General features: G+C 43.7%; 4 protein-coding genes and 1 long non-coding RNA gene across 5 annotated transcripts; 1 reads left to right on the top strand and 4 right to left on the bottom strand.

The window, feature by feature from the left end:
* Nucleotides 1-4,273: 4,273 nt before the first annotated feature.
* Ttc32 (tetratricopeptide repeat domain 32) lies at nt 4,274-10,664 on the bottom strand. The gene is made up of 3 exons (XM_059248339.1): nt 10,467-10,664; nt 5,431-5,597; nt 4,274-4,682 (listed from the first exon to the last, which is right to left on the bottom strand). Exons 1-3 carry the CDS (start codon nt 10,604-10,606, stop codon nt 4,543-4,545), a joined length of 447 nt encoding a protein of 148 aa, XP_059104322.1. The 5' UTR covers nt 10,607-10,664; the 3' UTR covers nt 4,274-4,542.
* Nucleotides 10,665-15,011: 4,347 nt separating this feature from the next.
* Nucleotides 15,012-67,228, bottom strand: Wdr35 (WD repeat domain 35). The gene is made up of 27 exons (XM_059248702.1): nt 67,071-67,228; nt 66,171-66,288; nt 61,986-62,057; nt 60,739-60,831; nt 58,335-58,463; nt 56,634-56,767; nt 54,404-54,569; nt 54,114-54,259; nt 53,188-53,313; nt 50,367-50,552; nt 44,978-45,038; nt 36,366-36,510; nt 34,762-34,831; nt 33,350-33,403; nt 31,912-32,021; nt 31,194-31,404; nt 27,497-27,577; nt 27,076-27,212; nt 26,598-26,801; nt 24,089-24,235; nt 23,300-23,432; nt 21,439-21,549; nt 20,370-20,534; nt 19,466-19,606; nt 18,607-18,763; nt 15,476-15,716; nt 15,012-15,186 (listed from the first exon to the last, which is right to left on the bottom strand). The coding sequence occupies exons 1-27, from the start codon at nt 67,092-67,094 to the stop codon at nt 15,036-15,038; spliced, it is 3,513 nt and encodes a 1,170-aa protein (XP_059104685.1). The 5' UTR covers nt 67,095-67,228; the 3' UTR covers nt 15,012-15,035.
* A 3,232-nt stretch (nt 67,229-70,460) lies between these two features.
* On the bottom strand, nt 70,461-91,058 carry Matn3 (matrilin 3). Its single transcript, XM_059248529.1, has 8 exons — nt 90,848-91,058; nt 85,503-86,069; nt 82,316-82,441; nt 80,499-80,624; nt 78,161-78,286; nt 75,794-75,919; nt 73,520-73,630; nt 70,461-71,250 (listed from the first exon to the last, which is right to left on the bottom strand). Exons 1-8 carry the CDS (start codon nt 91,056-91,058, stop codon nt 71,216-71,218), a joined length of 1,428 nt encoding a protein of 475 aa, XP_059104512.1. The 3' UTR covers nt 70,461-71,215.
* Nucleotides 91,059-104,087: 13,029 nt separating this feature from the next.
* On the bottom strand, nt 104,088-122,650 carry Laptm4a (lysosomal protein transmembrane 4 alpha). The gene is made up of 7 exons (XM_059248718.1): nt 122,040-122,650; nt 111,619-111,739; nt 109,072-109,148; nt 108,857-108,979; nt 106,818-106,913; nt 106,064-106,162; nt 104,088-104,694 (listed from the first exon to the last, which is right to left on the bottom strand). Exons 1-7 carry the CDS (start codon nt 122,376-122,378, stop codon nt 104,620-104,622), a joined length of 930 nt encoding a protein of 309 aa, XP_059104701.1. The 5' UTR covers nt 122,379-122,650; the 3' UTR covers nt 104,088-104,619.
* Nucleotides 122,651-123,022: 372 nt separating this feature from the next.
* On the top strand, nt 123,023-133,717 carry LOC131897719 (uncharacterized). Its single transcript, XR_009375770.1, has 4 exons — nt 123,023-123,398; nt 129,464-129,774; nt 130,628-130,742; nt 133,276-133,717. It is a non-coding gene; the product is annotated as an uncharacterized LOC131897719 (long non-coding RNA).
* The last annotated feature ends 10,462 nt before the right edge of the window (nt 133,718-144,179 follow it).

Raw genomic sequence — 144,179 nt, 5'->3', positions numbered from 1 at the left:
CCAAGATGGAATCCACCCCTCGGGTGGTACGCGTGCACACTGGCATCACTAACGCAGGACACAAGTGCTCTCTCCGTTTGTCATCTGTATATTCCCCGGCCCAACTTTCTAAAGGTTTCTCACTTCTAGGTCTCCATCATTTGTCTTTCGCCCTTGCTTTTGTGTTTTTTTATGTTCCTATCATTTTAAAAAGCATGAGCTGTTGTTTAATGGTACCAAGGAAAACCTTACACAGGGAAAAAAAACTGTATTTATCATCCTCCTTTCTTCTTCATGGAGAGAAGAGTCTTTTGAGGTCCCCTAACACTGGCTAAGAAATGTTGTAAACCTCTTTCCCCTTTCTGCTCTGCTGCCATGTCAAACTGGGATGCTATTTCCCTGATTAATTGGCACATTTTTTTAGAAATCTAGAAAACACTAAAAGCGAAATCTAAATAAACATTAAAACCGTACGAGGCGCACAAAGCAGCAGTTCAAAGTCCTGTTCACGGGGTTCTCACATCACATATCTCAACAGTTGATTGAGTTTTATTATTGTATATGTATAGGGGTCTTGTCTGCATGTATGTCTGTGCACCACATGCATGAAGAGCCAGAGGATGCAGGAAGGTGGCATTGGATCCCCTGGAACAACTGGAGTTATAGATGATTGTGAGGCACCATGTGGATTCTAGGAATTAAACCAGGGTCCTCTGGAAGAGCATCCAGTGCTCTTAGCATCTAAGACGTCACTCCAGTCCCAACAATTAATTTTTCAAAACAATCACTTGCTAACTCAAACAATCCAAGAAAATCTATCATTTAACATTATTGTTCCAAGCAGGTAGAACCCATTTCCTCTACTCAAGTTTCTAGCCAGAGACTATTATAAAGGTTTAAACCGTGTGGTACATTTTGGGAAAGCCAAGAGGGGCAGCACCTTTGATCTGTCTTATGCATGTGCTGTCTGAAGCATGCTTGTAGTTGATCTTTAATTCAACTAAAGGTGTTTTTCTGCACTGACAAAGTATTCTTCAAAGGCAAGACCATGAGATAGCCCCACCCCAAAGCCTGAAAATAGGTTTTTAAAAACTGGTGTTGAAACTCTGAATGTAATTAAAACCTCCTAACTATAACTTCAAATGGATTGGTTGAATATGTAAATTATATCCCAATAAAACTGTTTCATAATACTTCAGGGAAAAAGTAAACATTGATTCTATAAGTTTATTGCCAACTGATTGTTTACACTGTTAGAGACACTTGTTGTCACTGATTTATTTTTCTATTGTGAAAGTAAGTAAGTGGGGTAAGGTGGTGTCCACCTTTAGTCCCAGCATTTGGGAGACAGAAGTAGGCAGATCTCTGAGTTTGAGGCCAGCCTGCTCTACAAAGCAATTTCTAGGACAGCCAGGGCTACACACAATAAAAAAATAAATAAATAAAAATAAATAAATAAAATAAAAAAAAGAAAGTAGATGGGATAAAATAGAATGTATAAATTTCCAATTAAATGTAACAGAAACTTTCTCTTCATGGTTAATAGCTTTCACTCAGAAGCATTTTGGTTGACAAACTGAAGTCGTTAAGTAACTGAAAGATTTAACTATGTGGAACCTCAAGTTAAATTTTTAAGGCGTCTAGACCCAGCAGATAGAGACTTTGAGTCTTCACACAGTATAAACAGTGAACTGGTTTGCCCTGAGTGGCAGGAATAAAATGTAGCATGCCCACTGGAAGATTTACGACCTCCAAAACAGCATACCGCTAACCCTGTAGGGTAGAGATGCCAGCGAGGGTCGGAGAACCCAGGAATGCCACAGGAAAAGCAATCAGATCACGCTTGAGGATGGAGGGCTGACTAGGAAATCTAGCTTGCTCCCTCACTGTCGTCTGCTGCTGTCAAATCAGTCCAGGGACTTCCTTCAGTTCCAACCTTGGAAGAGAAAAACAGCTCAACCAGTGTTACAAATCATTTTCTAAACTCGAGAAAGTAATTTAAATCCACTTAACTCCCATTTTACTACCCTTTGTGAAACAATTTGTATAATGAACTGCAAGTCCTGTTTTGTTTTGTTTTGTTTTTTGCAGAGGGGCGATGCCGGTTTTGGGCACTTTTCTAGCAGCTATGAGATGCGGGGCAATTGGAACAGTCATGAGGATAAACAATAGTTAACTACCCAAGGTATCCGCCAGCCAGTGAGAAACAGGCCCCAGCTGTGAGAAGCCTAGTTTTGGAGAAGATAGAACACAGTAAACATACTAGTTAGTTATGTCCAGTAAAAGACAAGGGAAACTACGTGTCGGCGAGGGTTGATCCTATGCGTCAGTGGTTTTGTTTTTCTGAGAAATGTAGAAACTTTGAGTAATAAAATCTAGCAAAGCAAATGAAAATGTTTTAACAAGTTTTCTTTTTCATACTACATCTGACTCCAGTTGTGAGTAGAAAAGAGAGAGGAGGAGCCAAGAGAAAATAAAATTGTTTAAGTATTACTTGATTCTCTGGGTGGAAATGTGTTTAGCTCTCCCAAGGTCAGGACAGCTTGGGCTTTTTTTGTTTTTGTTTTCTTACGAACGGGCTTTTTTTTTTTTTTTTTAAGGGAGCTTTCTGTTTTCATGCAATATTATAAATTCTTGTAATGCCCTTCCCAACAGAGATAGATCATTTTGGAAGACGTGAGCAATTAGGAAAATGGAGCAGCTTTTCATTTCTGGCCATCGAACCAGATTTCCTCTTCACAGGCATTCACCTGCAGCACAAATTCTCCATAAATTTTGCCAGATATTATTTCCAAATTACCAACAGGGCAATTACTTTCTCTGCTTCATGAGATCACTTCAAAAAAAAAGAAAGAAAGAGAAAAGATAAATAAATAAAGTTAAGGGTGTGATAGTGATGGCATCCGAAGCCACGGGAGTTCTGCAGGGAAGGCTCCGGATGCCAGGCAAATGCGCTTTGTCTCTCTCCAGTGGGGGCAATTTCCATCCAGAACAGCGTTCCCACAGCAGCAATAAACCAGTTTGGGAGACCTCAGAGTTGAGGGTCTGTATCTCGGGATGCCAAACCACAACAATAAAAACAAAATTGTTGATGGGACGCGCTGGCTTTGGCTTGCTTCCTCCAAGTTCTTCCCAGTTCGTGAGAGCCTGACGGTTGTCGGCAGAACCCAAAACAGATTTTTTAAGCTTTGCATTAATATATGTTTGTACTTGGTCAGCTCCCTCTTACCCCACACCATTTCATAAAGACTTGGAGCAGTATTTGAGAACTACTGATAGTGTTCATCATCATAGACATCGAGACAGAAGCTGTCTTCAATCCTCAAGCCCTAGCCTATCTATCTCTCTCATGATTTCTGGACAAACATCAAGTGTAGGATGAAATGTTTCCCACTGCTCTCCCATAAGATGGGCACGTATTTTTAAGCCCAGGAGTCCTGTCTCTCAGTCCATTACCAAATGAAAAGTAAGCGAGTTCTCAAAGAGCTGTGGGGAGAAAATGAGGAGGGGACGACCCCAGAGGAAAAGACTCAGACACTGAGACATGAGAACATGATGCAATTATCCGAAGTCACAGGGGAAATGTGAACATGGCCTGGATATGGAGCATATTATAGTATTGTTTTTACTAGGTGTTACAGTGGCACGTGGCTGCGGAGAACTGTATTTAGGAAGATGCAGGAGGAACCTGTTTATGGGTGAAATACTGTGACATCAGTATTTTATTCTCAAGTGGGTCAGCAAAAAAATCCATCTGGGTACTGTGACATCAGTATTTTATTCTCAAGTGGGTCAGCAAAAAAATCCGTCTGGGTACTGTGACATAAGTATTTTATTCTCAAGTGGGTCAGCAAAAAAATCTGTCTGGTTTTTGTCTTATTTTGTTGGGTTTTGTTCGAGGGACTCTATAGCCTAGGCTGGCCTCGAAATCACAGCAATCCTCCTGCCTCACACTTGGAAGTGGAAGGTTTTGGTTTTAAGAATACAGAAAAAGCAGGCCGGGCGGTGGTGGCGCACGCCTTTAATCCCAGCACTCGGGAGGCAGAGCCAGGCGGATCTCTGTGAGTTCGAGGCCAGCCTGGGCTACCAAGTGAGTTCCAGGAAAGGCGCAAAGCTACACAGAGAAACCCTGTCTCGAAAAACCAAAAAAAAAAAAGAAAGAAAAAAGAATACAGAAAAAGCAAACGTGATACGTTCACTGGTGAACCTACGTGAGGGAGTTTATGTCTGGATTGTATTTTACCAGCAATCTTTCTAGGGGTGGGGAAAAAATTAAAATTCAGGAATAAAAATATGTAGTAAAAATAAAACCTTTACTAAAAATCATACATACCGATTTAAATATTTTGTTATAATAATGTACATTGATATTATCTATTTACTCTATTAAAAGATCTATCCAACATGGTCTCTCTTGAAATGAGTAACTTTGATTAAACATATTATTTTACTTTCACTTCTAAAATGCAGTCTCTCACATAATCAAAATAGTTCTGTGTACATCTTAGAGCTAATCAGATGTAGGTTTAAGGACCCTGAGTTAAAATTTCAAGAACTTAAGTTTCAGTAACTTTTCTCAGCATTTCTTCTTTGTTTTTCTTCTTTGTCTAAAATGGTCTGTTTTAAGCTCAAAACAGCATCTTGAAATCCAGGATTGAGGTCTAATGCCTTCTTGAAGTCTTCCAAAGCTTCATCAAAATACCCTACAGCAGAGTCCCAGAGATGAAAAGAAAAGGAAAAAAAAAAAAAAAGTTGAGTATTTTCACAACTGCACAGTGAAGTTTGGATATACATAGTTTCACATTTACGAGCTTTCAAAAATGCCTCCAAAAGGAAGCTGCCTCTCTCAGTGATCTAAGATGCTCTGTCAAAATAATGTGTGCCCTTATGGAGCGAGCGACTCTAAAATCAGTGATGGAGGACAGGGAATGATGCTCAGCAACATTAGCACTCATCTACCAACATGAGGCCCTGGGTTCAATCTCCAACAACACAAAACACAAAAAACAAAGAAAATTAGTGATGCTTTGTATCCGATTTAATAGGTGGGGAGCATATAAATGTCAACAAAACTGTATCAACCGTTTTACGTAGCTGCAGTAAAACTGAGAAATAGATCTTTTTTTTCTTTTTATTTTCAGTGGGAAACAGTATCCAAAGCCTCTTTAATCCAGGCTTCTAAAAACTTCACTTTCAACTGTGCCCTGCCTTTTCTACTAGAAAGTGTCGCAGGTGCCAGTCAGTATTACCCTCATCGTGAGGACAGAGTAATGGGGTCAAACTTGCTCCTGTGTCCAGGTCCCATTCTCAGAGCATGCCTAGGAAATGCCTTTTAAACCTAAAATTCACCTAACTGTCAAACTTGACTCCTTCACAACAGTTGATCACTCTGAAGCAACAGAATACAATCCATGAGAAAAGCAAAAACACTAGAGAAAAACAAAACCTTACCCAGCCTATAGCGTATCAAGCCTCTGTTGTAATACGGAACTTCAAAGTTGGGCAGGATTTCTATAGCAGACGTGTAGTCGTCCATGGCTTCATAAAAATCAACGCTGAAGTACTTGGTTTGCCCCCTGTTGTTATATGCGGTCGCCAAATCCTTGGGGCTGCATTTGCTTTAAACAAAAAGTCCACATTGAAAGCACATTGTTAAACGCCCCTCCCTTGTACTGCCACACTCTCTGGGGCACTGTCAGACACCATAGCCTACAACACGCTGTGTGGAAGCTGAAACGCCAAGTTGAATAAGCAAAATGTGCTTGAGAACCTGAAATCAATTTCTGTTTAGGGCCATCGGTGACTTTCGTGGGGCTACCGCACAACGTGGATTTGAAGTCCGTGGATTTTAGAGTCTTCAAAGCCCCTGTTCATTACCAACAGGTTTTGCTCCATACTAAAATGATTGCTGAACATTTTCAGAGCCCACACTGGAGGGAAGAAATGCATGCTGGTCAAGGAAAGCCCACCCAGGTCACCAGTGTGCTACTACCTAAGTGTCACAGCCACTTTTAATTCACTCTAAAATGTCAGTGGTCTTCAAACAATTGGATCTGAAGTCAAGAAACACTGGTCAAACAGTGGTTAACCATCGGCAGAATATTCCACAGTTCTTCCCTTCCTGTGAGAGTTCAAGACACCAGCAGTTGGGAGCAGCCTGGAGGTCAAGGCCTCCCCCACTACCTTCTTCACTGCTCCGAGCTAGGGGTATTTCTGTCTTTCTGTCTTCCTTTCCTTTCCTTTCCTTTCCTTCCCTCCCTCCCTTCCTTCCTTCCTTCCTTCCTTCCTTCCTTCCTTTTTCACCAAAGTGATTGTCAAATTTGCACTAAACAGAAGAACTACATGTTCAAGTCCTCTTCTGTTATACCCAATGGTACAAAGCATAATCCTCAGAAAATATTGGTAACAGCAGTCACCTATTTTTTTCTAAAAAAAGAAAAATGTATTAGTGTGTGTGTGTGTGTGTGTGTGTGTGTGTGTGTGTGTGTGTGTGTGTTTGTGTGTAAGAGAGAGTGCACATGCCACAGCAGGCACGTGGAGGTAAATAAAAACTCTGTGACTTCAGTACTCTCTTTCCACCTTTACGTGGACTCCAGGAATCGAACTCAGTTGCTGGCCCATCTGCTGTTTCTCTTGACATTAATCCTTGAGAACTCAGACAGGGACTATGACTGCTGCTGCACACAGGGGTCCTTGCAGTTTATTGGACAGTGGGGAGTGGGGTGGGTGATTGTTTTGGGTTTTTTTGTTTTGTTTTGTTTTGTTTTTTGCCTGGGACTCACTATGTTGAGCTGGCTGGCCTCTGGCTCCCAAGTGCTCCACACGGTCCTGCAGTTTAAACTTCGTAATAAATAGTGGGGAGAAACTGTTGTAACGTAGAATTTTCATTTTGTCAGCTCTGACTGATTAAGATGGACACAAGGACACCTCTTAAGGTCACTAACACCACCATTAAAGGCCAAAGAACAGAAAGATGCATGTCTTCCCTCTGTTATGACACTAGTTGAACTGCTGACCCCAGACTTCAGAAAGAAAATCTACCTCAGTAAAATTTTCTTTATTCATTTGAGGTTTCAAAGCTTTGTTATCAAGTCTTATCTTCAGATAATTATAGAATGTTAGATTTCATTAAGGGAAGTTCTAAATCCTACTTTTCATGAAAGTAGACATTTTGTTTGCAATCTTAAAGACATGGGCAGGGGCTGGAGAGATGGCTCAACAGTTAAGAGCACTTGTTGCTCTTCCAGAGGACCCAGGTTCGATTCTTAGCATTCACACGGTGGTCCACAACCACCTGAACTCCAGTACCAGAAAATCTAATGACCTCTCCTCCACAACCACCTGAACTCCAATACCAGAAAATCTAATGACCTCTCCTGGCCTCTGTGGGTATAGCATGCACTTGGTACACAGACACATATGTAGGCAAAACACCTATACAAATTCATAAGAAGTCTATTTTTAAAAAGAGAGAGATGGGCTAATACTGAACATTGACTTTCATTGTTATAATACTGATTTTTTAAAGATGTATTTCTTTTGGTATGTGGGTATGGTAGGAGGACACACGCCGCCATGTGTCTATAGGGGCCAGAGGACAGTTCTGAAGAGTGGTTCTCTCCTTCCAGCCTCACACACAATCCAGGATTTGAACTCAGGTCATCAGGCTCGTATGGCAAGACCTTTACCCAACTGCAACCCACAATAGTATTTTCTGTACTGCATTTAACCAAGTTACCTAATCTGAATATGGAATTTTAGCATCAGCTAACTTCGGACAAGATAAATATTTGAAAAATTAAATTACGGCTAAAGCTGCTCCTTGGGTATTTGAAAAAAAAATGACAAATCCGAGTGAAAAGCAATCAAGGGTTGCAAACACCGTTTCAAAATGATTCAGCCACTCGATGTTTTAAAACACAAATTTAAATTTCCAAAGATGTATTTAAGGAGCTGAACTGATGGACTTCAACTTCTGAACTCTAAGGAAACTGAAGGCTCATTTTACAGATGAGAAACTGGCCAGGGACAAGGCACCAGCGATACAGTGAAGCTGAGACCAGAAGGTGAGCATGCTGAACTCTTACAGCTAAGCCGGGCAGGTTTTTCCAGCCTGTACAGGATGGAGATCGGCTTGCTGTGGTGGATGGAGGTTCTTGGGCTGAGATGTGCAAAGGAGGAGGATTAACACGCCCAAGTAGCGTCCACACACCTGTTGCTAATTGTTTCTGAAACTTCCTGGGCAAGCCCACTCGAGCCTTAAACAAGAGGAGAAACAGAGTCTCCTGTGTTTGCTAGCTTTGTTTATCGGGAGTGGTGGTGGAGGTGAGAGGGGAGTGGAAACATCATTTTAGCATCTCTGCAGAAATGTCTATTAACAAAGTGTCAGTGGAAGGCTCCGCCTCCATCAACGCCCTTCTCCCACCACCAAGGCCCAGGGGATGGGGAAGAGAGGTCAGAAAACCTGGAAGAGCCTGGGGATGAGAAACAGTGAAACAGCGGTTTCTGGGCATTGCAGGACCTCTGCATTCGTGACTCACAACAGCTGCGGTTGTCTGCACACGATCAAGCCAGTTAACACTCCAGCACTGATGAGGAGGGGCTCAGAGTCCCAACCCCAGAGGAGCTACAGACAGGGGAATCTGAGGGAGGGCAGGAGGGCAGTTTTCTTTAAGGGTATAGCCCCGGGTAGGTCGACCTAACTCCTGGATGGCCCACATCCTTGAGAAATGGGCAGCACAAAATGGGACTTTGTGATTTTACACACACACACACACACACACACACACACACACAAGGCTGAAGAAGTGGGAGGAGAGCTGAGTGGAGTTAAGATGAGTAGTGGGGAGTGAGTGAAGATTATCAACATACACTGTATGAAATTCTCAAAGCACTAATAAAAACACTGGATTTTTTAATAAAGAAATTTCTGTTAACTATCATGTTAATGTACTGTTAAAATGAGAAAACAATTTTGGCTTTCTGACTTAATTCCACTTGAGTCTTACAAACAAGTAGGAATGTAGCCTTCAGTATTAGATCTCATACAAAAGACAAGCTTGCATTCCACAAAAAAAAAAAAAAAAAAAAAATCTTCCAGGACAAGCCAGGCACAGTGGCTTTAATCCCAGCCCTTTGGGAGGCAGAGGCAGGTGGATCTCTGAATTCAAGGCCAGCCTGGAGTGCCGAGGGAGTTCTAGGACAGCCAGGACTGCATGGGGAAACCATGTCTCAAAATCAAACTTCCAAGCGAGAGAAGGGTGATGTTGCAGGTCACACAAGCGTCGAGAAATTGCCCAACCAATTTCTCTGTGTTGGCTCCACACCATCCACAAGCACAGCAATGTAACTAATGCTACACACCCAGGCGTCAACCGAGAAGTTAACCAGCCTGCTAACATCACAAAGAGTAAAACCAGGCTTCAAGTGCTCACAGTGGAAGTGCGAACCTGCAGACAGAAAAGTTCTCCTTTCTGAGTTGGATCAAGTCTCCAGGTTTAACCACCAGTTCACAATCAGTACAGAGAGACTGGGAGCTGAGGTTTCCCTGGCAGGTAGACGGATCAGGAGAGGAGGCAGGACAAGCTGGCCGGCTTCTTCCTCACCCTACAGACCTGAAACAAAAACCTGGCGGCCTAAAAAGGAGGCCTGGTGGGACTTTTCTCCCACCAGGAGGGCCCCCTGCTGATGGATCTGCTCTTCCCCTACACAAGTTCGAAGCTGGATCAGGACATGTTTAGGCCAAAGTTCAGGACCTTTCAGCCACCCTGTGTTCAAACTGACCAACCCTCAGTCCCTAAACACCCCCCAGAAGACTGGATTTGGGGGTTCCTGAAATCCCCCTCCGCTCTGCCTGCTGCACGTCTCCTCACCCCTAGAAAACCCTTCCTCGTTATAATGCCGTCGTTAGCTGTCCTTTCACTCATTAGCTGTTGTTGAGGTTTTCACCGCTGCTACCTGCCCTGGCTTGAGATTTTTTTTTTACTGCCTTTTAATTCTTTAGCTGGCAGAGGACGGGAACCCAATCAAGACCCCCCCAGATGTCAAAATCTTAGTAGACGGACTATCACAGACATCTGGCTCAGTTCAGCAGCTCCAAAATACGTTCGCTTGAAACACGGCCCCGTTTTCTCAAGACTGAAAGCGGGGTGGGCTTACAGCGGGGGTCAGAGGTGCAGCTTGATAGATAAGCTCCTCTAACGCCAACATCCAAATAACGAAGAGCTTTACTGAGCCATTAAAAACGCCGTCGACGGCTGGATTCTCGCTAGAAAGGAATCTCGCGGTGCTAAGGGACGTCTTCCTCTTAAGAATCCCCAGCTTCTGAACGCGAACCCTCGCACCGCCCTCGCCGGGGTCCTGAGGACCGCACGAGCGGGGCCGCCGGGGGACGCGGAGGACCGCGTCCGTCCGTCCGCCCGCCCGTCCGTCCGGGGACCAGCACCATCCCCGCCCCCGCCACGTCATGCCCGTCTCGCGAGACTTACCTCCCGCGACTCGCGCACTGCCCGATGAAGGCGGAGTAGAGCGCCTGCGCCTCGGCAAAGTCGCCCCTGGCGAAGCGAGCCTGGGCTAGCGCCAGGGCGGCCGGCCCCTCTCGGCTCTCTCGGCCCGGCGGCCCGGCCATGACCGCCTCGCTCCGGGGGAGGCGGAACCACAGCTGCCCGCCCGCCCGCCCGTCCGTCCGTCCGTCCGTCCGCACACGGGACTTCACTGGCTAACGGAAGCGAGCCGCTCGCTCCGGAATGAGGAAGTTTGTCCCGTGTGAGGACCTGTAGTATCGCGAGATAGACTGGTAGCGCCTGGCGGAGCTGGCGGGAAATTAAAAATTTTGTGATGTGTGTATACATACATATATACATACATATGATAGAGATAGATGATAAATAGATATAGGTAAATTATAGAGATTGATAGAGATATAGATGATAGAGATTAGATTAGACAGACCGATAGATGATAGAGATGGATAGATGAATGATAGATGATAGATACATGATAGATAGATAGATAGATAGATAGATAGATAGATAGATAGATAGATAGATAGATAGATAGATAGATAGATAGATAGATAGATAGATAGATAGATAGATAGATAGATAGATAGATTAGATAGATGATGATGATGATAGATAGATAGATGATAGATAGATGAATATATATTTATTTGAGGAGCCTGATGCAGAGATCGGGAGAAGACTGGCCTTAAGTCAATTTCTTTTAAGAGAGGGTCTTTTGTTTTTTAAGGAAGCACTTAAGATACAGTGCTTATGTGCTGATTCCGGGTGAATTAAAAGCTAAATATTTAGAACATTAAGTTCCAAAAATAAAAAGAATGTAGTTGTCTAAATAGAGCAGAGTTCCCAATGCACAAAAAAGGAGTGCTCCAGTTTGCATGTATTCCCCCCAGCTCAGGAGTGGGAATCTTAATGCAGTAGTGTGTTGATGTGGGACCTAACGCAGGTGGGCTCCACCCTCACGAATGGAGGGGTGCCACTCATTTAAAGGGCAGACTGCTGCACACCTGTTCTTTGTGTGTCTTTTGCCGTGCTGTGGTGAGGCAGGAAGGCCTGTACATACGTGGACTTCCCAGCCCCTAAACTGAGTCGAATGAATTTATTTACAAGTGACCCCGACTAGCACGGTTACAGTGATACAAAATAAGTAATATGAGGCGTTTGGTAGAATTAGCTATAAAAATACAGGTCAGAGAAGAAAGACATCAACTGGGAAAGTAATTGTCATCTTTAACATGGAACTTCCTGCTGAAAGAGTATATATTAAGTCTACAGTGTGGCAGACACACATTTTAAAACTGGGATTAATACAATGAACAAAGCTTTTTGTCCTCAGTACCTTGCAGCTTAGCAGGGAAACAAAGTCGTTAAAGGTTGTTTGTTTGTTTTTGTTTGTGTGTTTGTTTTGGTTTGGGTTTTTTGGTTTGGTTTGGGTTTGGGTTGTTTGTTGTTGTTGTTGTTGTTGTTGTTGTTTTCAAGACAGGGTTTCTCTGTGTAGCCCTGGTTGTCATGGAACTCACTCCATAGACCAGGCTGGCCATGAACTCAGAGACCTGCCTGCATCTGCCTCCCCAGTGCTGGGATTAAAGGCGTATGCCACCACGGCCTGGAAACAAAGTCTTTTTAAATTAGATGATGGTTGGTATCATGTAGAGAAGGAGAACAGCATTTTTTTTTCTATAAAGGATGGATGGGAAAGTAAATAGAAACCAATGCTGAATCAAGAACTAGAAAATGCCAACAGACCTCTAACTAGGAAAGAGGCTGATATTTTTAGATCTGATGGCTATTCCAGTTAATATAAGCATTTAAGGAAGAGTCAACACCAGCCCTTAAACTCTAAAAACAGGAAGAACACATCTTACATTATTCTGTAAAGCAAATATTGCTGATGTCAATGCTTGCCAGACACCAGAGCACTGGTTCTCAACCTTCCTAACGTTGTAACCCTTTAATACAGTTCCTAGTGTTGTGCTGACTCCCAACCATTAAATTATTTTCATTGCTACTTCATAACTGTAATTTTGCTACTGTTATGAATCGTAATGTAAATATCTGATATGCAGGATGGTCTTAGGCGACTCCTATGAGTCATTCAACCCAAAGGGGTTGCGACCCACATGTTGAGAACCGCTTCACTAGAGGAAAACTACAGACCAATCAATACCCATTGTGATTGGCATCTATGTGAAACTTGGCATTTTGGTTGTGCATAGCCTTTAATGGCTGAACCATCTCTGCAGCCTGCATTAATAGGAAACTTAACAAAAGACTACCATATCAAATGCAGCAGTAATTGAAAGAATTATGCACTGTAACCAAATGGGAGTTACTCCTGAAGTGCAAGGATAACTCAACACATGAAAATTAATCAGTGTAACATACCATGTGATCAGAATGAAAAGGGGGAAACTCTGGTCTTCTCAATTCACATAGAAAAGCACTTGAAAAATTAAAACCCTTTTTATCAGTAACTGTTATTAGTGAGACCATACAGGCATTCTTGACCTTATCATTCGCATGACACATCTTTTCTCACCCTTTTAACTTCTGCTTTATTTTTTAATGTGTCTATACGGTCTGGGTGCATGCAAATGTCTGTGTGTGTCTTTTTTCACATGTGTGTGCACATGTTCGAGGGTATGAGGCCAGAGGTAGAGGAGTATCTTTCTCGGCCACTCTGCACTTTATTGAGACAGTCTCATGCTGAACCCCAGTTCTTGCTAACCATTCTGCTAGTCCAGCTAGCCAGCTTGCCCAGGAGATGCCAGCTGAACCTCCCAGCTGCTGGGGTTATAGGCAGGCTACTATCGCCTGTTTTCATGTGGGTGCTGAGAGCCCGAATTCCATCTTCCCAGGCCCAGATTTCTCGAAATTTTACTAACCAGAAATGTAATGTGTACCGTATCAGAAAGTGCTTAAATAAGCTTAGTCTTCTGGTGTATTTTTAATTTGAGAGAAAAGAGCCAACAGTTCTTCTGGGGAGACACTTGTCTGTAATACACTCATTTCTTCAGCTTCACTTCTGAAATTCATCTCAAGTGTAAATGAACACTGTTTTCAAAAAGGTTAAGGCTACTTTTATTTTCTCATCCATATTCTCACATATTTCTGAAAATTAATACTATGAGCATGTGACTTTTATAGTTAAAATACTTTCTTAAAAACGTTGAGAAAATAATGACAAAAATAGACAGCAGAGGGCAACATAATATTGCTGTTTTCATTTTGGATACCCAGGATGAGCGTTTCGAGCTACATCAACAAAACTAATACTCTGTTACTTTGTAACGATTTTTTTCCTTGTTTCTGATGTGAACTTTGTGTGGTCTCTGAGGGAACAATTCTCACAATTCTCTGCCATGTGCATAAAAAGACTGTTAGGTTTTTCTCTGTGTGATAACTAATGTGACATGAGTGGTGTGGTGTGTGTGTCTGTGTCTGTCTGTCTGTCTGTCTGTCCTACCAGAATACCTCAACAAAGACAACATAAGTAACCAACATGGGATAAACATGTTATTTTTTTCCTTCATAATTTATTGTTTCATGTTTATTTCAAATAAAATCTCATAAGAACCTAAGATCTGAACTCTGGAAATATAGAAAGGTGACTTTTAAAGTCACCTTTTAGCAAAATATAGTGACCTTGGTATCATGGATGACAGCAGGTCAGCAATGCTTGCTCAGGCTCACTGCTTACCTGCACGGCCTTACCTGTTGGTTCCACACGTCAGCACCTAGGCCTCGGAGTTCTTGGAACCATAGCATAAGTGGGGATAAGTCTGATGGTAAGGAACAACAGCATTACTCAGAATCAGTTCATTCAGGTTTATTACAAGAAAAGTGGGTCCCAAATGCCTCCTCGTGAATGAGGATAAAATATTTTTTAAAACTTCAAATAATAAAAAGTCTTAAAATGCCATCTCCTCAGTTATGAAAATAAACTATAGAAGACTTTAATCCTTAAATAGAAATAGAGCTCATTCTATACAACAGTTGCTTCACCTCCCTGAAATACAGACTATATCGACTCTCTACCTCAGGTTTGCCCCTCCCCTGCCTCCTCCATGTCCACCTGCCTCTCGAGGGGTCTCTAATGAACTAGTAAAACCTTGACAATATGAGAAAAATTGCCTGGTGGAGGTATTTCTGTGGTAACTCACCACAGACTATAAGCTACATAAGTGATAAATGGACAGACAGGAAATACAGAGAAATGAAGTTCACACCTGTAAGTCTGATGTGAAAAGTCATCAAGTGCTCTCTCCTCATTGCACTGTGATGCACGAACTATCTTGTTTTTTTTCCAGTACTGACAGTGGACCCAGGGCCTTGTGCATGCTCGGAAAGCACTCTACCACTGAGCTACACTCCAGCCCTCATTCTGTTTTTAATATATATTTATACAAAAGTACAGCTACAGGATGATGGAGCTGATCTTCATGTGAAACCTAAGGAAATCAAGCATTACTCCATAGAGAGGTGCAGGTAAGTATATGTGCCTCACACATGTTACAGTTAAGGTAGTTCTGTCCTTTATTCTACCGAACTGTGGCATAAAGGGCAGAAGTTGTAGTTACTGATCTCCTGAGCGAGGACATAGTGCTTGCAGACTTTGCACACCCAGAACTGATACTCAATGATTGGGCTTCCGGTGGCGAGGCACGTGGGCAGCTTTCCTTCTCCGCTGTAAAAATAAGAGAGAAAGCAATTAGACTTTAAAATACATGTCTAGTCTAGCTATCTGATATAGTTTAAATACTGAAGAATGAAAAACATTCCAAGACAAACTTCAAATAAAATACTTTCGTCTTAATTTTTTTAAATAAAATCCCTATTTTAAATACAGCATTACTACACCCTTGTAGGATAAATAAAATTGACTTTAATATGAACATAGACTCCTTCAACATTCAGTGCTTTACTATATCCAAGCTTCTAATCAGGTAGACGGCATCTAAGTGTGCTGCACCTACCCTTCCAGAAGGCTGTTCAACTCGGACTTCCTGTTGTCTTTTGGTGTGTGTTTGGTGAAGATTTCCAGAGCCAGGTCTTCATACTGCTGTTTCTGCTCTGCACTGAGTGTTTCCAACGATTCCAATTTAATAAAAGCCTTTGAGCAGGTCCCGAAAGCTCTGCTTGCACAAGCACAGAGCGCCAGCAACGAGTAGATCTCAACGGGGGGAATGATGTCCTCATAGTCTCTCAGATGAAGAGCTAGAAAAGATGGGGCCGTTAGAGTCGCAAAGACAAGTACAGGATGAGCCTGTGTGGGACAGGATCCATGGACGCTGTTCTACCTTAACCCACATGAGCTTCATCAAATGCAGAACAATGCTGAAGGGCGGGTACACCAGCAGGAGGAAGCAGAGTACACAACCCGGGTTCTAAGAGTGAAGTCACTAAAATAACACACAGCCCTGCTCACTTCCAGACCGAACGGGTTCAGTACTGAAACACGTGGCTTCTGTTCTATTTGATCAACAGTAATTTCTGGGGCGTTCCAGACAAGGGGAATTAGTACTACGTTAGCTGTTATTCTCAAGGCGATGTACTTCTGCTCACAAAGAAGAAACAATGTAGTATGAGGTTCCCTATGTTCTTTGTCCTGCTGAGAGAACGGGACGGAGTGCAAAGAGCTTCCCACTGTCAGCCCAGACCGTTTATTTTGACAGCTGCCTCATCTTATCTATAACCCTTCTGCACTAGAGACAGAATGTCTTATTAAAATGCACTGCAGAATCAGCATCAGATTGGTCATCAATTTCTCTGTTTCTCCTTTCTAGACCCTGACATTTTTAAAAAGGTCCTTCTGATGGTATAATTTATGACAATATGTCCATTGCACCTTATCATTAGAGTCCACCAGTTGGTTCTTTCTGTAGCCCAGGCTGGCCTCGAACTCACAGAGATCTGCCTGCCTCTGCCTCCCTAGTGCTGGGATTAAAGGTGTGCACCACCACCGCCCGGCCCCTCCAGTTGGTTCTAAGGTCAAGTGTTAACAAGAAGTTGATGGAACAATTTTATTTTAAAATATATTCATTGAGTTATAATAAACAAGAGCCTCTAATTTCACCTTTGGAGCACAGCAGTTTCACAGGCAATAGTTACAAGGTACATACTATTTCTAATAATTTTACACTGAAATAGACAAAGATGAAGGACATGGATCTCTTGACTCAATAGGTGAAGAATCTCAGAAGTCTGTTTTCTCTCAGCCTAAGTCTAGAAGTGGCACATAACTGTAAAATATTTAAGCTGCATAACTTGTGTCACATTAATTAAAATTAAGTAATTTGCTATAAAATAAGGTAAAAATAGAAATTATTTTCTTTATATAACCAACAGCCAATTTGAAAACCTTTTTTACAGACCTATTACTAACGACAATAAAAATGGGAATAAACTCCAAAAGAAACATTCAGAACAAACCAGAAGTAAACTAAAGCTCTTCAGAGGAAAAAGAAAAGAAGAAAGAAACAGACACAGTAACAATTTTTAAAAGTTGAAGTTTCTGGGGGCTGGAGAGATGGCTAGTGATTAAGAGCACTGGCTGCTCTTCCAGAGGTCCTGAGTTCAATTCCCAGCACCCACATGGTGGCTCACAACCATCTATAATGGGATCTGATGCCCTCTTCTGGAATGTAGGTCTACATGCAGACAACACTCATAACAAAAAAAAAAAAAGTTTTAAGTTTCTGGATGAGAAAACTCATTAACATATTAGTGATCCCATGTTGGTAAATTAACATCCTAATCAAAAATTCAGTGAGACTTCATTGAATTCCCTCATCAAAAAAGTGATGAGTTCCTCTGGATGGACAAATACAAAAGGATGGAGTACCTAAAATTCTTTTTAGGGAAAGAAAGACGCTGAAGAGCTTAAATATTAAAGGAAATATAAGTAGAGGCTGGAGATGTAGCGTGGTGGTTAGACCCTTGAAGCTTCTCCCAGAGGCCCTGAGATTGGTTCCCAGCACCCGTTCTGAGTGTTCATCACCACCGTAACGGCAGCTCCAGGGGATCTCTCGCCCTTTCTGGCCTCTGTGGCACCTGTGCACAAGTGACGTACAATCACAGACACAATGATAATAATAAAGTACAGGTAAGACCAGGACAGTACTGGGGAGGAATTAAGAATTCGTCTGCTGAAGCATGATGGTGGTCATGCCTCTAATTACAGCACTTGGCAGGCAGAGACCAGAGGATGGCAAGTTCCGTCTCACCGCACACACATGAAGCTAGAATTCCCAATCTGTGAGGGGAAAATACATTTTCCTTTTTTTTTTAAATTTTTTATTTTATTTTTATTTTTTATTTCAGGACTGAGGACCGAACGCAGGGCCTTGCGCTTGTTAGCAAGCGCTCTACCACTGAGCTAAATCCCCAACCCCAAATTTTCCATTTTTATTGTGTGTGTGTGTAAGCACATGTGTGTGGGCGCATGCCAAGGAGGCCAGAAGGAGCTGTCGGACATCCTAGAGCTGGCGCTATAAGCATCTGGGAGCTACCTGACCTGGGTGCTGGGATCAGAACTGTGTCCTCATGACAGAGTGGCAAGTGGTCCTAACTGCCGAGCCATCTCTCCAGCCCCCAGGAAACATTCTAAATGAACGGTTTTAAGACAGTGCTTTGCTCTACTCCGTTCAAACGAAGAAAGGGAAAGACTGACGAGCCTGTGGCCACCACCATCAACTCCCTCCTCACGGCTGCTGCTTACAGAGGCCATAGAACCCGGGCTCCATCAGTAAACCTCCCTTTCAGGAGAGGCTCACGTGATCCACCATGAGCTCATCTCTAGGAGGCAGGGAAGCTCACCTCCACTTTCATACAGTGAAACTGGAGCTTGAAAAGACCGAGTCGTGGGGTAAATGGTGACAGACGTTCACACTGCAGTCTCTGTGTGTGTCAGTCAGTCGTATACTTTAGTTTACAGCAAAATCCCAACTATACTCATTGGAGTTAATAAACAGAAAATGTCTAAGCCCTCAGGTATTGTTAATCCAGAAGGTGTACATTTATACTGCATGTATATACTGAAGAAGCCTATTAGAGTTCCTAGTCACTCAGGTTTCCAATGTCCCCACCCGTCAGGTGACAGGCCCACCTGTCTTCAACGCAGTGTCAACGTAGCCCTCATACAGCTGCCGCTGGGCCAGTATGAAGAAGTGGTAGGCCTCGGCTCCTCTCCAAGCATTGTCCGTGAACCGACTAGTTGTAGAGAGAACTTCCTCTTCTAGCAAGCCAGCCAAAGCAGAAGTGGCCTGGGGGAAAAGCCAGTGCCCTGGGTCAGTGCAAACACACACAGTCTCACCTCCACAGAAGGTGAGGTCTGCAACTAAGACATCAACAACGCAGCTACACAAAAGAGCTCATCATCTTTCCTGTCATCACAGGTTCTAGTTCTCCATCACAACCCACAGCTTTCTAAATTAAGACCAACGTTTAAATAGACCTGAGTAAACTTTAAGTCAATGTGAAATTTATTTAATGTGATGAGATTCATTTATGGTAAAAGTAGATATACATTCTAAGAAAGTTTTTTAATTCTCTGATTAAAAGCTCTTTAACAAAAGTAAATTACGCCGGGAGGTGGTGGCGCACGCCTTTAATCCCAGCACTCGGGAGGCAGAGCCAGACGGATCTCTGTGAGTTCGAGGCCAGCCTGGTCTCCAAAGCGAGTTCCAGGAAAGGCGCAAAGCTACACAGAGAAACCCTGTCTCAAAAAAAAAAAAAAAAAAAAGTAAATTACAGCACCCTAGAAGCTAGTCTTAAAGAAGAACAGTTCCCCATATTTCTAAACAGCAATTTCTCAATCTGCATCCTTACTCTAAAGGAGGCATTACTACTCTTCAAGCCCCTTAAAGAAATGAACACAGCCTAGAGAGGAAAGGGCTTGTCCAGGAGGAAGTCTGAGATGACTTGCCATTGTGTGCTATGTGAATGATTGGAATGGTCTGCGTTACCTCCGAGTTCTTCCCTTTGACTTTCCCTCGCTGGGCATTTTTCATCTGCTCGTGATACTGCTCGATGAGCAGGGCTGACAGGACGTAGAGCTTCTTCACACGCAGAGGCTTGGCTCTCTTCTTCGCCTCCTCATCTGCAATCTAGACATTCCAAAATGGGGAAGACACTTGTTGGTGTGTATCCGTACAAATAAAACCATTTCCGAACTTAACTGAGACTTTATTCTTTAAGAGGAGGGAGAGCGTAGGATGGAGTATGAGTTTAATTATGTTTTAGATTTTAAAAGTCATTGTCTTTTCTTGAGAACTTAGTCACCTGAATAGAAACTAACAATCTTAAAAATGACGTCTATTAAGTAACTAAATCAGAGTGGAGAAAGTGGTGTGTCCTTCAGAAGTTTAAAGGTTTTTTTTTTTAAAGCAGTAACTAGAACAAGATAATGTTCAGCAGGACTGTGCATTACCTTATACATCAGTGTAGCCTAGAACAAGATAATGTTCAGAAGGACTGTGCAATCCTTTATACATCAGTTTAGCCTAGAACAAGATAATATTCGGCAGGACTGTGCAATCCCTTATACATCAGTTTAGCCTAGAACAAGATAATATTCGGCAGGACTGTGCATTACCTTATACATCAGTTTAGCCTAGAACAAGATAATGTTCGGCAGGACTGTGCATTACCTTATACATCAGTTTAGCCTAGAACAAGATAATGTTCTGCAGGACTGTGCAATCCCTTATACATCAGTGTAGTCTAGAACAAGACAATGTTCTGCAGGACTGTGCATTACCTTATACATCAGTGTAGCCTAGAACAAGATAATGTTCTGCAGGACTGTGCATTACCTTATACATCAGTGTAGCCTAGAACAAGACAATGTTCGGCAGGACTGTGCATTACCTTATACATCAGTTTAGCTGCATCAAAAAAGTAGCTGGCTTTCCTATAGAGCTCAATGGCATCCAGAGTCTTGTTCTTCTCCAGTAAATGTGACGCATACCTAGCTAACAGAGATCCAATTTCCTTCATACTGTGACTTTTAGCCAATTCCACAGCCTTGTTCCACTAGGAAAAAATCATACCATTCAGTCACCCGAATATTTAAAGAACTTACATCCTGAAAGTCCCACAATAAGCTCCTAAGTGTTCAATAAATGCTAACACTACTTCAAAATAGAGCAAAACCAGTACACATTCTAAAAGTCATTAAAAATCAGAGCAATCATAAGTTACACAAGCAAACATTTCAAAATGATTGAACCATCTAAGATGGATTTCTTGGTGAAGTACATTTGAAAATCAAAGTCTCAAAATATATAATCACATTAATCTTACAATTCTCTTTTTGCACATATTATAAGCCAGAAAAAGAATCCATTTTTTAGTGTTCATTATAAAATAAATTTACAGTTCCATTTAAAAAAATATCCTATTAGATTTAACATTTACAAATTATGTTTATAAGGTAAATTGATCTTTATAAAAACACTTCAAAAATGTTTAAAAGAATATACTGATAGCCAACAGTTTCTGTAATAATTCTGCACTTTTAGTTAAATTTCAGGGTTTTTTAAATATCAAATACATGTTTTCTATAAAGGAGAAAGGAAATAGACTTGCCAAAATAAATATTGATCAAGTAACTCAATTCTTTCCCCAGGCAATGAATGACCATTAACCTAGTCCTTTCCTGGAAACCAAACCCAACCCTAACAAAATGCAGAAAATTATGAAATTACTTCCAGACAAACACTTGAAAGCACAGATCTGTTCTGTGCTCCCTGGTTGGCAGTTGGGAGCAGGTCACCCCGTGTGGTAGCACAGGAGGTTAAGTACAAACACCCACGAGCTAGGCTTCTTTCCCTGAACCCACACCTAGCCCTCCACACCTTACACTGGAGACCATTTCAGTGACTTTAATTTTTATTTCACTTAAAAATCTCTAAAATGGCAACTGTCAGTTCCTCACCTGGTTGAGGTGTACGCAGGTGTCCACCGCTGCCTTTGGCTGGTTACACTTCAAGAATGCGCTCACGGCTTGTTCACACATTCCAACTCTCACAAACATCTGAGCTATTTCCTGTAAGCACCAAACACTGTTACCGGATTTCAGGGACCCGGGAAATCACTTAGATTTTAAGTTAACAAAACTCCACAGGGACACATGAACGATAAACTGGTGGGGACACCTGAATACTACATCGGTGGTTAGAGTGATTTTTCTTTCAGACAGGGACAGAGGTTACAGGTCAGGACGGATGCCACAGTGCCTCCTTTCCATGGAACTAGCGTTTCATTGGCTCAAGTCCTGAAGACACTGCCCTGCCTTCCTTTAAATCATAAGCCTGAGACCAGATTCTGCAAGTTCAAGACCAGCCTGGGCTATACAGTGAGACTGTCTCAGAAAAGAAAGGAAAAAGGAAAAATGAAAGCATGCATCCTACTGGGTAGTGTTAAAATCAATAATAACCTGTAAATGAACTGATGTGGTACTATGTTCGAGCTTCCAATCACACTAAGAAATACCCCAGGACTTGAGATGAGGCTGGGTTAGTAGAATGTTGCCTGGCAGGCACGAAGCCCTGGGTTTGGTCCCCAGCATCGCATAAACTGCCATGGTGGTGCATTCCCCGCACTCAGAGGCTAGAGGCAGCAGCATCAAAAGTCACCCCTGGCTACACAGTGAGTTCAAGGCATCCTAGGATACATGAGACACATCAAATCGAATCTAAGGAGCACTTCGTGCCATGCCTGTGGTTCACGTCTCTAACCACAGTCACACAGGAGGTTGAGACAAAGGCGATCAGTTGGGTCCAGGAGCTGATGCCCTAGACAACAAAGCAAGATTCCTCTCAAAATGAAACAACTAGATAGATACAGATAGACAGATGATAGATAGATAGATAGATAGATAGATAGATAGATAGATAGATAGATAGATAGACAGATAGATAAATAAACAGACTGGGGTGGGAGACAGTTTAATAGTCAAGTGTCAAGTTTGAATCTTAGCATGACAAAAATCAAAAAGGAGAAAAGAAATGCCCCCTTCATCAGTTCTCCTCGAAGCTAACCCCAAAACAAGTTCCCCAGAAGCTGGCAGGAGGCTGGGGCATCGACCACCACCACACACCTCACTGCCATCTTTTTGTTTCTCTCATTACTAGTTAGATTTTTTCTCACTCCACCCATCACTTCAAAAATAAGTGATTTCTAAGAAATTTCCGTTTCTCTCCTACTTAAGAAAATACACAGGGTTGTAAAGAAGAGCAAATGGAACCATCATGACAGTGGAGCCAACTGCTCCTTTATAAGAAACCTGAACTGCCAGAATTCTATACTTGTCTATTAATTAACAGACAGCTTTTAGGATGGAACCCACAACCCATATGTGTATGATCCTGCGGCTGAGAGTGGTTAATACCACAGATACTGAGTTATACACTAAACAAGTAAAATACAGACATGAGCAGCACTCAACATCAATTCAGAGGCCTAAAAGTAACAGTCAAGGAAGGGACATGCTGCTTTTAGTCGTTTTAATGGTGAACTTCACTGTTGATGTGACCTTTCAAATTAATTAGAAGCAAATTATGAATGACCTTGGACTCTGGTGAGGAACCACACAAGGCTATGCTCTAGTGAAGTACTAAGGATCTCAATGATTTCTCCCTGCAGCTCAAGAATTCGGTAATTCTGACATATTGATTCTAAAATAAAATTAAAGCATCACCCCATGTCTAAGAAACCATGAAATTATAGATTAACTTTCAGTTTTTGTTGCTACAGAGGATATTTCTTGACTAAAAATAAAAATATGGAATACCTACTGGAAGCAACTTGTGGTTTTCTGGAAGTGAATTGGCAAGATTCTCTAGCCCCTCATAATCTTCTAGCATATAATAGCATTCTGCTAGGCGCTCCTGGTTCCTGCCTTTGACATAATACTGTACAGCATTCAGCCTGTGGATGAAAGAAAAACCTGCATGACCAGTACGTGAGTCTCCAGGTAACCAAGAACTTCCCCCAAGTAGTCTTGCATTAGGATTTCTAGTGCTTGTCTTACTTCATCGTCTTCGGTTACACACTACCTTTAAAGCTCACATTCTTTTAAATCTAAAGACAATGCAGCATATTCTACTTGTAATATTCTCTGAATGCTCTCACATTGTTTAACTTACAATATCAGAGAAGTACTCGCATTATTGACATAAATAAGCATAGTAATCGCAATGAAAACTTGGGAATAAAGCAATGCTTTCTGAAAATAAAAATCTATAACAAAAAAGTAAATATACTTTGTTTTTTACTATGTTCAAAAATAAATCATATACAACATGGTTGTGGTCTCAAAACAGTGGAGTGTTTTCTGAAGCTAGGTACAAGAGTCTTGTGTATAGATGGCACAGTTATGCCAGGCTTATCTCTCAGCTCAAGAATGACTTGCTCTCCAGTGTGCATCCAGAGAGCAAATGCATCACAGGGCCATTTGCATTTCAGGATTTAGGAGAAGGGCCTTCACTCTGACAGCACTATTCCCTGGGGAGGTAGTCTGGGTAACAGAATAATTCCAAGCATGGAAGAACGAATGCATCAGGTACTTCAGGTAGCCCACGTACCACTTTTGTCGATCAGCAAAGTAGTCTCCAATGGCATTGTGGGCTTGTTCGAGGAGACTATCATCTGCGTCACCAGACCCAGTTTTCAGGAGTTGCAGTACTCTGAACCAATCCCCCAATTTCAGCCTCAGACCAATAGCGAGGTCTCTAAAAAAAAAAAAAAAAAAAAGTTTCATTCATTCATTCATTTACTCTACAAAGTTTGTCAGTTGCCTGCTCTGTGCTAGACACAGTTCTAGGAGCTTTGATTATCTCCAGACACTCTGGAAACAGCCTGACCAGTAACAGGCAATGGGGAGAGAGCAGAAGTTGTGGTCTGAAGGCATGTCCTCTCAAAACCTCAGGTTGAAACTTAATCCCAGTTGTGGTAGCATCAAGACACAGTATGTTTGGGGAAGTGATCAAGCCTCTCTCACGAGATGATGAATGCCTTTGTAGTAGAATATTATTTTAAGGTGTGTCAGTTTTGTTTATGTTGTATTTGTTTAACTCTGTGAAGCTGTGTTACTGTGCCTGTCTGAAAATACCTGATGGTCTAATAAAAATCTGAATGGCCAATAGCAAGGCAGGAGAAAGGATAGGCGGGGCTGGCAGGCAGAGAGAATATATAGGAGAAATCTGGGAGAAGAAAAGAGATGGAGGAGTGAAGAGATCTAGGAGCCAGAGAAGGAGGATGACTCCGGGACCAATCACACAGCTGCACAGCAAGTCACGGTGTGAAGAGTAAGATTTACAGAAGTAAGAGAACGGGAAAAGCCCAGAGGCAAAAAGAGACAGGTTAAGTTAAGGTACATTAAGCTGGCTAGAAACTAAGCCAAGCTAAGGCTGGGCATTCACAATTAAGAATAAGCCTCCGTGTGTGATCTATTTGGGAGCTGGGTGGGGGACCCCAAAAAAAGAGTAAAAAAGCAACAACAACATGCCTTCTTAAGAAGGGCACCAGAGGCCGGGCGGTGGTGGCGCACGCCTTTAATCCCAGCACTGGGGAGGCAGAGGCAGGCAGATCTCAGTGAGTTCGAGGTCAGCCTGGGCTACAGAATGAGTTCTAGGAAAGGCGCAAATCTACACAGTAAACCCTGTCTCAGAAAAAAAAAAAAAAAGAAGAAGAAGAAGAAGGGCACCAGAGAAAGCTGACATCCTTTTCCACCATGTGGAAATTCAAGGCACCATCCTGGAGGTCCAGGCGGGGCTCCCAGCAGACATCACAGCTGCTAGACCCTCAGCCGTGGACTCCCCAGCCTCCAGAGCTGTGAGAAACAAGCATCTGTGCTTTATGAATTAGCCGGCCTGAGGTACTTCCATCACAGCAATCCAAGCAGAAACAACACCGGAGTAAGAGGCTGTTTCTAGTCTTCTTTCCCAGATTTCCAACTTACTGAGCAAACTAATGGCACAAATAACAATTACATCTTTTCATGGATTTTAGACACAATCCGGTTTATTTCAAAATGAAATATATAGTATAAATGTTTGGTTTTGTATTTGTTCTCAGGGCTTAAGACGTATAAGGGATCTTCTGGGAGTATAAATACCAATTAGTGAAAATTAGATTACATGCTTACTGCTGAAATGAAGTTCACACATTATATAAAGAAAAACTAAATATAAGTCATAAGACAATCTCTCTTTATTTTTATTTTATCATTCCTGAGAGAAGAAAATTAAATAATGGCATCAACAATCTTATGATCTATATAATAAATAATAAAAGTCCCCAGTCTTGTTGGGCAATGGTGGCACATGTCTTTAATCCTAGCACTCAGGAGGCAGAGGCAGGAGGATCATCTCTGTGAGTTCAAGGCCAGCCTAGTCTACAGAATAAATTCCAAGACAGGCTCCAAAGCTACACAGAGAAACCCTATCTCAAAAAAACAAAAGTCTCCAGTCTCTATAGACTTCTCAACTGTTTTCTTTACTAAATGAACAGCATCTCCATAGTAATGTATTAACACATATTTAAACAGAGCAATCGGCTGAGAAATGGCTCATTGATGAAATACTTGTGGCACAGCATGAAGACCTGAATTCAGATCCTTGGCACCCACGTGAAGGCTGGACATGGCCCCTGCATCTGTGACCCCAGCACTGAGCACACAGAGACAGCCCCTGAGAACTTGCCAGCCAGTTAATGCAGCCAAAATGTCAGGAACAGGTTCAGTGAGGGACCCTGTCTCAGTAAGGTGGAAAACAGTAGTGGAAGACACCCAGCATTCACCTCTGACCTCCACAAATGCCTACATGTGCAAACACATGCATACATCACACACACACACACACACACACACACAAACATACTTAAACATAATAAATCAAATAAAAGCAGAGATGAAAAATGCTCCCAAATTATAAAATATAAATTAATGAGGCACATGAAATGCCCAGTTGTATTCCTAATTGAAAACTATTTTCTAAAAGACATGATACAATGTATTTCGTCTACTTTATGGTCTCCATTTGTACAACACTATGAACTGAAGAACACTTGGGGATGGCTGCCTTCCTAATTTACCTTCTGTCCATGTCTAGATACATCCTCTCAGCTTCCTCAAACCTGCCAAAGTAGGCGATGATCTCAGCCTGCTTCATTGCCTCACTCTGCAGGTTCCCCAGGCGCTTCACAAACTTGATGCCTTGGTAATCCTTGCAGCGCACGAACGCCTGCTGGGCCGTGTACAAGTCCAGCTTCTGCAGGGCGGCCTCAGCCAACAGGCGCCTGCATTTTCAAAAGAAACAGAAAACCTATTGCATAGCACTAATAGACAAGTCTTGTATCAGAATTCAATCAGTGAAACACGGTTAAAAAAAATCTGGTGGATTCGGGCAAAAATGATTGTGTTAACACATGCAAACATTTTTCATATAACATGCTTGAAAAGAAGAGCAGAAGAGATTCCAGTTCCCCTGAGGAGGCTAGTAGGGAACAAAGGGTGACAGTTGGGACTTTAAAAGCATACTGACTTTGGGGAATGCTGAGGTTTTTTAAATACCAAAGTCGGGGGTGTGGATTGTCTTCTATGAATTGAGACGCATCTTCAATTCCAACCTTCTCAATCAATGCTCGACTATCTCGAAGGGACCGGATCTCAAAATTCATTATGTAATCCTTGCTAGGGTGCTCTGGATTCTGAAAGTAAAGAAGAAATAAAGGAATTCAAAAGGCTGCCTGCAGAGGATATTTCTTTTCTACAATTAAAAAGATGATAAAATAAAACTAGTATACTGTGAGCAAAACAAAGAAAAAGAAATCCCCGTGTTTGGATCTTAAGAGTTATTTGAAAAACAGACAAACGGAGTCTCCCATGGACAATCAGGCTTCCTACACAGAGGTGCAGACAATGCCAGAAAGGGTCCCCCAGGTTTCTCTCAGCTCCATTTTCCCCCAGGTGCAATTCTGTTGTTGTTAGTTACCTTTAGAATCTCATCCAAAAGAACAGACTTAATTTCTAATTCTTCAAAGTTGCAAATATATCCAGAGGTCTGAATGGGTTCCTTTAAAGACAAAAATGAGTGTTACATCTCATCATACAAAACACACCCCAAGGAATCCTGATTTTAAACTGTATTGTCAAAACTTTCAATTAAGAAAAAAAAAAGAATGTCAGTAATGCCATATGCCCATCACCTAAATAGTTGACTTTCCACTGCATATACGCCACTAAATTTCTGACTGGTACCATATTTCACCTCTATAATTCTATACATTTCTCTAAAAGAAAAGGATGCTTTCTTACCTAACCACATGATGAACTGAATTCCTAGTAAATATGATAAACATTGTATTTGGATCTAATTAAGTACATCTACCATAAAAATTCCGCAGCAAACTGAAGTCTGCCTTCTTTGCCCCTGATATACTTCCTACATAAGATTTTACTTGCCAACATGTAAATATATGGATGTTACATGTATGTCTCTTATCCTATAGGCAGTTGTAGAAAAAAAGTGTAGGATCTACATACTGTAAGGTAAAGTAGCTGCCCTATATCCTAGCAGAAAACAATATATACAATATTATATAAGACAAAATAAATAAACTGCTAATCTGCTTAATGCCACCAAGAATACTATAGAAGAAACAGGATAATAAAATCATCAAAATTACATTTTTCATAATATATGTACACATGATTATACTTACTATCTATTACATAGTTATGATAAAAGAAAGATGCCAAAATGATGAAAATAAAAGGTAAAAATTCATAGTTTGGGTTCAGTATGCCTAAGATTGACGCTCTCATATGCTCAGTAGACCTATCCAATGGGACTTCAAGTATCTCTTCTTTGAAAAAGCACAAATTGTTAGTTAAAACATCAAATCATATGAGAAAAGTTTATAAAATCTTTTAATTGCCTTTAAAAAGGTGATTTTTTTTTTTGCATACGGCAGATAACATGTTTCATGAGTAACTTGCTCACATAAACAGAACCAGGCATGGCAGTGCACACCTGTAACCCCAACACATGGGAGCTGGAAGCAGGAGGATCACAGATTAAGGGGCAGGCCTTTGTTATACAACATGATCCTGTCTCAGGAAACACCATCACAGGTGCACACACAGAATCACAACAGAATTTAATTTGAAAAGAAGGACATGTAATGAGACATTTCTCATAGGGTCTTTTTATGTTTTGATTATTTTGATACTATCCTGTAAACCAAAAAAATATACTTGTATAGACCTGTTTATCACTAGATATAATTTTAATTAGATACTACAACAAAACAAATGCTAAAGTCATAAAAGGTAATCTATAGATTAAAAAATATGTCACAATCTTGGAAAAATATAGTATAAAATGTAAGGCATTCCTGCTGGGCAGTGGTGGCGCATGTCTTTAATCCCAGAGGCAGAGCCAGGTGGATCTCACAGAGTGAGATCCAGGACAGGCACCAAAACTATACAGAAAAACCCTGTCTCGAAAAACTAAAAAAAAAAAAAAAAACAGTAAAGCATTCCTTTAATTTTATAATTCTTCACTGTGGGATACCTTAAGATGTCAGCTCTGTTTTATGTAACAGAATTGATAACTATGCAGAAAAATACAATTTGAATTTTAAAATCATAGCTTTAATAAAAGTTCTTTAAATGATGAAAAACCATGGAGAAAGGGAGAATAGGAAAGGTGAAGGAAGGATAGAAGTGAAGAGTTTTCATGATAGCTTATAAATGTTGGCATATAAGTAATGTGCAAAAATTTGGGGGGAATTCATCTTCCTAAAACTCGACTTCTGCTTGTATTATGCTCTGGCTTCCTCTCTGTTGCTGTAATAAACACCGTGACCAAAAGCAACTGAGAGAAAGAAGCTTACACTTCCAGGTCACAGTGCACCCCTGGAGGAAGTCAGAGCAGGAACTCAGTGGGAGCTTGAAGCAGAAACCACGGAGGCCCACCGCTTGCTGACTCCCTTGCAGGCTCATACTTAGCCAGCCCTGAAGGACTAGCCAGGGAACAGCATCAATCAGAGTGGGCTGGGCCCTCCTGCATCATTCAACAATTAAGATAATCCCCCATAGATAGATCACAGGGCAACGTGATCTGGACAACCCCTCAGTTGAGACTCTCATCTTGGGTAACTCTAGGCTGTGTCAAGTTGACAGATAAAGCTGTAAAGGTCAAATTACATCAAGCAACTTTATTTTCCAAAATACAAAAGCAATACCTCAACTGAACTCGGTGTGTCACACTAACGAGCTACGAAGCAGGGCACACTCACGTAGGCAGTAAGCAAGGTGTTTATTTTTATTCCAACAGGCATCCGAGCCTTGGTACCCATTACTGTATCAAGAAACCCTGGGACCCCACTCAACACAGTCAGAGGCCTCACAGCATGTGGAATACAACAGTTGGCTTCCTGAAGTGTCCTACTTAGTTACTCTGTCTTAGCACATGGTGACACACTGAGGCTTGAATACACCTATTTAACTAGATTGGGAGATTATATCAAATTTTACCTTCACCTCACAAATTAGTCTACAGGCTTAAGGGTTCTTAGAAAGAATCTGCCGGCCCCAGGGATCACTTGAAGACAAGACAGGCAACTATGGAAGGGCTGACTCCTCCTTCCCTCCGTCCCTCACAACATGAAAACAGTGATCTCCCATCTATCTATCCTCACATGGAAAATCATATCCAGCCACTAACTGTCAGACCACAGCCCGCCTCCTGAGTGCTAACACAGATGGCCGTGTCCGGAAGGAACACATCCTGCAGCTGTGTCCAGGCATCTTCTCACAGCAGCTGGAGGAAGGGCCAGCAGAGCAGTGACAGAGGCCTCTGTCCTCAGGAATGCGGACGACAGAACAGCACAGCATACAAACAATTCTTGACAGTGCCGAGGTTGTTTTTAAAAACTGATCTGGCTCTAAACTTAATAGAAATTGGGTTCTATACCAAGCAAGAAAGCAAGTTCAAATAAAGAAAATAATGTGTGTGTGTTTTAATACAGGCTAGTCTGTTAGAGCTACTTATTATCTTCTCCAGACAAAGACTTCCCTTGGTGCTAGACTGACCGCACTCTGCACACATTGTGCAACCTTAATAAACCTCCACTCTCTGGGCGTATGACTCCAGGTTTACCAGGAGTGGAGCCAAGACTAAAAAGGACTGTAGCATTCAGAAAGCATTCTTACATCTTCAAGGTTATCCTGTGTACACCTGTCAAATTCCCACACTGATTTTGTGGCAAGAGCCAAACTTCCCTCGGGTCCTTGCTAGAAGCCATGCAAGGGCAATAGTCAGGGATGTCTTTTCTTTGAACCATTTCTCAGGGTTGTAAGAGTTACAAAGACCTCGAAGCTCCTTAATGTTTATTATTCCCACTATGAAACATATTTTTTTTTAATCCTGGCGTGATTAGATACCGAATGGCCTGGGAATTGAACCTGGGTCCTCTGAAACATCAGTCAGTACTCTTAACTGCTGAGCCATCTCTCTTCCCCTCAAAACAAATATTTTTAAATACCACAGAAAATTTTTAAATTTATTTTCACAAACTTGCACAGTAATGTCAATAAATTCTCAAAGAAACAAAGGTAGAATATCTAGATTTTGAATTTGACTCATTATTTATGGACTGTTAACATTCATTTCTTGTTTGTACCTCAGGATCCAAGTTTCTGAAGACATACATTCTCGTCTTCTCCATCATTGCAAATAAATCGGGATTATCCTTGGCCCACTTCATATCCCAGACATCTTTGCGCTCCAATTTTAACAATTCGCCGACTACTTGCTGCCCTGTACTGTCTGTCACCCGAGTGTCCAAGTCAAAGAAAGTCAAGACTCCCGCGATGTCGATGATAGCAAGGCGACTGAAAGTCACACAATTGGGGAAGGGAAAACTGTCAAATACTATCAGTGGTCATGAAGTCGAATTGCTTACAACCGTTCTCCAAGACCCCTTTATCAGAAGTCTGGAATGTGGTAGAACTGACTTTAAAAAAACTTTTAAACAGCCGGGCGGCGGTGGCGCACGCCTTTAATCCCAGTACTCGGGAGGCAGAGGCAGGCAGATCTCTGTGAGTTCGAGGCCAGCCTGGGCTACAGAGTGAGTTCCAGGACAGGCACCAAAACTACAGGGAGAAACCCTGTCTCAAAACAAACAAACCAAAAAAAAAAAAAAAAAAGTTAATGTTACACTTCAAGATTAAAAAAAAAAAGTACCAAGATTTCTATTTAAACAAAATACAGTAAAGTTCATAATAAACATATCTGTCAGCACATTTATTGCATAAATCCAACCACCCCATCCTAAGCCACACCCCCGGAAGGAGGAGTTGTCTCAGGCCACACCCCCTGAGGGGGAGCCTCAGGCTTACCTGGAGTTGCAGTTCAAAGATAACTGGCAGGCTCGGCATTCCAGTGAGTATTTTTGAATCAAAGCAACATTAGGAAAGCTGTACCTCTGGATGATGCCAGATTCACGCCCCTGTGGAAGTGGCCTTTAGTTACTACAGCATATTTACCTTAAGAGCTTCAAGGGTAAATACAGGTCTCTCTACATGTCCATGTTTTTAAAACCAAAGTGACATGTCCTAGCAAGTTCCCAATTCTGCTGCTGAACTATGTTACTAAGTACATGTTTATCACCTGCTTTAACTGAAGTCTTTCAATAGCAGCTGTAGGTGGTCTAATTTTTCCTCACAGAATATTCAAGAAATAAGTCAGGAGCCTAGATCTTGGGTAATACACAAATTCTTATCTGACAAGAAACATCTAAGGCTGCTTATATTTCTTCAGGTTAATATTTAGAGTAGACTAAAGACTAACGAAGTATCTATTCAATTAAATTCTACATACATGAAATGGAAGGTCATGGTGTGAAATGGCCGTTACTGGAAGCCTAGCTCTCCATCCTACAGTCTTTATCTGATAGCACTAGCTTTCAGCAAGAGGAAAGATAGCCTAAAAGCAGTAATGCCTTGAGTATTACTTAAAAACTGACAAGGATGTGCATTTCCTGGGCAGCAGATTCGGCAGATGGGAGGGAGGGTGCTGTGACTGGCTTTCAACTCTTCTGTACCTGAGTCCCGTGGGGTGATGGGCAAGAGAAGACGGTCTACATAGCTCATCTTTAACTCCTGCCTTTCAGCCAGAGAGCAAGGCTTCCTCAGCACAATGCTCCAGTGGGGCCTAACAGAGAGGTGGGAAAGCCACAGGATACAGGGTTCTTAAGAGCCTTTTCCCACAAAACGAGCTGACTCCTAGAGAACTGACCTGGAAGCAGTTAAGCCTCTGCTGATGTGACTAAACACACTGCTGTACCACACAGTCACTTCTGAAGTTACTGTTTTCAAATGTCTGAGCTCAAGAGAAAACCTTATACCATTGCTTCTATTTTAAAATTTAGCAAAATATTGCCACTTTGCTGGCTGGAAAATACACCATGTCATTCTGTTTTATGAAGGTGGTTCAGCTAGAGCCAGTATAAAAGTCCTGGGCTACATACAGGAAAAAAAACCCTAAGTCCAACACTTTGCATACAGTCCCTGCATCTAGCGACTCTTTGTCGGGCTTTCAACCCAGAGTCAACTCCATGTATGTATTCCGTCACCCTACTGGCTTTATAAATAGTTAACATTTTTGCAAATGATTAATAATATGTGCATAAGCCTTAAAATTTTCTCATTTCTTCTATCAAACCTGGGAAAACTTAGGACATCCACAACATGATAACCTAAATCCAAAACTCTTGCTTTACCCTAACTCTATAATTTAAACAATTATTATTTATAAAATTAGTTTATTTCAGCTTACCACAATCAATGTCTTATCAGATGCAGTAATGGCACAAATTGGATCCCTTGTACCCTAAAATTAATCAATCATTTTATGTAATACTTATTGAATGACAAAAGAAGTCCAAACTAGTATGTAATTACTAAAAATATACAATAAATCATTTGTTAACTTAAAAATTTATAGTACCTACTATGTGTCAACCACTGAAGTACTAAAGATACTCCAATCTTGAGCCCCAAGGGATTACTTAAAAATCAACTTCCAAAGACTATGAACCAAACATCTAATTATAGTCTGTTAAGAGATACAAATGGGCCGGGCGTTGGTGGCGCATGCCTTTAATCCCAGCACTTGGGAGACAGAGCCAGGCGGATCTCTGTGAGTTCGAGGCCAGCCTGGGCTACCAAGTGAGCTCCAGGAAAGGCGCAAAGCTACCCAGAGAAACCCTGTCTCAGAAAACCAAAAAAAAAAAAAAAAAAAAAAAGAGAGATACAAATGGGTTATAAAAGCACACAGAGAGAACTATCTGACTTACACTAGATAGACAGAAGCCTAAGTTTAGATCTTAAAGATAAACTGAGGCCAGGCATGGTGGAGCACACCTTTAATCCCAGCACTTAGGAGGCAGAGCCAGGCGGATCTCTGTGAGTTTGATGCCAGCCTGGTCTACAGAGCAAGTTCCAGGACAGGCACCAAAACTACACAGAGAAACCCTGTCTTGAAAAACAAAAAAAAAAGAAAGACAGAAAGATAAACTGAGATCAGAGAGGCCATGATATGCCACCAGAAGGGTAAAATAGGAGAGTTCTGCAACCACCTAGATGGATCTATATAAATGGTATTGTGCTCAGCGAGAAAAGCCAATCCCCATAGGTTACACTATATATATGTGAGTGTGTGTGTGTGTATACATATATATATACACATACATACATATAAATATATATATATAAAATCACTGACAAACCAATCGTACAGAAATCAGACTATTTTATCTAATGACCTGCCAGGGACTGATGGTTCTCTAGGCCGGGGAACGGATAAATGAAAGAGCTTGGAGAAACTTCCTGTATAGTGAAAAAATTATGTAACAGTTCACAACATCTACAGTCAACACAACTAACAGACATGTCCAGTCTGTGACCCACATGTGTGGCCCAAGATAACTATAAATGCAGCCCAACACAAAGTCATGGAGTCTGGGGCTGCAAAGACGACTTAGTAGGTGACGTGCTACTACACAAGCAGTAGGACCTGGGTTTGGATCCCTAGCAATCGTGTAAAAAGCAGGTGTGGCAGTTTAAGGAACTGTTAAAAAAAAATGTCCTATGTACTAGAAACAAATTCTTGTTCAAGTCTCTAATAAAATCATAATGTTTCCTTATCTACAGACACTAACACTTACTGATAAAAGTCAAACCACCTACTTGAATGGCTTTACTATAATCAAACACCCCATCCACAGATCCAGAAGGAACATCATCAACGTGATAAATTCTGTTAAAAAAAATCAAAATTTTGAAGAAAGTGAGGTTACATTATTTCGTAATCTTTGTAATTAAGAATGGTATGACAACAATGAACATTATTATTTATCAGAAAACCCTGATTGTTTAAGGAGTTCTTGATACAGCTGAATCTCATAAAAGCAGAAACTGTCCATCAAATATTTACTGGTTATATGTGACCTGTCAACAAAGTCAAGTCCCACTGTGAACACCCAAGTTACGCATTCCCAACAAAGAGCGTCAAGCTGTGGGATAGTTTGCCTGGCGATTCAGGAGTGACTGCTTGCTTGCTTGCTTATAAAAACAGTTTCTCTATGTAGCCCTGGTAGGACTCAAACTCATAATCCTCCTGCCTCAGCCTCCTGTCTGCTGCAACTTCAGACTTGTAGAGGAATAACTTCCAATACATGAATTTTCTTTTGTTTACCAAGCACATTTACACATCTTCACGTTGAAGCTTCCTACAGGAGCCCAGTTGCGGTGATATATTGGGTACCCTAATAAAATTTGCCTGAAGATTAGAGGACAGGACAAGCCACTAGATTAAACATAGAGGCCAGGCAGTGATGGCACACACCTTTAATCCTAGCCCTCATGAGGCAGAGATCTGTCTGGATCTCTGTGAGTTCAGGGCCACCCTGGACTACATGAGATTGACTCAGTCTAGGAGAGAAACACAGCCAGGCAGCGGTGACACACACCTTTATCCCCAGTACTTGGGAAGCACACACGCCTTTAATGGCTGTGTGGAGAGTTACATAAGGCCTGAGGAGACAGGAACTAGAAGCCTTTTCGGCTGAGGAAGCTCATTCAGCTAGAGGCCGATCGGCTAAAGCCTTTTCAGGCTGAGGAGTTTTAGAGGTAAGAGGTGGCAGTGGCTTGTTCCTCTGTCTCTTTGATCTTTCAGCATTTACACCAATATCTGGCTTTGAGTTTTTCATTATAAGACCATTTAGCAATTTGTGTTACACGCCACCGTCCAGGCTCCTCACTTCTCTGTGTGGCAGAGGCCTCTTCACCCCACAACTTACCAGAAACCACTCCAATTCAGACTCCCTGGAATCCAGGGCCAGGGAGAGAAGCCACCTAAAGTCCCCCTCCATACCTGTGTCTGAGGACCTGCATCTCCCCTGGTGACTAATACTAGGATCACCTCCCAGAAAGACCCATACCACTAACCTATGGGAATGAAGCTTCAGTTAGACACTGGGATCTTAGCTGAATAACTAATTTCAAATTAATATGTGGAGTGGGTCACATAGCCATTTCCTGACCAAAAATATCCCACAGATTTCCAGCCTTTACCAATAAGGGTGTTTTGTTTTCTTTTGTTTACACCATGCCAACTTTCTTTTACTTTGGTAAATTTAAACAGATCCATTTAAAAGATACTCAAATTTATTAAAAATGTTTCTATTAATCAAGGCAACACGTATTTCTCAAGAACAACAACAGATAATTAGCTATGTCTGGCTTCGATGTGGTATGGTTGAGTCACTAAAAATACGTATCAAGAGACATACCTTTCTCTCCCTTCTTTTCGTGACCGTGTGATCTGATTAATCTCCAACGCTGTGAGCTTCTTCGCCACACGATACTGCCAGGTATAAAACGCTTCTTTGGAAGCTGCTATTGCGTGGGTTTTGGTCATTGCAACAAAGAGTGGTACTATCCATAGAACATGAAGACCATTAGGCTATGGTTACGCAGAATGTGTTTCAAAGCACTTCAACATCCCCAAGTCCAGCTCCTCATTTCAGAAATAATAAACCCACAGTCTCAAAACATGCACACAGTCTCTCAATTCAGAGAAGAATCTGAAGTTATTAGGATCATACAAAAGTATTAAGTAAATTGGATCTACTATCTAATGGACCAAGAGCTAAAACTTCCAGACCTTTTAAAGAATACTTAGGAGTATGTGCTGTTGCTGTAGGTCAATGGAAGAGCACTTCCTTAGCATGTGAGAAGCCACAGATTCAATCCACAGTATCACAAAGGTAAAAAGGGGGTAAATTTTTTAATGATTTATTTATTTTTTATTTCATGCGCATTGGTATTTTTCCTGCATTGCATGTCTGTGTGAGGGTGTCAGATATTCCAGAGTTACAGACAGTTGTGAGCTGCCATGTGGGTGCTGGGAATTGAACCTGGGTCCTCTGGAAGAGCAGCCAGTGCTCTTAACCACTGAGACATCTCTCCAGTCCCAGGAGCAAAACTTTGGGAGCCAGGGTTAGGCAATGGTTAGTGCCTTAGGTGTCACACCAAAAATACATAACAAAAACCAAACAGTGAATTGGACAGCATGAAAATTAAAGACATTTGTGTTTCATGTGATATCAAGAAAAGGTTAAAAGAAAATATTTATAAATCATGTACGTCAAAATGAACTAATGCTTATATACATACATATGAAATTGTTCAAAAACACATTTAATAAAAGAAAAACTAAAAAAAATGACAAAGAATCTAAGTAAACATTTTTCCAATATGATACACAAATAACCATTAAAAGATGACCAACATCATTAACCACCAAAAAACTAAAAATCAAAACTACTACTTCATATCATATGATCCTCACTAGGACAGATAGACTTTTAAAAAGTCAGACAACAAGAATTGATAAGGGACTGGAGAGAAAAAGACAATGTAAAATACTCTGAAAAACATTTCAAAGTTCCTCGAAATGTTAAATAAAGACTTTCACATTACCTAGCAGTTCTACTCCTAGGTATAGGCCCAAGAGAAACTAAAACACACATACACACCAATTTACACTTGAATGTTCAAAATAGCATTCTTCATAATAGCCAATAGGTAGAAACAACTCAGATGTCCATCTGATGAACAGATAATTAAAACCCAGTCTCACACACACACACACACACACACACACACACACACACACACACAAAACCAATTACATCTTGGTTTAAATAATTCTCCCTTTTCTTGACCCCACTTGTCTTGTATTCTCCTGAGTCCCTTGTTTCTAGGTAAATATTTCTTTCATTTGCCCATTCCTTAAACAGCATCTAACAGAACACCTGTCCAGTATGCTTTTCTGAAGCAGAGGGTCTCATCAGTTCCAACTGTGGATTTAAAACCAGGAGCTAAGCAGTGAAATCATCATCTAAAGTCACAAAATACTATATAATATAAAACGAAATATACATTTTCAAACAAAATATATAAAAGCGAAAGTACTCCTTCATAAAGGGGTATTATCCCTTGTTTCCTAAACTCATGAACAGCCAAAACAGTGTGACCTTTTTCTATTCATAAGGCAAAGCAATAAAAGAGCAACGTCAGCAAGAGCAGCTGCTAACGGAACTTTCGCCACAGCCGAACAAGGGCACTTTGGGCAGCAGGACGCTTAGAAACTGAAGTCGAGAAACTGGGCTGGCAGTGTGGTGTTAACTGAGTGGGTTGACAGCTTGAGACTTCAAACTCAAGATTTTTTATAGACTGAGTATTTCAATATAACTGAGTCCGATTTTTCTTTAAATTCCAGCCATAAAGGCTTTTCTATTCAAAACAAAACATGTATTATTAATGACCCCTAGAGGGAGCACAGAGCCTTCACTGCCTTGCACAAAACTAAGGCCTGGTGAGAGCAGCTGAGCCTCCAGTGGGTGCTAAAGCCAGCCCGGCTGTGTTCTCACTGACTCCTTTTACTAAATTTTAATAAATATGGTAAATTCCACCATGCATAATTTCAATTCTGGTAATGACTATGCTCTTACTGATTTGAGGTTCACAAACCTTTACTGCTTCCTGGTTTAAAAAAAAAAAAAATTTTCCTAAGCATATAAAAGCATTTTCTCAACCAAGGTTTAATTACAATTATAAGTTGCATTCATGTTCTTTATTCTTTTTTTTTTTCCATACAATTTATTCTGGTCACACTTACCTCCCCCTGGCCCGTGTTGTTTATTCTTGGTACTTCATAAATAAGAATTTATTGCTATCCCAATTAACTCAAAATTAAAATGTTACTGGTTCAAAGGACAAGTCAGGCTTCTTGGATTAAAACTGCAAACACTTTGTAACTATTAATGTTACAAATTATTTCCTCTTTCCAAGCCTCAGCTTTCTTGTTCCAGTTGAAGATAACAGTATCAGCCCTATATAGCTGTTTTAAGGATTAAAAGAAACTAAAGAATAACACAGTGCCAGGAATAGAGTAAACGCTTAATAATTTTTGATTTGGTTTGGTTTGTTTTTTTCTAGACAGGGTTTCTCTGTGTAGCCCTGGCTGTCCTGGAATTCACTCTGTAAACCAGGCTGGCCTCGAACTCAGAGATCTATCTGCCTCTGCCTCCCGAGTGCTGGGATTAAAAGTGTGTGCCACCACCACCAAGCTTACACTTAGTAATTTTAAGTACATGTCAGGTGCTCTTCTAAACACACAATATGTACTAACTCACAACCACTGTATAAGGCCAATATAGTTATCATTATTTAGCAGATAAGAAACTGGGGTATGAGAGAGTCATAACTTGCCTGTGTTATACAGCTGGGAAGTGGGCAAATGGAACACAGACCCAGGTACTCTACTGCTCCTGAATCTGTGTTCTTAATCGCTGAAGCAGAATGCCCCGCAATACATTATGACACATTAGGCATGGTAGCTATCTTTGTTTCTTATTTTGATTTTCTACATGGATTTTTATAATATAACCAAGTACTCCAGTCATTACTCAGAACAAATGTAACTACATGTGAAACATATTTTCGATTAATATAGTAGTAATTTCGGTAAATTCACAAGGGAACACAATGCCATCTATGTAAATTCTAATAGATTTTTGTTAAAAGATTCATTAAACCCCAACTAAGTTTACAAGAAAAACGAAGATGAGGTTGCCCATCACAATTGGATATTACTAAAGGCATCACAGCGTTTGGTCAGAGGTCATGGGAGAAATCAACTGGTACTGACCAAGAAGCTCCATCACTCTTGCAAGCTTTCCTAGGACTGGAAGGTGCTGCAGAGACTGCGGATAGACAGTCATCAACAGTCTCACCCAACTGGCAGCCCTGCGAACTACAATAATGACGGACATTCGAGATATGCCTGGGACATAACGGTGACATCAACAGTCTCATCCAACTGGGAGCCCTATGAACTACAATAATGACGGGCATGCAAGATATGCCTGGGACATAACGGTGACACAGATGTTTACCAACGAACCACTTCCTGATTGGATTTAATGCCTGATCCACAGGAGGAAACGCATGCCTGGTACTACAAATCTGGTTAGGGAGGTTTGCAGCCTAGGGATAGACCTAATGCTATTATCCTGCTAAATGGACTAGTATCAAATTGCCCTCTAAATTCATACCCATAGGACACATATCTTCATACTTAAAAACTAGAACAGTCCTCAGTCTTCATCAGAGAAGTTTCTTTGTGCAGTGGACAGAAATTCACAACTGACCAAAGTACAGAGAATATGTCCATGGAGTGCTTGGCCACAACTGGGGCATCAATACGATCCCCAACCCCAGTCATAAACAGGACACCAATATCATCCCAGTGCTGATGTTCAGGGACCATCGGGGAAGAGGCAGAAAGGCTGTAAGAGCCAGAGGTCAGAAGAGGACCAAAGTAAAAAGGTGTCTTCTGGACATGACAGGCCCACTGCACTCGTGAACTCACAGCCTGCACAAGACCTGCTCAAGATCAAGCCAGTCAACACCCGGCACGGAGCAGGAGAGGCTATTGGAAGCTGCCGGCTTCCGTGGGAAGGAGAGTCAGTTGTCTTAAAGAATATGGTAGGTCAGCTCCACTACAGTGGACAGCGTCACACCAGTGAGGACATGGACAGCACAAGTGAGACTTAGTGGGTTATTAAAAAACAAAACAAACGAACGACAGAAAAGGGCCTAAAGACGGGAGGACGTGAGAGCGAGGAGGCACACCCAGCAGTCCTTAGGGCAAGGCGGGAAGGTAAATGGGATCAAAACACATTGTATGAAATTCTCAAGGAGTTAATTAAAACATATTAAGAAGAAAACGAGGGCCAACTTTGTTAAAGATATTTATTTTTGTTTTATGTGGCTGGGTGTTTTGCCTGCATGTATGTCTGTGCACCACTTACCTGCCTGGTGCCCCTGGAGGCCAAGAGAGGGCGTAAGATCCCCTGGAACTGGTATTACAGATGGTTATGAGCTACCGTGTGGGTGATGGGAACTAAGCCCAAGTCCTCTAGAAAAGCATCCGGCGTTCTTAACTGCTGAACCATCTCTCCAGCCCCAAAGATCTTTAAGAGATAGAATTTTTAGAGGTGGGGGGACACAGTCCATCTAAAAACACTCAATCCCCTTTTAAGCGGATTTAAGGATGAAAACAATTCAAACTATCAGTGCTAGAGAGATGGTTCAACAAGCTAAGTGCCCACATGAGCATGAGGAACTGAGTCTATGTCCCCAGGACACAAAAGGCAGGCAGGCATGCCAGCCACCTGCAGTCCCAAAATTCAGGAGGTGAAGATGGGTCCCTGGAGCAAGCTGCTGGCTAGACTAGTCAATATTGGCAAACTCCACGTGTAGCAAGAGGCTCGGCCTCAATAAATAAAAGTAGAGCTATATCAAGGAAGACTCCCAACTTCGACTTCAAAAGTCAACATGCACATACGCATGTGTGCCAACACGCGTGAACATGCACATACACAGGCACATATACAACACCCACATACACATGCAACACATGTCAAAATATGTAAAAGGTTACTGACGGAGAATTTTAAGGAGTTATGCTTCCGTCAGCTGAGCCGTAACACTAATAGGCAGTCATTATTAGCCAAGCCAGGATGTAACATAATTTAAAGCCATCTAGGAATTCACATATAAGAAAACCCTGCTTGTAATATTTTAATGCTGAGGGCTGAATAAATTCCTGCATCTAAAATTGTTTCCCACTTTGCCACTTACTCATTCCTTAGCACTTTAAAGAGCTGGGAAACTGAAATGCTGTCATTAAATTCACTTTCTCTGGAGTACATGAAAACCATCATTAGAAACCTACCAAAATGACCGCCCCAGACAGGCTGCTCCTCTCCGTTCACTCTGTTCTCCATCCTTCGCTCAGTGCTATCCTCTCTCCGTAAAATGCCACTTGAAGACATGCTTACAGGTATCTCCTTTTCTCTCTTTTCTCTCTCTCTCCTCTCCCTTCCCCTCCCCTCCCCCCCTCTCTCTCCCCCTCCCTCCCTCCCTCCCTTCTCTCCTCTCCCTTCCCCTCACCTCACCTCTTTCTGGTTTTTCAAAACAGGGTTTCTCTGTGTAGCCCTGGCTGCCCTGGAACTCACTTCATAGACCAGGCTGGCCTCAAACTCAGAGACCCACCTGCCTCTGCCTCCCAAGTGCGTGCACCACCACACCTGGTACTTATAGGTACTTCTTAAAAGACACCCTTCCACACCAACATCCACTTATCCCAGACACCAGCACAAGACCTGTTGTATGGCACACAGCACAGAAGCAGTCAATTATTGCTCAACTAATTAACCAAACCTTTTGTATTTACATAGCCCATAAGGGAAGTCATATTTTCTATAGTCATTTTCCCCAGGGACTATTACAGTGTCTGAAACAGAATATTTTTGGAGGTTTGCTAAATAATCCTTTCAATTTATATGACATGAACACTCTCGACAAACATTTGTCAGGGCAAGCACACTGTTAGGGACTGGGGCTCTGGAAACTAACTAGACACAGATCTTCAGCCAGGGAAAGCGAGCCCAGGGCAGGGTGGGCAGCGCTTTGGAAGAAGTACACAAAAGCGGTTGTGAGAGCTTCACGGGGGAGCACGCAGCGAGGGCACCTGCACTCCTCATACTGAGTGAGCTCACAAGAACTCTGCCAACCAGACTTCGTAACGTCAAGTTTCTGTAGGTGAGTATCTGTCACATGACACTGTTAGTGTTTGTTTCGGTTCTCTACCTTCATGGAAACTTCGTAGAGACTTTCAAAGGAAATGGTGTAGGGTATATATGAAACAAAATGGTGAGTCTTTGCAGCTGTTTGCTGGGGGCCAATGAACAAACTGTTGGTTCAAGTTTCATCCAGTGAGGCTATAAGCCAAAAAGTTCTCGAATACTTACCATTTTATGAAGAGGAAGGATTTACACTTAGTTTTCTTTTTAAAACAGTCTACCTGACATAAAAATTACTATGAGTTTAACTCTATAACAAATGATTCTACATTAAAACTTTTAATATTGAAAAAAGAATACAATCTCAAGATTAGCAGACTTCACACCTCAAAGACATAGTACTTTGGGTAGGGAGTCTTGCTATTGAGCCTAACGAACTGAGTTTGATCCCCAAGACCCACACAGTGGGAGGAGAGAATGACCCCTAAAAGTTGTCCTCTGGCCTCTAGATGCATGCCATGGCACACACACACACACACACACACACACACACACACACACACACTAAAGAATATAATACTTCTTTCAATAACAAACATTCACATAACAAGTCTTTAATAATTATAAGCTATGCCTTTTATCAACAGGGAACTTAACACATGTATACATATAAATATGCATACATGTACATAAACATACCTATGCAACAATGCATGTGGACAGCATGTTAAATGTTTCATTATACCACAGTGAGTTACCAAAACCTAAGCATGAGGCCAATACTCGTCTTTCACATTTGCTTGTCTTACCAAAGACTGCAGCAAAATGCAAACATTTAGGAGAAATAAACACAAGTTTCGTCTTGTTTTATTTTTGTTTTTTAAGACAGTGTTTCTCTGTGTAACAGTTCTGGCTGTCCCAGAACTTGCTTTGTAGATCAGGCTGGCTGGGAATAAAGGCGTGTGCCACTACTGTCCAGTGATTTTTTTTAGAATTTTTATCTTATTTTATGTGTATGAATGTTTCACCTGCATATATATATATATATATATATATATATATATATATATATATATGCATATGTACACTACATTCATGCCTGGTGTCCAGGAAAGTCAGAAGAGGGCACTGGATTCCTAGAACTGGAGTTACAGATGGTTGTGAACCATTCTGTGAGTGCTGGGAATCTAACCAGAGCCCTCTGCAAGAGACATGAGTGCTTTTAACTACTCAGCTATCTCTCCAGCCCACTAACATGCCTTTGAAGACTCAATATCTAATCTGAAAATAACTGACTAGTTCTCGGGGTCAAAAAATAATTCAATGGATTTTCAATTTTTTGGACTGAATTATTTTTGTCACACAATTTCCAATATGTGACAGTATATTTTACCAAAAAAAAGAAATGGGGAATTTTTAAGACTTTCTATAGCAATAGACTGGTTTCATTAGAAAGCTCTGGAAAAATCAAGCCTACTTTATAAGCAGCTAAAGTGTTTTTATGGCAGAGAAGTATTTACAAGCAGTTTATTAATAATAAAAGTGGTTTAAGAGCAAAATTCTTTCTATAACTCTGTTTATTACATACTAATCTTGCATTGCACACCAATTCCTATACAATTATATTTCCCTTGTAGACAAATGACGGCAATTATGGAATTTCTATGGACTTTAGACAAAAGAGCCCTACAAGTTATTGTATTAACCATCACGCTTTCAGAGTGAAGGGAAGCCTGATAAATCTGCCGTGAGAACAGATATCTACTAGTACTGCTCATGGCAACCAGAGGGATGATCATTATTATTTTAGAGAAGATCATTCTAATCAATACCACTAGTATGAGTAGGAAGGTATGTGATCCGTGAACACATTTGTGTGTAGGTGTGCACACTCGTGTGTGTTCATACAGAGGCCAAAGAAGGATGTGGGGTGTTTCTCTCTATTATTATGCACCTTATCTTTTGAGACAGGGCCTTTCACTGAACTGGACGCTGTTTGAGCTAGGCTGTCTGGCTGGTGAGTTCCTGGGATCCACCTATCTTAACCCCCCAGTGCTGGGATTACAAGCATGTGTGGTCATGCCCTGATTTTGTGGGGGTGGTCAGGGATTTGAACTCAGGCCTTCCTGCTTTAATGGCAAGCACTCCGACACAATGAGTCACACCTCCAGCCCTGGAGGATTTTTTAAATTAGTGTTACAAACAAAACCTGATCAGAAAGGAAGTAAATAGTAACATTTACTTACCAAGGTCAATGTATTTAGGGTCCAAGGGTGTGCCGATAGAATTGCAAAGAACTAACACAAACTGTGAACAAATAAAGAAAAAGAATATCAGAATCCTTGCTTGTAATCAATAAAGGACATACGCTTTATAGAGCATGCTTATCTTGTTCAAGTATCACTAACTGGGAAATAATTGATAAAACTGTACAAAGAAGAGCAGACAAAAAAAAAAACCATCTACAGCACTGACTATTAAAAAGGCTGACTTCTCACTGTAACGGAGCACCACATTTTAGGAGAACACTTAAGACACACAAGTGGACAAGCTGCTCCCAACATTCACGCGTCTAAACTTCCTGGTATCACAGCAGCACAATTCCTCCTCACCCTCACCATCTATCCAGCCACACAGAAGCTCAAGTAACGTGTTACCGTTGCACCAAACGTCTCCATGTCATTCTCCTCCTTGGAAGCAATACATGAACAGTATGAGAAATTCAAAAAAACAAAATTAATTCAGGAACAACGGCTTCTATCCCAACAATCATCATGACGGACATTAGGAGAAACACGATGTACATTTTATATCATGCTGCTCTAAGTTGGTAATTCCATCTTAACTGTTAGCCACTGGATCATGTACTAACAATACTGTTCTACTCAAGTGTTTTCCTAGCCAGCTCAATAATTTCATATCAGTTCTGTGTTGTTTATATATTTTCCTATCAATGTCTCAAAACTCGTTTCATTTTACAAACATAAACTAAGTGATAACAGATTAAAACCTTACCCTTCTACTACTTAAGATAGGCTAGTCTGTTGCCTCAGCATAACACAAAAATGTGCTCTAACTTTCCTGTTTAGCAATCGTGCCGGTTTGTAAGAATCCAATAATCCACAGGAGTCCTTAACTTAATAATCCTTAATAATCCATCTCCCAGCTTCCTACTCCCTCTAGAGCAGTGGCTCCCAACCTTCCTAACGCTACAACCCTTTAACACAGCTCCTCATGTTGTGCTGACCCCCACCATAAAAAGATTTTCATTGCTACTCCATAGCTGCCGTTTCACTACTGGGATGGACCATACTGTAAATATCTGATATGCAGGACTGCTGATGTGTGGCCCCGAAGGGGTCACGAACCACTGCTCTAATGTGTCCTACTGTGGCACAGCTCTGAGCAGCAGCTTCTGGTTTGTTGGCTGTTGACTGGTTCTTCCTGTGGGGGTTTTCTGAGCCAAGATTTCATATTGTAACTCATGCTGACCTTGAACCCCTGGCAAGCTTCAGCTGCAGCTGCCACAGCCTTCTACACTAGAATTACAGGCCGGAGCCACAACGCACAGCTTGTAGGTATGATGTTCCCAATGCTCCCTCTTGCCTTGTTTCATCTCACCTGGGCATTATTTATTGTTTTCCCAGTGTGAACCAAACGCATTTAGCTCTCTGTCCACTTTCCCATTCCCTTGCCCCACACGTCAATGACCACAACTTTCTGCTTTGAACAGAACTTTTTCAGATTTCAGATCCGAATTCAAGACTGACTATTTGGGGTAGGAGTTTCCGAAGTGCAAAGCTCAGTGATCACACAAAGGCTCTCTCTCCCAGCTGATCCCTCCACCACTCTTGACTTCCCTTTTAGGCATACTTCACTGCCCTTGTTAAGATAAACAGGTTTGGGGGTTATATTTGGTTTTTCTCTCTATGCTCAGCTTTCTATGTGTTTATTGATAACTTGAATCTCCAGTTATGACCCAGTTAAGTACATCTTCCCTCAAGGGATCTGGCACGAGGTACCGTAGTGGCTGATCCACCTGACTTCCCTCAGAGCCTGCCCTCTCCCTGGAGTCCCTGGGTATGCCACTCAATGGTCAGCTAGGACACCCTTCACCATGGGAGCTGGGGCTTCTGGGTTTTCTCCTCTTTCTTGATTTATTCCTCATTTTAATGTCTTCATCCTGAAATAACTCCCTAAGACAGATAAGTTTGGGAGGAAAAATTTTGGTGACCTTGCATATCTAAAAAACGCCAGCATCCACTCTCACATTAGTAGTTCGCTTATGCTGAGAAATTCTACACAGGTAATCACTTTCCCTCAGAATTCTGAGGGCAATTCTCCCAAGCTTTGCTGTTAACTAGCTGAATGCCAGGCTGACTTCATCTTGTGAAATCTGCTTTTCTCTGGGAAAGCGGTAGGATTGGGGGTGGGGCGGGGCGTTGTTTTATGGGTATGTTGTGTTGTGTTGTGTTATGTTGTGTTGTGCTGATTCAGTTTAATCCCTAGTGTTCTGAAACTCACAATGACAGGCTTTGATGTGGAAACATTTTCAGTCACTGAACCACGTTACTTCTAAGGGAAAACCTCAAGGGAATTTTGCTTTTTTTATTCTCCTCCATTTGGGGTGCGTATATGCATGTGTGCTCACATATGGGAGTACATGTTTGTGCATATGCATGTGGAGGGCAGAAGTTGACTTCCTCATCATGCTGCACTTTATTTACCGGGGCAGGATCTCTTGCTGAACCCAAGACTGATTGATTTGGCTAATCGAGGCAGCCAACTTACCCCAGGGACTTCCTGTCTCAGCCTCCCCAGTGAGGGGACTGCAGGTACATGACCATGCCTCCCAGTGGGTGTCAGGGATCCAATCTCCAGCCCTCACACTTGCATAGCAAGGCTTTACCCACAGGGCCATCCCCCAGGCCCCGTCCTCCATTTTTCCCGTTCACTCTTTTTAGTACTATTATTTGAATGTTAAACCTTCATGACATTCTCACTATTTTCCATTTCCTTGTCTGCTTGCTCCTTTAGTATTTCCTTCATTATACTGTCCAACCTTCTGGGCAAACTTTTTAATGCGATTATCATCTTTGTAATTTCTATATCTCTCCTCTATGATATCCTTTTCTTGTTTTATGGGAGGAAGTCTCTGAACTGTGTAAGGATACTAATGACTGTTCTTATGAGACAACGGTGCCTTTGAATTGTGCTCCCTGGGCCAGAGCGATGGCTAGATGGTTAAGGGCACTTATTGCTCTTGCAGAGGACCAGGGTTCAGTTCCCAGCACCCATCCATAACTCCAGCTCCAGGGGTTCAGACAACTCTTCTGGATTCTGCAGGCACCTGCACTCACGTGCTGCACAGACAAGCAGACACACATATGGATAGATAGATAGACAGATAGACAGACAGACAGACAGACAGATAGACAGATTAAATGACAGCTGGGCAAGGTGGCATGTGCCTTTAATCCCAGCAATCAGGAAGCAGAAGCAGGAGGATCTCTGTGAGCTCAAGGCCAGCCTGGTCTGCATAGTGAGTTCTGAGACAGCCAGGGCTACATAGAGAGATCCTGTCTCACAAAAAAAAAGAAAAAAGACCTGAACTATCTCCCTCCTAGTTTTTGCTTCCCCCAAGTTCTTCTCTACTTGAGTTTATATTTAGCATCTTTTGCTACCTTGGACATCCCCCTAAATGTCTGTGCTGTCTTCCCATCTGCTCTATTTAGGAGTAGGATGCTAAAAGTCTGTGTGGTACCCACTTCACCATCAGTGAGCCTCACTGACCATGACGTTACTGTGAGGTGACTGGGCAGATCCGTTTTAAGAGATTCTTAATCTGTATGCGGTCCTTTCTCCTGAGCTAACGAGGCTGCCCAGGAAAGACTCTCCCAACCTGTAACCTCAAAGCTGGAAGCTTGGCTGCCTGTGTTCTGGGAACCAAGCAGGAGAGCATGGTGGGACTGGGAGGGCAGTGCTTGGAAGTCAATGCTAACACCTTCGGATTTGCAGCAGGGTCCGCCCCCATCAGCCACGCTGAGGCCTTCAGCACAGAAATTCTTGTTTGTTTGTTTGTTTAAGATTTTATTTGGGGCTTATAGCTTGTAAGATGGCTCAGCAAGGGAAGGGCTTGCTGCCCAGCCTGATGATCTGAGTTCAGTCCTTTAAACCTACATGGTGGAAGGTAGGAACAGACTCCTGAAACTTGTCCTCTGACTTCCACAAGTGTGATGTAGCATGAGAGCACAAACACACACTAAATAAATAAACGTAAATTTTTTTTCATAACTCTGTTATGACATTTTAGGTTTGTATTTATTATTTTTTTTGAGATGATCACTATATCATTTCTTCCTTCCCTCTAAACTTTCCCATATACCCTCTTTGCTTGCTTTCAGATTCCTGGCCTTTATTTTCATCAATTGTTGTTTTACGTGTGTGTGTGCATGTGTACATATTTGTTTGTTTGTTTGTTTGTTTTACATATGTGGATGCTTTGCCTGCATGCAAGTCTGTGCACCACATGTGTGCAGTACCCACAGAGGCCAGAAGAGGGCACTGGATTCCCTAGAACTGGAGTTACAGACCGTTAGCCACCATGTGGGTGCTGTGAATCAAATCCAGGTCCTCGAGAACAACATCCAGTGCTCTTAACCACTGCCCCTTCTCCCCAGCCCTTACTCTCACTGTGGTCTCACGTGGCGACCAAGCCTTACTCTTGGTAAATGGCAACAAGACTCTGTAGGCTTGGTCTAGAGGAGGAGACCTAGAAACGTGCTTGTTCCTGACATTTTTGTGATTTGGGGAGGTTTTGTTTCTTACATTGTCTCTGGTACTCCCCAGTTGTCTTTGCCCAACCAGGCACACCAAGTTCTAGGCTTCTTCAGCATCCTATAACCAGTTGCCTCTGCCATACTCCAGGAATGCCGTTCTCAGGTCTATTCAAGTGATCTCCCTGGTCCACTTACTCTCCGACCTCCACACTTCACTGCCATTACCTGTCTTTACTGGCCCGATGGGCCTCTGATTTGTTTGAAAAATACTTGCACTGCTGTGTTAGTGTGTTTCAAGAGAAAACAAAGCCAAACAGGGCTATCCAAATAATCACCTTTAACAAAATCTCTGTACTTTTACATCATAACCCAGCCAAAGATACTTAGAGTCTCCTTCTCAAATGCATGCTTTTGCAAATTCTCAAATTGTTGGCATGCTTTACAAAAACACCTCATTTATATTCTTTATTTTCTGCTATGAGATATTAGTTTCTAATGCATTATATCTCCAACTGAGAAATAGATTTATCAAAGTCAAAAACTACCCAAACTCTTGTAATTTCATCAGTATTTCTGCTAGATATCCAGATATTCATTTTTTACTTGTGACATATTTCAGAGGCAAAAGCTTCATTATAGATGCTGTTAGCATGAACTGTCAATGCCTGAATGGTAGGAAAAAGAACCAAAGAATATAGAAACATGGAGACAGTTTTCCAAAACAGGTTCAGACAAACATGGTCAAGAGAGCCAATGTTCTCTCCTTACCAGTACCCATGCTTGAGAAGGCGGGCAACTAGAGCCCAGCTCTGCCCATTGCTAACACATCTGTACCTCAGAAACCAAGAGTCCCTACCTGAGGGTGATTTTCATCCGCTTTCGTAGCCAAAATGCAGAAATCGCCACAAGTCGTGATGGAAATGAGACTCTTCACGTATTTAACGTGTTTCTCGTTGTTCTTTGTGTCCCAAAAGACAACACAGTACTCAGGACGATCGGGTCTGGTATACGCATAAACCACGGTGTTTGAACAATAGCCCCACTGGGACCGGAGAAAGGGAAGGAACAGACATGGGGAGGAGAGAAAAAGGAAGATAGACTATTCAGTTTGGGAGAGAAAGTCACATTATTATATTTTTACTTTAGAACTAGTGTGACAGTTGCTATTATCAGGGTTGAAAAATAGATCTCTTCTTACTATCAGAACAAATCTAAAAGTCACAATAAAAGACATTTTGAAAGAATGTTCTACAAAAATGAGCTTAGCTTGTGTAACTTTCCTTGATTTGTAAATGTTAAGCTTCAGTGCTAAAAATCTTCAATAGTTAATCCCTGCTTTGGGGATGAGCCCAGAAAGTGAACAACTGCTATCAGGAGTTTGAATTCTGGGTCTCCAAGACGAAACTCAGAAAGCAGGTCCTTTGTCTTTTCCTGTCCATATATTTTACAGAATGTTTTTATAGTCAAATCCTTCTACATTATTTATCCAAAATACAGAAGTCCCCAGCCCAATGTACTGAGTAATAATCGTGTACAACTTTGAGCTACAACTATTCGGTGAATGTCTACATCACAGTCCTACTGAGAACAGAACGTGTACAATCACAGCTCTCCCTCTGTCTAACGTGCGAGGACACTCATATGGAGTCTTGAACACATTACACTCATCGTCTTATGTTACTATTAAAAGTTCAGTCATGCAGGCTTTTCATACCACTTACTAACATCAACTTTGACTTTAAATGACTTTAGATTTACAAAAAAAAGTTATATACAAAGTTCCCAAACACCCTCATGCATTTTCCCTGTCGTCAGCATTATACACAACTGTGACACATTTGTCACAGCTAAGACCCCAGCCTCACTGGACTCCACACTCTTCCTTAGCTTTTCCCTAACGTCCTTTGAGATCCCAGAATCTCAGGGTGGGTACATTATGTTCCGCCGTCATGTCTCCTTGGGCTCCTTTGGGCTATGATGGTTTCTCGGTCCCCTGTTTTTGATGATCTCGGCAGAAATCAACGCCCCTCAGTTTGGATCTGTCTGGTATTTTTCTCATGCTTACATAGTTACTGGTGTGTAGAAAGACCACCACTGAGGCAAAATGCTCCTCTCATGTCATATGAAGGGTTTATGAGCTCCACATGACATCACTGAGGATGTTATCCCTCATCACTCGGCCAGGCTCTGTCACTGACGAGCTCCCTTCTTCTTCCTTTCCTAAGCTAGAAGGATGGGAGACTTCACCTCAATGAGAGGCAGTATGTAATCTGGAATACTTCTGTAAGAAAATTCTATTTCCTACTGTCTACTTTACTCAAATAATACATATATCCACATCAACTCACAGGCTCTTCTTTTATAACCTGGGCTACAACAGACTGCTACATTGCTTCTTTTTGTTCCTCACACACACTGGCCCACAGTCCAGCCTGGCCACTGTAAGCTAGAGTGGGCTGTCCGCCATGTCCTCATCCTCTTACATCTGAGCACTTTCTTAGTGCCCAGCACCATGAGATGCTCCGTGCATAGCTCACCTTTTCTCTACCCTACTTCTAGAATCAGCTTTTCTCCAAGGTGTTTGACCCTTACAAATTAAATACACAAGATCAGACCCTCCTCCCCTCTGCTGTCCTGTCTGTGCTGTGTGTGTGCACTGTGCTGTGTGCGCTGTGCAGTGTGAACTGTGTGAACTGTGTTGTGTGCACTGTGCTGTGTGAACTGTGCTGTGTGAACTGTGTGAACTGTGTTGTGTGTGCTGTGCAGTGTGAACAGTGTGAACTGTGTGAACTGTGTGAACTGTGTTATGTGCACTGTGCTGTGTGTGCTGTGCAGTATGAACTGTGTGAACTGTGTTGTGTGTGCTGTGCTGTGCTGTGTGAACTGTGCAGTGTGAACTGTGTGCACTGTGTTGTGTGTACTGTGCTGTGCTATGATCAAACCCCAGGGTCTTATGCATATGCTCAACCTCTAAGCCACATTCTCACCACCTCTGAACCTTTGGGGATTTTTAACAGACCCTCACTAGATAACCCAGGTTACTCTCAAACTCCCAGTTCCTCTGCCTTCATCTCCCAAGACATGATATCATAAGCATGAACCACTATGCCTAAAAAATAAATTATCCTAAGCTTGTTGTGGGTAGTGTATTGTTGATCTCATTTTCTTTTCTGATCCACTTTGCCCTTCTCCACTCTTCTCCAAGCCTGGAGGGTGATTTCTGTGAACTCCGTCACGTGGACTCCCTTGCTGTAAGGTCCCTTTGGGGTGACCATCAGAAGGCACCGGGAAGAGGAAGAGGAGGAATGTTTATTCACGAATCCCTGTCCAGCAGCAACGGCCTGGCTCATGGGTTCAGGGAACACGGTTCCCCTACCGTGGTCCTCGAGCCCATGGCTGGAGACACCATCATTATTAAAGCCTGCTTTATCTCCTTTGCTGTCCCTTTCATCTCAGTCACACCCTGGAATAAGCCCTTCGATTACTACCGTGAGTGGCTACCTGTTTCCAGCTGAGATCTTGACTCTTAAAGGCATTTTAAGTACATGTGGTATTCAAGAAAAAGTTGCTGTTTACTAATTTTAAGAGCTTCATGCACAACTCCCCCTTTCTACTAATTTTTGCTTAAAAAGCTGTAACTTAAAAAAAAAAAAAAGTTTTACAACTGCTCTTAATACCTTATAATCAGGTCGAATATTTGCAAAATAAATGAAGGAGTCCACGGCTAGAGCAATCTTTAGTCCACCTCCTTCCCAAGACAGTGAGCACATCTGCTTTCCCGGAACCTTCAAAGTACCTAGATGCTGGGGTAAAATAAAATGTAAAGTATTATAGTGAACACATGACTACTTGAGAGTGCCAAAGCTACTCCAGAAAATTCTAAAAGTTAAATATATCAATAACACCGCTGAGAAGGACACTATATATTCATGAAAACAATGCTGACATTTTAGTCTCTGTCACTTGTGACTTATTATTAAGATAGGTTTTTGGTTTTTTTTTTGTTTTTTTTTTACAAATAAATCATCATGCCAGATGTAGTGGCGCACACCTTTAATCCTCACACTCAGGAGGCAGAGGCAGGTGGATCTCTGAATTCAAGGCCAGTCTGGTCTACATAGTGAGTTCCAGGACAGCCAGGGCTACACAGGGAAACTCTGTCTCAAAAATAAAACAAAACAAAACACAAAAAACAAACAAACAAACAAAAACACTTTGCACTAAATTAAAACTATGAGAAATTTAGGACAGGTAGATATATGTTTAATATCCAAAGACATTTAACGTATCATATTAAAACCCAGAAATATGAACCTAAAGTAAGTGCATTATGCTAAAATACTAACCAAGTCAATGATTAGAAAGAGACATTTATTTGGATCACAGAGAAAATATTCTAAATAGCTATTTCACGGCAATTTCCTACGTCAAATGTTTACATTTCTAAACATACAGATTATAAGATGGTAAATAGAATAGAGACTTATAAGATGCTATTCAGACATACAGACATCCCTCCCACCCCCCACTCCTCCCACTCCCACCCACCCTGCTTACTGCTGCACCTGCTTTAAATGGGACGGTAAGTCTGAAATACATTTACCTCACCAAATGGCGTGTAAAACTGCACAATGTTGACATCCTTGTCCTGAGTGACGACTTTCTGAGAGCCTGCCACAGCTAGCACACTGCCAATGTGGTTCCACTGGATACCAACCACATACATGCCCGTGTCGATCAAAATCGGGTCTAGTCAAAAATAAATCAATAAATGAATTAAAAGGACAAATGTGGCAGCTGTGGTCACAGCTTGGTCTAGAGAACTTCACAGTCTTAAGAATAATTTTTAAAATATTTTTAAACTTCCCCAACTGAAAAGAAAAGATGACTTACTTTGGTCATTCTCATGTCTCATTATTTGGCACCTCCCATTGTCAAAACAAATCGCCAGGCATGGGCAATCGGGCTCCACGTAGCCTTCCGTGCCATGGTACCAGTGAATCCCGGCAATACTGATTGCTCCGGTGACATTCACCAAGCAGTTCAGTTTCATTTTCATCTAGGGAGAAGTGGTTCGCTTAGGGTTAATAACTGCATTTTAAAATGTGCAACTGAATCTGCACAGGTATTGAAGCAAGGACAGTGAAAGGAAGACTTGAAATCTGGCTACAAACGCAAGCTTCGTGACTTACTGGGTCACCAAACCTAGATAAACCACTCACCCGCCTTTCCATTTTCCCCCATGTATAAAACAAGGACAAAAGCACACAGAGATAAGTGTGGGGATGTATGCTTGCTATTCCAGCACTCCAGAGACTGAGCAGGGAGATCTCATGTTTGAGGCCAGCCTGGGCTACACAGCAAGTTCAAGGTCAGTCTCAATAATATAAGACCTAATCTCAAAACATTAAAAAAAAAAAAAACCTACACTCGCACTCAGAGTTTTCAATAAGACTCAGATGTCAGTAGAAGATCATGAGTTCAAAGCTATCCTGGGCTATGTAGTCAGCAGCTCATGTAAAAGAAAGAAAGAAAGAGAGAGAGAAGGAAAAGGAAACTTAGCAATTTTACTTCCACTAGGAAGTGGAGTATGGGATGTAATTCTTCCTACAAACAAGATGTCCCATCAATATGTAAGAAATATCTCATGGCTAACCCTCTCAAAGCCCGAATTTGTCCAGATCACGCTCCCCAAGCTCACTGTCTATTTCCTTCCAGTTGTGATAAAATACCCTGACAGAGCAGCTTCATGGGAAGGAGCTCCTTTTGGCTCATGATTCAAGCGGACAGTCCGTCACAGCAGGAAAGTAAAGGCAGCAGGAACTCGAAGCATCTACAGTCTCCAGTGGGGCAGCAGAGGGATGGGAGCCAGCACAGGGAATGGTCCATCCCACATAAATGAACGTAACCAATCCCTCAGAGACACCAGAGGCTGACCTCAGTCTCCATAATCTGTCTCCAGGATGTCCCAAGCTTCGTCTCCTAGGTGAATCTAGATCATGCCAGGTCCACAATCAACACTAACATCATACTACTCACTTTTACCTTCTTCCTAGAAATTGATTTGCCTCCCTTATGTAGTAAATCAGTTACCATCCTTTTTGCAAACAAGCTCTGGTTGATACAAAAGTATCTTGGGTATCCTGCACATAAACTTTGACTCAGGCACCAGAAGACTGAAGAAAACTTACACAGCACACTCTCCTACTCATTATCCTTTACCTTCAATGCACTGTCATCCTGTCCCATCCAGCTACAGGAAATCAGGATGAAGAGCTACACTCTGCTACCTTAATTCCCATAAAGGAACTACGCTTGGGCTAGGAATGTAGCTTCATAGAATGCCTGCCTACCATTCAAGATGCCTTGCGTTGGATCCAGTGCCTGCAGAAGACTGAGCATGGTGGAGAAACCTGAGAACTCAGGAGGTGGAGGAAGGAGTACACAAAATTCAGCCATGCAGCAATCCCAGCCGGGTCCACATAAGACCCTCTCTCAACACACGAGCAACTAGCCCCACCCCGGCACTAGTCACTGTTCTATTGCTGTGAAGAGACACCATGACCAAGGCAACTGTTATAAAAGAAGGCATTTATTTGGAGGCTTCTTAAAGTTTTAAAGGGTTAGTCTGTGATCATCAAGCAGGAAGCGTGGCACTGGAGCAGTAGCTGAGAGCTTTACATCCTGATCCTCAGGTAGCAGGCAGAGAGAGACACACTAGGCCTGGCAGGGGCTTTGGGAATCTTGAAGCCCATCCCCAATGACACACCTCCTCCAACAAGGACACACCTCTAATCCTTCCCAAAGAGTTCCACTCCCTGGTGACTGAGCATTCAAACAGATGAGTCTATGGGGGCCATCCCCATTCAAAGCACCACACACCCCCAAGAAAAGCTAAGATTTGTCTTTTAACTTTTAAAATTATTTAATGATTAGAAAATTAAAACTGAAGAAAAATTCTATAAACTATTATAATTATAATTAGAGCATACATATATAAATGACATAAAATAATCATATAAAATTATACTAATAGAATAATGAATATAGAGGAGTGGGAAAATTTTTTTAAAAAAAAAGAAAAAACAAAGGAAAAAAGAATGATGAATACATATATACTTACTATGAAATTTCCTTGGTTATCATAAATGTGTATTTCTCCATTTGCCATTCCAAAAAGTAAGATTTTACTATCTGCAGACCAGGTCACGTGGCATAACTGTATACCCTTCAGGTCTTTTCCCCAAATCCGGTTCCCTACAACAAAAGAGAGCCATGGTTACTGTAAGCTCAGAGCCTGGTCCTCCAACCCTGCTTTGGAATCTTGATTTCCCTAAAGATTTCTCATATTCCTCACAGCATCCATGCAGCCATTCGATTTATTTGGTCAATAAATATTTATTGGCACTTATATATGCTAAATACCACAGAGACCCTCTGAACAGCAGCTCTTTGAAACTTCTGCCGCCTCTTCTGAACTCCCGGCAGGAAGGGTCTCGCTCGCTCACAATTATGAAACCACCCGTCTACTCTGGGAAATACAAGATCTCCAAAATCAGTTCTTCCTCCGCTTGCATCTCCATTCAGAGCCAAGAGAACTCAAGCTGGTCCTTTCTGCTGTTCTGACACAACGGGGAAGGGAGCTTCTCAGGTGAGTTCTTCCACAGCCAGTCCTTCCGCCTGGGCCCACGACCAAGCTCGGATGAGCTCCATTCCTACCAACCCCTCCCAGCCACATTTTTTATTTATTTACAGAGTACTTCACTTCCTAATTGTTCCATCAACCCTTAAGTCATCCCAGCCTGTCATTCTGTCCCCAAATCTGTTCCACAATTCCATTGACACTTCCTGTACAGAGGCCATGACCGCCTGTTGCTGAAGCCAATTGACAATGAGTCTTATTCTATGCTTTTCCTGTCTGTTTGGACCAAGCCCTCTGAGAGTCTTTACTTCCACAGAATTTAGGGACTCCTTTGTCTCCAAGACTTCTACTTTCAGTGTCTTGTATGAAATCCTTTTTGTCTCCTCCAAAGCTATTCCTTAGCCCTGAGACATTCTACTCATCTACCTGTGGCTAATGCTTCAGCATGCATCTCCTCCTCCAGGAAGCCCTCCCTGATCTCTCCTCATCTGCACCTGGTGGTTTCCCACATGTTCCTGTGTGCTCCCTGTTGTAGCACTGATCTCTGTTGAGTGACTGCCTGTTTTCCCACGATCATTTCTGATCTAGGTCAGGGATGCTTTTCACTGCTGTACCATTAATTCCTAAACTATAGCAACTGCTTTTGAGGCTCAGCAACATTGGACGACTGTAATAAACACACACAAATAAATAAATGAAAATATTTTAAAACACTTTCTGTAAGAATTTTTTTTATATTAAAACCAAGATGCAGACTCACAGAAGACCCAGTCTCATGTCTGTACTATAATTTGGAAGAAATGGATTTAAGGCTAGAAGATATGACAACGGCATGTTCTGTTCAACTGAAAATACAGATTTTTGTAATTTTATACCTCTGACACTAAAATCTACATTTCTATACAATCTAACGAATATGAAGATCAATTACATAAAGGCCATATTTAAAATGATACTGAGAAATTAATTCACCTTTTTTCAATGCCACTGTAGGAAACTGAAACAATAGATTTGTCTTGGAAACACTTAAAGGTAAGTGGTTAGAACTGAAAGGTGGTTCCTAATGTCACCAAATTATACAACAATGCTTTCTGCTTTGGTGTCTATTTTTCGATCAGAACGACAGCTGAAATCTTTAAAGGCAGTCAGTAAGCCCTGGTCTCTGGCCAGTGGCTGGATTACCGTCTACTGAGCCGACTATCACGGCCCCGTCTTCATACACAATGCAGATCTTCTGACCATCCGCGTTCCAGCTCATGCTGCGGACCACTGATTTATTGCGGTTGTTGATCATCTCCTCATACCAGGAGCCTGTGTTCACAAGTTACAGAACGACAAGTCAGAACGTCCACACTTAGCAGGCCAGGTGTGGTGGTGCACATTTCTCTGCGTGTGGGAGGCAGAGACAGGAGGATTTCTGAGTTGAGGCCAGCCTGGTCTACAGAGCGAGTTCCAGGACAACCAGGGCTACACAGAGAAACTCTGTCTCGAAAAACCAAAAGGAGAAAAAAAAACTTTCACATTTATCAATTGATACTTAAGGGTTGATAGTATTTTCTGGGTATTGTCATATATACCATTAATCCCAGAACTTGGGAGACTGAGGCAGGAGGATCAAAAGTTTGAGGCGAGATTGGGCTACATGTAGCAAGACCCTGTCTAAAAAAGAAAGAAGAAAAAGAAAAAGCCACTAGCATTCTAAAAATACACTGTTGGATAAATTATTATAAAGGTGTCTATAACCTAAAGGCATTTAACTTTGAAGCCTTCAAACCCACCATAAACAAAAGTTTGATTAGGTATTGTTCCCAATTACTTCAAGATTATCATAGAAAATACAATAACTATTCCTCTTTTATTTTTATTTCTTTCTTCTTGTCAGTTAATAAGAAAATGAAATTTCATTTGCTTTTCCAGGGCTAAAACAGCTGACTTTTCTAAAAGTTCAACTTTTCCAACAGAGTGGTACATTTCAGATAGTGAGGAAAAAAAAGTAACAATAACAGCTTTACATGTATGCATAAGCTCTCTGTGATTAACCATTAAATTAATTAGGATTAAAAATAGAAGCATATTCCATCAAAGCATGTAGACTACTAGTTAAAACTCTAAGCCTGCTTTTGAAATTTTTAACCATAGCTTCAGAGACACAGCTCAGCAGGAAGTAAGGGTGCTTGCCACCAAGGCTGAGGACCAGGGCTCCATCACTGTTCCGCACATGGCAGGACAGAAGTGACTTTGAAAAAGGTGTCCTGCATCTCCACACAAACATTGTAACATTGCCTACACACACACACAGAGGCACACAAACTTAAAGCAAAGTTCAAGCAAATTATATTTTTGTAACGAGGAATTCATAAATGGGAGGCTTGAGAGATGGCTCAGCAGTTAAGAGCAGGTCAGCTGCTCCTCTAGAGGACCCAAGTTCAATTCCCAGCACCTACTCACCAACTCCAGAGGGACCTGACACCCCTGGCTTCCTCAGGCACCTATTCTCACATGCACATACTCCCACCCAATGGGCACACACCTACACATAATTAAAAATAGGTCTTTAATAATAATTTGTAAATGGGGTATCCTGAATCATTTTACAACTGTACATATTTAACTAAGCCTTTCCCAGCCTCGAAAAGAATAAGTATTGAGTTGTTTTTCCAGTAATAGAGCTGCAGCTAAGTTAATCCTTTTCTTCCTCTCCCCTCCCCTAACCTCCCCCCCCCCCCCCCCCGCCCCTCCACTCCGTTCTCTCTGAGACAAGAGGCAGAAGCTGTGAGTCATTCATCAGAGATGAGACCAATTGAATCCACAAAAGGAAGCTAACTGCCTCAATACAGGAAATACAATAAAGGCAATCTCGCCTTTGACTTCTTCATAAATGTGTTTTTATCTAATACTAACGCCAGCTGACCACACAGGAACTAATTCCTAATGGAAATGTCGGGGGAGGAGTTACTTCATATGGAAACTATTCTAAGTGTCTCCGTTCATTGTGGTAATGTCAACAGTCACCTGATTCATTTTCCTAACGCAGGGTCACAGATCAAAGGAGCAGGATCAAGTTTTCTATTTCAGAGATGCTATTTCCTCATCCAAACGCTGGGCTCAGACCTTAGTTTGTGAACGATCAAAGCCGCGCTCCTGACCCAGCAAGATGGCTGTCAAGCCTGGCATCCTTAGTTCAATCCTGGGGTCCCAGAGGGTAAAGAGAACCAACTCCCACAAATGTCCTCCAACGGCCACATGTGTGACACATGTGCACACACACACACATATCCACAAACGATAGGTATATAAAATGTAATTTTTACAAATTTAGAGCAGCTCTCACAGGCTGGAGAAATGACTCAGTGGGTAAGGGCATTTGCTGCTCTTGCAGAGGACCAGAGTTCAGTTCCAAGCACCCAAATCAGGCAGCTCACAACAGCCAGTAACTCCAGCTTTAGGGGATTTAACACCCTCTTCTGACCTCCAAGGGTAGCCACACGCAAGTGTGCATACACACACAAATGAGCATACACACACAAATGTGCATACATACACACACAACAGTATAATAATTTTTTAAGCAACTCTCCTAATATACCTTTATACAACATCCAGACAATGATAAGCCCATTTTGATCACTGGTAGTCAACTTCTGATACTGTTCATTCCATGTCACAACTTGAACAGCACCTGGAACATTAAAATAACAATTCAGAACCTCTAAAATGACTATAATTCATTTCAAATTTGTATCTTCGTGTAAATGAACACCAAGAGGATGTAATAATCAATATAGTTTGTGCATAATCAGTCTTTAATATTAAAAGTAAAATATGAATATAAAAATATTCATGGGATGCAGTTACTGATATAACTATCTGCAATAATGCAAAATACTCTTTCATAGGCACCCCTGTCTCAGTGGCCCCTCTCACAACCGTCTAACAGCACTGCAGGAGAGCTGATGTGGAACAGAGAAAGGCATGATTACCAAACGGCCTGACTCCCAAGCATAAAAATGTCCTCAGGATGCCGAGATGTCCTTTGGGGTATCTTGGTCCTCTCGGTTGGTATGTCCCATACTGTGTTTTCCCTTTTCCTTCCACCCCAGTTTCCCATTCTGCTCCACACTCCTGAGTATAGCTTCAGCCTCTATGTCTGTGGTTTTCAACCTGTGGGTGGTGACCCCTTCCGAGTCAAACACCCTTTCACAGGAGTCACGGTATCCAGCATATCAGATGTTTACATTACAATACAGCAGCAAAATTACAGTTATGAAGTAGCAACAAAAATCATTTTATGGTTGCGGTCAGCACAACATGAGGAACTGTATTAAAGGGTTGCAGTGTTAGGAAGGTTGAGGACCACTGCTCTAGGTTCTATGAATGACTGGTTTCATTTTCCTATCCCTACATACTTTAGTGTCTATTTCCTAATGATGTTCCCTTTACAACCAATATTACAAATTAACACTGATGAAATATCATCTAATACAGTCCATTCAAACATCATCAGCTCTCAAAGACATGTCCTGAACAGGTATTGTTTTTAATAAATATTTTAAAACCCACAGACAAAAAAACCCACAATTTTGTAACATATAAACTAACAGGCAGGTTTTTCTTTTCAGGTTTATCATAGATTAAATTTAATTTCCGTAAAAGTGTTGAATTATTCTGGGACATATGAATTATGGCTCAAAAAATGATTATTTTCAATACCATTATTATCTAAATAATAGTATTTGATTTAACATATATATTTTAACATATACATTAAGTAGATGATGACCTAAATGTCTAAATGCTATTCAAATATGACAAATTAAAAATTAAATGACTTACCACTATGACCTTCAAGATTCTGGTTCATGGAAAGGTTACTCGGGGCTGCTAAACCCCTCAATTTTGAGTCATCTAAAACAAACAAAAAAGCCTATGATTAAATATATAAAAGTAAAAAACTACAAGATTTTGACATACCTTAGGTTATGAGAAGGGTGAGTATCTGTGAGATAGTATGTGGCTTTGGTAAAGTGTTCTTCATGCTGACCTATCTTTCTCCTGGTACAAACGTGAGCAATAATATACAGATCCCTTGTAAGACATTATTGTAGGAAAATAAACAAAGTGCATAGAAGACTATTAGCTCAGTGCATTAAATATACAATCATCATTACTTGAGGCGGGTAAGGCTGAAGTACTGGGCCATGCCCTAAGCAATGAGCTGTGGCATGTGCAGTGAGCGTTCTGGCCAGAGGAAACCTGACCCATAAGCTCCAAACCAGAAAATGGTGACATGCATCCCAGGGCCAACCAAGAAACGCCACAGCTGCTAGGAGCAAAAGCCCACCAAAAAGCCCCATGTCTATACCTCAGCCTTTTGTTCAGTAAATGAGCTTGCTTGCAACCTCCTGGAAGTCTGTGTCATTGCCTCCATGTCTACTCATCCCCTGCCCCCAGGAATCAGGGACAGCAAGACCCAAGCCCCAGTGCCAGTGACAGTTACTGAATATTCTATCCTAAGATATTGTAAGTAGAAATGTCTATGGACATAAATTAAGATCTGTAAAAACTGGCCTGGAGAGATGGCTCAGTGGTTAAGAGCACCCGACTGCTCTTCCAGAGGTCCTGAGTTCAATTCCCAGTACCCACACGGTGGCTCACAACCATCTGTAATGGAATCAGATTCCTTCTGGTGTGCTTGAAGACAGAGCACTCATAAACATAAAATACATGGATAAACAAATCTTTGAAAAAAATTCATTGGGTTGGGGATTTAGCTCAGTGGTAGAGTGCTTGCCTAGCAAGTGCAAGGCCCTGGGTTCAAAAAAAACTTATAAGGGGTTAAACAGCCAAGATTTTAGAGTCTAGTTTTTACTATGTTCCCCAGAATGCATGCTCACTCATGCATTTATTCATTCAGTCCACAAATAGTTATTGGATGTGTACACTGTGTCCCTACCATGATCAACTCCATCTCAGGCCACCAGCCCTTAGATTTTTTAGCACAGAAATGGCATGATCTGTCCCAGTCATTTTTGTTTATTACTGACTAGACTGTGAACAACTAATTTTCACAGTGGACTGATTGAGGGCTGGAGCTAGAGACACTGAAGAGATGCAAAGGAAGGAGGTAAAGACGAGACACATCCGGGAGACAAAAGCGACAGGATGCTGGCAGAGGTGATGAAGGGGATGCTGGGGGAGGGGCGGCATGAGCCAGTGAGTGGAGGATATCGGCTGAAATGGACAAAACTGGAGAAAGGATCTGGGAGAGGATCAGTTCAGTTTTAGAGACAGTAGGTCTGAGATGCCTGTGGAATTCTCCAGTGGAGATGCCCAGGTCTAAAAGCTCACAGCTGAGCTGGAGGTATAGACGAGGATCACCCCATCCATGACATTGAAGGCTGTGGGAACGAGAGAACAAATCTAGAGAGCAAAGGAAGAGCCCACGTGCAAGTTCTCAGGAATTCCAACCACTAAAGAGGAGGAACCCAGAGAGCAGACTCCAGGAAAGAGGCCGAAGATTTCTCCTGTCTTAGAAAAGTAACAGTTGGGGGAAGCAGGGGTCTGTTCATTAGCTTTGGAACATCAAAGTCCCTGAAGAGGGAAAGAAGAGAACAGAGAAACTGCTACTTGAGACAGGAGAATTGTATGTTCAAGGTCAGACTGAGCTACATGCCAAGTACTAGGCCAGTTAGAGTTATATAGATATGCTCTGTCTTTAAAATATATATACGGATGTGGAGGCATTAAATGTTCAACACTAGAACTAGTGAAACAAAATATAATGGAATACCAAATAGCAGCCACAATGCCATGGAAGATGACAACTTAGCTATTTTGTTTCAGCTGAGCTGTGACACAGTAATTACAAAGTCACAACTTCAGAACAATTCAGAGCACCACATGCAATATGTAAACAGTACATATGCAGTGTCTGGTAAATGTTACTGATGGGTCTGTTGAGTCTCTACTACTATTATTAACTGTAATATAATGGCATAATTAGAACCTTCCAGCCATATTTCTTACATCTTTCTCTTAACATTATCCACCATGATTATTAAGTTCCAAAACAAATACTTTTCTCCATTTCCAAACTTCCAAAGAATCTACTTCCCACCTTTCCCACTAAGTTCATCAACTACCCTAGTTTCCACGTGCTAATTGCAGCTAATCAAAAGTTCACAGCCATAAAACGTGGTGGTGGTGGTGGTGGTGGTGGTGGTGGTGGTGGTGGTGGTGATTGATTGAAACAATGTCTTGCTTTTATAGTTGGCCTTAACCTAATAATCCTCCTGCCTCTGCCTCTTATCTACTAGGTTTACAAAAAAAAAGTTTATTTCTTTTTAACCTTCCACAAATGAGCTGGCAAAGCAGATATAGTGCCCAGCTAATCAGAAGGTAGAAGCAAGAAGATGGCTTGAGCCTGAGAATTCAAAGCCAATCTGGGCAACATAAGCTTTGTCTCAAAAATAATAATAATAACCCTTTAAGGTTAAGCAAACTGAACGCCTTTTTGGATGTAACTAAAACGTGTTATATATTTTAAGCAAAGTAATACATACATAGTTACATACATATGCATTTAAGAAACAACAGGGGGAAATGTACTCTCTCTTAACACAGTTAAGAAAAGCAAAGAACTGAGTGGTCACACCGCAAGCCAGAAACCAAGCTTTAACTAGTACTGATGCATCTGTCTTCCAAACAGACCTCTGCCTTTCAGTTGGGCATGAACAGGAGAATCACAAGTTCAATGTCAACCTGGTCTACATTTCAAGTTCAAGCCAGGGCTACTCAAGAAGAAACTGCAGGGAGGTGGGGGTGGGGGTGGGTCTACCTTTTATTTCACGTAACTAAATATAGCACACCAAAACTATCCTTCTCCTTTTGGTTAAGTCTATCCACAAGTCCTTTATACAAAAGGCTGAATACAAGGACTGAAAAGTGAGACAAACTTCGTTTCAAATCTGATCCCTGTCACTTACTAGCCACGTGACCTTGGGCAAATTATTAACTGATCAGGGATAAAAATTTTCTCGTCTTGAATACCATCCTCTTAAAACAACTTATGGTCAAATAGCCACGCCGAAACATGGCAAATATTCAGTAAGTGTGGTTTATCCCACAATAAGAGCTGTAAGCCAGCTACTAGTACAAGGGACACAGCACTAGCATCGCAAAAGATCAAATGCTTATGTCATCCCAGATCTACTCTGTGGTGTGGAGTCCAGTTATCCATTTTTACCTCTTCTGTAATTCTTATGGCTCATGAAGTTTGGGAGATGATGCTGTAAGGAGCCTAAAACTATAACTTAGCTTAATCCCATACACACACACACACACACACACACACACACACACACACACACACCGTTCTACAAAAGAGTGAAAAACCAAAACAACCAGCAACTCGTTGAAAGTCAATCGGTAATCTTGTGACCTATTCATTCCAACCGGCATCTCTCCGTCTTGATCCCCAAACTACCTTACTACTAACAAGATCCTCAAGCTAGGGCCATCGAGATGGTTCAGCAGGTAAAAGCCCTTGCCACACAAGCCAGACAACCTGAATTCAATCCCCAGATCCCACAGTGGAAGGAGAAAACCGACTCCCAAAAGTTGTCCTCTGACCTCTACCCACAGGCTGTGACACATGCTTACAAACACACATCACACACACACATATACACAATAAATAACAAAGTTTGTTAAGGCTTTTTTTTTAATCTACAGTAACCCTAGAGAAGTCAATGAAATGCAAAACTTCTGTGATTCCAGAGAACTAGAAAAAGACAACTTCAGGAAAAACTATCTCATTATTTACATTACACATTCTCTGATCTTTATTGCAAAGGTACTCTGGGAAAAAAATCACCACAAAACACTTGAGTTTCTTTTCAGAAACAGTTAAAACTTTATAATGACAAATACCAGAAGCAGGTCTCACTGAAGAAATAACACTAGCCATTTTTTTTTATACATTTTTCATACATGGAGTGGTGAGTGATGATCCCTTACCTGTCTGGGTCTCTAATCTCAAAACTTTCAGCAATCCATCCTCACCACCACAAGCTATGAACCCTTGGTCCTTGTTCCAGGATATGCATTTCAGCTTCACGTTATTGGGCACAGCAATCTGTAACAAGAATCACAGTAACGCTAGCTGCTTTTCACGAAGGAGCTGGGAAGGTCACCAACCAGGAGATGTAGACTGATGAACATCTTCCAAGAAGGAACCTACACGAATCTGTTGTAGCCCATGCTGACAATCCCAACACTTGGGAGACTGAGGCAGGGGGAATCTCAAGTTGGATTGCCAGCCTGAGCTATACAGCAATATCCTTTCTCAGAGAAAGGGGGGGGGGGGTAACAACCTAAAAAGAGATACTATGAAAATGATTGTGGTCTCCCCAAAAGTCCCAGGCTCTAGTATTCCGTAAAGAAGTGCACATAAGGGAAGGAGAATGATTGCCAAAGCCTGGAGTCGGGGTGGGGAGGGGAGTGGACGACCTCATATATTATATAAATGCGGGAACTGAGACATAAATCCGTATCGCTGCTCTTACTCCCTGTCTCCCCATACAACACTTATCATTTCTTTCCACTGGCGGGACAGTCTGTGATCATCCTATCATCGGGATCAACAAGTGGCCGAGGAAAGACCCAGCCGCGCCTGGCGGTCACGGTCTGTCACTCGAAAGAGTTTAGGCAGGACAGGAATGGAAAGGAATCCTGAGAAACAGGTGCTGGCTCGGCCAAGGACTAGCAGGACTCAGAAGAAACCCGCTGGAGGAGACTGGTGACGGGGAGATGGAGAAGCAGCAGCCGGGGGAGCCGTCTGCAGTCCCGGGAGGATGCGAGCACCCGCGGGCTGCGGTAATGGAGACGGCGCGATGGCTGGTCCCCGGGCAAACTCACTTTCTTGCTCAGATAGAAGAACATCGTGGGAGCTCGGAGAAGACGACCCTCAGCGGTCGAGGCCCGCAATAAATAACTGGTTCTACGTTTCCATTCGGGAGCCGCGGTGGCTCGGAGAAGCTCCCGTCGCCTGGCAACCGCCACCACCCAGTCGCATCCGGGGCGCTTGGAGAACTTCCGGTGTGGCTCTCCGGCCGGGCGCCGGTTGTCGTGCGCCTGCGCGGGCGATGGGGCTGCTGTGGAGTCGGTGTGGGGCGAGGTTAGCGGGGACCCTCTTGGCTAGTGGCCCGGTTAGCGACCTGCCACCCGTGTGTGCGCCCCCAGAGCTCTACACCGGGACAGGCGCGCATCAGGTATCAGTATAAGCTAAAGAATGGAGCGCCTTCCCAAAAGGTCTTGAGAAGTCTGCTGTTTCCTATCTAATCTCCCCCCTCATCACCCCGGCCCGATATCTTTGCAAGGGAAAGTCGCTTGTCGCATCTGATAGGCTGGGCCATCGAACAAATAAATGGCCGTGCAGATGTGCGTTTTTTGATGATTGCCTTCTCCTTTGAGGGAGGAAACTGGAGAACTCTTGGAAGCAATTTGGGAGTAGGTGCTATTTTATTTTGCTTTGGAATCTGTCTTAGGGTTTCTATTGCTGTGGCAGAATCCTATGACCAAAAAGCAAGCTGGGGAGGAAAGGGTTTATTGGGTTTACACTTCCACATTGTAGTCCATCTCTGAAGGAAGTCAGGACAGGAACCTAAAGACAGGAGCTGATGCAGAGCCAATGGAGGAGTGCTGCTTACTGGCTTGCTCCCCATGGCTTGCTCAACCTGCTTTCTTATAGAACCCAGGATCACCAGCACAGGGATGGCCCCACTTACCTTTGGCTGGGCCTTCCCCCATCAGTCACTAATTAATAAAATGCCTTACAGCCGGATCTTATGGAAGCATTTTTTTTCAGTTAATGTTTTCTCCTTTCCAATAACTCTAGTTTGTATGTCAAGTTGACATATGAGTAGGCAGCACAGAATACCTGTAACACCTTATGGACCTCAACAGTTCTTATGAAAGGAGTAGTATGACCTTTGGGTCATTAAAGCTATAATTGCATTGGAGCATACTCTCTTATTTAAAAATATTTGAGCTGTTGGACTTTTCTTGTCCAGGGAGCGATTTTCGAATATTGGTCTTAATTATTTTTTATACATGTGGTGATCAGAGATCCACATCATGTGCCATCTTCTATACCTCTTCTAAGGCAGGATCTCTCAATAAACGTGGAACTTACAGTTGAGCTAGACTGCCCGTTCAATGAACTCCAGGATCACTTGCTCCCCACTCCCAGTCCTGGAGTTACAGGTGCACCAGAGCTAACCAGGCTCTTAGAGGTGCTGGGGATCCAAAGAGAGGTCCTCATGTTTGCAGCCAGCACTTTATCCACTGAGCTATTTTCCCATGCCCCTGTTGTCCTTTTTGGAAACCTGAATGCTAACAAAGTCCCCAAATCTAGAAGTTCAAGTAGAGCCACTCCTGTGGAGTTATTTGGTCTCACCATCTTCTTATTGTTTGTGGTTTTCCTTTTTTCATAATCTGCAGCTATCAATATTGGTTCATATACTATAGCATGCACTTTACAGAAGTGTTAATTTCCCCACTGGAGACTTTCCCCATCCCAAGCACACACCTTTGAAGCCTTTGACTTTGGTCTATTGTCTCACTACTTCTAGAATTTAAGAGTCCTGGGTGTTTTTGCCTTCAGTATAGAGGTTCCTCAAAAAAAAAAAAAAAACCTAGAAATATATCTACCATATTATCCAGCCACGCCACCATTAGGTACATACCCAAAGAATACAGGAATCCAAGACAGTGTCCAACAGAAATGCCTGTACATCCACATTTAACATAGCACCATTTACAATAGACAAGTGGTGCAGTCAGACTAGGTTCTCATCAGTGGATAAAAAGGTGGCATGGATACACACTGAATAATTAGTCAGCCATCAAGAAGATAACATCATTTGCAGGAACACAGATGGAACTGGAAATCACGTTAAGTGAAGTAAGTCAGGAAGACAAGTACCACGTGGTTTCTCTTGTTTGTGGGATGCGGAGGGGGCACGAAAAATAGTGGGTTTTAGAGAAGAGGAAGAGAACGGGCAGGAGGAGACTACAAGAGTGGAAATGGGACATTTGTCTAAAAAATGTCACAGTGAGGGGCTGGCAAGGTGGCTCAGCAGGGAAAGGCACCTGCCTCCAAGCCTGCTGACCTGAGTTGGATCCCTGGAACTCATATGGTGGAAGAGAGAACCAATTCCAAAAACTTGTTCTCAGACTTCCACATGTGCACTGTGGCATGGTACATGTACATCCATACACCCATAAACACACACACACACACTCAAGCACACATACAAATATGTAATTAAATTTTTCACTGATTTTATTTAGAAACTTTTTTTCCATTTACCCTGAACTGACTGACGTTTTAAGCCTCAAGAGTGTGTGAGATTAAATTATTGAAAGAGTATCATTATTTTGTTCTGTTTATCAACTGTTACATATTCAAGAATTACCAATTCAGGGCTGGAGAGATGGCTCAGAGGTTAAGAGCACTGACTGCTCTTCCAGAGGTCCTGAGTTTGATTCCCAGCAACCACATGGTGGCTCACAACCACCTGTAATGAGATCTGGTGCCCTCTTCTGGCCTGCAAGGACACATGCAGACGAACACTGTATACATAATTAATAAATAAAATCTTTAAAAAAAAAAAAAAAGAATTACTAATTCAGTTGTGGGGCGTTTACCCACCACCCCCACAGTTCCCCAGAGTTTTCTTGAGTGCGAGCAGCAAGAAATATTAGATAGAAGGATTTATTGCTGAGAATCTTGCGGAGATAAACAGATAGAAAATAAAGGATAGCCTCAAGAGGGCCTGGAACCTATTCCAAAGGGCCCGACTGTCTCTGCCCCAGGGTTTTTATAGAGACGCCAAGGGGTGGAGCAAAAGACACCCCGCCCCCAGCACAGCCAAGTGCAGACCATCTCAGACACCTGCACTCAGGCCCGTGGTCCTAATCATCCTCTATGCGGACCTGCTGGGTAAAGCCACGAGGAACCCAAGAACAGGCTCCCACATTCAGTACAACACAAACACATCTAATAAAAAAATATACAAGAATCACCAAAAAATCAGCCATGACATTAATATAGAAAGATAGGAACTTTTATTATATTAAAAACAATACAGACCAAAACAGATCAAGTAGCACAAAGTTTAAAGAACTGTTTTATTCCAAAAGTTATAAACTACACTTAAAAAGTACATGTATTAGGTATATTTTGAGTGAAAAAGATTAGACTTATTACTGACATTTTTAAAAAAGATAATATTAGGTCTTGTTACTTGTTACACTAGTTTTATAAATATGTAATTTTGCCAATTACATGCTCAAAAACAAAATGATAGAATTCAGGGGTTTTTTTTCCCTTGGCAAAAATCTTAGCACCCTAAGTTTACATCCAGCTCTCGTTAGTTTTCATTTCTATGACATAAATGAATCAAAAGTGTTATGTAACATTCACTTAATCTCTGTCAATTAATTTTAGATACATGTATTATAATCCCTTGATTGTAGCTTTAATAATATTTCAGCAAAAAAAGTATTAAACAATTCTAAATATATTCATCTCGGTTTAATTATTTGAACTTTTTCTATGTAAATATTTCATAAAATTTGCACTCTCAATAGTAAGGCTGGCTTGTATTATAAATATGACCAAGAGAAAAGAGTCAAAGTTTTATGAATATGATCATCTTACTAATATAAACATTTAAAACTTACATGGCTCAATCAGTAGATAACAAAACATTAAACTTTTCACTTTTCATCTCATTAATGATTTCACAGTCACAGCTTAGAGACACTAAAGCTTGCTCTTTATAAGGGTGTGCACATTTATTTCCTTGAAAAATGATACTGATTCTCCAGGAAACCCTCATACTGTTTACTGAATAATACTCAAGCATTTATAATGGCAGATTATTAGCAGGGACATCAGAGATAACGTGTATTAGAGAATGAGAGTTGTGCATACCAAGCACTCCACGTTTCCAGGCGAGAAGTTTTGAGCAGTTTAACGATGCACTTGCCCATATTCAGTTAACTTGCAGCTTCTTCAAAATGTTGTCAAGTGGCTAGATGTTAAGGCCAAAGCAACTTATTTTTACGCATTAGAAAACATAAGCACACTTTCAAACACTTCAACACAGAAGAAAATTATGTCCCATTCTAAGTGAACAAAACGATTTTCTCATCAAAAGCCTAATCTAAAATTCAAAAATTCAGCATGAAATTACACTCCTGCAGAGGTCTTCAAGTATTTCCCATCCAAACTTGAGTTGGAACAGCATCTCTCAGTGGGGAGCAATGCTTATGAAGTCTTGATTAAAGGAATTGCTGAACTGTCTGTTGGTTTGGCTCTCTGGAGATTTTACATTTCTAGGAAATAGACTTCAGTAGATGAGGGAAGAGAAAGATGTCTTCCGTGCATGGTGAGGAGAATGGTAATACTAATATGGGAAGATCGAACGCCAGCTAACCACCAATACCATCCAAAGCATGTGAAAGATTGGGAAACTGATTCCTCCATGCTGCCTGGACCCTCCCCTCCTTCAAAGTCTGACTCCTAGGTCATGCCTACCCCAGTCTGAATTCCATTCCTCTGAGGTGTATAAGAATAGAGTTGTTAACTTGAGCGATGCTGAGATAAAGCTCTTTTCCAGAGCTAGTGCTCCAAGTACTGACTTTGAAATTTTCAAGACAGTGTCATGTTACATTTTGAAAACCATCTTTTGACATCTTGGCTTGCCAAATTATATAACCATGTGTTGTCTGAGGTTCAACATCCAATAGATCCGCTGATTTTTTTTTTTTCTGGACATAGGAAGATTTTCAGCTAAGAATTACTTTAAAATGGGCTGGAGAGATGGCTCAGCAGTAAACAGCACTGACTGCTCTTTCAGAGGACCAGGGCTCAATTCCCAGCACCCACATGGCAGCTCACAACTGTCTGTAACTCTGGTTCCAGAGGATCTGGCACCTTCACACAGATATACAAAGAGGCCAAACACCAATGCACATGAAATAAAAATTAAATTTAAAAAGAAAAAAGTTACTTTAAGAAATCATAGCTTAGTTGCTCTGTTATGTAAGGGGTGGATTGGGCACACATACTGCTATTGTTCAAGGTACTAGGGAGCTGAGCAGCGGTGGCTCAAGCCTTTAATCCCAGCACTTGGGAGGCAGAGGCAGGCGAATCTCTGTGAGTTCGAGGCCAGCCTGGTCTACAGAGTGAGATCCAAGACAGCCAGTGTAACAGTTGTTACACTGTAACATGAGAAACCCTGTCTTGAAAATAAATAAATAAATAAATAAATAAATAAATAAATAAATAAATAAATAAATAAATAAATAAATAAATAAATAAAATGGAGAGATGGCTCAGAGATTAGGAGCACTGGCTGTTCTTCCTGAGGTTCTGAGTTCAATTCCCAGCAACCACATGGTGCCTGCCTCACAACCATCTGTAATGAGATCTGGTGCCCTCTTCTTGCCTGCAGGGACACATGCAGACAGAACGCTGTATACATAATAAATCTTTAAAAAAAAAAACACTAGAGAAAGAAATATGTGGTTTTTATAGTTAAATGTTGAATGAGTAAAAAGGATCTATCATGCCAGTGAAAAAGAATTCTCTTCAAGTGCATTGCCATCTCTTAACTTACAGCAATGAATAAGATGCTTGGCAGTAGAATATCCTAAAATGTTTGGCTCAGTTGTAGTATCTAGGTTGGCTTCTAGAAGCCACAGCCATGGCATTAGTGTGTTTACTGCTGTAATTAATGTGTCAGTCAGAAATTGAAATTTATAAATAAATTTATAGAAGAAGACAGAGTCCGGATTGTAGCACAGTTGGTGAGAGTGTTTGCTCAGCCTGCTGAGGCCCTGGGTTTAATCCCCAGTACCTCATAAAACCAGGCATGCCGGCACAGACCTGGGAAGTGAGGCTAGAAGGACCAGAAGTTCATGGTCATCCTCATCTGCATAGCAGGTTTGAGGCTAGCATGACTATATGAGACCCTGTCTCAAAAAAGAGGAGGAGGAGGAGGAGGAGGAGGAGGAGGAGGAGGAGGAGGAGGAAGAGGAGGAGGAGGAGGAGAAGCAGGAGGAAAAGAGAGAAAGAAAGAAAAAGAAAGGAAGGAAGGAAGAGAGAGAGAAAGAGAAAAGAGGAAGAAGAGGAGGAGGAGGAGGAGGAGGAGGAGGAGGAGGAGGAGGAGGAGGAGGAAGAAGAAGAAGAAGAAGAAGAAGAAGAAGAAGAAGAAGAAGAAGAAGAAAGGGAGGATAGGAAAATAGGAAAAAGGGGGACGAGGAAGAGGAAGAAAACCTTCCAGAAAGGATATGTTTGGTGTTCAGCTTCTGGAGATGGGAGGTGACCTTCTCCTGGAATGCCAGTGTGGCTTCACAGCCACAGGCGTCTTCTACGGAAATGAGGCTTCGTGCTTCCTCAATGTCTGAAGACAACGACAATACACAAAATGTTATAGCTAACCAGAGATTACAACAAAGTGGGGTTCGGGGGTGCAGAGCACCCGCCTAGCACAAGAGGAAAAACCAAGGAATGATAGCAAATTAGGAAATCAACAATCCACTCCAACATTGCCACTTATGTAAAAGCATATTTCAGCAGGTAAAATCATCTAAAAGCAAACAGAAAAGAGAACATATTTGCTAAAGTAAATTTTACAGGAACCTCTATGAGGAAACGTTGGGGAAATGTTTGTATTTGTCAACTGGGTGACGCTTATGTGAGAGTTCGTTGTATTTTTCTTCATGTTTTTGCCATTGTCAGAAATCAGCCATGATATAAAGTTTCTTCAAAGTGTTCGGTGAAGCCAGAGTCACAGAAACAAGACAGTCACTGGGAGGCGGTGGCACACGCCTTTAATCCCAGCACCCAGGCAGCAGAGACAGGCAGATAGATCTCTGTGAGTTCAAGACCAGCCTGGTCTACAGAGGGAATTCCAGGACAGTCAGGGTGGTTAACATGGAGAAATTCTGTCTCAAAAAGCAAACCAAAAAAAAAAAAAAAAAAAAAAGAAAAGAAAGAAGACAGTCTTCCTATCCTACTGGTTCTCTTAAGGAATGGACATGAGAACAGTTAGCTATTTGTATAACCAAAATACTTCAAAGATTAAAACTAGTTAACTCCTGACTTCCTGCAAAGGATTGCTATTCTGTTGAATGATTTGAACTAAGAAGTGTAATTTTTACCCTTACATACTTTGGAGCTAAAAATTCAGAGCTATATTGACAGCCAACCTGGATACCCATAGTGTGTGTGTGTGTGTGTGTGTGTGTGTGTGTGTGTGTGTGTGTGTCTGTGTGTGTATGTGGTGGGTATGTGTGTGTCTGTGTGTGTGAGATGGATGTGTGTGCATGTGTGTCTGTATCTGTGTATGTATCTATGTGTGTGTGGTGTGTATGTGTGTGAATATGTGTGTATGTGTGTGTATGTATGGGTATGTGTGGTGGGTATGTGTGTGTGTGGTGTGGGTATGTATGTGTGTGGTGGGTATGTGTGTATCTGTGTGTGTGTGTGTGTGTGTGTGTGTGTGTATGTATGTATGTATGTATGTATGTATGTATGTGTAGACCAGGGGTCAAGTGTCTTCTTTTATCACTGGCCCCCTTATATTTTGAGACAGATGCTCTCACTGAACCTGGAGCTCACTGACTGGCCAGGAAGCCCACAGAATTCTGGGATTACAGGCATGGGCCCCCACACTTGACCCTGTAGTGGGTGCCTGGGATCTGAACCCACATTTGTACTTTCCCTCAGCCATCCCCCCAGCCCCTGTCTAATTTGTGAAGCAGAGTCTCCCCCAGCCCACGCTGGCTTGAACTACTGATCCTCGTGCCCATTCCTGGCCATAAGTATCTGCCCAAATCAGCCACATGCCAATCATCTCTGTGCAGACTCTAAGATGGACAATCAGTCCAGTGTTCTTCCTTCACAGACGCTAAGAGCTGTGAAGCCACATGCCCAATGGGATATTCTTACTAAAACATGCCTTAGAAAATTATAGAGCAGGGGGGTATAGCAAAATTGAAAGTTGAGAGAAAGATCCGTTCGCAGTAACATAAAAGAAGAATAAAATACTTAGGAGTGTTTTCATGTATATGACTTGTGCACTGAAAATCACAGAACACAGTTCAAAGAAATTAAAGAGGTAAACAAGCAGAAAGAGACCCACAGCACTGAGTGCACTGGGAGACTGTTAAAGTGGCAGTACTCCCCTAAACTGACCTAAGGAGGCCTATTAAAGTCCCCACTGACATTTGGGAGGAAGCTGACAAGTCTCTAGCAGAGTGAGAAACATCCGTCATTGTCCTGCAAGTGCAGAGCTTTAGACAGAAAAGCAAAAATTCTCTGGAGACGAACTGTTGGGATAGTAAATTTGCCGTTATGCATATTTTATCACAATAGCAAAAAAACAGACTTAGAGACATTAGTTAGGAAGAAAAGTGAAAGAAGAGGATGGGATCAAATCACAGGGAGCAGACTATGTGGCTGAAGACGACAGTAACTCGATATCCTAAAAATTAAAAAGGAAAGTGGCTTCCTCCTAGATTTTCCCATTGAACAAAAACCTACTCAAAGGGCCAGTCTTCACCTGAGCACGTCCTCTTGTCGTCGTTCAAGGTGTAGCCCGGGAAGCAGTCGCAGTGGTAGGATGCTGCTCCGTCGCTCACACAGATGTGCTGGCAGCCGTGAGTGCCCAGAGCACACTTGTTTCGGACTGACCCACACCATGCAGGAAAGAAAATGTTTACCCATTAGTTAAACAGAACACGAAACACAAACTTCTGGAGTACAAAGCTTTGTGGGCCCCAGCCAGCACTGAGGATGAAGCCTTCAGCAGTCGCCCAGAGCTACCCCCGGTGTTCCCGGAAAAAGAAATGGCTTCCTTCCCCACATGGTACACCCTCGGCCTGATCTGTTACCCGGCCCTTCCTTCCCCTTGGCTCTCCTGCAGCTGTCTGAGGGGACTTCTCTTCTCTCCTGGATGGCACCGAGTCTTGGTGGTAGTACAGAGCTTACCTTGGGCATTTCTGAAGCCTGTCAACGTTAGTTATAGATCGTCACCAAAAATAATCGACTAGGAAGGCTCGGGTGGTTCTTCTTGACCGAATCTAGAATCACCGGGGCCATGTCTGTGAAGGTGTTTCTAGATCGTGTTAACTGAGGTAAGAGGAGTCACTACAGAGGTGGCAGACACTGTGCCCTTAGGCTGGGGTCCAGAACAGAACTAAGAAAAGAACATTCCTGACTCTCGGATCCAATGGGACCAGCTGCGTCAAGCTCCTGCTGCTGTGACTTGCCTGCCGTTATGAACTGTACCCTGGAACTGTGAACAGAATAAACTCTTCTTCCTGTTGCTTTTGTTGGGCATTTTGTCACACCAGGGAGGTAAATCACTGTGTGCAGGCTACATTTGATGCTATACACACACACACACACACACACACACACACACACACACACACGCACACGCACACGCACACGCACGCACGCACACACGCGCGCGCGCGCACACGAAGGACTATGTTGCCTGAAGACCAACCACTGATACCTTATGATGTGGGACAAAAAACACTAATAGACACTAATCTTCTCTCTCTCTCTCTCTCTCTCTCTCTCTCTCTCTCTCTCTCTCTCCCCTCCCTCCATCTCTCTCTTTCTCATAGAGACAAAGAAAAACTAATAGCTTAATAAGATTAATGATGATATATTCAATTAAATCCCGAAGTACTTTCCTTTATCACATAAATAGTATTTCGGAGATTAAGATAGCTTGCCCAAACTTAAGTGGAGAACAGAGGGAAAAAACACACCGGTGCTGTGTCCAGTGACCTAGGACAAGTGAAAATAACTTAGTGAACCCACAAAGGCTCCTGGGAGACACAGATTCTTCAGATTCTTTCTCTGCCATTACAAGGGCCAAAGCACTGTCTTTGTTCCTAGTCTTGTGCTGATCATAGTCTTCCTCCTTCTGTCTCTGTAGCAGCTGGGATTAGAAGCCATGTCTGACCTGATTTCACTTCTTAAAGAGGCCAAGAGCCAGACATGGTGGTACACATGCACTCAATATGCAGTAAGTAATCCTGGCACTTAGGGTTACTTCAGGGCCAGCCTGGGCTGCAGGAGACACTGTCTCAAAAAAATAAAATAAATAAAGGAATCCAGTGATATGCCATTTCCCTTCATATATCTAGTCCCCGAGGAAGAGGAGCAGATGGATCAAATCTGAAAAGCACTAATGTACCAACCTCAGCAGCACCTCAGGAGCAAGAACGCCCCTCCAAATGGAGGGCTTTGATGCGTACAAATGCTTCCCTGTTCCACCAGTAAGTTTAAATCAAATTAATGAGGATTAATGGTCCCGGCAGGGGCTCATTAGCCAAGTCACAAGGCCCTGAGTCACTGAAGATTGATCGGCTAGAACCGGTCAAGAATGTCCCCGCTTCCAACACCTTGGAAGGTCTGTGTGGCTCTAAATCAAGCCCTTACAAAGCCTCCTTTGCTGAAAAAGATTCCAGCTTAAAGATCAACACTACAGAAAAGTCTCGGGCCAAGTTTTAACTGGATAAAGATCAGTTCAGCCTATCACACCAAATAATTACTGCCCAGCTGACTTCCTCTATTTGCTTAAAAAGTCTCCAGTGTACAGGGTTCTAAAATTTTTCCTGGATGGAGACCCCATATATCATTAGCTTTGCTCATATCCCCCATTCCCTACTCATTTCCCAGCAATTTTCTGAAGCGATCTATGTTTGTAAAAGCCGGTGAGCTCACCAACCCCCTGGGCAACTAAATGTGTAAGCTGGGCATGCGTCTAAACGCGTAAGCTAGTCAGATTCCTGAGCCCGCGTCTTTCTGCCCCCCGCCCCTCAAAGAACCTCTTTCCTGGTGAATTACATGTTGATTTCACCACCATAGAAAGAGTCAAACAGGGAAGGATTTGTTGAATGGACTTTACCTGAACATGTTTTCTTATCTGCATTCAGAGCGTAGCCCTCAAAACATTCACAGTGATGGGACCCGGCTCCGTCATTCACACATATGTGCTGGCAACCATGTGTACCCGAAGCACATTGGTCCTGAGCTGCCAGACAAAGGTAGGTCCAAGAGGGAAAATTGAAAATTAAAAGTCCAAGAGTCTTTTATTACCCATAGATAGAAACATGCTGAAAAACAGCCAGAAATAAATGAGAAGGAAACCGGCCGGAGGCTAGGCAAAGCTGTCAGCGTTGTTTGCTCTAAATAGAAATTAACAGAGTTAATAAAATCCTTCACACATGATAATTATTCCCTGACATGAGACTCAGTTCTTCTTTCAATATCGTCAATGTTGAGGGTTTTTTTTTTTTTATAACCCAAGCATCTCATTAATACTTAATGCATTCCTTTTAGGTTTACAGTACTTATTCCAACCCAAAAATAAACCAGCCAATTATGCAGCTAATTGCACTAGATCCAGGGGGAAGGGGGGGATCAGAGTTTGGAGAAATTCTATTTTAGCAGTCGTTTCATAAATAAGGTAAAAGAGTCCCAGAAGGCCAACTAATTTAGGGCAGGTACATGTATTCAATGTACTTCTCTGTGACAGCTAGATAAATAGACAACAGCTAGTTAGATAGATAACTAGATAATTCGTACAGAAAGACAGATATACAGTAGACATGCATATTTGGGTTTGTTGTTGTTGTTGTTGTTGTTGTTTTTGAGACAGGGTCTTACTATGTAGCCAAGGCTAGCGTGAAATCTTCAGCCTCCTGAATGTTGAAATTGCAGGCATGGATCCCACACACAGAAAGAAGGGAAGAGGCTTGTATTGACATACTGTAAACTAGTGTGGTGGGGGGAGGATTGAGACAGAGTCTCATCTATCACCCAAACAGACCTGGAAGTTGCAGTGACCCTCCTGCCTCTGCCACCCAAGTGCTGGGGTTATATCCAGGAGCTGCCATACCCAGCTTTAATCTATTTTTTTTTAACTTTTAAATTTTTACTTTTAAGGCAAGTTCAGGCTTTTGAAAAACTTACTTCCTCTATTCCCAAATGCTAACAATTTAGGTAAGTCGATTGTGATAACCAAAAACATTGATACAGCATGATTTCTTAATCTCCACTCAGCGTTCCCAATTCTTCTCCTAATGTCCATTGTCTGGTCCAGGATCCAATCCAAGATCCCACATGCTATGAAGTCATCATATTCTGAGACCTCTCATGAGTCTACCTTTGTTTTTACGACTTTGACACAATTGAGAAGTACTGGAAACATTGTGAACTAAGAATCTCTTCCTTTGGGTCTGCCTGAGGTTTCCTCATGGTTCTAAATTTTTAGCAATAATATGCCAAATGTGCTGCCAGGTCACATGAGACTCTCAGGGATGGAGGGAGCAGTCTCATTCCAGATGGTGTCTCTCAAAGACAGGGAATGTGAGAAGAGCAGACAGCTCCTGCGGCTGCTCAAACATACCTGAGTCTCTAATATACTAGACGCACATAATGGGATTCCAGCGCACCAGAGACCCACAGAACGGCACCAAGCCCAGGGTGTCGCCTGCTTCCTGCCCTTTGTCCACAGACACCCTGCCAGGACACAATGTTCCCCGTGTACACCCTCACATGACTGGGGTTGCGAGCCATTCAGGATCGCTGGATAATAGCACAATGTACCCTTAGCTGATTGGATGATATATGTGTACATGTGCCAGTGAACTTCCCCATTAAACTAGAGCTGCATCCCATGCTTGTGTCCAGAGTCTGTTTCCTGGGTAACTCATCATGACTCTGCAGTCCTCACCCCCTCAAACCTCCAGAGCAACGCCCCACGAGTGAGGTCATGTCTAGTGATGTAAACGTTGATCTCTCATTACTTGATAAGGTATCTGCCAGGTTCCCTCCTACAGAGTTACTCTCTCTCTCTCTCTCTCTCTCTCTCTCTCTCTCTCTCTCTCTCCATTTCTGATTTCTCATACAGAATTTAGAAACAGAAAATCTAACTGGGCAGAAGTGGTGCACGCCTTTAATCTCTGAGTTCAAGGCCAGCCTGGTCTACAGAGAGAGTTCCAGGACAACCAGGGCTACACAGAGAAACCCTGTCTCAAAAAAAAAGAAAGAGAGAGAGAGAGAGACAGAGAGAGAGAGAGAGAGAGAGAGAGAGAGAGAGAGAGAGAGAGAGAAGAGAGAGAAGAAAAGAAAAGAAAAGAAGAAAGAAAGGAAGGAAGGAAGGAAGGAAGGAAGGAAGGAAGGAAGGAAGGAAGAAAAGAGAAAATCCCCAGGGTGCCAAAAGCGGAACCCAGCCCACTCACCTGCACAAGACATCCTGTCTGCCTTCAAGGTGTAACCTTCATAGCACTCGCAGTGGTAGGAGCCATTTCTGTCGTTCACACAGATCTGTTCACACCCGTGAGTGCCGAGGGCACACTTGTCAACAGCTGTCAGAAGATAAGCATGGAAAATATGACACATGGAAAGGAGGAGGTAAACAAATCCTTACCAGTCACATTATCACACACACACACACACACACACACACACACACACACACACACGCACGCGCACACACACACACACACACACACGCATGCACGCACGCATGCACGCACGCACACGCACTAACAGAGGGAGTGGGCACAGACACTGATGGAATTGGGATCCTACTCTCTGGTCCTGTTCCTTCACCAACAGACCCACTGATACATACACCCCTTCCTTCTTCACATCTCAATTTCCTTATCTAGAAAATTAGCCGTTTGAACTAAATGGTGTCTGTTTCCATCACCAAAACTCTCCTAGGATTAAAGAGAAAAAAAAAATCTAATTCCTACTCTTCATTGCCTCTGTGTGGTGTTTAAGTACCACTGAGCACCGCCTTCAGGATTTCTCTCTACTTCTAGTATACACAAGTGTATAGTCATAGGGAGGAATTGGGATGCTTGGATCTAATGAAATAAAACCCAGGAAAAATGTCAAATCTCCTAAAGGATCAAAAGCTTTGGATCCTGGGGGAAAGTCAATTCACTGGCTAAGAAGACTTCCAAAGGACCCAAGTTCGATTCCCAGCATAGATGGCAGCTCACAACTGTCTATAACTCCAGTACCAAGGGACCCAGTGCTCTCTTCTGGTCTCTGCAGGCACTGCATGAACATGATGTACGTGCATTCCTGTGTCTATGTCTGTGTGTGTAACATTCAAATAAATTTATAAATTAATATAAATTTAAAAAATAAAAGGTGGTGGTTGTGGATGCCTTTAATCCCAGCACTAGGGACGCAGAGCCAGGAGGATATCTGTGAGTTCGAGGCCAGACTGGTCTACAGAGCGAGATCCAGGATAGGCACCAAAACTACACAGAGAAACCCTGTCTTAAAATAAACAAACAAACAAACAAAAAGAACAAAGTATAATGACACACACATATGAAGATGCCATGATAAAACCTATTTGCATACCAACCTAAAATATTAATTTTTAGAAAAAGAAGGGACCAAAGTGACAGTGTTTATGGGGACGCACTGCTTTGGCCCAGAATCTAGCTTTGATTCCTAACAGCACAGTCAGTGGCTGGCCACCTGAACTCCAGCTCCCGGGGGATCTCTGACACCTTGAGGCTCTGTGGGTACCTGCACATACCCACACACAGACACAAACGGAATTTAAATTTTATTATCTATTTATTTATCCATTTATTCATTCATTTACTTTGGTTTGGGTTTCTGGTTTTTTTGGGGGTTTTTTTTGTTTGTTTTTGTTTTTTGAGACAGGGTTTCCCTGTGTAGCCCTGGCTGTCCTGGGACTCACTCTGTAGACCAGGCTGGTCTCGAACTCAGAGATCTGCGTGCTTGTGCCTCCCAAGTGCTGAGGTTAAAGGCCTCCACCACCTGGCTTTATTTATTTATTTGTTTGTTTGTTTGTTTGTTTGTTTATGGAATAGTAAGTAACAAGGCCTGTGCTAGGCTGCCCTGAGTAGGTTCTCACTTTTCGCTCGTGTTCTCTACCAAGGACAGCTGCTGAACAGCGCTAAACCCACCAGAAGACACTTGAGAGAAAAGAGGTTGAGGTCAAAGTCTAAGAAAAACCCCACCCCTGGAGAAGAGGCGTCAAACAGCCCCTACGCAGCCTCACCTGAACACGTTTTGCGGTCGGCGTTCAGGGTGTACCCTTGGCTGCACTCACAGTGATATCTGCCATCACCATCACTGATGCACACGTGCTGACACTGGTGTGTGCCCAGCACACACGGGTCCAGAGCTAGGCAAAGAACACACACGATGAGCACATCGCGATACCTAAGAACCCTTTTAGACACTTCCTTCCATTCCAAAAGACACTGCCTCCAGGTTTCTTGCTGACTCCATGTTGACCTCACTATTTAAAAAAAAAAAGGGGGGGGTTGCTTTCTGCCTCTGCTTTTACTAAATATTTGATTTGAGATGTTGCAGATCTATAAGTATAGATCTTGCTATATATACCATCTCACAAAAGAGAAAGGAGATTCTGAATCCGGAGGTGCTGGAATCAAACGTTTCCACTGGTCAGGCAACTTGATGTTTTATTTGGCCAAAGTATGTACCCACAAAACAGATAATCTTGCCTCTCGACCCTAAGAGTTGTGGAGAATAATAAGGTACTGTCAAGAGTGCTATGAACTAGTGGTAGCTGAAACCTTGCTTGCAACAGTTCCTTCCACATTTTGTGCCTAAAGGGAACTGGACCACAAGCACGCCTATCAGCCTGGAACCGACTCCCACGTGGGCCGTGAGACGTGCTTGAGCATGCAAATAGTGCAAGGCCATCCAGTCAAGAGCCTCCCTCCACCCACCCATCACGTGTCCAGGGCCCAGACATCTACTTGGGTTCTCAGTAGCTGCAAAGACGATGGGTTCAAATTATAAACACAAAGGGATAAAAAGAAAAGCCTGAGATGACGTCAGCTAAATCATATCTCTACCTTTTCTGCTCCTGGAAACATTTATATTTCATTGGAATGACGCCCTCCCCTCCACACACACACACACACACACACACACACCCAGTGACGTGTTTTAAAAGATGAATCAATGAATTTAGTCATTTCTACAAAACCAAGGCCTGTTAGTGGAGACCAGCACTCCTGTAGCAGGTAACCCAGCCTCCAGTGCCCTTGGCAACAGGACAAGGTTAATATTTTCCCAAGGAGTGCCTTTCGTGCAATGATCTTTCCAGCCCGTTGACTACAACAAGCTGCCCCTCAGTCGTTTTTTCCAGAGAGGACATCCCCCTGCCCCCCCCAATCCCCCCGTGCCACCCCCAGAACAAGCAGGTCTTTTGTAAGAGAGGAAAAAGATTGCCAGTCACCACTATTACTTTACAGCCTTGGAGGCCACCCCCAGTTGCTAACTTTAAGACCCAACTGTAGCCACAGACCAGAGCCCTGACGGAAGAGCTCTCGGCCACAGCTCGAGGGGGTTTTCTGGGAAAAAGAAAGAAAGCCACTTTCTTTCTAGAACCTACTAAAAAATGCCAAGTCGCTGCCATCATAGCCAATGGTGTCTTGTGAACGCCCAGTGTCCTGGGATACGGAAGACAAGGGGATCTCAGCCAGGTCTGGCTGAGATGAGGCCAAGGTTTCATCTACCATTTCCCGACCCACTGATGATCCTGGGTTCCACATTCGTTTAGATAGAAAGTCTCATTGATACTTGCAACTGGAATCACTGGCTCACTTGCCTGTCTTTTCCACCGACTCCATAATGGTATCTGAAGGCTGGGAGGAGCTACCTTTGACTTTGAACGTGGTGGTCAACATGAGTAGACACAGAACGCACCTGGCACGAAGTGTCTACATTTAAGAATTCACCTAAATTGGAACAGTGCCCATACTCTCTTCAACCATTCCGCAGAGGCTTTCAAACAATCGTCTCCGAATGATTTTTTAAAAACATGATTCCCACAAACCAGAATTCTATTTTTCTGAAGTTTTTTTTATAGCTTTCTGTTTCCTTTTTCTTTTTAATGACATGGTCTCATGTAACCCAGGCTGAACTCAAACTCAGGATGTAGCTGAGGCTAGCTTTGAACTCTGCCTCTCAAGTGCTGGGGTTATAGGCGTTACCATCACACCCAGCTCACATCCTGATCAGGAAAAACAAACAAACAAAACAAACAAACAAAAAACTTCCAGATTCATGTTGTTGCATCTTATTAATTCATGGAAAAAAAACTCTAATAAAATTAGCATGTTCGTATTCAAACTCCATCTGAAAGGAAGAATACAAGATTAACAGAATGATTTGTTTTTAATCTGTTTCTTGCGTCTAAGTGAATCAGAAAGCCCAGCCCTCCTCATCTCTAATCCAATTATTCCACCCAAGAATAAGCAGAGAGAGAGTCGAATCTGAAAATGAGCTTTCATTACATGCACATGGACAGTGACGTTGGGATCCTCCCAACATCCTTCCAGTGATCCTCCCAGGGGCAGACGCCACTCCAGCGTCTCCGTCTCCGAGAGAACAAGAGAGGCCCTGTTAAATCTAGAGATGTAAAGCGAAAGAAAACATTTGGAGGTGAGGGGAGGAATGTTAACTGTGGAGAAGAGGGGACTGAAGAGATGTCTTGAGTTTGGGTGTTTGGGGTTTGGGTTTTATTTCTGACCCCATCAGGGAGCAGGGGGACTGTTTATTCTGGTTATTTCCAGAACTTAACATGTCTAACGCAAACATGAAGGTTTTATGAGCAAACCAAGTTACATATAGTACAGCCTTGTACTTCTAAACCAACACCATGTGTTTAGGTTGGTTAAAAAAAAAAAGCATGGCATGTGTTTAATTCTTCCATAAAATTTCCATCCCCTCCCCAAAAAATGAATATACTGCTTTTTCCAGGGGCCTGGAACATTGGCTCACAGTTAAGAGCACATACTTCTCTTGCAAAAGGCCCAAGTTTGGTTCCCATTGGCCATCTGGGGTGGCTTATAACCGCCTACAACTCCAGCTCCAGGGGATTTGAGGCTCCGGCCTCATCTCCTACCCACACTCATGTGCACATACCCACACACATATACATAATTTAAAAAAATTAATCTTTAAAAGCCAATTTCCGAGTACACAGTGCATGAATTATAACATCCTTGCTAGTTGGAAGTTAAGACTTACCAACGGCCAGGCGATGGTGGCGCATGCCTTTAATCCCAGCACTCGGGAGGCAGAGGCAGGTGGGACTCTGTGAGTTCCAGGCCAGCCTGGTCTACAGAGCGAGATCCAGGAAAGGTGCCAGAACTACACAGAGAAACCCTGTCTCAGAAAAAAATAAAATAAAAATAAATAAGACTTACCACAGAAAGTTTCCTGGAATCTAGCAGAAAGCTTCTCAATGACTCCATAGGTCTCCACATAGAACACGTGCTCCTGCAGGGGCTTGCTAGCCATCATCTTGAGGGACTCCATATCGGCCCGGTCCACACCCACAGCATACAGCTCAATGCCAGATGCCCGGGCCCGGGCAGCCACCTCGTTCACTTCGTCCTGGGGTCTCCCATCAGTCACAATAATAGCTACCTTGGGGATGTTAGACATGGGGCCCCGAGCTCCCGCCTCCGCAGTGAAGGCTTCCTCCATCGCTGTCTGGATAGCCAGCCCCGACATCGTGCCTGTGGACAAGGGTGTGATCCGAGCCACAGCCTGTTTCAGGGCCTGCTTGTCTGAGTAGGTGTTGAGCTGGAACTCGATCTTCACAGTGCTGGCGTAATTCACCACAGCCACCCTCGTGTCGGCTGCCCCGATGTCCAGAGTGTCAATGATGCGGGACACAAAGGTCTTCACTTTGGTGAATTCCAGAGGCCGGACGCTACGAGAACTATCAATGATAAACACCAAGTCCAGAGGCCGGCTCTTGCAAACACCTGCAAGGAAGGATATGGGCAACACAAAGGCTAAGCAGAGGTCAGACCACGATCAGAAATGGGACGGCTCTCACTCCCAGAGAACTCTGGGATTCTGGGAAGCCAGGCCTGGCAGCATCCCCCAATCCCAGCAGTACCATTGCCTGCTCCCTTCCTGGAGGCCATGCTTGCTCTAAGCCTTGAGAACACCCAGGCCTTCAGAATCCCGTAGTGAGAATTCACATGGAAATGTGACTCTTCCCAACATTGTGCTTGGAGACTTATCCCGCGATTTAAAGTTCTGTTCCTGAGAGTCTTTGTAACTCCTGGTACTGAGGGGATCCCGACCCTTCTTTGGCACTTGGCTGAGACAATGGGGTAATGACTTCATCTAATACACACCTACCGCACTTCCATCTTTGGGAGTGGATTTTGTTTTAAGGATCAGAGATGATGACCTGGTGCCTCTCCTACCCCCCCAAGCTTTCTTGGCCACTACTCTTTGCATTTTTTCAGCTGTCACTTGCCTATACATCTGCCACAATGGCAGAGAAGAAGAATCCTCACCTTCAAAGCTCTTATATCCTTTCTTGCGCCCTCCAGTAACTCAACACGTGCTCATTACCACTTACTCTTTCCTAGTTTTCATTGATTCCTCTAACCCGATTTGCACAGCCCTCTCATGTCCCCCAAATCCAAGCCACTGTGAAGACTAGATGGGAGAGAGTCCAGTTATCACATCTCTTTTTCAATCCATTCTCCACTTCCAACCAACATACACAAGCATGTGTATACACACACACACACACACACACACACACACACACTCACACACACACACAACACAGCCCTAGATGGAAATGAGGTCCTTAGGAGGTGTCTGTCACGGCTCCTCCTTTCCTAATAAAAGGACAGATTGATGCTATTTGCTCAGTCAGTATGTAGATCCAAAACAAATCCTCAGCACTGAGTGGTGGTGCCGGCTGTAGTAAAAGCACTTAGGAGGCTAAGGAAGAGGAAGGCAAGTTCAAGATACACAGTGAGGCACTCTCAGAAACACAAGAGAAATATGTTTTTGAAAAACACATCATTTAGACTAAGTCATTTCTAAGAGGAAAGACAGTCTGGAATAGGGAGCTTTGCCTCTGTCATGGCTGGGTTTTATTTGTTGTTGTTTCCTTTTGAGAGCTGGAGATCAAGCCTGGAACCGTGTGTGTGTGTGTGTGTGTGTGTGTGTGTGTGTGTGTGTGTGTGTGTGTGTACTAGGCAAGTATCTACCACCGAGCTACATGCCCAACTCTTCGGTTATTTATTTATCTGTCTGTCTATCTATTTATTTATTGTTTCTTTGAGAGAGGATCTCCTGTAGCCTTGGTTGGCCTCTAACTCACTACATAGCCGAGGATGACCTTGAGGACACTGTCCTCCTGCCTCCGCTTTCCAAGTGCCTAAGATTACAGGCATGTACCACCACACACAGCCTTTGAGTTTTGTTTTCAAAAATTGGAATTTTAACTGCTTGATTTTATCTTATCAGCTGGATGTACTCTGTTAATAAAACAACACCCTATTTTGAAAGGCACTGTAGACATCCCAGAATGGTAACACACGGATTCTGTGAACTGGGCAGTACAGAGGTTGCATCACACACATCTGGTGGAAGTTTGGGAGGAGCAAACCCTGAAAAGCAGTGGGGTAAGCCTGGCCTCCACGACTCCGAGCCCCAAGGCCTTTCCAGTACACGGCAGCTGCTCCTACTGAGGCAATGTTTTCCCCCACAAAAATTAACATCATCTCATGTGCCCAGCCAATGTCTGCATGTTGACTTTGAGTCACTACCCAAAAGATGCCGTATGTCATGTATTTGGTTAAGTCAAGAGGAATTACACATCTTTTTTTTTTTTTAAAGCAATTCCACAATTTCCTTTAAGATTTCCAGGGATCAAGAGCAAGGAAGAGGACCTGTGTCAAAAATCTTACCTGGACACAGGTCTGTATATTTTTGCACTACTGAAGTGGAAGGAAAAAACACCGTAGTGCAAGCCTTGTAACTCAACACTTACACTAACGCCCAAGTGGGTGTCTCTCCAACCCAGTGGGTTTTTATAACTCGACATGCCTCATTTTACCCTTCTCCATTTGGATTTTCTGAATTGGGTGTGTGTGTGTGTGTGTGTGTGTGTGTGTGTGTGTGTGTGTGTGTGAAAGCTCTGAGGTGTAGTGGGTAGAATAATAACACCCCCAGAATATGTTCCAGTCCTTATTCCAGGGACTGATGCATATGCTGCTAAGCATGGCAAGAGACTGCAGCTGTGATCCGAGGCTTTTGGATGCGGAGGTTACCCTAGATTTTTCAGATGGAGTCAACAGAATTACAAAGGTCCCTAAAAGTGCAAGAGGTCCACTGAAAAGGAGACCCAGTGACCAAGACGTGAGATGGGCTCTAGCTGCTGTTGCTTGATTTTGAAGAGGGAGGCCAAGGCAGAGCCGAGGACTGCAGTAGCCTCTGAGAGGCTGGCAAGGCTGGCAAACACTTCTCCCTGGTACCTCCCTCCCCACAGGACAGGGATGCAGCCCTGCCAACACCTTGGTATTTGCCTAGGGAGAACAGCGTCAACCTCCAACCTACAGAACTATAAGTTAATATTGGGGTTGGGGATTTAGCTCAGTGGTAGAGTGCTTGCCTAGCAAGCACAAGGCCCTGGGTTCGATCCTCAGCTCCAAAAAAAAAAATAATAATAATAATAATACTTTGTGTTGAGTTAAGCCACTAAATTTATAGTTATTTGTTTTGAAGGCAACAGAAAAGTAATACTGGAATCTTGGCCAGGGTGGCAACAATTAATTCCATGACCATGCACCTCTTTTCTTATCCCTACTCCCTCAGCAAAGGTACAAACTGTTTTTGAATCTTACTCTTACTTCTTATATCAGCAGTTTGATTCTCAAGAAAAAAGAAAGTGGGGCTGGGAGTGTAACTCAGGTGGAAGGGTGTTTGCCTGGTCCTGGGTTCAATCCCGAGTACCACAGAAACAGGGTGAGGTGGTACGTGCCTGTAGCCTGCCATCCCAGCAGAAGTTCAAGGTCATCCTTGGCTACATAGCGAGTTTGAGGCCAGCCTGGGCTACATAAGACAGAGGGGAGAGGGAGAGAGAGAGTGGGGGGAGGAGGAGAGAGGGAGGGAGGGAGACTGAGAGAGAGAGGAAGGGAGGGAGATAGAGAGGGGAGAGAGAGGGGGAGGGGGGAGAGAGAGACTCCACAATTTTGCCCATCTTTACCTGTCTTGTCAGCGGTAAAAGCCAACAGTAAAGCTTACCAAGTCCTGGTTGCAAGAGTGGTTTGGAGGAGTAGAATGTGGTGTTTATCAAGGGATGGCTGCTCAAGATCAGGTTTGGAGGTCAGGCTGTGAAGGACCATGGTCACTGTGTGCAAAATCTAGCCTCCTCTCCCAGTCCTATCCCCCAAGGAGGAGAGTAGAGGTAAAGTTCGTTTCCAGAGAAAAGGCTTTCCCCTCGACCCCAGCCTGGAGCAACCAGCCTGCTCCACTTAACCCCCATGAGCCCTGCTTGCCCCCCCACCCCACCCCTGCCCCTGCCTAAGTGGCAATGAATGCCCTTCCCATTCTAAATCTGGAATTTCAAGTCACGGATGATGGAAGAGTTTCCTGAGCCAATTCTCAGCATATCCAGCAAGTCACAGGAGGGGACAGGCCATTCAAATCGGCCCGACAGCATCCCTGGCCAGATGAGCCTGGCCACCTAGAACATGATTGGCTACAGTCTCTCTTTCCAGCCAAGACCAGACAGGCTAGAGCTGGATATTTGGGTAAGGAAGAGACAACCTTCTGTAAGGGGTATGGAGAGCATGCTGTACAGTAGAAGGCGCCCTTGCTTGACTTGTTAGGACTCCACGTTTCAGTAGGGGACCTGATGCTAATTCTGCGTCATTTCACTATGCTAAGCCTTGGGGTCCCTCTATGGGTTGTGAGGGGTCATGGAAGGACGCCTATCAGCTTCGCTGAGCTCTGTAGATTTCCTCTGCTCAGAGCAAAATTAGTGGCCAAGGGGGAAAACGGGATTGTTCAACGAAGACCAGACCTGCCTGGGTCTTTGGCGATCTGACAGAGCATGGGTTGGAATGGCCGGGAGGTGGGGGGCAGTCAGCTTAAGTAGAATTACTCAGTCGTGGGCAGAACCGAGTATAGCACCAATATAGTTACAGGACATGACAGTTTGGTCTTCCTTCCTAGTCCCACCCCACCACCCCACTTCCCCATCCTCCACTAAACCATCCCTTCTTCCAGATCTTGGGTTCTTTCTAGACCCTTTCTTCCATAGGCAGAAAGGCACACACGGTGAATGCAAAAATAGATGGAGATTTCCAGATAACTACAGAGTGTCAAGAAGGGTTTGCTCTCCCTAACCAAGAAATCCGAGCCAGGTAGAGCTGGGAACCCCCATCTTATTCCCTGGCTGGAACTCCTGCAGATGCGCGATGCCCCCTTCCCAAATCACAGGTAAGTTTGAACTTCGGGATACCAAATGCTATCATGGTCGTGCGCATAATATTACACCCCCAACCTTTATCCCCGCCCTTTGGCTGTCTGATCCTTAGTTTCTGCGCAGGATTGCCGGGAGAAGGATGCCTCCTTCAGCATCCCGCTTGGAGGCTGGGGCGAAGGAACATTCGGTGGATGTGGTACGCTGCCTGCGTTCAGGGGTCCCCGCCCCTCTTCCCACCTCCAGCCGGGGCTACGTCTCCCTCTCCTGCCAAGCGGTCCCCAGTCAGCCCTACTGTACCTGCACCGCGGGCCCCGGAATAAGGCGTACCGGCGGGAGACGCCCGAGCAGGAAGATGCCCGGGGCTGCCCCCCGGGATACGTGTCCCCAGCCTTCGGACGCTCGCCCGGGCCAGTGGTCCAGGAGCAGCGGGGGGTAGTAGCAACAGCAGCAGCGGCCAGAGCAGCAGCAGAAGTCCCGGGAGGTGGCGCGCGGGGGCTAGGAGCAACATGATGGGCTAGGCGACCAGCCGGGGTCTGTGAGCCGCGAGGTGGCTGGGGCTTGCAAGGTCAGGAGGCCGCACTTTGGCAGCCAATTTAAAGGTCCCGCTCATGAGGCTCCGCCCCGCCCCGCCCCCTGGAGGGCCATGCCACAGGGGACCCTGGAGCCGCCAAAGGCCAACAAGAAGCCCTGTCTGCGCATTCCAGTGGCAGGAGCGGAATGTCTGGGGCTAGGAGGCCAGCGGCACGGTGGTCACCGCCCGCCTAGTCCGGTGGGCTCGGCTGGGTGCCTCCTGGATGATTGCCTCCTTGTAAAACCCGGCTGGGGTTGGGGGGACGCCTGCTCCACCCTCTTGTGCCAGCCAGGTCTGTGCCCCAGGTCCTATTTGACAACCCCCTGGGTTCTGTGCCCTCTCAGCTGCAGGTGAGCCCGACTCCCGACTGAGAGCGAGAGTCACACACAACACACCTTTCTCCAGCCAAGAAAAGTCAAATTTTGCTGTTAATTTTTTTTTTTCAGGAAAGGCCTCACAGATTCTATTCATCATGAATAGGATGCTTTCTTCCCAGTTTCAATATATCTGTAAACATTTGAACTTATAGTACCAGGAATAGAAAATCAAACAGACACTTCCCCCCAGAGAGCCTCTGGTTTACTGGAAGAACACCCTTCTCTTCTACACCCGCTTCCTCTCTGGAACAGGGACCAGCAGGCATCACAGGGCTGGAAACTGCTCAGGGGACCCTCAAGTCACTGCGAGAGAGAAGATGCACAAATGGTATACTGCTAAGGGCAAGTGGTGGGTTACAAAAGTGGCCCGTGTGAGTAGGAAGGCTTCTAAAAGCAGAGGAGGAGGGATGACCTGGGTCTTCAGACATGGCAGTGAGCATAAATGAATCCCAACAGATTCAATCGAGTCTTTCTGCTGTTAACTGTTGCCCTTCTACTATCCACATACATTGTAACCTAACAACCTCGCCAAGAGATAGAGGTACCCTCTGGATGAATGGATACACAGAAGATATGTATCTGTGTGTCTTGGGGTTACAATTGTTGCAACGAAACACCATGACCAAAGCAATGTGGGGAGGAGAGAATTTATTTATAGCTAGTGCTTCTACACCTCTGTTCATCGTTGAAGGAAGTCAGGACAGGAATTCAAATAGGGCAGGAACCTGGAGACGTAGGCTGATGCAGAAGCCATGAAGGAGTGCTGTATACTAGCTTACTCGTCATGACTTGCTCAGTCTGCTTTCTTATAGAACCCAGGACCACATGCCCAGGGATGGCACCACCCACTATGGGCTGGGCCATCAATCACTAATTAAGAAAATATCCGACAGGCTTGTCTACAGCCTGATCTTACAGAGGCATTTTCTCAGGTGACACCCCCTTCCCCTGAAGACTCTAGCTGTGTCAAGTTGACATAAAACTAGCCAGCACACTGAATACATGAACACTAGGAAGTCTTTGAAATGAAATTCTAATGCAGGTTACAACATGGATGAACCGTGAGGACATGTTGCAAGGTGAAATAAGCCAGCCACAAGGAGGCACGTTTGGACCGACTCTGTTTGGATGGGATGTCTAAAGTAGTCAAAACCTGTTTGCGTTGAAACAGTAGCACGGTAGCTCCTGGGAGACAGGGAAGGCAGGCAGTGGGAGTCATCTAATGAGTATAAAATTTCAGGGTTGTAAAGGGAGAAGTTGTGGAATCTGATCCCACAGTACCATGAACACACTACTGTAGTTGGAATGTACACTCTTCAAGTCTAAGAGTTGGGAACTTAATCCTCAAGGTCCTGTATTGACAGTATTTAAGGGTAGAGCGTTTAGGAAAGTAATTATGCCTGAAGGAAGCCATGATGATATTAGTTGGCTTTATAAGAAGAGTCGGTCTGGGGAGACGGTACTAGTGGGTGATGTTCTTGCCACACAAGTATAAGGACCTGAGTTTTGAACCCCAGAATTCACACAGAGCTGGGTTCCATAGCACATATCTGTAATCCCAGCAGTCCGACAGTGGGATGACACATCCATAGGCAACAAAGAGAGTCTACCTCAAACAAGGTAACATACTAGAGGTTGTTCTTTGACCTCTGCATACAGTGATGTAACAAACCCATGCTTTACTTACACACATGAACATACATACATACACACACACACACACACACACACACACACACACACACACACGAAGGAAAAGAAGTGGCTGGGATGTAGCTCTGTTAGTAGAGCATTTGCTTAGCATGCATGAAGCCCTGGGTTTGATCCCCAGCACCGAATAGACCAGGCAGGGTGATGTAATCCCAGCACTTCCGGAGGCAGGAAGACCAGAAGTTTAAATGTCATCCTCTACTACATGCCAAGTTCAAAGCCAAAAGGATGTGTCAAGGGGGTGGGGGCAGTAGATGAAGAGATGAGCCCACTTGTTGTGCCCTGCCATGGGATGCTTTCTGGAGTATGGGCACCAGGAACACAAGGACAAAGCCGGAACTGTTCACCCAATCTCCAGAGAGTGAACCTTGTCGAGTGAAGGCTCTTGGTCAAAGCCAGGACTGAGATGTCAAGAGATACAGGCTTCCAGACCTGGCTGGTGTTTAGACTCACTGTGGCAGGGAGGTCAACAGACATGATAGACCGTCTGCAGAAGAAACAGCCTGGCCCGGCTTATTCTAAGAGGAAAGGCTTCTCTGTGCTCCATTTCACTGACAACAGACTGCTGTGTGCTAGGCATCAGCTGCACACAGTAGCTTTCCTTAATCTCCCCCAGCAAGGCTGGTTCCTCAGCCACCACCAGGCCACCACTGGGTAAAACAGGATAATGGTCTGTTTTATAGATGCCTGTGAGCAACTATAAAAAAAAAAAAAAAAAAAAAAAAAAACCTGAATTATTTACCCAAGACTAAGGGATAAATTATGGGTGTCTTTTCTTTAAAAAAAAATATTTAATTTGTATTGGTTTTTGTTGTTGTTTTGCTTTTAGATCTTTTTTGAGATAGGGTCTATGTGGCCCTGGCTAGCCTGGAACTAGCTATGTTGATCAGGCTGGCCTTGAACTCACAGAGATCTGCCTGTCTCTGCCTCCAAAGCACTGAGACCAAAGGCATGTGCCACCATGCCTGGCTAAGGTTTGTTTATTTTTATTTTATGTATGTGGGTATTTTGCGCGTGCGTGCGTGCGTGCGTGTGTGTGTGTGTGTGTGTGTGTGTGTGTGTGTGTGTGTGTGTGTTTTGTGTATGTGTACCACACGAGCATCTAGTACCCACCCAGGAAAGATGAGAGCATCAGATCCCTCTGAACTGGATGGAGTTACTTACTGATAATTGTGAGCCTCCACTTAGGTGCCCAGAAATGAACTCTAGTTCTCTGCAAGAGCAGTACGCACTCATAACTGCTGAGCCATCTTTCCAGACTACTCCCTACTTCCCTGATTCATAATGTACCAACTATATTAGAACTGTTATCTACTGGCAGACTTCAGCAACTGCCCTCTATTCCTAAGTCCCAAATCTGTGAGTTTGGAAGTCTCCAGCTAAAGGTCACAAAAGCACTTTCCGCTCAACACATCCAACAGTGACTGAACTCCAGATCTTCTGTGGTAATCTTCCCCTGTGACCACCATGTCCTGGCCACTCAGGCATGACACAAACCTTGACATCCTCTGGTCCCTCTGGTACTAAATAAGTTGCCACATCTTCTAGCCACATCTCCAGCTTAATCCAACTCTCAAGAATGATTTCAGTCACCCCATGGGAAATATATCCTTATTTTTCCAGCCAGACAGGATGCCTGAAGGAAGGGTCAGGGAGAACAGACAACACATTTAAAGAAATAACGGCTAAAGAATTTCCATACGTGATGAAAGCCACAAACACACAGATCTGAGACCCTCAGTGAACTCCAGGCACAGGAAACATTTAAGACCACAAAGCCAACCTTAAGGAATACTATAAAGAAATTGATCAAAATCAGTGCTATGAAATAAATTTTTGATTTGTCCGAGGAGGGGGGGTCAGGGAGAACATTCCATAGAGTGGAACCAAAGTCAGTAAATTTCTCCCTAGAAACAATGTGTACAAGAAGACAGTGCATCTTTTATACCCTGCAGGAATAGCTTTAGAATGCAAAGGTAGAAGAAAGACATAGCAAGACATATAAAAGCCAAAAGAAAAAAAAAATCCATCAGCAGAATCACCTGTGAAAACATGTCAAAAGACCTCTCCAGCAAAGGAAAAATACTACCAGATGGGAAAGGAATGCAGTGCTGTGAAGGTTAACTAGATGGACACCCACATCATTTTTATGATTAATCTCCTCTTTCCAAGATAATTAACTATTTAGCCAGCAATAAGACGCACAGAAGATCAGAGGTGGGAGGAATCTGTGATGATACTTGCAGTCTGAGTTACTTACCAAAGGCATAGGAGTCATTGATGAGTCAGCCACGAATATAAATGAGGCTTCTGGGGCCCTGAACGATGACAGCGCGAATCAAAGCTCCTTCCTGACAGGCAAGAAACAAAGTCTTCCTTTCTTTGGTTTCCAGGTCAAATACTTTTCTTCTCCCTCCTGGCCATTCCCCAGCCGTGGCTTGCTGTCTCGCACACCTCCAGATACCATTTGCAGAGTGATCTCTAGGCAGCCAGCCCTCCTGTCCGTTACCTCAACAGAGCCTCAGAACAACTAAGGGGAGCACATAGGTGAGGATTTCCATCTTCCTGGTTTTACAAAAGCGGGAACTGAAAAGCCTCTCATCCGAAACATACTTCACAGGGTCAGAGTGGACGACCTAGTGAAGACAGATTTTAGTCTTCAGACCCCAAACCCTGTGCTCATCCTTCCCCCCTCAAAGCTGCCTCCTTCATGTGCTTAGAATCCCACATCTTGGGGCGATGTTCCTTTTGAGTCTCAATTATTTTCTCAAAATCCAGAGCATGACTTTTCTAGAAAACAAAGCAATCTTAGAAAACAAAGGTGCAGCTTTGTCTTGAGGTAAGCTCCCAGGCTAGTCTGTAAGGTCGGCTTTTAAAGCAGTTCTCAACCTGTGGGTCGAGACCCCTTTGGGGTTGAACGATCCTTTTACAGGGGTCTCCTGTCTGATACCCTGCGTATCAGGTATTTACATTATGATTCATAACAGTAGCGAAATTACAGTTATGAAGTAGCAATGAAAATAATTTTATGGTCAGGGGGTCACCACAACACAAGGAACTGTATGAAAGGGTCGCAGCATTAGGAAGGTTGAGAAGCATTGCTTTAAAGCAAAAGGAGTTTTGGAAACAGCACAGCATCCTTTGCCTACAGGACACACTGAAACAATTAGACTCAGAACAAAGTAACTTCTATGATGACTGTGGACCTATGAATCACAGATGGAAAAAGGATTGTTGCTTCCTCCAGCAGAGGAGAGAAGAATGTATAACTAGCAATGGAAAGGCCTTTGGTCTTGTGTTCCGAGAACATTAAATGTCAGTGTAGTATATGCGCGGGTACATTCCCAATCTATTATTTTTTGTAATTTATTTTATTTTTATTTTATGTGCATTGGTGTTTTGCCTGCATGTGTATCTGTGTGAGGGTGCCTGATCCCCTGGAATTGGAGCTGCGGACAGTTGCAAGCTGTCATGTGGGTGTTAGGAATCGAACCCAGATCCTCTGGAAGAGCAAAGAGCAGGAAGTGCTCCCAGCCACTGAGCCATCTCCTCAGCCCTCTTTTTTGTTTTTGTTTTTTTTTTTTTTTTTTTTTTTTTTTGGTTTTGTTTTGTTTTGTTTTGAGACAGGATTTCTTTATGCAGCCATGGCTGTCCTGGAAATAATAGATGATGCTGACCTTGAACTCACAGAGATCTGTCTGCCTCTGACTTCTGAGTGCTGGGATTAAAGGCATGTATCACCACTGCCCAGCCATTCCCAATCTATTTTGAAAACAATCTATCAGCAGAGACATTTTTGTTTGTTTGTTTTTTCAAGACAAAGTTTCACTGTGTAGTTTTGGTGCCTGTCCTGGATCTGGCTCTGTATACCAGGCTGGCCTCGGACTCACAGAGATCTGCCTGGCTGTGCCTCCCAAGTGCTGGGATTAAAGGCATGCACCACTGCTGCCTGGTGAGATAATTTTTTTTATTTATTAATCATTTACTTCCCTCCACCCTCAGCTTTGACTATGATAAGTGTTGAGGACAAAAAGGTGGGACAAAAAGTTTCTACATGTGCAAATTGTTTGCTACTAAGGACCCATGGGCAAGATGGCATGAGCTGTAAAGGAGTTGGGTCTCAGGTGCTAAAAGAGGAGAAATTGGTCAGGTCAATTTAAAAAAAAAAAAAAAAAAAAGGCTTCTTTAACAAAAATCAGTTTGCCAAACAACAGAAACAACAATGTCCAATTTACAGCTTACCTAACTTGCTAGAAATATCACTAAGTGATATGTTGTGGAATATTGTTTTAAGATGTGTTACAGGGGCTGGAGAGATGGCTCAGAGGTTAAGAGCACTGATTGCTCTTCCAGAGGTCCTGAGTTCAATTCCCAGCAACCACATGGTGGCTCACAACCATCTGTAACGAGATCTGGTGCCCTCTTCTGGCCTGCAGGCACACATGCTGTATACATAATAAATAAATAAATCTTTAAAAAAAAAAAAAAAAAAAAAGATGTGTTACAGTTGTTTATGCTGTGGAACATTTGTTTTAGTAATGCAAAGATGTGTTACATTCCTTTAGGTTGCATTTATTTAACTCTGTGAAGCTGTGATACTGTGCCTGTCTAAAACACCTGATTGGTCTAATAAAGAGCTGAACGGCCAATAGCAGGGCAGGAGAGGGATAGGTGGGGCTGGCAGGCAGAGAGAATAAATAGAAGGAAAAGTCTGGGACGAGAAGACCAAGGAGCAAGAAAAAGGAGGAGAGGAGGATGTCAGGGGCCCAACACCCAGCTACACAGCAAGCCATGGAGTAAGAAGTAAAGAAAGGTATATAGAATAGAGAGAGATAAAAGGCCAGAGGCAAAAAGTAGACAGGATAATTTAAGAAAAGCTGGCTAGAAATAAGCCAAGCTAAGGCTGGGCATTCATAAGAAAGAATAAGTCTCTGTGTATTTATTTGGGAGTTGGGTGGCGGGCGGGCCCCGAAGAGCAAAGACCACAAATTTGTCTTAAACACGACAGTCCATCCATAACTGCTTCCACTCAGTACTCTGTCGGCCTTTGTGCTGAGCACTTTACACACTGCGCTCCCCTCAGGGAACCACTGTGTCTCACAGAGGCTAGGAAGTCTGGCCATGTTCGGCCAGGAAATCAGTGGTGGGATGAAGATTTAAAAAAAGATGAAAATTTAAAAAATTCTGTCTGACACCTGGTATTGCAGGAAGTCCTCATCACAGCCAGCCTTAGAGTAGCTACTGGCCTCTGGTTATGGGCAAGGCACTATGTGGAAGGTATGTCTTCTCTCTTGCTCTCTTTCTCTCTCCCCCTCTCTCTCTCCTCTCTCTCTCTCTCTCTCTCTCTCTCTCTCTCTCTCTCTCTCTCTCTCTCTCTCTCTCTCTCATTGGTGTTGATGAAACAGTGTCTCATGTAGCCCAAGGTGACTTCCAGCTCACTATGTAGCTGAGGATGACCTTGAACTTCTGATCCTTCTGCCTCCACCTCCAGAATGCAGGCATGTGCCACTATTCCCTCTTGATGTGTGGCTGGGACCAACTCCAGGCCTTTGTGCATCCTGGGCAAGCATTCTACTAACTAAACCACCTCCCAGCCCTTTTCTTGTTTGTTGTCATTGGTGTTCAGAACTCTGTGAGGCTTTTAGAACTGCCACCCAGGTGATGAAATAGATTTAGAGAAGTATGGGAAGCCATTTCATGACTCTTCTGTTCAGGATGCCCTAGAAATTCCCTGGTCTAGTGAGAGTCACAGTGATATCACAGTTGGCCCAATGCCTCCCTGAGCTTTCCCGAACTTCCCTCACGTTATCTTTCTAGACACCGTACACATGCTCCTGCAGGCCCCCTGCCTGTGATGTGCATCCTCTCACATCTTTAGTTCTTCCACACCATTTTCTAAATGATGGCTTTTTAAATGGCGCTTAATACTCTACCCCCTACATCCCATCTCCAGCCTGTGTTTCTCCGAAGCTGTATCACTAACATGTATTTTTAAGCACCCGCCCCACAAGATTTTTATTTTCCTTTTCATTACATCTCCTGCACCTGAACAAAGTGTGCGCTCCTAGTGTTCAAATGTTTGCACAAGGTCACACAAGCATGAATTAATGAGCGCATCAGATAACCCCTAAAGCCACCCCTCCATTACTCCACGTGTAAAGGGCCCTAGGAAGAAAGCTGTTCGGGGAAAGAGTTCCACCCAACGTTTGGGCCTTCTGCAGAGTCTAGAACCACATTTACACAGGCAAGAGAAAATTGAGATGGTGAGGCAAGCAGGCTAAGATATGGGCAGAAAGTTCTAGAAGGGACTGAATAGAACAGAGACAAATCTTACTGCACTGCTCCGAAAGCAGGGATTCATTTGTAGTTTTGTTTTATTGTTTACACTATTTTCGTTGGAGTGCCAGCTCCCAAATGACAAAGATACTTTTAATTAATTATGAAAGCTTGGCCTTAGCTTAGGCTTGTTCCCAACTAGATCTTAAAACTTCAATTAACCCATTTATATTAATCTACTTTCTGCTGTGTGGCTTATTACCTCTCCTCAGTACCATATGTCTGAATTCCTCTGCATCGGGCTGGCGAATCTCCTGCATCAGACTCTCCCAGAGTTCCTATCTCTGCTCCAAAGTCCCGCCTATCCTCTCCTGCCTAGCTATTGGCTGTTCAGCTCATTATTAAACCAATCAGAAGGTGCCTTAGGCAGGTGAGAAGGACAGAGACACTTCTTTACATAGTGTACAAAAAGATGATCCCAAATGACACCTCATTAGAGATCACCCTCCTTTTTATGTATACATTGTCAACTGTACACTCCTCACTGTTTGTGCTTTATGCTCACCGGTAACTATGGCCCACTCCCTCCAGCTCCCTGAAACCACTTATTCACCCCTGGGTTCTACAGATTTGGCTCTCAGGTGCCCAGGTGAGTGGGATTATGCAGCTATCTTCCTGTGACTGGCTTTCTAGCTGTTATCACAGAATCCCCTTCCTGTTAAAGGCTTGTATCTAGGCATGCATACATCTTTTTCCATCCGTCTGCAGATATTTTTCACATACTGGTTGTTATGAGTTGTTGGGACCAGAAGGGCTTGCTTCTCTGGGACCCTGATTTCACTGTTTTTCTATTAATGGCAGAAAGTAGGATTGCTTGGCCATTTCTAATGTTTTGGGCCCCCCATCTTCTTCATAGCTGCTGCATCATGCTAGATGTCCACAAATAGCTGGGTATATCCAGAGGCTTGGTATGATCTTAGCCCTAACAAAAGGAGAGTCTAGCTAATATTTAGATATTGTCATGCATAATCTTCAACAGAGAACAGAATTAGCAACAGTAACAAGGACCTTTGAGAGGGGCTTGAGGCAGCTTGTTTTTTCCAAGACACAGTTTTTCTGTGTAGCCCTGGCTGTCCTGGAACTCTCTGCAGACCAGGCTGACCTCAAACTCAAAGATCCCCCTGCCTCTGCATTCCGAGTGCTGAGATTAAAAGTATGAGCCATCACTGCCCTGGCTCAGAAGCCATCCATACTGAAAGGTTCTAAAGTTAGGTATCAGAAATGCGTTGTCTCCTGCTGAACACTGAGCATATTCCCAGTTACACTTCCTACAAGTTTAGGATTTTTTTTTCTTTCATATGCTACAATAGGCTCTGATTTTTCACAAGTGAATGTACAGACAATTCTCTGCTCCCAGAAAGATGTGTAAATACCCATGTGTCTACATGACCCAAACCACCACTGCTCTGATAAGATGGAAAGAGGAAACCTCCCAAGGCAAAATTTAACTGCAGTTCCAAATGAGTTTGCTGAGTCTCCATCCCCTTTTAAAAGCTGTGTGCAGGGTTGGGGATTTAGCTCAGGGGTAGAGCACTTGCCTAGCAAACGCCAAGTCCCTGGGTTCTGTCCTCAGCTCTGGAAAAAAAAAGCTGTGCATTTGAGGTGTACTTATTTTCAGTTAGCATACCCATCAGCCTTGACAGATACCTGTGTCCATGTGTGCACACAGTACCTAAAAACCACTTACATATTTTTGTAGCACTATCTCTATACTCCACATGATGTGCACAAAATCCCCAAAGTCACATAAAATTTGGTTTCTTCCTTAGGGTGAACTAGTGTACACTAATCTGAATTCTTTGTCATAAGCATTGTGGTGGTTTGATAGAAAGTGGCCCCCAAAGGGAGTGGCACTATTAGGGGGTGTGGCTTTGTTGGAGTGGGTGTGGCCTTGTTGAAGGAAGTGTGTCACTATGGAAGTGTGTCATTGTGGGCTTTGAGGTCTCATATATGCCCAAGTCACATCCAGTGTCTCAGATCACTTCCTGTTGCCTGTGAGTTAAGATGTTAGCTCTCAGCTCCTTCTCTAGCACCATGTCTGCCTGCATGCTGCCTTGCTTCCCACCATGATGATAATGAACTAAACCTCTGAACTGTAAGCAAGTCACGGTTAAATATTTTCTTTTAAATGAGTTGCCATGGTCAATGTGTCTCTTAACAGCAATAGAAACCCTAAGACAAGCACACTGACCTGATTACAATATGAAAACATGGGTTGCTACAGTTAACACAATGTTTCTATCAAGCCATCATCAGTAAGTACTAAGAGAAATTTCCGGGGTGGGGGGAAGGTGTGGTGATACTTTATTTGTGCTGAAATGTGATGTTTTATTTATATGTTAATAAAGTTTGCCTGGACATCAGGGGTCATAACGAGCCATAAAACAGAAGTCAGGCTGTAGTGGCACACGCCCTTAATCCAATCACATGGCAAGCAGAGTCTCTGTGTGGTCAAGAACACAGCCAAGTGTGGTGACACGAGCCTTTAATCCCAGTACCAACCAAAGAGACCTGGAGGTCTGTATAGTCAGGCAGTGATGAGGAAGTGACGTGGCTGGGCTTAAAGCCAATGAGAAGGCAGAACAGGAAGGCAATAAAAGCACAAGTTAGACAGGAAGAGGTCTCTTCTCTGGGAAGACGGCTGGTGGTGGTAAGCTAAGGCTAGTCGTGGCTATTCGCTATTTCTCTGATCTCTTCGGCTATTACCCCTGTATTTGGCTCTGTGTTTCTTATTTAATAAGACTGTTTAGAAATTCATCTACAGGAGAGAATGGCTGAGTCATCAAGTGTGTTTTGTAGCATGAGAACCTGAGTTTTATCTCTAGCATTCACGTAAAAAACCAGTCTTGGTGGCACCAACCTATAATCTGTCTGTGCTAGGTAGTGGAGATAGGATCATCCTTGAGGCTTGCTGGCCAGGCAGACTACCACACACCAGTGAGCTGCTTCAGGTTTAGAGACCCTGCCGCAGAATAGGAGAGTGAGGAAGACAGCTGATCTCCATCTCTGGCCTCATGCACATACGGGTGCACACACAAGACACGTCTGTCCTGTGACTCCTAAGAACTATATTTCGAGATCACTGTAGCCCAAGCTGGCTGGCTGAGCAATCACAATGTAGCCCAGGTGGCCCTGACCAGCCCCGACCCCCAGGCTGGAATGAGAGGCATGAGTCACCATGCCCAACTTCACCATGTCTCCAAATTGTCTTCTCAAATTCAGTCCCAGCCGCCTGAACAGTTAAGCATGTTTCAGCTGAAAGAAAGACACATACAATGGTGGTCCAAGAATCTAAGGAACCCAGGTGTAGTTGTATAGGCCAGAAATGCCAGTATTTGGACAGTTCAGGCCAGCCTAGGCTACAAAATAACGAGACTCTTAAAAACAAACAAAAAAAAAAAAATCACTATCAAAGGAGCTGGGGAAAAGTCACTGAAGTGTTGTGCCACAGACACCAAGTCACATTGCAACAGATTATCACACGTGCGCAGTATTGCTGGTGTGGAGCCCACCGTCATACAGAAGTATAGCACACAGTTACGCGTGGTCTAAAACTTAATAAGCAATTGCTATTTCTATATTTACTGTTTTAACAGTGCATTCCTCAATAAAAAGTTGCATTGGCAGTTAGCTATGTCTCTCAACTACCAGTTCAATAACCTTGGCTAAATGAGTTGAAGACCAGCCTGGGCTACAGGAGATCGTATCAAAAATCCCCCATCAAGGCGCAGTTACATGCACTTTTCATCTAGTCGCACTGAGGTACCACACCCACGCAAGCCTGCTGGCTATTAAGACTTTCCCTTTTCTTTCCAACGAAAGCCTGGGCATGTTTTCCAGACATTCTAGGCTTGCTGACTTTCACTCCATTCCTTCCCACCACATAGGCTGCTCACGGTCATCATGCCTTTCCTTCTTTCCCATCTTTCTCCTCTGGGCAGCTGCAAGATTTATAGCTTGCTCGCCCTGTTTTCTCTCAAACTCTAACTGTTCTATTTCTGGATTCCAAAGCTACCTGAAAGGAACCTCACACTGCAATCCCAGTGCATCAGCTATTGGAGGGCCTGAAATAGAATCCTGGGCTAATCACCCTCAAGTTGATCCTTGGAGACCAAAATGCGGGGAGGGAGGGGGACGACACTGAATCACCCAACAAGCCAGGCATGCACAGACACTCTTGAGTGCCTACTGAGAGATTCTAAAGGATTTTAACTGGACATCTTCAAATGTCCCGTCTTTCTCTTTAAAATTCTAGGCTGCTATATAAACTCCTATACAGTACAGTAGAATCCTATACAGTAGAATCCCGCCCTCTCCCTCTGCTTAAAGGGCCCCACCTCACTTCTCTCTGATTCCTCTCTTCATTCCTCCATCATCCTTCTATCCAGGAGCCAGTTCAGGACTTCTCATCATGTAAGAAAACAAATAAAAATTTTAACATGAGGACACTACCCAACACTTCTCCAAACACACCCGTCACTAAGGAAGAGGATGAGTACCCACCACAGCAGAAAAGGTTAGGCACGTTTAAGAACGACAACAGTAAAATTTGAGAGGTTTATTAAAGCATCTTATCACAAAGATGGAAACATACAAATTAGAAGCATGCAACCACCATCTTCCATGGACAAGTCAAAATGCTATTACGTTTCCTGTTTCAGAGAGCTGGAAACTGCAGATCTTACATCCAACTCATCCATTCTAAACACTGTATTCACTCTCCTGAAAATATCCAGGGCATCAAACATCTGAAACACAAACCATTATACAAAGAAAGTGCAAAGTTAAAAAAGAAAATATGGAGACTACCCCTCCCCTCCCTCCCCCTCAGTTAAAGGCTAACAATGGCACTTTGCTCTTGCTTAACCTAGATTGTCTTCCAAGAGTCTCTAAAATGTGATACTTAACAAAAGGTTTTCATAAATGTCCAAAAGCTCCTTAGTGTTTGAAAATAAATGCTCAGACAAGACAGTGCACTTTATATCAAACAAGTCTTGAGAGCCCCGCGTTGCAGCTTTCTGTAAAATGAACAAGACAAGAAGCTGGTATAGGGTTTATTGACAAGGCAGAACGTCCTAGGCAGGCAGGTAAGGAGGCGGCGGCTCTTTCTCAGGCATCTTCACGGCCATTTCATAGGTTGGCAAAACGTACTGAAGAGAGAAAAGAATTCCATCAGGCAACGCCCCTTTACATTCTTTCTAGAATAATCAGCTTTCAGACTGTCCTAAGTAGGAGCCCACAACCCTGAGAAGACTCAACTGTTAGCTCAACAGTTCCTGAGAACACAGACGTCTGAGCAGCCTGAACTCCACACGCAGTGACACACTGACTCAAGATCAGGATCGCTAGAACTGGATGGATGGAATGTGTGATGGCTTGAAAAAGAATGCTCCCCACCCACAGGCTCATGTATTTGAATGCTTCACCACTGGGGAGTGAACTCTTTGACAGGACCAGAAGAATTAGGAGGAACAGCTTTATTGACTGGGAGTCAAAAGCCCATGCCAGGCCTAGTCTGTCTCTCTGTCTCTCTCTTTTTCTCTCAGCTACTTCTCCAGCATCATGCCTGCCTGCCAGCATGCCCCACACCCCCCATGATGATAACACACTAAGCCTCTGAAACTGTAAACGAGCCCCAATTAAATGCTTATTTAAAAAAAAAAAAAAAAAAGAGTTGCCTTGGTCATGGAGTCTCTTCATAGCAACAGGACAGTGACCAAGACAGGACAGAGGAATGAATGAGATGGATGGGATGGAAGGGGAGGGGATAGGAGGGAACGGGAGGGAGGGAGGGAATGGGAAGGAGAGAGGAATGGAGGGATGGAGGGATGGAGGGAGGGTGGGAGGGAGAGATGTATGGCTTGCAGAAATAGAATTCTTCCTCTGGACTAACCTGGAAGATGGACTAACACACTATGGATATTAAAAAAGAACACAAAGGGTTTCCTGGCAGGCGGCCGATAGAGCTCCAGTGCTAACTGTATACTTCAAGGGCTGAGGATCTGGGGGAAGCTGCCAGTGTCCCGAGTTTCATGATAATCACCAAAGGACAATGACCTCTATCCTCCCCTTTGGGATAATAGACAAACCTTTCTAAAGCCCACTCTAGCCGAAGAGCCTCCAAGTGACAGGCTGTCTCTGTATGGGCCATGTGTACCCTATGTGCTAACAACCTGGGGAGACAGAGGAGCGGCAAAGAGGGTTCTGAGAGGTGGGCTCAGCACTCAGACTCCATCACAACCGTCACACACCTACCCCCTCTCCTAGCTTACCTGACCAGAAACAACGCTTGTGAGGACCACTAACAAATCAACCTAACAGTTAAGCTAGGCCAACAGTGCAAAGAGCTCGTGTGCACAAGACTCCCAGTGAGAAATGCTAAATCTTACACATGCATGGGTTCAAGCTATCCATGTCCCAAGCCACAGTTATGGGACATTACAGACACTCAAGCCCCACATTCACTTCTGGAGCTGTCAGTAAGAGTGAGTGACAGTTTGCTGTGTGACAGTAGCTGACCTGTGGAGGCGCTTCAAAGGCAGGGTACACGGCAATCTCCGGCACGTTCCTGTTGTTGATGTACTTGTAGCAGTTCCAAACACAGTTGATTAGGTAAGCCTGAAAAAAAAAACAGCGCTCAGCAGGCGGCTCTGGGGGCAGAGGACCTCCATCCCCTCTGCACTGTCTGTGGAGAAGGAACCCAGGACCAGAGGACCTCCATCCCCTCTGTACTGTCTGTGGAGAAGGAACCCAGGACCAGAGGACCTCCATCCCCTCTGTACTGCCTGTGGAGAAGGAACCCAGGACCAGAGGACCTCCATCCCTTCTGTACTGTCTGTGGAGAAGGAACCCAGGACCAGAGGACCTCCATCCCTTCTGCACTGCCTGTGGAGAAGGAACCCAGGACCAGCAGGCTCACTCCTAACTGGCTTTCACCTAAACATCACAAGTCTCTCACAGAGACTCTAGCTGGAGACTTAAGTCTGTCAGCCAGCACACTGGAGGAAATTCCAGTGTTCCCAATGTTTGGAATTGTAATGGATTTCCAGTACAAACCACGAAGCACTTTTGAAAACATACAAGTGCCAACCACTCAGGGGACCCATCCCTTACCAGGAAGTCCTCTCTACCACTGTGCCAGAAATGACCCCACCACTACAAATCCTACCTCACCTGTGACCCCTAAGGAGACAGACAGACAGGGAAAAGGATTACTGGGCAGTCTCGTCCCCCCCCCCCCCAACCCCTGCCCAGTGACTCACAAGCTCCATACCTTAAAAATGATGAAGACCACAAAGAACACAAGCACAATGAACAGCAGGCAGCTGGAGTCCAGAGCCAGGAGGTCATCTTTGTAGGGGAAATCAGGCTGTTAAACACAAACACACAATGACAACTCCACCATGATCATCTCCGGGAGTGACAGGCTACTGCAAAGTTACACACAGGAACCAACACAGCATGTCTGAGCCCCTTCTCACCAACAGACACACTCATTACTTTAGATGTACCTGTTTAATAGCTAGGTTAACTAACAAACAAGTCTATCCGAGCTAATACTCTCTCTAGTGGCCACTATTTTCCATCTTTCTGGCCTTGGACAAAATGTAACCACCTGTAGGGCACCCCAGCCTTGTCGTGGGTCAGTAAATGAGAAGGAGCAGAGCTTGCTCAAGTTCCCGGGCCATTTAGTCTTCCATGGAGGAAGTAACAACTTTTCTAGGAGTCAAATACTGGTCTCAACTCTGCATTTGATGGGTAAAAAGGAGACACGCCACAGTCTACAGGCCAGGCAAGGAAGGGGACAAGATTTACTGCTGACACACTGGCTGTAACGGGAAGGATCAAGCGCATTCATGACTCTGGACAAGGCAGTGAGTTTGGTGTCGGGAGAAGGGCATTGGAAGGGAAGTAAGGGCGTAACACAGGCCAGCAGAGGAAGTACCCTCTAACTGAAAAGACTAAGCCAACCAAATAGAGGGGAAACAGCAGGGTCTGTAAAAGAGCAGGGGGTTTGCTGTTTGATGTTCTTACCTACACACCTGTCCTTAAGCTTGCAGCGTTCAATGGGAACGCTGACACAAACAGACTTTCACACACACCATGTGACAACACACAGGAGACTGTATACACCTAGAACTTTAGACTCTACTTGGAAGTGGGGGGGGGGGGGCAGCTCCCTGGGATATTTCAGCTAGATGACAGATTAGAGAATGACACTAGGAAGCTCCCAATCCCAGGTGACCAGGCCCACTGCCTGAGCTGGCTACCTCCCTTTCTCTAGCCTCCACAGATGGATCCTTTCCATCTTGGCCATCTCATGCTCATTCCTGCCTCAAGGACTCTCATTTCTCTGAACTCCTTTGCTGATTCTATCTCAATTCCTAATCAAGTCCCTCAGCAGCGTTCAAATCTCACATCCACCCTCAGGTCTACAACCCAAGGGTTACCCACTCAGAGAGCTGCCCATAATTAATTACATGTCACTAAACTAGAAAATCTTCATGAAGTCCCCTGAACCCAGCACCTAAGGAGCCATCAATAAATGTTTTTGGAGTAAAAAGATTTATTTGATGGCATTCAAACTGGACCAGACAGCTAGACATGCGCAGAAAAGACTCCTGAAGACAACACTTGGAAATGCACTAGAGAGGCACCCCACCAGCTTTCCCCAAACTCTTCCACAAAGTCCTCCTTGACCACTTCAGCGTGGAATATCCCCTGCCCCTCTACCCCATTCTATGGCATTAATCTAAGTTTTTTCTTAACTTAGACTGCCAAGAGGGCAGGTCATTTGTTGTCTAATAAAGTGTCTTCTTACATCTTGACTCCTCAATACATGTTGGTTCCCCAAAGAGGAAAGTTCTTTTTACAGCTGCAGCATTCACCAAAGGTGTTTAGCACTGGGTAGGATACAGTGGACACAGAGACACATTAGGACTAGGATACAGTGGACACACAGACACAGTAGGGCTAGGATACAGTGGACACACAGACACATGCTACCATTCTGATAAAAATGAAATACCAATCCCTTAATAAGCACCAAATACAGTCACATATTCTACTGAAACACAGTAGCTCAACTATCTCTTCCACACTAACTCTCTTTACGGGCTTTTAGTACTGGGCTGTCCAAATGGGATGGTACAACAATCATCTATTTCTATCTTACGGTTTTAACATAGAAGTGAGTTTAAGATACTGTAAAAGGCAAAGGCAGTTAAAAATGGTTCCTTCCTAAGGTTGCCTCAGGATTGCAACAAAAGCATTTTACTTGGGTGGAAAAGTTGAAACGGCACACACACTTACTAGCTGGTCCAGATATTCCTTGATTCTTGGCAAGTAAGTGAGAGAGCTGACGGCCACCAGACAACTGAGAACGAAGTCAAACAGCCGGTAGCAGAAGAAGGGAATCAGCCAGCCCACTTGGTACTGCAGCAGAAGAAAAGCCACGTTCAGTACACGCACAGGCCACTGCCCTTGGTAAAGGTCAAATGAGGAAAGGTGGAATACAAATGACTTACAGATATTGCTCCATACACCAGCATTGAACTGATTATAAACATAAGGACGGAGACGGCAAAAAGAACGCAGGCATTATCTAAGAAAACAAGAACAGAAATCTAAGTAAGCAACATGTGCAATGAAAGAAATGAAACTCTGGGTGATAAAATGATGTTTTAAAATGTATACATATAAATGTTTAAAGTAACTATAACTGCTTTCAAAACTGGCTCTCAAAAGATCTAAAAGGCCAAGAAGAGAAGAAACTCTAAGCTTTGGCATTTTAAGAAATCGAGATATTTACACATGTCTTCCTACGTTAAACTGATGCAACAATTCACTGACTTTGTTTAGGATGGAACATGAACCACGTAACACTGTAGAAAAACTGGTCCCTTGTGCCTCTACATGTCAGAGTGCAAAGAGACAATTAAAACCCAACATGGCAAGTTGAAACACAGACAGAAGCAATGAAAACACTATGAAAGAATTCACACAAGTTGGCTTTGTAAGGTGAGGAAAAGTTGTTGTTTGCTTAAAAGACAGATGAGCTACACACAGCAAACTACAGATGTATCTCATGCTTTGATCAGAATAGAACCTGAAATTCAATGTTCTCCATTAATCCCACCCCAGCATCTCAAACCTTTGACCCACGTCCTTCAGTTTGCCTTCTCTCCCCACACAGGTCTATTCCACTCAACTTCTCCTCAGTCTGCATCAATCCCACATTCACTATTTCCTTCAGAACACACCCAAAGAATCCCCGACAATATTAAACCACACTTGACTGGGTGAGTTTCTTCACAACCTGTACTTGATCCCATGACTCTGGACAGATACTAATAAACTAAAGGGAGAGGGGGAACATGGAGAGATGGCTCGGCTTGCTGCTCTTACAGAGGACCCAAGTACAGTTCCCAGCACCCATGTCGGGCTGCTCACAATCGCCCGTAACTCCAGTTCCAGGGAATGGGAAGCCTCTGGCTCCCAAGCACCTGCACTCACATGCACACACATACTCCTATGCACACACGGAACTGAAAGCTTAAAAAGAAACTAAAGGGCAACAAACATGAAGAAAAAACACTAAACATTCACACTACTGGATGTGTGTACATATTATCACTGAGCATTATATACACAGTCGCATTTAACGTTAATGGCTGTATCTATCAGCTCAGAGTACCCCCACTGTTAAGAATTTAAAAGTTCTTCCTACTGAAGGGTTAAACTGCTAAGCAAGACCGACCCTGACTCAAAACACGGAGGGTATTGATAAGACTCTAAAATTTTATTTATTATTTGGAGATGGGGGGCGCATAAAAACAAACTACTTTGGAAAAATATGCTCAAAGGCTAGTTCTTGTCACTCAGAGTCAATATCACAAGGATGTATTTAAAAGAATCAGATCAGAAGACTTCTTGTTTTTTTAAAAAAAATACATTATAAATGCCCATCAGCTGTTTTCCTTCCATTGTGTATTACAGCCACAGACTTGTTAATTATTTAACAACCGCCACAAAAAGGACACAGATGAGAACTAGAGAAAGGACTCAGCAGTTCAAAGGGTCGCTGCTCTTACAGGGCAGCTAGAGTTGGTCCCCAGCATCCACATGGTAACTTACAAACTCCAGTTCACATCACCTTTTTCTGGCCTCTACAGACACTGTACATACATGGTGCACATACATACATGCAGGCAAAACACTCACAAATAAAGCAAAACAATCGTTTCAAAAAGATACAAATCTTCAACCTTGAATCACAGGTGATCACAAATGTAAAGAAGCTCTGAACATCATATTAAAAGCTAATAAAATTTTAAATCCCAGAATTAAGATCTATAGTATTATAAAAACACTTATGATCTGGGAACACTTTTCTGAAATGAAATGTAACAACTAAGCATGTAGAAATTATATCCAAACCCTGGGGCATAATTTTCTGTAAGTATTGAATTTATGATGTAACTTGTAATAATACAAATTCAACCAGAATTGTTTTATACCTGTATTTTTAAGAATAACTGGTAATAAAAAATAACTATCAGGAAATAAATGGGTTTAAAAGGACAATTCTTATGACTGTTCTAGGGCTAGTTTCTTTTTAAAGGTGGTGTTACGTCTCTCTCCACATAAATAAGAGAACTGTACATTGTATTTTATACTCTACTGTAATAGTCCATTTGTTCTAACACAAACTTCTGACCCTGGCTACATGTGGCAGCAAGCCCTCGAAAGTCTCAAGCCAGTTTTATTTCCTATTTCCTCTCTCTCTGGTCTCTACAGTCAAAACATATGTACAACCATACATGTCTCCAAAACCTAGTAGGCTATTACATCTTCTGTCCAGATGCTCCACTGTAATTCTTGCTGACTACCTTGTTCCTGTCTCAACAAGCAGCTTAAATAACCTTTAACTTGTTACTTACTATGCAATTATTTAACCTTCTGAAGTATAACTGAAGCATAATTTCATCAACCTTCCTCTAACATTCACAGATAGACTACAATTGGCTTTATATATAAAAACTGGCAATGATATCCTTTGAAGTAAAACTTACCGGCCATTCTCTCAGATGAGTAGTAATTACCAATGACTTCATACTGAATGTTGACAGCTGGCATGGAGTTTGGATGAGTCACCTCCACAGTCAGCAAAATTGCCATCAACAGGTTGACCACCTGAGAAAGACAAGAGCTGTACATGAACTTCTACTCAGGGAACAGTCTTCAAGGTCTCCAGACACTGTGCTACATTGAATACATTTCACTTATGGTAACAAGGTTATGAGACAGGAGACACTCATAAATCAATTACCGTGGTGAGAACAGTTAAAGGCCACAGCATAGGTAGAGATGCCTAACCCTGTGATGATGCCGGAAAAACTAGAATAAAATGCACACCAAGTAAAATTAGGGCATCATCACAAACGTCATGTCCAGAGACACATATTTCTTCACACACCAACATGTAAATGCCTGCAATTCCCCCGTGCGCTTGGTTCAAGTTGAAAAGATTCCCTAAAGGGATGATGGTGCCCTCTTTCTCCCTGCATTGGTCTTAATTCTACCTTCCGAGTCAATGTGTTCCTCTAATAGCCACAGCGGCCTTCAAATGTGGAGACTAACAGTCAGTCCTCAAACCACTCCTCCACCTCTTTCCAGCATGGTTCAGCTCCCTGCCTCCTTCCCCTCTGTGTGCGCTCCAGCGTAACTGACAAGTCCCCAACCTGGCTCACCAATTCCAAAGGCTTTGTACATTTTTGCAATGTCACACAAGAGTAACCCTATACAACACCTAATTGTTTTTCTATACTTCATTCAATAAGCTCCCTTGCAACAGATTCAGAGGCTGGGGGCATGGCCTTCAATGAACCTGTAACGGAATTTATCTAATTACATTCCACCAAGATTTTCTAGATTTTGAGATCCCACAGACTGATTTTCTCTGGTGTCTTCATTCTGAAATATGATCATCATGAAATAATTAACAGTCTCCATGGAAGAGACACACACACACACACACACACACACACACACACACACACACAGAGAGCTAAGGAATATCTTGGGTCTCTGCCAAACATCTTGCTGAAACCCATCATTTACCATGAGTTTCCCTATCCTATCAGGAATACAAACCCCACTTTAACATTATGCAGCGCTCTGGCTGTGATCCCTGCACTCTCTCAGGACATATGGCCTTAAGTGTCAGAAACAGTCCTGGTGAAGATTCAATATGGAAACCAGTAAGGTATAAAGACAAGACGAACTTCATAACCAAAGGTCACAGACTCTGCCCTCCTCCTCCTCCTCAAGAAGTCCCAACATTTGACACTCCCAAGTTTTCTAGAAACAGTACCTGAAACTACTCTCAACTGTCCACCCTAAATGATGGATAAATGATAATACCCAAGAAAGGTATTTTCTTTATATCAGGCCAAGCTTTCAAACATTTGGCAGAAAAGCAGATCCAGTTTTATCATAAAGTTAGATATGTTATCTTGTGTTGGGAAATCAGTATGAAATCCATTCAGCAAACTCTTACTTGCTGAACATAATTATCACCCGAGTAAAAAAGCTTAGCATGGCACAGAAAAATATTCATGTTAACAGGCAAATGAAGGAAATGAAATACCAAAACTACTTAGGGAGGTTAAATATATATGTGTGTACGTAACTGTATACATGCTGCAGTCCATATGTCCAAAGTATTTTTAACATATGCATGACTTTTTAAAAAAAATTCATCTTTTCTTCTATAAAAACGTCACAGAATTTTCCACTGTCTGCCTGTTCACTTCACTGTGGGTCATACTTTGAATATGTCGGTGATTGATCTAGAGAACCAGTACTTGCAATCCTAAGTGCTTACCACTGAATACCTACTCTGTGCTCATATGCGGATCCTGGCAACTTATATTAAATTCAGCTGATAGTTCTAAGTTCCCTGAGGGATTTTTCAAGAAATTAAAACTAACTGTAACCCTATAGCTTAAAAAGCCTTTAAAATACTCTACTACATACAAAGTCTTCCAAAATATCCATGACCTTCCCCACTGTCTTTAGGAAAGGAAGTTGAAATAGAGGCTTGTAAACCGAGTGACACGGCCAGGAAGAACACAGCACACGTGCCAACAACAGAGGCACAGCACCAATGACGACTCAAGGAGGCGCAGACTTCAAAAGCCTCTGCACACCTCACGTGAGTAAATAAGCAGTGGGAAACAACCGAGTGCCTTTTATTTGGTAGAAAGCAACAAGGGAAGTCCAGGGAAGCACTCAGGCCCAGGGCGGCAGTTCCTCCGTACTTCAGTCACACCCACCCCAGAAGACTCAAGGACTGGGGGGGGGGGGGGGGGCGCAGTATTTTTCTTTAACGATAGACAGCATTTGTACATCTTTATGGAGTACAATGGTATGTTTTAGTGCACTTAGACACCATGTGTTGGTTAAGTCCAGACACATCATGCCATAACCTTCAAACATTTGTTTGCAGCCGGGTGGTGGTGGTACAAGCCTTTAATCCCAGTACTTGGGAGGCAGAGTCAGTGAGTTCAAGGGCAGCCTGGTCTACAGAGTGAGATCCAGGACAGGAGGAACCAAAACTACTCAGAGAAACCCTGTCACGGAAAAACAAAAAAATTTGTTTATGATGAGAACTCTCTCATAACTGATGCAATATTGACAGCTGTCATCCTCCTCCTTGCAAGAGAATACTAATTTTACTCTTACCTTGTTGCTTACCATCCCCTCCCCTTGCCTTTCAGTCTCTAGTAACCACTAGCCTGTAGGTCTATAAACGAAGCTATTCTGTAATCTGCAGGTAAAATCCTGTACCCGCCTTTCTGTAGATGACATGTCAGTTGTACCCATGCTGCTGCGAGTTCTGTGTATTACCGCTAATAGTACCCACTGTGAACACAGACCCCGTCTTCCTTCTCCGTGGTTATCAATGGGCACCTCAGCTGACTCCCTTGTCTACTGTCCACAGCGCTGCAATAGATCTCCTTGATACACTGATTTCCTTTTCTGTGGGTCACCACTGCCATTTCTGGGTTTCAGGGCAACTCTTTTAAACTGAGGGGCCTCCACACTGTTTTTCCAAAAGCGGCTATACTACATCCATATGGTGCAGGTGTTCCTCTTTCTCCAGGTCCTTGCCAACATGCCACTCTGTCTGGTTGACAGGCATTCACTCACTGGGGTGAGATGCTATCTCATAACATTCAGAATTTTTTTCATGTACTTGTTGGTCTTGCTGATCTTTTTACCTCTTTTGAGAATGTCTATTCAATTTATTTCCCCATTTTAAATTTGATTATTTGCTTTTGCTGGTGAGTTCTTGGTATACTTTAGGTATTAATCTCTGGTGAGAAAGTTTCCAAGTATCTTCTGCCATTCTTATAGGTTGCCTGTTCACCATTCTGATTCTTTCGCAGTGAAGATGTCTTTTAGTTTGATGCAATCCTGTATGTGTGTTTGGTTGACTATGCATTTACATTCTTGCCCAAAAATTTCTTGCCCAGACTATCCTGGTTTGCTCTCTCTCTCTCTCTCTCTCTCTCTCTCTCTCTCTCTCTCTCTCTCTCTCTCTGTGTGTGTGTGTGTGTGTGTGTGTGTGTGTTTGTGTTTTCACTTTTGGTCAACCTGGCACAAGGTACAGTCATCTGGAAAGAGGGACTCTCAGTTGAGAAGATGCCTCCTAAGATTTTCCTGCAGGCAAGTTTGAAGTTCACTTTCATTTTCTTGATTAATAATTGATGTGGGAGAGCCCAGCTCACTGGACAGGTGGTCCTGATGGGCATTAGAAAGCAGGCTGAGCAAGCAGGAAGCACAGCTCCTCCTTGGCCTCTCCTCCAGAGCCTCTGCTCCACTTCCTCTAGGTCCCCGCACTGGTTGAGTTCCTGCTCTGACTTGCCCTTTCTGATGGACTTCCTATGTGGAAGTGAAAGCAAACCAAACGCTTTCCTCCCTAAGAAGTTGCTTCACCACTCAGAGCTTCGCCTACGTTCCCTCCTAGTAGGTTTAGTTTCCAAGTTTTATACTCAAGTATTTTGTAATACTCAAGCTGCCTTTACATATGAGAGAGAAGGGTCTGGTTTCCTTCCTCTAGAAGTGCGGATGTGCAGTTTGCCCAGCACTATTCACTGAGGAGAATGTGCTTGTGCAGAGGTATATTTCTGGCACCTCTGTTGAAAATCACTTGGCTGCTGAGAGTGTGGCTATTTTTCGGTTCTCCAGTCTGTCCAATGGTCCTCACATCCATTTTTGTAGCAGGGCTGGCTATGCCAGCTTGATATTGTGACACTGGACAGTGTGACACTTCCAGCCTTGCCTTTTTACTCAAGACTTCTTTGGGACAGTCTTTGGTGGTTCCATTCAACTTTTAGGAACTGTTTTCTAGTACTAATGGCAAGACGAGTACCTTCGTTTACAGATCCCTTCTGTAGTAGGCACCGAACAATACTAATTCTGACTCATGACTACAGGCTGTCTCTGCATCTGTTGTGACTGGTCGAAGTCTTTCATCGGTGCTTTCTTCTCACTGTGCATTCCTTCACCCCCTGGACAAGCAGGGCTGCTGTTCTGTTTTGCTTTCACTGCTATGACAAGCGTGAGTGCCTTCTTAACTTCTCTCTCACATGGTTCACTACTGACATATAAACACACTTCTATTTTTGAGGTTGTCTTACTACTCCACAACTCTTAAGTTTCTTAATTCTGAGCAGGTTTTCAGTCTTCGGGATTCTCCACACATCTGATTGTGTCATCTGTAAATAGAGAGCCTTGACCTCCTCCTTTCCTACCTGTAAGCTCAGCTGTTTCCCTTGGCAAACTGCTCTAGCTAGGACTTTCAACCGTGAAAGTTGAACGGAAGTGTTAAAAGGAGGTGCTGTTCCTTGGTTCCTGGTCTTAGAGAAGAGCTGGTTAGGTATGGTGCTAGCTGTCAGTATTGTACGGTCTTTACTGTGCTGCATATCCACTGTAAGAGTAAATATTTGTCAACTATTCCATTTCTAGATGTCTGGCCTGCATGCCTGTCACTGCACTGTATGTCTGGTCCCTGGGGAAGCAAGCAGAGGGTGTCTGACCCCTGCAACTGGGGTTTGACAGTTGTGAGCCACCACATGGGTGCTGGGAATTGAACTCTTAACCACTGGGTCATCTCTCCAGTCCCACTTTTTCCAGTCGATGAAATTTATCAAATACATAACTGCACCTACTGAAATGGTTATATGGATTCAGGCCTTCATCCTTCACCACATTTATTAATTTACATGAGTTAAGCTATCTTTGAATCTGCAGGATAAATCCCACTTGATCATGAGGATTTACTTTATGTGATATTGAATTCTGTTTACCAGTGTTTTATTAGGAATGTCTGCACTGTTCATCAGAGATACTGGCCTAGAGTATTTTAAGAGTGTTTTATTGTTTGTGTGCTCCATTTTTGTAGACTAATTTGGAAATATAATAGTGGCTCTTTAAATATTTTGTAGAATCCACTGGTGAAATAATCAGATCCTGGACTTTTCTTTGTTGGGAAACTTTTCACTACTGATCCAATTATACTACTTGTTCTGTTCTGGTATTCTCTTTATGGTCCATCTGTGAAAACCCAATTCAAAGTTTCCCAATTTCTTGGCAGACAGTTCTTTGTACTGGTCTCTTAAACACCTCTGTATCATTACCTTTCTCATCTCTGATTCTGGGTTTTTTGTTTTTTGTTTTTTTTCTTCTTCCTAGCCTAGCTAAAGGTTTGAAAACTTCAAAAGCTCACCAGGGAAAGTGACCCATGCCTAGAATCCCAGCACTTGGAAGGCTGAGATGGGAGAAGCATGTGAGTCTAAGGCCACCGTGGGCTACAAAGGGAGCTCTGCAGAAAACCATCTGAACACAACAACTAACACTGAACGTTTTCATCGTGTAGCCTTTTTAATTTTTAGTCTGCTTTTATCTTTTATCTCTTCTCTCCTCCTATTGGCTTTGGGCTGAGCTCTTGTTTCCCTACTTCCTTGAGAAATACCAGTTTTACAACTCTTCTGCTTTGATGTAGGTACTTCTAGGGCTGTGAATTCCCTCCCCGATTTTGCTTTCTCCCTGGGTTTGAAACACTGTTGCTACTTTCACTTGTTTCAAGAAATTGACAATTCATCCTTTTAATCTCCTCTTTGCCCCGTCATTTGGAGACCTACAGTTTCATTTCCTGGTTTTGACAAGACTCCCCCATTCCTCCTTATACCAATTTCTAGTTCTATTGAACTATGATCAAGAAAGTTACTCAATACGATTTCAGTTCTGAAGAATTTGCTCAGACTTGATTTGTAGCCAACATCTATCCCGCAGAATGGGAAACCACATTGAAAGCCATATACAGTTGGATGTGGTGGAGTCTACGCCATTAATCCCAGCACTCAGAAGGCACGAGGCAAATCTCTGAGTTGGGGCCAGCCTGGTCACGGAGCTAGCTCCAGACCAGCCAGGTGACCTGCACCCAGAAAAATAAATAAATAAAGCAAGCAAGCAAGCTAGCAAACCTATCCAGTGACACATGTCTGTAATCCTAGCACTGTGTGTGAGATGGGATACACAGAGCACAGAATCATCCAAAAGTCACAGGCCAGCTAGCCTGGAAAAGGTAGCCTGACAGAAAACTGCAAGAGAAGTAGAAGAGAACTCTTCTGACCTCCACACATTCAGCATGACACATGCATGAGCACACACACACACACACACACACACACACATCGTATGTAGATACATATAGTAAGAGTAAATTGAAAAAGAACTCTGGAGTGAACTAAAAGGCAGAAGAACACTTCAGAGGGAAGAAATAGCACACACTGAAAGCACAAAACAATGCAGGAAAAGACGAACTTTCAGCTAGTTAAGGAGCCAGGACAAATGAGTGAAGGGCCCCTGTGGCGGGAGGACATCTGTCCTCACGTCTACCTAATGCTAGATTACTTAAGGATGAAACATCCATGAGAAAGTCTTCTGTTACACAAGCTTATAACACACTTGTATCACTGAGATTATCTCCCCCAACAGGCTTTTTAATTTCATATTCATGATTCAGAACATATTTAAGTTCATATCTCCTAAGAATTTGTTTAAAATAATCTGGCTTCAAACTCTCTAATAAATGATAAAGAAATGAACTTGAGGAATGTAGAAATTCAAGGCTGAACTCATTCTAAAATTGTGTATTACTCATGCCACACGTACTTCTTTCAACTTAAAAATGTCAAATGCCAACTCTTCAGGCTTGGCACCTCTAGTACTATAAGTGATTCTGGTTTTATGTTCCACAAATCTAATCAATACCAACTATTAGTACTTAAAGGTTTGGGCCAGGTAGTGGTGGCAGACACCCAATCCTAGCACTCAGGAGGCAGAGGCAGGAGGATCTCTGTGAGTTCCAGGCCAGCCTGGTCTACAAAGTGAGTTCCAGGACAGCCATGGCCACACAGAAAAACCATCTCAAAAAACAAACAAAAAAACTTAAGGGTTTGGTTTGGTTTTGGAAAGAGCATCCTATTTAGCCTAGGCTGGCCTGTGGCCAAGGTTGGATTTGAACTCCTGATCCTCCTGATAGCACCACCCAAGTTTGCCACTATGCCTGGCAAATTAATTAATCCTTTGGTATATAGGATTGTGCTAGCCTTAACAGAAAACCCATAGAAGCCAAAGCAAGAAATCAATGATGTCTTTATCAGTCACTGACAGAATGTCCAGGCCCAGCAGGAGGGAGGGCTGTGCCTCCAAGTTTCAAACATCACAGAAAGAATCACGCACACAGGCCTTGTGCCAACCCAGCTCATTAATATTCTTCCTCACAGATGGAGCGGTGCTGTCCCCCTGGAGGCAAGGAGCAGTGCTCATGATAAAGCGGTTAGGAAGGGGACAGGGGCAAGGCAGATGTAGGAAGGAAAGGACATTCCACCTGTGGTCATCCTGTGTCCATTTGACTAGAGCTTATGGCAGCAGAACGCACAATTAGGACAAGACCTCTCTACTTAGAGGCATTACACATCACACTGTTCCCGTCTTTATAGAAAGTATGTCTTCACACTGCTGCAGGACTGAGGCTTGTGTATGTTTTGTAGTCGCCAACAATACTGTAATAGGCAAAACAAATGTCCGTTTCCTCCCCCTAATCTGGTTAGAATCTGCTATCGCTCCTCATCTTCCTCCCTTGTGACTCTAAGTTCCACTTTCCTGGCTGTGCTCCAAAGTTCTCTGTAACACCATCAACATTAAGGGATGATGTCATGGTCAAAGGAAGCAGAACTCGAATCTATCACGCAGCGGGTACTGAGAATAGAGAAGCCACGCAAGGTGGCTGAGAGCCCTTTACACTGAAAATGCCCAGTAAATGTCCTACATGAACTGTAAAACAGATCAAGTGGATTAAACAGTTTACAATATCTAACCTGAAAGTTGACACAAAATAGCATCTTTTTAAAACTGGGGGTATGGGGGGCATTTCACACCCAAGAGCTTCAACTGTGCTACATATTTAAACCTCTCAATCCCTATTTTGTTAAAAAATATATGTCCTTGGGGCTGGCTAGGTAGCTCAGTGGTTAAGAACACTAGTTGTTCTTCCAGAGGACCCGAGTTCAACAACAACACCTACACAGCTAACTACCATCTGTAACTCCAGTCCCAGGAGAATCTCACCCCTTTTCCCTCCACAGACACTGCGCACCAGTGGTAACAGATGAACATACAGGCGAAACACCCACACAGTTAAAAAAAAAAATCCTTACTACAGTTTTACAGTTTTTCACTCACTCTGCATTTTGAGTTCTCTGTTCGTTTTTATAAACCAAACGCACAACATCAAAAACTCCTCCTAGCAAAGAGTGTAGAGAAACGCTGCCAATACATCTGAATGGTGATTTTCCTTCTTCAAAGGGTTTGAAGCCCTTTGTCTGTGAGTGGAGGGATGGAAGAAGAAACAGGAAGATGAAGTTTGCAGGCAAGAATCCCAGGCTCAATCCTATTTTCTCAGCTAAGTTCAAGAGAAGGTCATTTTCTGGGAGAATGTTAGGTAAGACTTGATGATCGGGAAGATATGAATTAATCATTTAGGAGAATGGAAGATGGCAAAGGACAAAAGAAATTAAAAATCCATACTCTTAGCCAAAGGAAAACAAAGAGGATATACAATCCAGCTGACTGTTATTAACTAGGCCTGGTCCGGGGCTACAGCTCAGTTAACAAAAACAATAGGCACTTTCTTAAAGAAAATGTGATATACTTAATTCTACAGGGGCAGTAAGTTCTGAGTACAAAAGTACAGGAAACATGAAAATAACCTCAGCGCAAGCATATAAACCTAACACATGATGCTCTTTTCTAATCTACATTAAGATACAAGACTGAAAAAACAATTATGTGGAGGTCTGATATTGTCCCCTGGGGTGGGCTGTAAAACCGTCTGCCTGAAGATTTTCATGTGGTGTTCCGCCAAACAGTTACTAATGACTTCAAGATACTGGGCGGGGAAGAGTACAGCAGGAAAAGGAGGAGGAGAGGTCGGAAGTAAACCTCTCCCTCCTTGGCTCCTCATATATAATCATCAGAAACTGCACAGTGTCTCTAACGTTACTCCCCACCCCCACCCCACAACGAAATCTGAAAGTCATCCAAGCGGCCAAATCGACAAGTTTCTCAAAGCTTCAGCAAAGTTTAATAGCTTAAAACTACCTGAAAAGAATCACGTTTTTTTGGAAATCGCAAGCAAACTGAGTTCAATAAAATGATACTGAGAACTGTAGTTAGACAAAAGAAAAAAAAAATCACAAAAGAGTTTCTACCGAACCAGGAATCAACAGGACCGTCCACCTGCTGTGACAGAAATTACACAGATCCTGGAGCCCCCCCCCCCAAAAAAAATGTCAGCAGGGGAATAGTAGGCTCTCAATAAACAACTCTTCCAAACCGAGGCGGGCTTGAGATGAAAAGCACCTGATTGGGGGGGGGGGGGGGACTGACCCAGTGTAAATCCTGGCTAGCGTCTAGACTCAAAACATACGCCTGTCTGGCTACATCACCAAACGCCTTTAACAAAAACTCCAGGAGGCACAGGGGGGGAGGAAAAAATGGCTTACAACTGGCTTTCTCTTCCCATTCGGACAAAACGACGTCCGAACTGGCTGCATACCAGGGACGACAATAATGGTTTCGTTGGGGGGAGGGTGGGGGTGGAGACCCGCGTCCTTCCCGAACCCCAAACACCGATCCTGTTCCTGCCCCTCTCCCAAATCCCGGCGAGCCCCATCACTCCAAGACCCCGGCCTCAGTCCACAGTTAAAAAAAAAAAAACAAACACACCCCGAAAAGTAGCGCGCCCCCTCCCCCGCCCCAGCACCAACTTCCACGTCCCCGCCCGCCCCCCATCCCGAGGCCCGCTTGCCGCGCCTGCGCAGTGGCCGGGTGGCACGGCCCTACCCGCCAGCCCCCTTACCATGTACCAGGTCCCCAGGATGATGGTCCCGGTGCGGACATGGCAACAGCCGCAGCACCGGGTGCTGTAGAACCGGTCGCCGCGGCTCCGCTTGAAAGTCATGGACACCATCGGGAACCTCGCGGGCCTCGTTCTCGCCCAGGCCCCTGACAAAAGCTTTCGGCCGCCCAGCGGTTGAACCCAGACGACTCGGCGTTCCTGTCCAAAGCCAAACGACGCGTCTTCTGGCCCGCCCTCGGCCCGGGTCCCTGCCAACTCCTGTGCGCCTGCGCCCTGAGGACCGGGCGCCGCTCTCGCGCGACCTGGGCTCGGCGGCTCTCGCTCCGCCTTCTGCCACATAGAGACCAATGAGGAGCGGCCGGCTGGAGTCCCCGCCTTCTGATTGGAGAAAAGACGCGGAGATTGAAACCGCTCACGCCCAATCAGAAGTTCAACTCTCTCCGGCGCTGTTGGGACGGCGCGAACGGGGCTCGCCTCGCGGTCTGGGGCTGTATGGATTGCGGGGACCTCGGTGGTTCACCATCAACCAGACCTGGTGGGGTGGCCGACAGCGGGCACGGAGATCTCTGGCGCTGTCCCTTGTGTGCCACGTTGTCTTTGTCACGGGACCGCGGTGCTCACGCGACGTGTTCGCTCAGCTCCATTGTTGGGCCGGCTGGGTGGGGGGGCGTGCCTGGGGGGAAGGGGCGGTGCCAGTGGGGAAGGGGCGTGGCTACCTTCCTGGCGTGGTCCCCTAGGCTGTGGCCGTAATCGAGGGCTCCCAGAAGACTGAAGGATTGGGTTTCTGCCCTTCCCCCTTCCCTCTGAAGCCTCCTTGGAGGGAGCCAAGAAATACCACTGGACTCTGCTAAAGGCCAAGGGATTAAGGAAAATGACAGCAAGATAAAAGTGGAAAAACCGCTTAGCCGCTGGGTTTTCACAGATAATAGTTTCTGTTGAAGAGAAACATCGTGAAGCACACTGAAATTGGCCAGGGGAAAAAAAAAGAAAGAAAGAAACGAAACAGGGAGTCTTAAGTGAGAAACCAGCTACCCTTTTTGGCGGGTTCTGATTCCAGAGTGGTCCTCAGCTTTTCTTTGGGATGCTGGACATCGTTCAAACGTGTTCACTAGACTTAACTGAAATCTCCTCCCTTCTCGGAGAAAGCCGTAAATTGGGTGATTCATTTCCCATTCCTACTTCAACAGCTGGGTGCTTTAAATGCCCCCTAAAATTGTTTCTAAAACCTTAGGATCCTTGTTACCTGAGTCAAGTTTTTTGACTGAGTTTGTTTTGGATTTGTATTAGGCTTGTGGCTACCTTGAAAAGAAATGTGACAGCGTATCACAGAGTGCAGCTGTAGATAATAGGCATAATCAAGTAAGCATTGAATATGAATTTCAAAGAACCTCAAAAAATTTATTTTGGGGGAGGATGAGGAAGGAGAAAGGGAACAGATGACGTAAAAATGGTAGGCAGTAGGTAATGCTAGAAGTTGATTAATGAAAATTATATATATATATCTGTTGTTTGAGAACATGGAACTGGGCATGAGGAGATGGCTCAGTGTGGTAAAGTGCTTGCCAGGCAATCGAGAGGATCTGAGTTCCGTTTCCAGGACCCATGAAAAGCCCGGCACTATGGCTTTACCTTTCTATAAAACCCAGCTCTGTTACAGACAGACAGACAGCTGTTGGAGTCAGGAGAAATCCCTGGAAGCTCACTGGCCAGCTATCCTAGTTTATGAAGAAGCAAAGAGAGGGAACTCAACGACTTGTTAGTTTTTGAGGATCCTAAGATGTCTGTGTGAGTCTATGCCACGTGCGTGGGGGTGCTAGAGGAAGCCAGAAGAAGGCATCGGGTGCCCCTGGGGCTGAAAGTACAGGCTGCCTGATGTGGGTGCTGGGAACTGACCTCTGGGCCTCTGGGAGAGCAGAGAGTGCTTGTTTTGGCCTTTGGTTTATTTTTAAGGTTTTATTTCATGTGTATGAGTGTTTTGCCTGCACGTATACGTGCCTGGTGCACTAATCTCCCTTTCTCTTCCTCTTTCTTGTTTTTGTTTCTGTTTTGAGACAGGATCTCGGGCTAGCCTCCCACTCACTGTGTAGCTTAGGAAGATCCTGATTTTCAGGTCCTCTTGTTTCTGCCTTCTGTAGGACCTCTGCCTGTTCCTCCTACCGCTGCCCTAGCCAGGGTTTTGTGCATTTTAGGCAAACACTGTACAGAGCCCTCACAATCTTGTTTCTTGTTTTTAAAAAAATCTACCCTTGGTGCCTACCTTTACCACTTCTCCCTTCAGTCTACCCCTCCTCCATCACCATTGCTCTGTTAAACCTAGCCTTCTAACCCTAGAAGCTTCCCAAGCTTGAGAGTTGCTAACCCAACCATTTTCTTATGTGAGACCCCAAGGAAGCCATTGGTCACCTCCTCCTCTTTAACCTAACAGTCATATTTTATCTCAGCACATACATGCTTTCCAAAAGTGAAATAATAATGAAAGGCTTATAAACTCCCTTGGCTCCTTCTCCTACCTTCTCAGGTCTCCTTACCTATCTTCCTCACTTCCCCACAAAGCAAAGGTTTCAAGGAAGGCTACCTTTGATGCCTATGGCCAACCATTCTTCCAATCCCTGTATTTGTCTCTCTTCCTTATGAGCCTCTGCAATTCCCGTCAAGAGGTTAAGAGTCTAGTTTTTCATCCCTTTCGTCTGAGTTTGACGATTTCCACCAATGTAGAACCAACAGAAAAGGAGCACTTGAAAAACGCTAGTGCCTTGGTCTGGCCATCTCAGTCCTTTTGAAAAAACCTGCAAAAACTCTAGAAGAGCCCGTGGTAGCTTGCTACCCGGTGAGGGGTAAACAGGATAAGCCATTGATGTTACCCCAGGAGGCACCAAACCCATGAGCAGATGTGTGAATATTCTAGATCATCTCTCCTCACATCAGCTGACCACAGAATTCAACTGAACTGATTCAAAGCAGAATAGATGTCCAGTTTCTCTGGTTATGAGAAAAATTTTTAGATGTACAGTGTTGGAAGCCCAAACTTCCTATAATGGGGTTATTACCCAGCAAAAGCTAATGCAACACGGTCAGCTTTCCCCCTTCATACTACGAACACAATTTCATATTCTTTTTTTTAATTAAAAACATTGTGTGGGCCGGGCGGTGGTGGCACACGCCTTTAATCCCAGCACTCGGGAGGCAGAGCCAGGTGGATCTCTGTGAGTTTGAGGCCAGCCTGGACTACCAAGTGAGTTCCAGGAAAGGCGCAAAGCTACACAGAGAAACCCTGTCTCGAAAAACAAAACAAAACAAAACAAAACAAAAAAAAATTGTGTGTATGTATGATGCATGAGTGGGTGCAGGTGTGTATGTGTGGAGGTCAGAAGACAGCTTTGGAAGTTGGTTCTCCTCTTGCCCTGTGGGTTCTAGGAATTGAACCCTGGTCATCAGACTTGTGGGGCAAGCACTTTTACCTACTGAACCATCTAGCTGGCTTTTTTTTCTTTTAAATCTGTATGTTTGTGGATGTGCTTGTTGTGTATATAAGTGTTGGCATGCACATGCTACAGGAGTCATGTGGAAGACAGAGGACAAACAGCATACACTGAAACACACACACTGTCCTTGTCGTTATTCTATTGCTGTGAAGAGACACCATGAACAAGGCAACTCTTACAAAAGAAAGGGTTTAATTGCAGGTTTGCTTTCAGTTTCAGAGGTTTAGTCCGTTATCATCATGGCAGAGAGCATGGCAGCATGCAGGCATGGTTCTGGAGAAGGAGCTGAGAGCTACATCCTGATCCATGTACAGAGAGAGAGAGAGAGACAGAGAGAGAGAGACAGAGAGAAACAGCCTGACATGGGCTTTTGAAACCTCAAAGCCCATCCCAGTGACACTTCCTCCAACAAGGCCACACCTCCTAATCCTTCTAATCCTTTCAAATACTTCCACTCCCTGGTGACTAAGCATTCAAATATATGAGCCTGTGTGGGTGTAGGGGGCATTCTCATTCAAACCACCACACATATACTCATAAATTTTTAAAAATCGTAAAATAAAATTTACAGGAGAGAACGAGGTGCTGAATTGATACACAGCCATGTCAAATCCCTAGCACAGACTGTGGCTGATTTGTGTGTCCACACATCTATCTTTTCACACATCCTGTACATCCATTGTCTATTCTTCTATCATCTTTGCCTGTATCCCCCCTCTCTGATTTTCTAATGATTATCTAGGAACAGATGTAAGATAGAATCACATGTAGGCAGGGCAGCTTTGAACTTAATGTCTAATCGAGGATTACCATCCCTCCACCTCCCCGATACAGGCATGTGCTCTATGCCCAGATGTATGGGGTGCTGGGTTAGGGCTGGGGATCAGACTCAGGGCTTCATGCATGCTTTGTGAGCACTCGGCCAGCTGAGCTCCATCTGCAGCCCCAGCCCTTCCTATACAATGGCATTTTAATGGAAAGATTTAAGAAGCCCTCTCCAGATGCAGAAATAGTGCTTCATAATGGGCACCATTCACGTGGCGCTCCATGTGTGGTCACAGTTCCCATCTATGGCTGGTCACCAGCAACCCAGGCTGGTTTCACGGAGTGTCTGTCTGAGCTGTCTTACTGCCTGCCTAGAGTAAACTTCTGGGTAGAATGGACATGTTTATATATCTTTTTATTTACCAAACCACCTAGCACTAAGACCAGCTTGATAAACATTTGCTGATGGATGGGCAATCCAGAAATGGGGTCATTGGCCCTAAATGGCAGAAAAGTGGACTGTTCAGATTCATAATAGCATTTATTTTATAAAGTTCCCTATGCACAACCTTGCTGGGCTTAGGCACCTGGTCCTAGCATTGGCCATGTAAAAGTGTGACCTCCTGTGACACGAGGTGTCTCTCACAGTTACATGACATGACCCTGGGTGTCTCTGCCTCTGCTGCCAGTGTCATTTTTACCCTCCCTTGAGGGGTTTGGTAATGAGGGGATTTCAAGGGCCACAGGCAATTGATGAGCCTGTAAAGCTTGGGATGGGATTTGCCCATGACTGACCGCTGTTTATGTAGCCTCAGAGCCACCCAGGCTTAGGTGGGTGTCCAGGGGCCCCAGTGTTTCTCTGTAATATTTTAAGCATTAAGATCTCAAACCTATATAGAAGACTTTTCTAATGTAAGATATTAAGTAGCTGAATTATTGTAGGCAGGATCCTCATGAGCCTGTTACCTTCCATTCGGTCACCAATAAGCAAGAAATACTCTTCAGACACTTACGGTTATCCACATGCTCTGCTACCCTGCTGGGATCAACCGAAAATGAGTGCAAAGACACCCCCCCAAAAAAAAAGGCAGCAATGAAAACACCTTACAAAAGAGGACCTGAAAATAAAGGACTGAACGTCAGGTGCTTGTAAGACGGACATGAGCAGATTGCTTCTCCATGTCTAAAACACAGAAGAGAAAAAAGAGGGTGTCCTGCTCCTGCCATCCACAGGATCCCTGTCTTCATCCATGTCTCCCCCCAGGTTGAGAACCCACAGTGTGGGACAGGAGTGGCCTGTTCAGAGCCCTGAAATTATTCCCGGTGCTCTGGGCATGGCTAGTCAATGTTGAGAGGTGCTACAGTTTGGGGTATGGCTTATGTGTCTCCCCAAAGGTTCATGTACTGGATATTTGGTTCCCAGAGTGGCATTGTCAAGGTGTAGTAGCACCTGTAAGAGATGAGGCCTATTGAGTCATTGGGTGGACTGCCCTTGAAAGGTATTAATGTTTTTATAGGACCTTGATTAGAAAAGGTGCTCTCCGGCTTCTCATCTCATCATATACTCATCTTATTACTCCTGCCATTATGATGCTCCTGCTGTTGGCCCTCACCAGAGCCAGGCAGGGCTGGTATCATCCTCTTGGATCTCCAGAACAGTTGCCTTTGCAAATCATCTGCCACACAAACAGGTTTTGTTACGACAATGGAAAACAGCCTAATACCAATGTGGCCTGGGAACACAGAGTAGAGTCTGAGTTTAGAATTGTCCTAATGGCATAGTCTTCAAGCCCTCTTGATTCCTAGATCAATGATCCAGTGTGTGGCTTTATCCAGTGTGGCCCAGAGAAGCCAAAGCCAATGAGACCCCTGATTCTTCTGTTCTGAGAGAATTCTGAGGTAGAGACCCAAACTTCAAATACCTAGTGGGGAATAGAAGCCTTTAGTATCCCCAGCTCCTGACATGGACAGGAGGGTCCCACTGGCAGTGGGAGCCCCATACTGATTGTTCCAAGAGTTCTAGGCCTGGGTGCAGTTCCAGCTTATCCTCTCTCCACAGAGTGACCTTTGAGTCTGTTGATTCCAGCCTCTCCCAAAGCTACACTTCTCCAACACTGCAGTAAGAGGGTACCGAGAAGGGTCTCGAGTTCCTTCCAAATCTGAACTTTGAGAATATGCCATAGCATGTCTTTTTTCCCTTCCTTCCTGTTCCTCTAAGTCCCCTGGTTCCTCTCCCCATCCTTGCAGACCCTGTCTCTAGCTTGGCTACTCATTGATCTGGGCCCCATTTTTCTTCAATAGCTAGTTTTGACACATTGTATCTAAGAGGCCCCTGCTCTGATGGTCTGGCCTTTATAGATGTGTGTGATGTAAAGTCCTGTCCCCAAGACAACTAGGTGATGCTGAATGATCTGGCTCAGGGCTCTTCCCTTAGATGCCCAGCTACAGCCTCACCTGGAGACCCACCAGCCCTCTCAGAGGCCATGGGTGAATCGGTTGTGACAGCTTTTTGACATGCCAAGTGGCTGAACAGCATTCTCCACGTATTCAAACACTAACCTGGGTGTTGCTAGGCGGGCGCTTTGTGGATGGGATTAAAGCTCACAACGCTTTGGCTTTAAATAAGATTGTTTGTTCTGGGTTGGCAGGGTGGGTCTGATTCTGTCATAAAAGTAGAGGCTCCCTCTATGGAGGAGAACATCCTTCCTTCACCCCATACTGTACATTTCCATCCTCCTCTTCCTGATAGCTGTCCTGAGGATTCAGACAGTTCGTTATAGTCATCTCTTAATATACAACCCCACTTCCGATTCTGTCTCTCTGGTGGAACCTTAACTAGTAGACATAGGTAGGTAAACCTCTCACATGCTGTATACTATCCAGGTCATTTCTAGAAAATATGAAACTGCCCTACCCCCTGCCTCTCTAGTCCATGTCCTCACAGCTCAGTTAACGGGGGAGGGGGAGATGTCAAACATTTTTTAATTGGGCAGGATGAATTTGGTCCTACTCAAAAAGGAAGCTCCTGAATACACTTCACTAAAGGTTTTTAATGCCAAACAGCCTCTCTTTGGGAATTCTTTGTAAATCTAATTTATCCGGTGCTGTTTTTAATGGTGGAATCTTCTAAGTACATCTTAATGAGAATGAAACCAACATCAACATTCAATTTTACAGCTATTGCTGAGTCTCTACAATCAAAACAAACAGCAAAGTTTAATGAGCTGTACAAGTCTTCCAGGGACAGGAAGATCCCGTGTCTACGGGCTACGGCAAGCCTGCGAATGAGCAGTGTGTGACTCTTGGGCCGGTGAAATCAAAGGACCCGGAATCGTTTGCCTTTTTGTTTTCATAGATTTTGGCTTCTAAGCATCTGTCTCGTCACCCTACAAATACAGACTTGCCAAACATCTGGACTTTAACTTTTAAAAATAATAAATATTGCGGATCACATGAAGCCTTGTTCCCACCGGGTGAGCAGGAGATGGGTAAGAACCATTTCGTCCCTCTTGGTTTAGTTGGAAAGTAGCCTCATCTTCTGATGTAAGCGTAAGGAGCCAGATGACCCTTCTGCAAGGACCAGGGGTGCTGGAGTAATGAAGAGGAGTGGGCTGGAGTGAGGAGGAAGAATGGGTATCAATGAAAATGACATGGAAGACATCCACATTCACCCAAGACTTTGCTTCTGGAGAGTCCCAGGCCAGAGAGTTCTAGTTAATATGAGAATATGAAAAAGACCAGAGTCTGACATACTGCCAGGAAGGAAGGCAGAATCAGCCCTAGCTTGTAGGGTGCAGTAGTAATTTCTACTTCCCTCAATGCACCCCTCTTCTTCTGGCCTCTGACCCGTGCTCACAACACGAGTGACCAGCTTCTTCATAAAGAAGCTTCCCACTGGCCACCTCGGCATGAAGTTCCAAGCCTTGGACAGCTGCCAGGGGCCTGTCAGGGCGTGTTGGATGGTATCTGCTCAGGCTGCTAAGAGGTGAGGAGTGTCTGGCCTCTCCCTTGGCATTCTACTGTGCGCTCTGATACTGACTCATCTTTTTCCTCCCCACTTAGGCCAGGCAAAGGGAGCTAGGCTCGGGGCAGGGCGGCACACTGGCCCTCAAAGGCTGGCATGGGAGCCCATGCTAGAGGGTTTGCAACCGGTTTCATGGTAACAGGCTGGTGTGCCTGGAAGACTGATGGTTCTGCACAGGGCAGCTTAACTGACCCTTTGAAGAAGGCACCGGGAACTGAGGTGAAAGGCAGAGTTAGGTTAGGGACACACACAAATACAAGCTCGCAACTGTGGTGATAATTTTCAGAAAATATTAATATGCTTCTCTTTTGCCTCAGGATGTGACAGATTCTCTGAAATCTACTTAACCAGCCCGTTTACATGGAGGAGATTAAAATTGTTCTAGAAAGACTACAAAAAGAAAACATAAAAATTTACCTCTGCACATTCAAAGTAAGAATTTTATAGTTTTGCCGATTCGCAATTGAGATGTAGGAAAGTTTACAATCTGGTGACTTTGACCCAAGTACGTATCTGTGAAATGACCACTATAATCAAGACAGTTAACATATCTGTCACTTCAAAAATTTTCCTTGACCGTCCCCAACATACACACACACACACACACACACACACACACACACACACACACACACACACAAAGTGGTTCCTAGGCAACCCCTGACAAGCTTTGTCACTGTGTATATTTTGCCTAAACTGTTATACAATATCGTAGTGTTTACATGTTTTTTCTAGTCATTTTCACAGCATGTAATTGATTTGAGACTCAGCTTTGTTATTGCAGGAATTCATGGGCTGCTTGTTTAACGCTGACCACTTAACTCTGCTATATAGACAAGAGCACAGCTTGTTTATTTATCAGCTAATGGACTTCTGGTTGTTGCCAGGTTTTGACTGTTGGACAGTGGCATAGCCTCCTTTCTGTAGACTTACAGACTTTTGTTTCCATCTTGAAGATGCTTAGGAATGGAATGGCTAGCTTATAACCTAGATGCATTTATAAGTTTTTAAGAAGATGCCAAACTGTCTTATGAAGAAGTCCTGCCATTTAACCTTCCCATGAGCCAGGTATTCGAGTTCCAGTTGCTCCACATCCTGTCTGCACTTCCCATGACCAATGTACAGTTTTAGCCATTTTAGAAAATGGATAAGATGATGACTAGTGACTTTCAAAATGAGACTTCCAGAAAGAGATAGACCCAAACGTGACTTTCTTAACAAAGGCAAAATACCATAGTGGTTAGAACATGAGTATGGCATGTGCATGCTGCCAGGCTTGCAAGCTTAGCTCATTGTAGCACTGTAAGAGCAGAAAGATGAGAACCCAAGTGTCCACTAATATGGTCCTAATCAAACCAATTGTGGTACCACATTTCATGTGCACATATTTACACACCCATATATATATGAGAGTTTATATGTACATATATACGTGTGTTATAAGGAATAGTCTCCTGTTTGTATTTGGCACGCCTTGAATCTGATAGGGTAGCCAGCAGGAAGGATCCTAAGGAAAGAATTGCAATTCAAAACCAAAGGTATTATGGCAGTATATCCACCAGCCTACTAATGCTGCTTTGAGGTCTGCAGGTTATCTGATAGCAGAATTCTCTCTTGAATGAGGGATGCAACTTTTGATTCTATTCTGGCTTTAAAATGATTAAATGAGGTGCCTCTATATTATGAAAGACAATGTGCTTACTTGAAATTTACCAACTAAAATGCAAATCCCATCCAGAAAAACCTACCTAGGGATGTCCATAATAGTACTTGAACAAATCCAATACTCAGGCATCTCATAGTCCAGCCAAGTTGGTACAAAATTAACCATCCCTGTTGTGCATGGAATACTAGGCAACCATCTATTGAAAGACAAATCTGGATACACTGAGATGAATATATCTCCAAGATACATTAAGTTGGAAAAAAGCCAGATATAAAACAACGTATAAAATATGCTTTCACTGTAAAAAAAAAAAAATTTAAATAATATATGTGGTTACTTTGGTTGTAATGAATTGCTATGGAGAAGGAGGAAATTGCTTCAGAAAAGGCAAATTGAGAGGCCAGGAATAGGCAAATGTGTAGCCTCCGCTTAGCATCCCAGCCTCTGCATCCAGATGCTACCAGATGGGGACAGCCATATGAAGCGAGGGAGGCAGTGATTGGTGATTGGGAGGGATGGGGGCCAGAGATGTGCTCTAGAATAACCTGGATAGCAAGCATTCGGCTCACCCTTTTGTGAGGGGCTTGATGACTCACGACACAGGGGAGGACCGAGGAAGAGAGACAGGTCAGCCAGGGTGAGGCAAAGCCATGCAGTACCTTTCGCTTTGCAGTCAGATTGAGGCTACTGGCCTCTTGGCTGAGGATGGGGAGGATGAGGTAGCTTCCCGGGCCTTACACCTCCCCCACGGAAACCTCTTTTGGGCCAGGGGCTGCTCTCTGCCCTGACCTTCTGGGTTTGCAGATCTGTGTAAAGGGGACCTCTTCCTACCAAGGGAGCTAGAGTTCCTGCGATGGCGTGGGGGAAGGACAGTTGAACCCCCTGCTGTTTCTAGGGTCTTTAAGGTTCTGATTACACAATAACAGGGCTTTGCTTTAAAAAAAAAAATTGCAGCATGAGATGCAATTCACATATGGTAGTAGTTAAGAGATGTGGTACAGCCACTGTGTAATTCCAAATTCCTCCAGCCCTCTGTCCTCCAGTCCCCCTGCCTTGTCCCAGGCCTCCTCACTTCCCCCAAGCTCTAGGCTGGCTCTTTCCCACTGGACCAGTCTGGCCTTGATGCCTGCCCACGGTTGGACGGCTGTGTCCAAAGCTGAGAAGCCAAGGCCAAACGGCCCTTACTCTCCCAACCCAGGGCTCGTTTTAAAGATGGCCTTTAGACTTCTGTTTGCTTCCTTGGAGTTCATCATTGGAGGGCGAGGGAATTCATTTATTTTTCTTTTCTTTTCCTTTCAGAAGGCTATTTCATGGTTCAGGACCCAGTAAAGAATCCACCACCGCCGACTCCCGGTTAATATAAAAGAAGGACATTAATATAAAAGTCTGTCCCATGGGTACAGTTGACTTGAAGAATGTAACAGCCTTTGTTTTTTTTCTTCACTGTAGCCGTAAACTGAATTCTTGTTAATTTCCTGTCCCCTTTTCAGAAGCTTAAGCACATTTTTCTGGGTAGTTTTGAGAAAGCACAGCTTGTATCTTTCTTTGTTCCCATAATGTCGCTATAAACCACACGCTGGAGATAAATGCCACCAAGACCTCTACGCCTCCAAGATAGGAAACTGCCAGGAGTTGTGTGCATGCCTGCCTCACGTGACAAGCGAAGTGTCCCCTGGTTGCCCCTGTTTTCTTTCTGTATCCTAGGTTGAAAAACAAAATAAATCAGAGGGCTTTGACTGTTCTGTGACTAGGCAGCTGCAGGCTTTTCCCAGCAGGCTTGGCCTCAGTCCAGGGCCTTGAACATTCCCAGGCACTGATAAAGACCGATTAGGCTGTTGCTTAAAACATTAACCGAAGCAGGTCCTGGCCCAGAGCCCACATTCTTTAACCCCTCCTGGAAAGCTCGCCCCCTGACCCCTGGCTTGCAGACATTCCTGGGTAGCATCTCTCCCTCTCATTGTCTACCATAAGCCACGGTGCAGCACGCCAGTGTCCTCCGGCCAAGCCAGCCCCACTAATAGAAGTTTCCACCTGACCACCCTGGAGTCGAGGGCTTCTTTCTTTGCAAACCCAGCTGGTCTCATCTTCAGATGGTGTCAGGATGCTCTTGTGGCAAAAGAATAGGGACTGAACCGAAACATTGCCATATGAAACCAGTTTGCGGAGGAAGACCAGAAGGCCTCCCGTACCTGAGCACAACGGAGCACGTGTCAACATTGAACAGTAAGTGGAAGAGGCAGGAACTGTAAAGGTCATATAAAAGTTTACACAGCATGAACGGATGCTCCAGGGCTCGCTCTTCAGCCCACTTCCATTCTTAAGAGTCCTCTTGTCTTAGTAAACGAACTCTGCTTCTAACCATCCGTCCCCCATTCCATCTTTGTCCTGGGACACAGGAGTGTAGACTTAGCCACCCTCTGAATGCAGATCTCTGACTCAGCCCTCCTAAGCATGCTTGCCTTGACACTCTGGGTGTTCCCACTGTTTCTCTGACCTCCGTAAGCTAAATTAAAAGGCACGACTTTTCCCACAATCTTCTCTCCCCCTGGTGGCTGCCAGTTTGTCTGTACTGTATTTTTTTCTCTCAAACTCCAGTGAAAATTGTCTTCAAGTTTCCTTTTGAGCCCCTTTTAAAAATAATTTTATTTTATTAATGAGAGTAAAAGCCCTCAAGAGGAACCTCAGTTTTCCCCAATAACTCACAGAATGATCCCCGAGATAAGTGGTTCTCAACCTGTGCGTGGCAATCCCTTTGGGGAGGGTCACATATCAGCCATCTTACATATCGGATATCTACATTATGATTCATAACTAGCAAAATTACAGTTATGAAGTAGCAAGAGAATAATTTCATGGTTGGGGGCCACCACAACATGAGAATCACTGCCCTAGATGGACCACCGATTCCACCTCCCATCAAAGCTTTCTCAGTCCAGGCAGAAGCCAGCTGTCTGCTGCTCGGTCCTGTCCGGTGTGCAGGCCCAAGGCCCTGTTTCTTCTTGGGTTCCCATGGCTAGTGCTCAAGCAAAGGATGCTTCAGGGCCTCTGAGCCTCACCTCCCGTCTCCATTGGCACTCTTTGCCTCTGATGAATGTTAGACAAACGTCCCTGCCTCTCCATCTCCATTGCCACCCACAGTCCACCTCAAGGCACCATCTCCTCTACCTGTCTTTTGCTCTTGCTCGAGGCAGGCAAGTTTGCTGGAAAGTTCTCTGTGCTTCATTCTTGGGCTCGCTTCCCCATCACCGTATTTCCCAAGCAGGGAGGCAGGTATTACCGTTAGATCACAGGCCTCTTGCGACCTCTGTCTCCCAGAAATCAGGCCACGTCCCCGAGCTGCTCTCCCTCGAGGCAGACTGTTGAGAAAACATGCTGTCCAGTTCTCTCCCTCCCACTTGGAATCCTGAGCAAGCCCAGGCCCCCCTGTTGGCTAGACGAAGGGCAACCTTGAATTACAACTTGACTTTTATCAGTGCCTTCCTGACTCCTGGCACATGGGCTAGGCCAGACTAGATCACGTGGTAGGGGACTTGTCCATTCTCCTGAAATGTTGTGAGAATCAGAAACTTCCTTTGCTCCCTAGAACTGAAGGCTCTGACTGTCTCTTCAGGACCCCCATCATGCTGTGCATGATGGCCATCTCTTCTAACAGTCTCCAACTTTAAGGCCCAGTCGTATCTAGATCATGCTTGTCCAAGGTCGTGAGGCTCTCTCCCCTAATAAAGTTTATCCTGAGGGGTTATTTTGCGTCAGCTCCTTTCTAGAAACTTGCTACCCTTTCCCCATTCTTTTTAACAGTTATAACTCCTCTTTTTTTTTTTTTTAAATTAAAGAGGCACCGTAAACAATCTTCATGATGCCTCTGAATTTGCAGAAGCTGGGTCAGAGATGACATTTTTAAAAACGAGTTTATGTATCTATGTGTGAGTACATGTTCTTATATGTGCAAATGCCTTATGTATGTGTCTCTCTCTGATCTAGGCTGGTTGGCTACCAAGGCTGAGGAATCTCTCTCTGTCTCCCCAGCCTGGGAGAGGAGAGTTGCAGCTCCTGGGAGCTCTGAGGAGCCCAGCCCAGGCTCATAAAAGAGGGATTTAGAGATGCCTAGATGAGAGAGAAGGACTAACTGGGAAGCCGAGAAAGGGGACCTCACTTGTAGAAGGCAGCCACTGAGGTATTGTGATAGTCTTGCCTAATCAAGGCACCCTTTGTACCTAGGCCAACTAGATTTCCTTCCTGCTGTTTTCTGAGTGCCATTTTAGGATTCCTGTGTGATCTTTAAAGGAAAAGGAGGTCTCTCCTACGGTTTGAATATGAAATTTCCCCTGAGGTCCATGCATTGACCACCTGGTCCCCAGATGGTGATGTTATTATGGGAAGTAATGAAGTATTTAAGAGGTGGGGTCTAGCTGGAGGAATTAAGTCACTGGAGGTGTCCCTTTGAAGGCTAGACCTGGTCCCCAGGGCTTCCTCTCTCTGCTTTCTGTTTCATGAGGGAGTTGCCTTTGCCACACATTTTTGCCGCCCTAATGTTCTGCCTCAACCCAGGCTCAGAATCCACAGATCAAGGGACCACACCCGAAACCTCAGAGACCGTGAGCCCAAATAAATCATGCCTCCCCTTAAGTGACAGGGATTTTGTAATAGGGACGAACACACAACTGACGTGGTCGGGAGAGTGAGCTTTGAGGTAGGAAAGGTACCCAAAATAGATTCAGGCTGAGCTACTGGGAACAAAGTGATGTCTCCTGAAGACCTAAAAGTAGACCCAGATTCATACCTGTTACACACTTACCGTGACTAGCTGTGTCATGTGTCCAACGTGACATGAGACTTTCAGTGTTAAAGTTCTAAACAATCTGGGGCAGATTGTCCAACTTACAGAGTGGTAAAGTTTTGAAAATTCAGGTCATGGTATGTTCCTTCTTTAATTAATCAATTCCTCGTCAGCATCTCAAGTGCTTGGGATCCGTCCCCTCCTCTCCTCATTCTCCTGGTGTGGTCTTCTACTTCAATGCTTCCCGTCCAGCTACCCTGCCTACAACAGGCCAGGTTTATGACAGTCTCAGCCTGTGGTCTGAGGTTCCTTCTGTGGGAGTCTTCAGCTCCCTCCCGATTCTTCCCAAGAGCACCTCCATCTCCCCGTGAGTCTCATGTCAGACAAACTTACCTTCCTCCCTAAAGTACCTTCCACGCCTGGTTTCCAATAGCATCATCACCCCATGATGGCTAATCTTGGTTGTCAGTTCGACACACTTGGGAAGAAGGTACCTCAATGATAGAAATGTCCCCATCACATTGACCAGTGACCATGTCTGTGGACATTTTTCTTGATGGCTAATTGATATGAGAGGACCGAGCACATTATAGGCAGTACCATCCCAGGGCAGGTGGGCCTCGGGATGTATAAGAAAGGTAGCTGAGCAAGCCATGGGGAGGCAAGCCAGTAAATAACATCCCTCTATGCCACAGGGTCTGCAGTTTCTGCTTCAGTTCCTGCTTCAAATTCATGCCTTGAGTGATCGCCTTGGCTTCCTCTGATGATGAGTTGTAACCTGTGAACCAAATAAACCGTTTCATCCCTGTCTTAGTCATTTTTATATTGCTGTGGTAAGATACCAAGACAATTTACATTAAAGAAAGTTTATCAGGGCCTTACAGTTTCAGAGGTGAATTTATGACCATCACGGCCAGGATGATGGCAGCAGGCACATAGGCCCGGTACTGAAGCAGTAACTGGGAGCTTCTATCCTTATCCCAAGCACAAGGCAGAGGAAGAACTAACTGGTAATGCCATGGGCTTTGAAAACCTCAAAGCCTGCCCTCAGTGACACACCTCCTCCAACAAGGCCACACCTAATCCTTCCCAAACAGTTCCACCAACTGGGACCAAGCATTCAAATATATGAGCCTCTGGGGTCCATTCCCATTCAAACCACCACCCTCCCCCAAGTTGCTTGTGGTCATGGTTTTTAATCACAGCAACTGAAATCAAACCAGGATAACCCTTTTTAATTTACTTATGGAACTTAATCACCTACCAAATCAACTTTATTGTATACTTGCCTGTATCCCCTTTAAATGGGGGAGATAGGTGGGCGGCAAATTCATCTAGCACATTAGCACATAGATTAAGTCCTTCCTTCCTTCCTTCCTTCCTTCCTTCCTTTCCTTCCTCCCTTCTTCCCTCTCTCTTTTCCTTCCTTCCTACATAAAACCTATTATATAACCTCAAAAAATATATGTAGCGAAACCAAAAGAATTATGAGAGTCTTTGACATACCTCCATTATGTATGCCAAACATAAAAAATGTAAATAATTCAGGAAACATAATTGGCAATGGTGAATTTCACACCCTCTAGTATTGGTAGATGGGTTTCCGTCAGCCTTTTGTGCTTCTGCATGTCTTGTGAGTACAGATTTTGCTATGGACTAACTGTTCAAAAAAGCTTATACAGTGAAGAGCCTTAGACTATCAAATCAACAGTAACCTGGCTTGTTAAATTATTATGAATGCATGTTTCAAGGACCCTCCAAAAGCATGACATTTTTTCATTGCTTGCTCTCAGAGCTAGGAAAGCCTAGTAATACTTTTTTTTGGTTTGTTTGTTTGTTTTTGTTTGTTTGTTTGTTTGTTTTTTTGAGACAGGGTTTCTCTGTGTAGCTTTGTGCCTTTCCTGGAATTCACTCTGTAGCCCAGGCTGGCCTCGAATTCACAGAGATCCACCTGGCTCTGCCTCCCGAGTGCTGGGATTAAAGACATGCGCCACCACTGCCTGGCCGAAAGCCTAGTAATTCTTAAATTAGGTCTCTCCTTCCTTAGTTTTATGTTGCTGTCACCAAAATTACCTGGAAATGACTTAAAGGGAGGAATTCTTTATTTTCCCGTTTTGCAGCCATCACCATGGTGAGGAGGGCATGGCAGAAGAGAACAGTTTATATCATGGAAGCCAGGAGACAGAGAAAGGGAAATACAGAAGATGCATGGGTAAGATACAGCCCCATGTAAGATACAGCATATGCCCCAATGACCCACTTAATCCAGCTAGGCCCCATCTAGCTTTTGACACTTCCCAATAATATCGTCGTGATAAGATTGCATCAGGAGCTTAATCCTGTTGTGACTTGGCATCCTCGCGATCTGTCTTTGGAAACAGAATCACAGACACACCCCAAAGGTGGACTTGATTAATCTCCTTGGCATTTCTTAATCTGATAAAGTTGATGCTCAAGATTAACTGTCAAGCTCTATATCTATTTCTAAGGAAACTGAGGTTTTTCTTTCTTTTCCCACACCACCCAAACATTCAGAGAGGGAAAGAATGCAGATTTGTTAGGTCCCACTCTGTAATCACTGGTCTTGATCACTTGACTTAAGAGAGTCTAAGAATGGTGAAATACACCTATGTGTCTATAGAAAAGATTGATATGTGGGACAATGACTGGGTTGGGGGAGATCACTGTGAATTTAAATAGAACCTTCCAACAGGCTGGCATCCTAGATGAAATCAGAGGAAGGCAGTGTGTTTGCATTTACAAGCCCCTATCTGAATGAAGATTTTATCGCTGCTGCCATTGTCTCTGGGCATCAGACTCTACCTTCTCTGGTCTTTCAATGTGGACTCTATACTCAGGAAGTTCTCAGGGAACTTCCAAGTCTGTAGTATCAGATTCGGACCACCGAGAAGTCCAGCTTCTTGGATTGGCCAGCTACCACTCCAGCACACAGAGGGCCAATGTTGGATTATCCTACACAATGCAATAAATTGCCTTGTATGATATATCCACACATTCTATTGGTTCTGATCCTCCGGGGAACTCATTCTAATGCACAACCTTACACCAAAAGGCACATTCCCAGCGGACTTGGAGCAGGATCTCCCGGGGAACAACCAATCAGGAATCTACATGACAACCTGATGTATCCTACCATTGGTTGCCATACTCCAGCGAGAAGGGACCTGTGAGTCAGGCTTTGACTATAAGGAGGAAGAGCTGTTGCCTGCCCTGTACACAATAAGCACACTTCTCAGTCAGCACAGTCCTATCATAATTGATTTGACATGACAACTTGACCACAGAAGACCCAGATAGCTGATTCATCATTTCTGGATATAGCTAAAAGTTTTTCCAGAAAACATTAGCAATGAAATTGATGGACTGAGTATAACATATGTCCTTCTCCCCTACTCTGGGCGGGTACCAACCAATCACAGAAGGATTGCTGTTACTACAGAATATCAGATAAGTACATTGTAAAGAAAAGCAGCTCGTGCTGAGTAATCACAGCACATGTGCCAGCCAGCCTCTGGTGAGGGTCTTGGTGTGCCAGCCTCTGGTAAAGGTCTTGGTGTGCCAGCCTCTGGTGAGGGTCTTGGTGTGCCAGCCTCTGGTGAGGGTCTTGGCGTTGCTTTGAAGCATGGCAGAAGGGCGAGCAGGTGGGAGATGCACTTAGCTGGCTTTCTCTTACCAGATTTCTCCTGGGTGTGTGCTCTCCCACTTTAGAGATATTCTGCAACCATGATAGCATTCCGTTCCTCTTGCAAACGAGGAGACTAGGAGGCAGAGAACTAAGTCAGTTGCTGAACACAACCCAGCCGCAAGCCTTAGACCCTGGGTTTCCTCCCAGGTCTCTGACTTAAATGTTTCTTTCACTTACATCACCCAGCAAAGGTGATGGATGGCTGCTAAGAAAGCAAGTTCTCCAACCACAGACCCTCAATAGCAGTGGTCCCCAACCTCCCTAACGCTGTGACCCTTTAATACAGCTCCTCATGTTGTGGTGACCCCCAACCACAAAATTATTTTCGTTGCTACTACACGACTGTAATTTTACTACTGTTATGAATCATAACGCGAATATCTGTGTTTTCCGATGGCCTTGGGCAACCCCTGTGAAAGGATCATTTGATCCCAAGGGGGTCGTGACCCACAGATTGAGAACCACTGCCATAGCCTTTTTTTTTTCTATCCTCTCTTCTCTATCAAACACCCTTCTCCCCATTTTCAAGAAAAGCAGGTGGAAATAACTGAGCGAATTTTTATCCTCACCTCGATCTTAACAGATTTAATTTGAAGTACATTTTATGTTTTGTGATATCCATTCATAAGGTTGAGGAGCTTGACCCAACCTACCCAAGGTTTAGCTTTTTCCATCTAGAAAGTAGAAACCGTTTAACTTATCCATCTAGTCACTTCTTTTATTCAACACTGAGGAGACGTAGTCTCTGTCCCTGAAGTGCCCCAAGTCTTGTCAAGGGTGGCGGTGAGGTAGGAGAATGGGGTCCGGCAGGTGAACCACTAACGCTATACTATAGCCTCAAAACCCAAAAAAACACAATCCATAATTAATTCTGCCTGAGGAAAGAGGCCGCACAAGAGGTGGTGATACGTGAGAACTTAGCTGGTTCTCGAATAACTTTGTCAAGTGAAAAGCGAGGCAGACTTCGTTCGGGTGCAGGCAACAGGTGCCCTGGTATTGTATGACCTTTCAAACATCTGTTTACCCCAAACAGGACATCAAAAGCAAAGCAAAGAAACTCTTCTATGTGTCCAAATCCAGCTAACTGGACCGGTGAGTTTATTTGGGGTCACTCACAGAAGCACAGGCGATTCCAAAGGCATTACCAAGACAGCTGTCTCAACGGGAGTGACGACCCAGGAAAGCTGGCCCCTGGGGTTGCCGGCACTATTGCAGTTGACAGGTTACCCAGGCTTCATCTTGCATTTTTGCACCCTCCTCTGGCCTCCTGCCTCCCTGCAGGACAGCATCTGGGAGAGGGGGCTGTGCCTATGTCCTCAGGGCTCTTGGATTTGCCAGGCAGTTCTCACCCTCCTGTCCTCCCTGGCTTACTCCTGGCCTGACTCCAAGCCTCGGACTCCAGAGAGCTGGGAACAGAGGGTGCTCGGGAGATCTGAGGCCAGGGATGGCTCCAGTCTCTGTGTGTCCAGGTGCGGCCGTGTTTACCTAGCAAAACCCGGATGAGGTCTGGCTGGGTGGCCTCTGATAAAGACCGCACCTAGCCCTACACCAAAAGAGAGGCAGCTGGCTTCAGTGGCAGCGCTGGGATCCTTAGAAGTCCCTTGTCACCCGGGAGTCAGCGTGTCTGAGCTGCGTCTCGAGGCTTTCTAAATGAGCTCCTTTACTCTTGGTCCCTTTACGATGTACCTCAAAAAAAAAAAAAAAAAAAATTCAACAACAACAACAAAAACCTGGGCCACTGGCCAAGGCCTCTCTGAGTTGATGAGAGCCACAGCTCACAGGAAAACAACTGGAGAAGCAATTCCACAGCTTCAAAGGATCAAAAGCTATGGAAGGCCAGGCACAGGTCTGAAATGCCATCTGGAGGGAGGTCACGGCCCTAGAAGTTCCCTACCTCCATCCACTCCCAATGCTGGGTCCTACAACACACGGTGATGCGGATATTTAAAGTTTCAGAAAAGCCAGGTCACCGGCACAGAGAAAGCAAGAGAGGACAGCTTTTAAGAATCATCAAGCCAGGCAACGGTGGCGCACACCTTTAATCCCAGCACTCGGGAGGCAGAGCCAGGCGGATCTCTGTGAGTTCGAGGCCAGCCTGGGCTACAGAGTGAGTTCCAGGAAAGGCACAAAGAAATCATCAAGATGATCGTACTTAGTTTTCTGAAAAGTACCCTTAGGCTCCAGGGTCCTGGAGGGGTGGGGGTGGGGCCTTTGAGGCTCAGAATCAGTCTCTTCATCATCAACTCTCTCTCTTCAATAGCTCAACTCATAGTGACATAACTCCCTCCGTTCATCCTGTGACCTTTGTCAGATGGTCAACTCAGTTTAGTGCCACTCAAATGACATTTAGGACATCTCCCTTGCCCAGCCCATGAGCCAGATCCTAGAAAGCCATATATGGGAAAGATTTCTGTCTTCCTGGCCTTGAGGGGACTTTCCCTTGGAGAAGACAGCTGCATACATGTACCTGTCATTTACCATAATTACCATTTGGAGGATGCCTTCTATGTGCCAAAAGTTTTACCCAGATTATCTCTATTCCTCCCCAAAATTTGGGGCTGGCACAGGTTTATCTGCAGCTATTGATCGAGAAGCATAACTTCAGAGCAGATAAAGCTACCCACCAGGGCCTATCAGAGCTCAGGGTGTAAAGCAGCCTCTTGGTGAAGCAATGTGCTACCTTCAGAGTGAGTATTTTTGCTATTTCTACCCACTCATCAGGGCCCATGGGGAAGGTCAAGGGAGGTTCACCTTGTTCTCAGACACAACATAACATAGACTCCACCCTATGCAGAGAACTGGTCACTCCTGATTCCGGTGAGAGACTCCTTGGTACCTCTAGGTGTTATGTATTGGAGAGACGGTGCATTGGCGGGTGACCCAGGCAGCTGGTGAAGGCCTGTTCCCAGAGAGACAGGGCAGGCTGCTGTAATACCAAGAGCCCGTGAGAGGTACCACTGAAAAGGCTTAATGCAAGGACTGTTACAGACCAGGGGTAGAATTAAGAGGATTATGGTAGGGTTACCAGATTTGGCAAATAAAAATACAAATGAGACGCCAAGCTAAATTTGCATTCCCTATAAACAACAAAGAAACATTTTAAGGCATACCCTGTAAGTTATTCTTAAAGCTATAATATTTAAAACATACTTATACTAAAAAAATTATTCATTATCTGTAATTCAGCCTGTATTTTCTTCCAGGAAACACCACATGAGGGACATCTAAGGACTAGCTACAGCAGGAAGCCAGCCAGGAGGGGTGGTGGCTGGGCACAGCTCACCTGAACCCGGGAGATCCCAGGTTCCCCACAGGTCAGAGAGTCCAGCTTAGCATGGCAAGGAAACAATAAACATCCCGTCTTATTCCCCCGCCCCCACCCTCTGCTGTCTTGTGGGGCCTCCCTTAGCAAGGACGTCCCTTGATGTAATCTTCAGAATCTTCAGAGAGTTCCTTGGCACACAGCAGAGCAGACACTAGATCTGGGCAGAGAGAGAAGCCGAAAATGTTCAGCACAGCCAGTTCACAGATGTCTATCTTTCCTTACTTGGTCCTCAGCATTTGGGTCAATGACTATTATCTCTGTCCTCCAGGGTCTACAGTGGCTCCCACCGCAGGCAGCAGCAGGTTCAATGTTCTCAGCGTCTTAGCGTCTAAGTCCTTGGAATGCAGTCACTGTCCCCTGGCAGACAGGATTCCTGGACAAAAGAACTCATTGTA

Source organism: Peromyscus eremicus, chromosome 22 (assembly GCF_949786415.1).
Source record: "Peromyscus eremicus chromosome 22, PerEre_H2_v1, whole genome shotgun sequence".
Classification (NCBI taxonomy): Eukaryota; Metazoa; Chordata; class Mammalia; order Rodentia; family Cricetidae; genus Peromyscus; species Peromyscus eremicus.
This window is presented reverse-complemented; position numbering and strand designations above follow the sequence as displayed.

Bases quoted from the DNA above. Each gene is read 5' to 3' on its own strand.
- Ttc32 (XM_059248339.1), bottom strand. From the start codon at position 10,606: ATGGCCGGGCCGCCGGGCCGAGAGAGCCGAGAGGGGCCGGCCGCCCTG. The intron at 5,598-10,466 runs GTAAGTCTCGCG...TTTTGTTTAAAG, and splicing joins CAGTGCGCGAGTCGCGGGAG to CAAATGCAGCCCCAAGGATT. The intron at 4,683-5,430 runs GTAAGGTTTTGT...ACTCTGCTGTAG, and splicing joins CTTGATACGCTATAGGCTGG to GGTATTTTGATGAAGCTTTG.
- Wdr35 (XM_059248702.1), bottom strand. From the start codon at position 67,094: ATGTTCTTCTATCTGAGCAAGAAA. The intron at 27,578-31,193 runs GTACAAACAAGA...TTGTCTTTAAAG, and splicing joins TCAGAAACTTGGATCCTGAG to GAACCCATTCAGACCTCTGG. The intron at 18,764-19,465 runs GTAACGCAGACC...CTTTTCCCCCAG, and splicing joins TCAAAGGGAAGAACTCGGAG to GCCACTTCTGCTTTGGCTGG.
- Matn3 (XM_059248529.1), bottom strand. From the start codon at position 91,058: ATGTTGCTCCTAGCCCCCGCGCGCCACCTCCCGGGACTTCTGCTGCTG. The intron at 82,442-85,502 runs GTAAGTCTTATT...TTCTTTGCCTAG, and splicing joins ATTCCAGGAAACTTTCTGTG to CTCTGGACCCGTGTGTGCTG. The intron at 75,920-78,160 runs GTAAAGTCCATT...GGTGTGGGTCAG, and splicing joins AGATAAGAAAACATGTTCAG to TCCGAAACAAGTGTGCTCTG.
- Laptm4a (XM_059248718.1), bottom strand. From the start codon at position 122,378: ATGTGGCAGAAGGCGGAGCGAGAGCCGCCGAGCCCAGGTCGCGCGAGA. The intron at 109,149-111,618 runs GTAAGTTTTACT...TTGTTTTCTTAG, and splicing joins CTCATCTGAGAGAATGGCCG to ATAATGCCTGCGTTCTTTTT. The intron at 108,980-109,071 runs GTAAGTCATTTG...CTTCTGCTGCAG, and splicing joins TGGTGTATGGAGCAATATCT to TACCAAGTGGGCTGGCTGAT.